The 121,896-nt window shown below is 32.1% G+C and overlaps 2 protein-coding genes and 1 long non-coding RNA gene across 3 annotated transcripts in view; 1 reads left to right on the top strand and 2 right to left on the bottom strand.

Moving 5' to 3' along the window:
- Nucleotides 1-17,580: 17,580 nt before the first annotated feature.
- LOC139503643 (uncharacterized) lies at nucleotides 17,581-60,148 on the bottom strand. Its single transcript, XM_071293466.1, has 6 exons — nucleotides 60,031-60,148; nucleotides 56,161-56,392; nucleotides 22,687-22,822; nucleotides 21,380-21,516; nucleotides 19,763-19,901; nucleotides 17,581-18,997 (listed from the first exon to the last, which is right to left on the bottom strand). The coding sequence occupies exons 2-6, from the start codon at nucleotides 56,367-56,369 to the stop codon at nucleotides 18,404-18,406; spliced, it is 1,215 nt and encodes a 404-aa protein (XP_071149567.1). The 5' UTR covers nucleotides 56,370-56,392; nucleotides 60,031-60,148; the 3' UTR covers nucleotides 17,581-18,403.
- An 8,892-nt stretch (nucleotides 60,149-69,040) lies between these two features.
- On the top strand, nucleotides 69,041-70,131 carry LOC139503652 (uncharacterized). Its single transcript, XR_011659156.1, has 3 exons — nucleotides 69,041-69,125; nucleotides 69,630-69,708; nucleotides 69,967-70,131. It is a non-coding gene; the product is annotated as an uncharacterized lncRNA (long non-coding RNA).
- A 42,835-nt stretch (nucleotides 70,132-112,966) lies between these two features.
- LOC139503642 (uncharacterized) overlaps nucleotides 112,967-121,896 on the bottom strand; it is a 13,806-nt gene continuing 4,876 nt past the window's right edge. The window contains exons 3-5 of the mRNA XM_071293465.1: nucleotides 119,468-119,688; nucleotides 117,302-117,554; nucleotides 112,967-115,021 (exon numbers count right to left, since the gene is read on the bottom strand). Coding sequence (XP_071149566.1) covers nucleotides 113,079-115,021; nucleotides 117,302-117,554; nucleotides 119,468-119,688 — 2,417 coding nt within the window. The 3' untranslated portion in view covers nucleotides 112,967-113,078. The remainder of the gene's footprint in view (nucleotides 115,022-117,301; nucleotides 117,555-119,467; nucleotides 119,689-121,896) is intronic.

Here is a 121,896-nt window from a genome sequence, read left to right as displayed (position 1 = left end):
ACCTAAATTGTCGTCCTGACTTCTTTTTTTGCAAGTGTCTCATCCTGCCTTTTTTTTTACTCAAAACTCCTGTCCTGCCTATTTTTTTTAAATTTCATCCTAGCCCCCAACCCCATAAAAATCAAATGGTAGCTCCCTAATTTCGTATAATCTTAGTGTCTCAATTGATGTTCTTTCTGAAACCAACTTATACATGGTGTTCTCCCAATGCCAGGTATTGCACACACAACATATATATCTGTTAGAAGAACATGAGTCTTACAAAATGTTTTTGCGTAAACCCCTGAGGGTTTACGCAGTATATATTGGACGATATCTGTAGTCTTTCGGAACACCGGATGTTATTCGGAACACTTCTGTTCTTTCTATGACCACCTTTCAAATACATGCGCAATAGCTAACTAATCTGTTGAATAAGTATTAGCATCTTAAGTTGCTATAGAGATATTTTACGTATGATCTGAAATTTATTATGATATAATATTTCCTTGCACACGATTACAAGCTGCTAATATTAACCTACATGCGTGTATTTTAATTAGAGTCAAACGTTGAAACCAGCTGTGTTTAGATAAGATTTCATGTAAACAATGCGATTTATATTCTGAACGAGAATAATTAAAAATACAATCTTTAAAAAAAGTATTAGTAGCATTTTATTTTAGATTTTAAGTTTAGGGAAGATGTACATGATGTAAAAAGCAAGCTATTTATTTTGTTATACTGAAATTCAAGGGAAGTCTTTCTTGCATATGATTAACATGATTAAATTACAGTTATTTTTTGTGATTAATTATTGCAACTTTAATTAAAAAATTTTGGTTATTAAAAATGTAATTAAATAGATATTGAATATGAAAAAATAAAATAAAACGGAAACCTACAACTAAAATATATTAAAAAAAAATACACTTGACTATGCAAATTTTCGTTTTTCGTTTGTTAATACATTACATGCAAACATTATTTTGTTTCTAACTTCAACCTGTTTAAGATTAATTTTTTCTACGTTTATAAAAGTATGTTTTTCAACAACATGAGCATGAATTATTGAAAGTTCAAATAGGATCAGAAAAGAATTATTAAACGCTGTTTCTACTTCTGTAGCAGTTAGAAAATAACAACTAAACGACTCAAAACGTTTTCAAAACTTTAGTTAGAAACAATTGCACCCTAAAAGTGCCGCTTTAATCATAAATCTTAAAATTAATCATGCATGCAATTTCGGTAGACTTAATAGGGTCAGCATAAGATATCAAATGTCTATTTTCGGATACCGAGTGATGACAGATGCAGATCGATGCATTACGTTTGCGCGCATTACCATTACATTTGCGCGCAAAAATCATTACGTTTGCGCGCAGCTTTTGATTACAATTGCGCGCATTTTTTTGACAGGTCAACCCAGGTAAAATACAGATGATAATACTTATTTAATTATAATTTGTTCAATTATTAACAAGTATATTAAGTTCTCATTCCGTTAGTGTTAGTCCCCAGCTCACCAACGATGAGGTTGGAGTTGGATTTCGAGAAAGATAAGTCCGTTGTATTATGCACAAGCACTTAATCCTAGAAATATATAAAGATAAAAATTATAAAATGCTAAAACATACCTAATCTTTAAGGTTAAAGTATTGATAAAATAAGTGTAAATATATAATTGAACCTTACTTTAATTGTTGAGTGTTAATATTTTGTACTGTATAGTGCACTTTATAATAATACCAAGGACACAAGTGTTTAAGATTATTAGAATACAAGTGTATTGCTTAATTATGATTAATTTATCAGAGAAAAGGATTTCTTAACCGGTTAAAAAAATCAATATCTTAGCCAATTTCTTACTTAAACACTTTTCCAATTAATTTCAAATTTCAAAATCAAAGTTTGTTCAAGTATTATCTTTGCATATAAATTTATACATTGTATGTGTCTGAAAGTTTCAAAAGATTCTTAATTTTGAAAGGCTATATGAATCTTTATTATTTTGTTATACCAGAGCTTTTGTATTATCTTAAATAAACTTGCCATGTTTGTTTAAAATAAAATTATTGGTATTAAATTGCTTTGTTTTTTGCATTTACTTTTTCTTTTACTTAAAATATTGTAATGCCGTCAACCCCCCTTTTTGAATATGCTGTGTTATTAAGTACAAATAATAATACGGAGATGTCTGCGAGATGATATGCTTTGCATATGAGTGTATTCGATATGCTGATTACACTAAAATTGATTTAATTCTATTGTGTTTCAAGTGAGGTTATGAGTGGAATTTACTCGCGGTGACAAAGTTTGTTCCCGGAGTGCCGGTACCTTTAGTTCTGTTGTATATTTGAGATATTAACCTTTTTCATGTGTTCCTAAGTTATCCTGTTGGTGTAATAACCTTCATGTGAATACATATGTTAGTTATTAATGATTTTAAGCTGGAAAACATCTTTATTTACATAAAATGTCCAGTGTTTACATTTTGAATTGACATTTCGGGAATTTCCCTAATTAGAGAGATGGTTGCTGATTGGTCCGACTTATGTAAGAGAGTCTGTGATTGGCTGACATTCTTATAAAACTAAAATGATCAACTACGGAAAGCAGTAATTGTTGTGGTTTGGAATTGAATGTTATGAAACACCAAACTTGAAATCTCGGAGAATTTAGGAGGAAATTAAGGAGACGAATTGGTGCAAACTTTAGGTGCCAAATCGGGAGCAAATCCTTGGTGCAAATATTTATTGGTGCAAACTTTAGGTGCCAAATCGGGAGCAAATCCTTGGTGCAAATATTTATTGGTGCAAACTTTAGGTGCCAAATCGGGAGCAAATCCTTGGTGCAAATATTTATTGGTGCAAACTTTAGATGCCAAATCGGGAGCAAATCCTTGGTGCAAATATTTATTGGTGCAAACTTTAGGTGCCAAATGGGAGCAAATCCTTGGTGCAAATATTTATTGGTGCAATTGATGGTTTAGGTGTAATTCCTGGGTGTAAATATATTGCTTGGAGCAAATAATGTTTTAGGTGAAAATCCTTGGTGTAAAAATGGCTTGGTGCAAATAAATATATAGTTTTGTGCAACTTGTTTTGTTAGGTGAAATTCCTAGGTGACAAACTTTAAGAAAGTCAAGTATTTAATATTTATTACGGAAGCTTTATGGTAGGAACGATTTTGTGATTACCTTTAAAGAATTGTTGATTGTTGATTGTATTTATTATGTCTTAAGGAATTGAGACTTATTATAAACTGTGGATTAGTGAATCTGGTTGATTTACTTTAATGTGATCGAGTTTAGCGCTACACATTGGTAGTTTAATAATATTTAGATAGTGACAGATTTAGGAGGAAATTAAGGAGACAATTAGGGAGACTTTTGGAGGAAATTAAGGAGACGAATTTGGGAGAAGTTGGGAGTAAATCTCGGTGACTCAGTTTGGGTGGTAATAGTTGGTGACAATATATGTATAGGGTAAATTATACCTATAGTTTTAATTGTCAAAGAAATATATGTCTTGGTGACAATAATAACCATGTATTCATATACAGATGGTTATTTTAAATAGATGTTGTTGAATTAACACATGATTAAGGCTACATAATTTTATAGGTGTTCTTTTATTGAGACCCTCTGCAAGCCTGAATGAGCTATATGCTAATGATAGTTTTTAAACTAGTCGACTGAATCTACAGAGTGGTTATACTCTGGATTGTTATATATATATATATATATATATATTTAATTAGTTAGACCAACCATACCAGGAACCCAACCAAACCAGAAACAGCTAGAGCCTTCACAGCCATTCTCTCTGCCATTTTAAGATTGTTAAATAAATGATCACAACTTTTATATGCTTTGTCTTTTATTTATAAATAATAATTATATTGATAGACCTCTAGAGTCTACTATAGGTTAACGAAGCTGTAAAGTGTGTTGGTTCGACGGTATTCCAATTAGACGTCGGGCCATACATCTTATAGTAATATAAACCATACCAGTTAAAGAAATCCCTTTTATTTGTAACCTGTTATCTCTGGTGTCCGACTCTAACATCAGGGAGGTAGCGTTATATTTGGTGGCAGCGGTGGGATACATTTATAGAGTCTGTTATTGTTTGTACAATTACATAATTTAATTATAAAACCAAAAATTATAATAAGAATGGATGATTCAAACGTTGTTACGTTTAGCCCACATCTCAATGAGATTGTTGATGAAGCAGATGCAACTATGCATGAAAGTTTATTAGAGACACAAAGTTGTGAAATTTTTAAAAGAACGGAGAGAATGATGGCAGAGGCACGGGCAGAAATGAAACTCCGGATGGACAAATGTTTTTCCGATTTTTCAAATGATATGAACCAGATGTTTGCAAAATTTGAAGGGCAAGCTATGAAAAGTAGGTCAACCCCAATTTTAGGACGGGGAATTGAAAGTACAGCAAATAGTCTGGAACACATAGTCAGGCACGATAAGACTGATAAAAATAACAGCCATATTTCAGATATCAGACAGTCAAAACCTGATATCTCATGCAAAATAAAACCACAAATCTATGACGGTTCGGATGATTTGGAGGAGTATTTGACACAATTTGATTTATTGGCAGAAATAAATGATTGGGACCCTAAGACTAAGGCCTTAATTTTGGCTAGTAGTTTATCTGGAAGTGCTCGGGCTATATTAAATGAAATCACTGATCGGGAACTGCACGATTTTGAGTGTTTGGTTAATGCTCTGAAAAATCGGTTCGGTTCGATGAATAGGTCAGAAATTTTTAGGGCTGAGTTGCAAACAAGGGTAAGAATGAAAAATGAAACACTGCCAGAACTGGCACAAGCTATAAAGAGACTTACACGTAGGGCTTACCCGGATACTACTGCTCTTGTTATGGACACATTGTCCCTCGATTATTTTATCGATGCAATTCCTGAGACTGATATACGCCTCCGATTGAGAGAGGTTGGACCAACTTCAATAAACGAAGCAGAGAATATTGCTGTTAGACTTGAAGCTTTACGTATAGCTGATAGACAGAAAGGTCGGAATGTTCGTACAGTCGAGACTGAAACACTGTAGACCATTGTCTATAAAACAAAACAAAAATCATAAAGTTAATCAATGTATTAGATTTTTGTTAAACTCTTCAGAAATAATAAATAAAAGCAAACTTAGAAATAAAGTTAAATACTCATGTATTTTAAACATGATCTTTTTTATTGGACGGACATAAAAGATGTCGCCATTTGTGGAATAGGTTTTATGTATAAATATTATGTTGATATCCTTTCACTAAGGATGGCTTACTAGTTATAAAGATGAGGTTATACCTTGTTTTAAAATGAGAGATGATGTCTCATGAAAAATTTCCGAAGCGGAAATTGTAGAAGTTAATGCTACAGAGATAAACTATTACTCACGGCACAGTCTATGGTCGCGCTAAATAAAATTCTGTTGGGATTTGTTTTAAACTAACGAACATTTTGGGTGAGAATACTGCACTATATTAGTAATTTTAGTTTCAGAAATTTTAATATTAAAACATAGAATTTTAAGTCATTTGACAGTTTGGTTAAAACTCTGGTTATGTGGTGCTATGCGATTGTTCAACACATAGGATGAATTTTAAATGATTGCAATCTTAGTGAGAGGCCCTATGAAAAGAATGATTATCTTTACTCTTAATAAAGAAAACTAAAATAAATTATGTTGCTAGAAAGACTTGTCTCAGTTAAGTACTGAAATGTAGATGTTTTGGCCTGGCCAGTCAAAATATGAAACCTGAAGGTATGTTTCTTGAGAGAGTTGATCAGAAAAGATAGAGTACATGTTGGTCTGTAAATAACGAGAGGTACACAACGAAGCACCTTCCTAAGAAGGCTGCGTGCACCTAAAATATTTCACAGATCGTATAGTACTGGAGGTGGTGTTTGATTGCTCAAAAGAGATAGACACACGAGTGACCTTATTGCTGGTCAGTGTCTATAGAGCAAGGCTTGGCAAGAACGGGTCTGCAAGAGAAACGTTGTACAATGTTTGCAAGCCCGGTTCAAAGTATTAAGAGAGAAACAAGTATATTTAACATCAAAAAGGGTTAAAAAAAAAAAATCATTAACAGACAGGAACGACATTAGTGCTCAAAAGAGATAGACTCACGAGTGACCTAATCACTGGTCAATGTTTATGGAGCATTGAATGATAAAATGGTTTTGTTGGAAAAGCATTTCATTATGCTTACATACCAGTATATGAGAATGAAGGAAAAGAACCTCAAACCAGAGTGAAACGAAGTAAACAAAAACAGTCCGATAGTAAAATACATGTATTATTGGTCAAGAATAAGCTCCTTTATGTGTTTTAGTTACAGAAAATTATATCTATATTTAGTTGAGTTATATTTATATACTCTGTTTATCTGATATAGTAAAATATCAGCCAAATTGGAATAAGATTTTTGTTTTGAAAAATCAAAGTCATAAAGTACTGTAAATATACTGACTATGTTCCTGATAAATGTTATTTAAATGTTTGTTGAATATTATCAAATATTACTCAATTTTAGTTCCTATTGCTGGGAACCAAATCAAGTCAACCTATTTGGGGACCAAATTCTGAAGGATGGGGGCAATGTAATGCCGTCAACCCCCCTTTTTGAATATGCTGTGTTATTAAGTACAAATAATAATACGGAGATGTCTGCGAGATGATATGCTTTGCATATGAGTGTATTCGATATGCTGATTACACTAAAATTGATTTAATTCTATTGTGTTTCAAGTGAGGTTATGAGTGGAATTTACTCGCGGTGACAAAGTTTGTTCCCGGAGTGCCGGTACCTTTAGTTCTGTTGTATATTTGAGATATTAACCTTTTTCATGTGTTCCTAAGTTATCCTGTTGGTGTAATAACCTTCATGTGAATACATATGTTAGTTATTAATGATTTTAAGCTGGAAAACATCTTTATTTACATAAAATGTCCAGTGTTTACATTTTGAATTGACATTTCGGGAATTTCCCTAATTAGAGAGATGGTTGCTGATTGGTCCGACTTATGTAAGAGAGTCTGTGATTGGCTGACATTCTTATAAAACTAAAATGATCAACTACGGAAAGCAGTAATTGTTGTGGTTTGGAATTGAATGTTATGAAACACCAAACTTGAAATCTCGGAGAATTTAGGAGGAAATTAAGGAGACGAATTGGTGCAAACTTTAGGTGCCAAATCGGGAGCAAATCCTTGGTGCAAATATTTATTGGTGCAAACTTTAGGTGCCAAATCGGGAGCAAATCCTTGGTGCAAATATTTATTGGTGCAAACTTTAGGTGCCAAATCGGGAGCAAATCCTTGGTGCAAATATTTATTGGTGCAAACTTTAGATGCCAAATCGGGAGCAAATCCTTGGTGCAAATATTTATTGGTGCAAACTTTAGGTGCCAAATGGGAGCAAATCCTTGGTGCAAATATTTATTGGTGCAATTGATGGTTTAGGTGTAATTCCTGGGTGTAAATATATTGCTTGGAGCAAATAATGTTTTAGGTGAAAATCCTTGGTGTAAAAATGGCTTGGTGCAAATAAATATATAGTTTTGTGCAACTTGTTTTGTTAGGTGAAATTCCTAGGTGACAAACTTTAAGAAAGTCAAGTATTTAATATTTATTACGGAAGCTTTATGGTAGGAACGATTTTGTGATTACCTTTAAAGAATTGTTGATTGTTGATTGTATTTATTATGTCTTAAGGAATTGAGACTTATTATAAACTGTGGATTAGTGAATCTGGTTGATTTACTTTAATGTGATCGAGTTTAGCGCTACACATTGGTAGTTTAATAATATTTAGATAGTGACAGATTTAGGAGGAAATTAAGGAGACAATTAGGGAGACTTTTGGAGGAAATTAAGGATACGAATTTGGGAGAAGTTGGGAGTAAATCTCGGTGACTCAGTTTGGGTGGTAATAGTTGGTGACAATATATGTATAGGGTAAATTATACCTATAGTTTTAATTGTCAAAGAAATATATGTCTTGGTGACAATAATAACCATGTATTCATATACAGATGGTTATTTTAAATAGATGTTGTTGAATTAACACATGATTAAGGCTACATAATTTTATAGGTGTTCTTTTATTGAGACCCTCTGCAAGCCTGAATGAGCTATATGCTAATGATAGTTTTTAAACTAGTCGACTGAATCTACAGAGTGGTTATACTCTGGATTGTTATATATATATATATATATATATATTTAATTAGTTAGACCAACCATACCAGGAACCCAACCAAACCAGAAACAGCTAGAGCCTTCACAGCCATTCTCTCTGCCATTTTAAGATTGTTAAATAAATGATCACAACTTTTATATGCTTTGTCTTTTATTTATAAATAATAATTATATTGATAGACCTCTAGAGTCTACTATAGGTTAACGAAGCTGTAAAGTGTGTTGGTTCGACGGTATTCCAATTAGACGTCGGGCCATACATCTTATAGTAATATAAACCATACCAGTTAAAGAAATCCCTTTTATTTGTAACCTGTTATCTCTGGTGTCCGACTCTAACATCAGGGAGGCAGCGTTATAATATATAGGAAGATGTGGTGTGAGTGCCAATGAGACAACTCTCCATTCTAATGACAATTTAAAAAAAATTAACCATTATAGGTCAATGTACGTCCTTGAAGGGTTCAACACGGACATAGCCTTGGCTCACACTGAACAAACATAGAAACACCAAGAAACTTGACATTAAATGACATATATAATTGGAGATTACTTTCTCTAGATTCAACTGGTTTTTGTTAAAAAAAAAATCAATATTGGAAATCAATTAATTTTTCATTCAAAACAGATTCGCTTTAAAATTCAGAAGATGTGGTATGAATGTCATTGACACAACTCCCTTTCAAGACACAATGTGGTACAATTAGGCAAAATGTAAATTTACAGGTTACATTGTTTTCTTTCAATACAAACCATCTCGGTGATCAGTAGGTTATACAGTGAACCCAAATGACTAGACTAGTATTAGAGAAGAAGGATAGGTCAATATAAGAAACCTACTTCAGTTCAATTTAAATATTTAGATTATTCTAATGAAATAATCAAATGTCAGAGAGAAAATGTGTTTTTAAAGTGGTAGGAATACCAAAGAGAACTCTCCAGTAAGATACAGTGTAGTTAAAGTAAGGAATAACAGGTTATAATACAGCATTCAATATTTGGCTCACTTTGAACTGCATCCTACTAAGGGTACAAAACACTGTTATAACAATTCAAACAACATGCTTCTGACTAAAACATGTGCTTATGAATATACCTGTTTTAAAAAATCTTACATACATACCATAAAACATTAATGTAACTATACCATGTAAAAGACACTTTTTAAAAGTTAATGAAAGAGCAAAGTCATGTTCAAATATAAAAGGAACACCTTTATGTGAGTTTTCCTTGTTCAAATAACTATGAACAGACACTACAGTTCAGGTTGATTCTGCTTTGTCTACCGGCCCACCAAAGGAGTGGGCACCGGGTGGGCAAAAATTCTACCTTGTCCACTCTGCCCACACATAGGAGTGGGCATGTAGTTCCTTTTGTTTAATCTAAAAAAACATGCAAGTACAATCACTTGAAAAAAGCAGATAAGCATTTGTAATCAATATTTTTACAAAAAAAGAGATTATAGCTAAAGTGGGCACGGGTTGGCAGGTTGAAAAAGCAAAATCAAACACAGGCTGTTGTGTATCTCAAATTCCAATAAAAACAGCTATTAAGTTTCACGTATTGCATTTCTTTTTTATAAGCACAAAAATCATTAATTTGTTATTAAGCCTAGAAACCAACTCTTTTCTTAAAAAAAAATCTAATATTTAATACCAAACATGCATTTTGGGTTTACGATTGCATTTCTTTTTTTTAAAAGAAAGCAACTTGTCTATGTGTCCAAGGTTTTAGATCTATGTATCACTATTTATATTTCAATTATTTACTGTGCGCGTGGTAAACCAGTGACACTTTACGCAATGAAGAACACAAATAAGAAGTGTTGACAGATTTTTTAGTTCCTAAAGTTTTAGTCGAGAGAAAGTTATAAAAGGGAGAGTCTATCTGATATTTTGAAAATAAACTGAATATGCAATAATTTTTTATCGTAAGTTCAACAATAAAGATTGTGAATTTCAACATCTGGTGCGATTACAATGACACGTTTTAAAAGACACAAATTTAACACGAAGTTACATTTTTGAAAATTACAGTACTGTACTGGTTAGCAACTCTACGTCACAACAATACGGCACATCGAAATATACCAAAGGAATATTCCAAATCATAAGTATAAACTAAAATGACAACGCCATGGCTTAAAAACAAAAAGACAAACAGAAAACCAATAGTACACTGAACACAAAAGTCATCATAGAAAACTAAAAAATGAACCATATCAAAACAAATGCGCAGAAACTGCTCCCAATGTGGCATTCAATCATTTAAAATAAATTGCATTCATTTCATTGAACAAGACATGTTGGCATGGCAGTCTTCTGTCCTCTAACATGTCTAATTCCAATTCCAAAAATTATTTTTTTTAAATTTTTATATACATCTCGAGCCAATTCAACTGTACATGTAACAACCTGGATTTGATAATATTAATTAGAGATTAAAATAATTCAAGAAATAATGTGTGGAATAAAACCGGCCGCATATGATAAATGTTTTGCTCATTGTTGAAGGTTGTACGGTAACCTTTAGATGCTAATACCAACATTGTTTGTACAATTGAGTTGTCTCATAGGCAATCATTCCGCAACTCCTTAAAACTAAATAGTTCAAGAAATCTTAAGTGGAATAAAATCGGCCGCAGGGAAAAAAACCGTAAACGAGGTCTGGCAAGACGATACAAACCGCCGTCATTTTTAATATTGGCAAGTAGGTGTTCTTCTGGTAACAGAAGTAACCATTGAAAAGTTCCTCTAAGGAAAATAAGAGTGAACGAGGAGCACGACCCCACACGGACACTAGGCCATAACTTGAATAACGCTTCCTCCAGTGGCGGATTCAGAGGGGGGCGTAGAGGGCGTACCCTTTGCTCGGACTTTTTTTTTTTGTTGTAAAATGATTAGTCAGACTAGACTTCGTGAACTTTGCCATTTCCCGTGTACTCTTTATTTAATTTTTATGCGACAATTCTTTACTTATAAAGATATTTTTCGCTGGAATCTACTGCTTATCAAAGTCCTGTGTCTGTGATTCGCCATGGTGGAGTTGACCAGTGCATCGAAAAAACGTCGCTCGGTCATTTTAATATTCAAATTACAGTAACGCATTGCTTCGGCCGAGAATGACAATCATGCCACCTTTAAAGCGACAAAGGATTGAGCAAGAACGTATTGACTTCTATTTCATTATTCTACCAAACAGAAAGTAATACTCTTTATATAGACTAATATTACACTCTCATGACAAAAAAAGTTCCACAACAATATAAAACACCTACGAAAACATGTTTAACCCCTAACGCCCCAGCCTATTTTAAAATAACTGAATAATGATCCCCAGTCAGTATAAGCTCTATATATATTTAAAGTCTAATGTACGAACAATTTGATTTGAGGAGACAGTCTTAGATATTTGAGAGAAAAAAATGACTCTGATGTTTGCCTTAAACAAAAATTGTGGTCGTATCTGGATTGAAAACAATAATCTTGTTTTGCTATTAAAAACGAACATTTCCAACAAAATTATTAAGCATTCAATGAACATGATGAATAAAAACCGGCATATTTTATTTTGTGGCAGGAGTTTGCATGTCTGACCGGCATGTCTATTTCGCCGAACTAATATATTGAATACTTTTTTCAAGACCAGACAGCAACCTGCCTGCTGGGTGTGGCCTTTATGTCCCCATTTGTCGGCCGTCAATCATAAATTCGTTGTCATTTCAGAATCATTATTAGCCTTTGGTTGATTTGAAACCCCTCACTTCCCTTAATTTTGTTGGGTGAAATATATCAACCTAACATTTTGATAAAAAGTGCCTGTTTGTCTTTTTTTAACTCGTGACTGTCGTATTTTAAATTTAATCCAATAGCCCGGCGTATATCTTGTTAACAACAAGATATTTGTGAGGTTAATATGATAAACTTATTACTTACAACAAACCGGCGAGATTTGTCCATGTCTATTTTTTACTGATAAGTCCCATGCACATCAAATTTATCAGAACGTAGATTTGGATCCATACTACTAGTATCATTTTATGATAGACAATTAATAGGGAGAATACAGCATCAAAAATATCCAACCCTTACACTTTACAGCTTCAAAATATACATACCCCAAGCCAGGAACCGCTGTTTAAAAAGTGCATATTACACTTTATATTTCATGTTTTTAGCCCCAAAAGGGCCCAAATTATTTTTAAAAACTTCGCACCCCTTTCCAAAATCCTGGATCCGCCCCTGTCCTCGGTACTTGGAGGATAACATTCAAAACTGGTAACAGTCATGAACCGGCCGCTCTGGTAAACAAGAGAAAACCGTTTATAAAAAACACAACTTTCCTGTGGTACCACAGGAGAATATTTTAACATATGGTCTAACGTAAATTTATAGGGTCACGAATGTCGATCCCCCTTAGTTTCATCTTACCAGATCCCGCCTCTGCACTAATACTGCGACAACTGTTTTATTAAAGATAATACTAACATACAATGAAAAATGTCAAATGCATTAAAAAGAAATCCTTTTTTGAAAGCGCACACATCTATATGTTTATACTGTTGAATTCTAGAACTTAAAGTTTTCTCCTTTCTTATAGTAAACGTCCACCATCATATCATCAGCAGATTATAAGATGCGTAAAAACTAGCACTGTCTGTTTGAAATCAGTATCAAGTATTTATATAAAAATGTTCCATCCTCAATTTAAAAGCATTCTGAATTTAAACGTGAAATTGCAATAACAGTTCAAGATATAACTGGACACAACCACTGCAATATTATGCTATTCTAGACGAGTTGAAAAGTTCATCCTCTACAATAATTGCCATACTCTATTTAGCCGAAAATCCATTGTCTCCAGCTGAATCCGTTTCCAGTCTTCCTAAACTCACTAGGCATATACTTAAAAAAACATTATAAAACAACAGCAGAAAAAAATAATACAAAATAGGAGATTGTCGAGGTAGGTGGGTGGGATTGAACGTTAGAAAATTTGGAAGTGACGTCACAATACGCTAAAGTCACGTGACATACACGGTCAAAGTTCAGAATGGAAAGATAAAAGGGGGGACTCGAGAATAAATACGGAATTATAACTTTTATTAAATCTGTAATATCAGTAAACCGATAAACATTATTATCCTGATTTGAAGTAATTTCTCGCGATTTGATTGGCTTATATTGTCCTAATAAATTTTAGTACATTTTTTTTATTACTGACGTCAATTGGAATTACCTCCCTTATTTATTACATACCATTGACATAATAATAAAAAAAAAATGAGTTGCTTTATAGTCTTAATATTTTTAATTTTTCACAGTTTTAGATCAAAACATCTAAAAGATATTTGGTTGATATTGTCCTAGTAATATTGAATTTGAATATAATAATATGTAATATAACAAAATCAGGATAAATTCGTTACAGTGTTCCGTATGTCGTAACTACAATCCCGATCCCATTCCACGAATATAACATAACAAATTAGACATTAACCGGGTTTGTACTTACATGAGCAACACGACGGGTACAACATGTGGAGCAGGAGCTGATTACCCTCCCAGAGCACCTGAAAGGACATTAGTTTTTAGCGGGATTCGTGTTGCTTCATCTTTATTCTTCTATGTTGTGTTTTATTGTTTGTCTTTTTCTTACTTAGCCATGGCATTGTCAGTTTATTTTCGATTTATGAGTTTGAATGTCTTGAGATATCTGGTATCCTTCGTTCTTCTTTTATAGCTGATTATGCGGCATATGTTTTTGCTATATTTCCTCAGATCTCTATATACATGTAGTGTTCTTGTTATTGATATATAGAATAGAATAGAACAAGTACCTGGGCACGTCCACTCTATTTTTTTCGTTAGATGAATTCTATTTGTGTCCATCTGATTAGTTGAAACTTTTTCAACTTATTTTTAAAGTTCGTTCTTATGTCGTACTGTAACATCACTATTCCAGGCTAGCGGAGGATTAGAATCCCGCGAACATGTAAATCACCGCCTCATGATGTATGTGGGCCTTTTTCAAAAAATGTGGATTTTCTTGTACAATCAATATTTCTAAAAAAGTGTAAATATTTTTATCCAATTTTTAGATACACAATTTAGTTTTTGGTGTGTGTAACAAGTTCCAGCAAATTCAATATGACATTTAGCTACAGAAATTGCTTCCAGTGGGTTTCAAAGGGTCCAAAAACCCCAAAATTGCTTGTACGAAATTGAAAAACTAGTCTTTTTTATATGCTGGTTTTAATACCCAGCGGAAATTATTATTTTTCTTTTGACATTGTTATAATATATATAGGTATCACTGCAGGTATGTATACACAAATACAGGGAATTATTAGATTGTATCAGCATTTTTATTTACTTTTCATTTCGTACTTAAAAAAATGTCAACTACATAACACAAATGAAATAATGTTGCCAATAAACAACTGATTATATCCCTTGTAACCAAGGAAGTGCTCTCTACTTACTCTTCATCCTCTGATGACGTGCTTAAAGTTACAGGATGACATCATTGATTAATTTCATTATAGATTAGTTTTGGTGAGTACAAATTACTCCGTAATTTTATTCTATGTCAACTTTGTAACGGCAAAAACATTGATAAATTTTGGCATAAATATTTTTTTTTACATAAATCATTCAAAGTCTATAAGACTGACTCTAATTCAATAAAAACCATTTATCTGGTAGTATTAGGGTCAGGAAAAACATCCAAAAACCACAAATAGGTCAACTACATAACGGTCAACTACTTAACGTTATGTAGTTGACAAAAAGCGTTATGTAGTTGACAATGCTGAATTAAATTCCCTTTAAAATATGTTTCTAAAAAGTGTTATTTTAACATGTTTAACTGTTTTGAAAAAAGTGTGATGATTTTTATGGAAATCTATATCAAGCAAAATGTAAATATTATTAAAAAAAAATTAGGGACCGAAACTAAATCCGTTATGTAGTTGACATATGTCCCATACTTGTTTCTATGTTATTTTTTAAAATATTTTTGTAGTAGCATTAAAGATTGCATATTTTTATTTCAGGTTGTATTGTTGTTAAACTATTCAATTTCATATATTAAATTTGAAAATTGAATATTTTTTTGTATTGTTATTTCACAACTGAAATATCCACATTTTTTTAAAACGACCCATGTATGTGTCTGTCCAAAAGCAGGAGGCTTGTAATTCAGCGGTTGTCGTTTGTTCCTGTGCTACATATTTGTTTTTCGTTCATTTTTTTTGTACATTAATTAGGCCGTTGATTTTATCGATTGAATTGCTTTACATTGGTTATTTTTGCGCCTTTTATAGTTGACTATGTGTAATGGAGATTGGTCGTTGTAGAAAGGCTGTACGTTGACCTTAAGTTGTTAACTTTGTGTAATTTGGTCGCGTGTAAAGAGTTGTCTCATTGGCAATCATACCACATCTTTTTGTATACTATAGTTGTTACTTTTCATGTCATTTGTTCTCTTGTAGAAAGTTGTTTCATTGGCAAGCATACCACATCTTCTTTTTATTATATTATTTAATGTTTATAAAACCAATTGAAATTCAAACTGATCACACGCACGAAATACACGCACGGACGATACATGCACAGTGAATGTACGCTGAAGCATGATAAATCCACAATTCACACACGATGAACGATGCGTGTTACACGGAGAATTAACGAAAAATAAATGATGAATGATGAACCCACGATACACACACGGTGAATAATGATGAACCCACGATACACTCACGGTGAATAATGATGAAACCACGATACACACACGGTGAATAATGATGAACCCACGATACACACACGGTGAATAATGATGAACCCACGATACACTCACGATGAATAATGATGAACGCACGATACACTCACGGTGAATAATGATGAACCCACGATACACACACGGTGAATAATGATGAACCCAAGATACACCCACGGTGAATAATGATGAACCCACGATACACTCACGGTGAATAATGATGAACCCACGATACACTCACGGTGAATAATGATGAACCCACATTACACACACGGTGAATAATGATGAACCCACGATACACTCACGGTGAATAATGATGAACCCACGACACACACACGGTGAATAATGATGAACCCACGATACACTCACGGTGAATAATGATGAACCAACGATACACACACGGTGAATAATGATGAACCCACGATACACACACGGTGAATAATGATGAACCCACGATACACACACGGTGAATAATGATGAACCCACGATACACTCACGGTGAAAATGATGAACCCACGATACACACACGGTGAATAATGATGAACCCACGATACACTCACGGTGAATAATGATGAACGCACGATAAATAATTCATTGACGAATGAACGATAAGCACTTAACACACGACTCGTAAAGCCATTTGTTTAGAATGGCACTATTAAAAATTGATATACATGTATGATGATTAATGTGTAAGGATATACCCATTTTAGATATCGCGCTTATAGTGTTGATTGGTCGTTAATGTTACTAAACATTCAATGTCGTAAATAAATTAATTGTTAAGAGCATTTCCAATATTATTGATCATTATTGAGTGTTGTCAAATTTTAAAGCTCGTCAATTTTTATAATTCAACTTAGTATTAAATTAGATAAAAACATTATTTATAAATTGTTACATTTTAAAGTTTTAATCATTCGTTTTCGTTCAGAAATGTATGAAATATTTGCCACTGGACACTACACAAACATCGATCCCGATGAGGCAAAAATAGATATTTTCTTCCTCAAATTTACAGATAAAACATTGTTGTGCTGATATTTAGAGTAATTATGTATAATTATGTATTTATATAAAATGAATAGTGAATGCAATATATCTTTTTAAAGAGGGTCGTTTGTTCTATAAAAAAAAAAATAACTTAATAATTTTTTTTTTTAAATTGCCATTCCCAAAACTGGCAACCCAATAGTTGTCTTTTTCTCAAACCAGTTTTAGGTACAAATCCTGTATTTTTTAAGGTATAATATCGGAGATAGTTTGTCTGTTGCGCATTCTTTGCTTTTCTATGTATGAATGTTGTCTGTCACGAGATTGTTTTATTTAGTACTTAAAGAGTTGTTATATTGTTGTATCATTCTTTATACGAAAAATCAAACATATTGTTTTTACTGCATTTTTAATTGAAAAAAAGTATGATAAATCGAAACTACAATGATCTTAACGTTAAAAAGATACTTTTGCATCTTTTGTTAAGAAATCAGGCCAGGAATGACGAAGGATCTCATGTTCACTAGAAGTGGTGGTGTTGGATGAAAACAGCAAATAGGATGTAGACAAATAAAATCAAGTTCGATGAACTTTTTATTTATCGTGGCAAGGTTCCCCTTGTATGCGCGAAATAATAGTATATTGGTCAACAAAAGAAACGATAAAAGGAAAAGTATTTCCGTATAAAATGAAATTGGAGACACTGTACCGAGGTGAATAATTGCCAAATTGGTCTAGTATTTACCATTTCAAGACAAGTAATCGATTGTTTCCCTTTAATTTTTTTTTATTTCAAAACTCGAAATTAGAACTTTAACTGTAAAATGTTAAACATGATCTGCTTAAAATTTGAATGTCTTTGTAGATATCTTAAAACATTACTCTCATCTTTAAAGTTAATGGTCGACTTTTGCCATCTTTTTCCGCAATATAAATTTGACCTCTGTGTTCAACAACACGATATTTTCTAACTTTCGAATTTGGTCAGATTCTTTTAATCATATGTATTTGCTTTGAAAATGAATGTTTTTCGTTGTATAATTTACCGTTTTTTCCCTATTTATTATATTAAATGATATAAATTAGAGTTCAAAGATGTATTACATTAGATGTATGTTTCATTATGATACTTTATTCTGATTGGCTAACTGCACATCACGTGTTATTCCGTAAACATTTGCATCGCTCAATAAAACTTTTCATTCATGATAACACGTGGTCCCACAATCGTTTCTTTTGTTGACAATTATATAACATAAATAAAGCATGATAATTTTTATGCATATATACTTTTTTTCTATGTATCAGTTTTCAATAAATATTTGTTAAAGATGATCAAAGATCAGCTACATTTTTATTTTGCATGTAAGCATGTAGAGCTGTCCGATTAACAAAAATGAAATTTTAAACAAGAACAAAAGAATCTGGACCTGTTGCTTTGTACACCAGTGATCGACATTTGGCAAAATCTTTTCCCCAAATATCAAAATGGTAATCCCATATTTTCTTCATAACAAGCGGAAGTGCTTTAGATTTACCCGAAATATCCGAAAGTTCCTTAATCCATTCCCACTGGTTATCTCCTCCTATCACACGTTCGGAATCCTTCGATATTATTCGGTTCATTTCTTCTTGATCCGGTAGATTAGCCGAACCTTCTAGTACAGACTGTATAAAAAAAGCTTGATACTCGCTTGTAGGAAAAAATGCAACTTCTCTTACGATGCCCATGAAGAAAATCGTAGAATAGTTTGGTGTTAGAATATATTTGAATAGGCTGCAGATGAGGTTACCCTTGCCAAGTTTTAGTAACCCTTCCGGTAGGATGGAGAAGTTGTATTTGTATCCAGTGGCATATATGACTGTATCAACTGGTATTTCCTCGCCGTTTTCCAGAACTACAGAGAAGGGTGTGTATCGTTTAAAGCCAGAAGTCTTTTGGACGATGTTTTCCGGCAAACGTGTTTCTAACTTTGGTCCTCTGTGACACAAATACACCTTCAAAATATATCAAAATTATTACATATTATGCATTAGGAAATTTTTAACATTAGGCAACAATTAAAAATATTTTGGTTTGCCCCAACCCTACCCAAGGTTGAGACAGTGGGTAGGTAGGTAGGCATTTTTTTTTAAAGAAATTTACGTATCAAATGTTTATTAGTCTTCATGCCTTTCTGATTAAAAAAAAACTTCTTCAAATCAGGACAATAAAAGAATTTGAGTAGACAGCTTTTTTCTGGGTAGGTAGGGTTTGGGCAAACAAACTTATTCTTTTTTATGGCCTTATCGTTCGTACGTAGCATTATTTGTACTTTTGAATTAAAGACACCATTCAATACAAATACATTATAGTACCTTGATTTACCTTGATTTATCTTTTATATATTATTGTTTGAACATGCTCTTTCATATCTGAACTAGCTCAATGACCTTCAGGGGAAAATACAAATAATTCTTATTACTTATAAATTGCAAGAAAACAACAAAAAATTTTCATAATCAAATTACTTATAAACAAATGCAGTATGGATTATTTAATTAAAATGTCTGCATTCCAGATTTTTACATGTTCTTTAACGTAAATACCATTGCCATTTTTTTTTTATAAAAGATGTAGACGTTAAACATTGCATTTTTATTATTAAGCTACGATAAAACACGCTTTTTTAAAACTTAAACAAGATAAACAACTGTGTATGGTTATATTTCACTTGTAAGAAAACAGATGATTCAAACGTTTTATGAAACGATATAACATACCTTTTTGGCACACTTAGAAAGATCAAAACTTATGTCTATTCCAGAGTAATGTGCTCCCAAAACGGCTACTGTCTGTCCAGCAAAACCTTCAAAGTCCTGTTCTCCTTCAATGGTTGGATAATTTGGAGTTGAACAATTTCTGCAGAAAAACATCAGTACATGTACCAAATAAGAATGTAGCAACATAATATGTCGTTATATATCATATAGAACTTTTCGTGATAATGGTATTCAATATGTACAACACATTCACATACGGAGGGAATCGGCAGTTGTTATTTCCTAAACAAACACCAAAATTATACCAAAAAGAAATGCATTATGCTAGATTATTACGTAGGTCTCATGTTTAATGGTCATGTCACACCAGTCAACCTGTGGGAAAAATGCATGTCATAAGGGAGCTACCATTTGATTTTTATGGGGGGGGGGGGGGGGGGGGGGGGCTAGGATGAAATTCGAAAAAAAAGGCAGGACAGGAATTTTGAGTAAAACAAAAAGGCTGGATGAGACACTTGCAAAAAAAAAAGGCAGGACGACAATTTAGGTAAAAAAAAGTCAGGATAAACTAACAAAAAAAGGCAGGACCGAACAGAGTGAAAAATAAAAAGGCAGGACAGAGATTACAGCAAAAAAAAAACGCAGGACAATTTTTTTTATCCTAGCCCCCCCCATAAAAATCAAATGGTAGCTCCCTAATGTGCATTGAAGAAGAGAATATCAGATGACAACGCGGACGAACTTTTATCATTTGAATTTAAGAATTTGAATTACATTAAATCAAATTACTCCTAAACATTTTCACATGGTTATTACTTATTTACTGAATTGATCTACTATTTCAACCCATGACCCCATTACCGGCCAACCTCACTGTTCTTATTAAACCTATAAACCATATGTTGTGGTTTGTGAAAAGAAGGTAGTAAACTTTGCTTTTAAATCACTTTATATTAGCTGATATAATTTAAAATTCTGGCTTTTAAATGTCCAAAGAAAGTTAAAATCATTAGTAAAACTGTTATAAAATTGAGAATGGAAATGGGGAATGTGTCAAAGAGACAACAACCCGACCATAGAGCAGACAACAGCAGAAGGTCACCATGCAGCGAGAAATTTCCCGCACCCGGAGGCGTCCTTCAGCTGGCCCCTAAACAAATCTATATACTAGTTCAGTTATAATGAACGCCTTACTAAACTCCAAATTGTACACAAGAAACTAAAATTAAAAATAATACAAGTGAAGACTAACAAAGGCCAGAGGCTCCTGACTTGGGACAGGCGCAAAAATGCGGCGGGGTTAAAAATGTTTAATCAATACATTATGTATCTCTATATTTAAATGAGTTTATCGTGAACAGTGTCAATAGAGGAGAATTAACTCATTTTTGATGTCTTATTTCCGAAAAAAAAATCAAATTATGTATACTAACCTTTAGTTAGGCACAAGTTACTTGCGTTTAATAAAATATATTCGATAAATGGAAAAAGGTCACAGGAAAAAAACCTCCCAAAATCCCAAGGAAAATAGGCCACAGGAAAAAAAGTCACCAAATTCCAAAGAAAAAAAGTGACAGAAAATAAGTCACAAGAAAAAAGTCACAATATATAACTTACCCAAGACACACAATAACATCATCGAACTTTTCTGTATGAATATCTTTCTTCTTTCTGATATCCCCGTAAGACAACAACCATTTGGTATCTCTTGAACTTGGATTGACAGGTTTAATTTGTTTTACATCCATGTTAAACTTTTGAAATAAAAAAAAAATACAGAGATATTAATGTCCTAGGGGAGACAAGTTTTATAAGTTCCGAGACCACAGTTATCGTCCTTTATAGTCCCTAGTGTGGATAGTGTGTAACTTGCCATTTTTTTTTATTCTCCTTCCAAATTTATTTCTCTTTATTGTCTGCCTAACATAGCAAGTAGGGGGATGAAATTACACTGTAAAAAAATTTGGGTCATGAATTTTAAAGTAAAGTAGTGATTTGTGTCAGCTGAAAAACTTCAAGGTTTAAAATTAGCACTTCGGAAGCTATCAAAAGATTTCAAGACCCCCCTTAACATAAAATTGTTCATATTTTATGTTAGAGCTGAGGATTTTTTTATTAACTTTTATATGATTTGTTCTAAAAATTGTACAACACACTATAAACAAAATATTGAGAAAGCGCAGGTGGCATTTCTTTAATTTTCATTTATTAGATATAGGAAGATGTGGTGTGAGTGCCAATGAGACAACTCTCCATACAAATAACAATTTAAAAAGTAAACCATTATAGGTTAAAGTACGACCTTCAACACGGAGCCTTGGCTCACACCGAACAACAAGCTATAAAGGGCCCCAAAATTACTAGTGTAAAACCATTCAAACGGGAAAACCAACGGTCTAATCTATATTTTATAAACAAAACGAGAAACGAGAAACACGTATATTGTCTAAAAGAAATGCACTACGAAATAACTGTCGTCTCGGACCATAAGAAGTTTTCGCTTTTAACATATATCAACTTAGATTGTATGTGTACACCTTTTAACTCTTTTCTTTTATATACGAAATTAGGATAATAATCTAAAATTCCATCACGTTAAAGATCCGTATAAGAAATAACATGTAGAACGTGTTCAATATTTATATCTATCATACTTAGCATCTTATTTAGATATAGTAAGATGTGGTATGAGTGCCAATGAAACGACACTCTATCCAAGTCACAGTTTATAAAGTAAAGTAAACCATTATAGGTCAAGGTAGGGTCTTCAACACGGAGCATTGGCTCACACAGAACAGCTAGCGACAAAGGGCCCCCAAAAAATAACAAGTGTAAAACCATTCAAAAGGGAAAGAAACTGTCTAATCTATATATACAAAAAGAGAATCAAGAAACACTTATGCACCACGTCAACAAATATTTACCTTAATATATTTCCGGATACCACACTGATCGACAACTTTGTTAAGATACGCTAACATCTCAGTTCGACTTGGAAAAGAAGGATAGCCGTCCATTGGGAAACCATCAATTTCCATCAGCTGTTTTGGTATGTTCGTTCTGGAATAATAATGATTAAAATAAGTTTTATTTGAGGTAGATAGGGGTGTAAAATGAAATGAGAATAAAAAAATATTCTAAATATAAATCAATTGTTTCAAAAACAATTGTTAGACGGTCTTTCCCCTCCAAAACATGAACAATTGATTTTTTTATTGATTGATTGGTTGGTTGGTTGGTTGGCTGATATACTAATTAAGCCCGTGGGATAGGGTCTCTTTGAATAAGCGAAAATGAAACAAATGCGATCTTGGACCCCGTATTAAACAGATTTATAGATTAGTTGATAGGTTGATTGATTGATTGATTGATTGATGTTGATAGGTTGATTGATTGATTGATTGATGTTGATAGGTTGATTGATTGATTGATTGATTCATTCATTCATTCATTCATTGAAAGTCTGCATGGCACTCTCCCTGTCTTAGCGAGGCCTAGGACTTAAAGTCGATATTCTGACCGACGACGTGGCTGCGTACTTATACATCCTGCATTCCCAAACAGACAGCCCAAGGATATCCTAAAGAATAAAAGTCCTTACATCTTCTTTTATTTTAAATTTACTCTATTAATTTCTTTTCAGGGGAGACCGTTGAACAGAGCACATGTGTATTGATCGGAGAAACACGATCACTATTGGTTTTATGATTTACAGGTCATTGATGACGGATCGTGCATGCATCTTACGTACACATGTTTACGGCAGCACAGAATTGTATTTTAGTGCATCTTTACAAATTTGATTGTAGGAATTCAGCAATATTTACGAATTTAGGAGCATTTTTTTACGTCATTGAATTTTAATTCTCAATCAACCGCACCGCACCTAACGGGAACCTTTTTTCTTGATTCATTTTATATATTTTACATGTTAACTATTGTCGTTCAATGCATTTACACAAACATACTGCTGTTATTTTAGTATTTCAACAAATCGTTCAGCCATCAATTTCAGAAAACACATGAATTGGAGTATATTTTTGCCGGGATGAATTTCTATTTTAGACGTTTGTTTATAAGAATGATTGCATTTTTAAAATTAAAATGTACAGGACTGAACTCCAAAGCTAGCGAAATGGGATTCCTCCAAAAAGAAAGAAACAAAGAAAAAAAGGGGGGTTGGAGGATGGTGGACCTTGGTTGATAAATCACAATAAGATGCATGTATACATCATGATAGTTGCAAAGTTTGAGGCTAAAATTAGTTCATTTTGACTTTTCAGTGGCATGGAACCCCTAATAGTTATCAAAGGTACCTGGGGTCGTGTCAATGAAAGTATCCTAGGATATGTTCTAAGATATGTCTTAGGACATTATTTAGGATGGTCTTAGGACGTGTCTGAGACATGTCTTAGGATGTAAAACAAAGCTATCTTAGGATAGTCCTAACTACGATGGTCCTAAGACCATCCTAACATATTTATTTAATTGAAAAAAATATGTAGGGAATTCAATGACATATATTTTTGTTCTATTTCACTATATGTGTAAAGGCAGAAAGGAGGACTCTTTTATGGAAAACAATTTATGCAAAATAAAAGTTTTAACGTAATACTTGTAGAACGTTATTATACACGACAAAAACATACAAATGAATTGCATACGACAACAAAACTAAATAGTCACACAACTTTGTTAAATGAGATATTCGATTCGTGTTGGAATTTTTGTTTTGTCTTTGGGTCCACACGATTTCATTGCATGTATTGAATAAGGATTAAGTAAAAGGAAGTCATTTTCCCCCACATTTAAATTGACATAGCACCGTTTGGTTAGGTGCAAAAAATGTTACTCATGATGATAGTATTTTTTAAGCAAAAAGGACAGCCCCATTTATTCCATATAAATGTATGAGCGTAACGATATGACATCGTCAAACATACTTTTTGGAGATTTTCTCTTGATGTCCATTTCATATAGAGTTGTGTACAGAAAAGCAATTTTAGTTAATAGTAAAGCATTTCACCATATGACTTGTCCGCAATATCTCAATGTAATTTCTAGCACACCCACACAAATGTCTTGTAATATGCTTATTATTCCCAAAACTCAAACTAAATACTATGAACGCTTTTATTTTTATATCTGGAAGCATTTTAAATAACAAATTTGTCTACAAATTGAAAATAATGTAACACAATTGAATCTTTAAGAAATATTGAAAATTTTTGTTTAATTGGTTTATTTTTTATAACATTATACTAGTTTATTGTTGTATTAGTATTCTTATTAATGAATTTATGCCACATTTGTTGTTTTTATTTCGTTTTAGGACATCGTAACCTTTTAGGACTATCCTAAGACACCTATTTATATATCCTAACTTTAGGACCAAATTTAGGACATATCTTATTTTAGGACACCTTCGTTAACCTGACTTAGGACTAAGACGTGTCCTAAGACCATCCTAAGACATGTCCTAGTCCTAGGACAGCTTCGTTGACACGGCCCCAGGATTATAATTTAGTACGTAAAACAAGGACGCGTACCATTTCGACAAAAACTTTCCACTAATATCAGGAAGCGACTAACATTTTGGTCCAATTTTTTTCATACGACTTACGGTTCACGTGTTTCAAAAACATAACTACAAAATTATTTGCTGAAGGCAGATGACTCATATAAAATTTCACCGAATCACGTCGAACCAAATTAGCCAAAAATTCCTGATGATGTAACGAACAATTAAGAAAAACAATTTTGTCGATATCTTTTTTTGTTACGAACAAGATGCACACATATGATAAACCGTGAAGAAAGGAAAAAAAATAATCAGAACAAATACAATAGTCCTTTCCACAGAAAAGTGGAAAGACCTAATAATTTGTCAAAAGTTGATATCACGCTTTTTTACAAAAATATGATAAAGCACATACTAGGTCATCGGCCTTTTTTCACCCTACAGAATGTGCAAAATTGTCAGAATGTGTATAGATCATGCATGGAAATTCCTATTTTGTTTGATAAAAAGAATTTTAATATGACGTGCTTCTTTCGCTTTGTGAATAAACCCATGCTCTAAATCCAATAAAAGTTGTTTACACATGCGTATATTGACTACTGTAGAATTGTGAATGTTATCAAATTGGCAAAGTAGTTTCCAAACTCTTAAATGGTGCACATGATGTTACTAGTTCATTTATTATGACTGTAATGTGTTGCAATTGGAAATTGACATATTTGACCTAGATACGACATCCGTTCATGCTGGATGTTCAAACTCCTTCCTCTCAAAAATCACAGTGCCAGTCAATTGCTTGTTTACAAACAAACAAAATGGAGGTCCATGGAAAAGCATACACAAACCCTCTGCACTTATACACATCGGACATACAAATTACATGTACCTTAATTGTCCTAATCAGAATCGAAATAATTGATGCAAGCTATACTTTATTGTAGTTTTAACATGCATGTATGGCACGCCTGAACCACTTTTATTAATTAATCTTAGATTATCTCAGATAAACTAGGTTTATCTCAGATTATCCCAGTTTATCTCAGATAAACTAAGATTATCTCAGCTTAATTCAAATTGGAGAAAATCCTAGTTTATCTCAGAAAATACAAAAAAATCATTTTCTGGAGAAAATCCCGGTTTATCTCAAAATATTAAGAAAAACTAGGTTTTTCTGAACGATTTTCAGATAATCCTAATTTATCTCCAGATAATTAATTTTCTCAATTTCAGATAATGAATTATCTCATTTCTAGAGAAAATCTAGGTTTATCTCGGATTTTAAATATACCAAAGAGTAATGTAACGAGTGTTTTAATTGGACGAAAATCGATTAAACTTTTACTTTCTCTTGATGGCGACGAATTCACTTCCTTTTATTGGGTGAACGGTAATGTGCCAAAATATGGGTCATAATTTTGCGAGATTTTATATAAAAATTACAGTCCTTTTTCAGAGGAGGGGCGACGTTCATCATACGGCACGCAATTTTTACTTATATGCTGTGTTATTGTGTCATTTATCATGTTAATATCAAACTACTCATGGTGTGGACATCACCGTTATCGACACCTGGACAAGCGAAATTTGTTGAATAAATTATAAAAACAAGTAATATACAGAAAGGCTGATTATATACAATATACGTATACTTTGTACATACATAATAAACAAATTTGTCAGCTATTTCTTTTACACAAACTGACTGTTTATTACCGACGGCTAATTTCGACATCGATATATATCTTCCTTGAATATATATATCACCATTCTGTATATCTATCACCAATATGTATATCAATTACCATTCTGAATGTCAATAACCACTATGTACATCTATCACAAGTTTAGAATATTTCACTCCAGTCTCAATAGAAAGATTTTATACTTTCCAAAAATATATGGTTTCGAAGTACAGTTATTGTATAAAAGGGAGATAATTGACCAATTGAGTGACAAAGAAAATCCTACTATCTTTGTGTCTTCAGATCTTCAGATATCTAACGTTAAAAAGAATCTAGGTATTGTAAGTGCAATATAATTGACTACTACTGGTTGTACTAAATGGCTGCCTATTTACACTTATGAAGATTATATGATATTCGACTTGCAAAAAGATTCAATGGCTAAATCATATTCCAGTATGAAGTAATACCAAAGTTTCAAATCTGGATAATTAACTTGACCTTTAATCTAGACTTAAATTCCAAAGTCATATATGATTAATCTCAAACCATAGACCCTTATCCTGTACTATATCCAATTTGAACAGATTTATCATGAATGGACTTAATTTAAGTATAATCAGTTGTGGTATTCATTGTTAAACGAGGACAGAAAAATACGTCATTTGGAAATAAACTAAGAATTAATATATAGACATTTTAGGAAAAATTTAAGTTTTAACCCCTATATGACTATAGGCAATAGAAATCAGAGAATTCAAATGACAGAATTCGGAACAAGTAACCATAATCTTGAAATAAAGAGAGGTAGATACCGGGGGCTCCAGGCAACAGATAGAATTTGTGATCTTTGAAAAAAGTGGAAGACGTACTCAACTATCTTCTAAGTTTTCATCTTTTAGTGGGATAGTTTCCATCATTTCAAATATAGCTAAAAGTTACCCCAAACAAATCACAATTAAGATTATTAATCACAATTTATTTGGCTGATGTTCAATAAAAAAGTCACATATTTAATTCAATTTAATGAAATTTTAAATATTGTTGACAACAACTACCAGACACTTAATAAATTTATAAAGTTTACTGGCTTTGAACATGTTAATCTAGGTTATAAACTGCTAGTACTATCCAACCGTTCTTTTGTGTCATATTTATTGGTATTTTTTTTATCTGTACTGTGTTGATCTCATCCTTTTTCAACAAATGTTTACTTTAAGTTCTGATTTTGGTCTTATCCCCTATGTACAGTTTCAGTTTAAGGTAAGGTTTGGCACTAGACGTTTTTTTAGGCCCTTCCAATAATGCCTGTGCCTTCCCCCGTCAAGACATATATATTGTAATTGAGTGGTTGTTTATTCCTGTATTTCATTTTGTTTTTGTTGTAAATATAAATCAGGCTGTGTGTTTGCATATTTGCTTTTTTTCTACACTGGTCGTTTTAGATATAAAAAAGAAGATGTGATATGCTTGTCAATGAGACAACTCTCAACAAAACACCAAATGACATAGAAATTAACAACTATAGGAGAAGACGTTACTAAGTTGAAAAACTTGTGTCTAATCCATTTGTCATTTTTGAATAATAAAATATGTTTAAACTAACAACTATAGGCCACAGTACGGCCTTCAAAGCAAAAAAAAACAGTGTTGGTATTTACTGAATTTACTCTAGTAGTTCTATACTGTTTTCGTGATGTTGGAGGTCCATAAAAAAGTTGTGACGGTGGTGTCCATGTACCATTTTGTAGATCGTACTTCTTGAGCATATGTTTTATATAATCTTTATTGCAAAATTACACCCATGAGGGTCAAGCAATACAATTAAACAATAAGTTTATACTATACAATGCAATACAATGAAATACAATGTAATACAATACAATATAAAGAATAATAGAACATTAGAGTTCAATTATAAATGTATGTAAAAAAAACAACAACAAAAACCATCATAACCTTGCCTGACACGGGTCTGACTCCCTCAGTTCTAAAGACTGTTTAATGAAGACTCCAATATGACAAACAAGTTCAGGGATGGGGCTTAGAATGTGTTTAAGTTTATTGAATGCATCAAGATGTTGAAATAATGGTACATAGTCTTTTAGATAAGCAAAAAGATTAGAACGCAAAGATATGTTAATGTCACAATACAAAAAGAAATGAAATTCATCATCTAGGACTTCACATTTTTTACATAATCTTTGTGCTCTTGGAATGTTTCTTTACCTTCCTAATTCAATGCCTAGGGAATGATCACTTAGTCTAAATTTAGAGAGTAACTGCCTATGTATAAAATTATTGCAATTTAAATATTCCTCAGACTGACAATTATTTTTTAATTTCCCATAAAGACAAAGTTTGGATGAGGAGTCCATTTTTGAAAGTTTAATTAAAGTATTTTTTTCATATTTCTCTGAAACACACTTTTTTATATTACATTTTAACATGTTTTTTGATTGTTTAAAAGGTACATTATTATTAGAGTAATTTTCTGGGTTTATTTTCATTTCTTTAAAAAATTTATCTGCAAATGAGTACCAAGAATAAATTCCTTCTGAATGTAAATTTATGTTTGTTTCAATGTAGAGATTCTTTAACCAGGGGATTTATATCATTACAATTTATTCTATAAAAATACATGAGTGTTTGAGTTTTTATATAGGAGTCCAAAGTAAATCTACCTAGTTCTGATCTAGCACCTATGTTAGTGGCTGTCTTTCTCAGTCCTAATACTGCTTTACAAAATTTAGAATGAACCTTTTCAAAGGGATATTTTTCTGCTAATGCAAGAGTATCACAAAATGTATTATTTACTGCAGCTCTATTAGATGCCCTAAAAGCTGACTGAAAATTATCCATAAACCAAATTTCAGAGTTGTATGTCAAAATAGGTCTTATAAGAGTATCAAATAATTTACATGACAAATTAGTGGGAACAAAATTAAAATTGGACATATATTTTCTCAATAAAAATAAAACTTTAATGACTTTTTTAGACAGCTCTTCAGTAGTTTTTGTAAAATTTCCCCTATAGTTAATAATATTCCCTAGAAATTTAAAGTCCTTAACTTCAGTTAAAAATTTATTATTGAACAAGAGGGGTGGGGATTGTTTATAAATATTCTGAAAAACTAGAATTTTAGTCTTGTTAGTATTAACACTCAACTGCCATTTAGTGCAATATTTATTCAGTTTATCTAATGCGTTTTGAAGCCCCTGGTGTGTCTCAGACAGTAACACTAAATCATCTGCATAGCTGAGAGTTTGAATTCTTGAAGTATCAAGAACGGGAGGGTTACAATTTACATCAAAATTGAATGTAAATCATTTATACAACAATTAAACAAAGTAGGACTTAAACTGTCCCCTTGTCTTACACCTCTAATTATTGGAAAAAACAAAGAGTGTTCATTGCCAATCTTCAGTGCAGACTGGGATAAACTATACATATTTTTCAAAGTAGTATAAAATTTCACACCAACACCATCATTTATCAATTTATACAACAGGCCATTATGCCAAACAGAGTCAAAAGCACCACGCAAATCTACAAAACAAGCAAACAGCTTTTTTTTTTTTTTTTTCAAATATTTAGTGACAAGAGTTTTTAAAATAAATATGCTATCAGATGTTCTGTGATTTGAACGAAATCCAAATTGATGACTGGAGAACTTATTTTCATAATGCTTTACTAGTCTTTTATTCAAAATGGAGCTATATAATTTTGCTAGACAGTTTAAAATAGAAATGCCTCTATAGTTATAGTGACAAACAACTAGAACTTTTGCTATTTTTCAGTTTAAGTTGTCGTCAGATAGCAATTTTTCTATGCTTTCTTCGGGCTGAATACAGATGCTGTTCAATGGTCTAATTCAAGGCTCGAAATGTAGTAGGATTTTGATAGTAAGATAGTAAGATTTGCGTAAAATCTGATTTAGCACTCAGACCACATTTGGAGAAATCTGGATCATCACACTTTTAATTAGGTCTTTCATTTTCTTTACTGATAAAATACTTAACGTTAGGCAACATAAGGTTTCGCAATAAGCACACACATCTCACATGCGAATCTTCTTTTTCATATGTTCCAAAAAAAATATTATATCCAAAGTATATTATCATGATTGAATTTCGTTTATCCGCATCTTTTGACTAATAGCTTTAAACGGACTCAAGAAGATCTGTCCATGACTCCTTCTACAAATTGCCTGAAACTCAACAGGCAATTTTTTAGAATTTTGCATTAAAATTTCAGTCATTTTACAAAATGACTAGGTATTTTTAGTCATTTTGTAAAATGCCTGTTTAGGTTAGGCATTTTCTAAATTGCCTGAAAATTCAGTCATTTTACAAAATGCCTAAATTAAGAAAGTGCCTGTAACATATATATATATATATACGATCGCCCAATGTGGGGCCCTCATTTGTTAAATAAATTATGACTCACTGACACTCCATGAAATTAACAGTCAACAAAAATTATTTTAAGTAATAAGTTTGCAGTACGTCTTAAAACCGCTAAGGACCTCCTGAGTGCACTCAGGACATGGAATAGATATTTTAGTGGGAGATGAGGGCAGTATGGAGGGTATGCATTCGATAAATGATTTATATTTTTATATTATTATTTTTGTTTGAATAAAATCAATTGAATATATAAGAAGTGATTGAAGTTTTTATTAGCACGCGCCGTTATTTGGGATATGTCATGCATAACCGATGATCATATTCAATATCAATTATCGTGTTGATTAGGTCTTTACAAATCCTTAATTAGGTCGTTTGGTCTTTAGTAATTAGTAAAGGTAATCAACACATACTAGTTAATCAAACTAGAAAGATTTTCTTAGCTCAAAAATAAAGATAACAATAATAATTCTTTATTCCATAAGCAAATATACAGCTCATAGAATAAAATACATAAGATAACAGTTGCCAAAAATGTCAAATAAACGTTACGTTTTGTTTGTAATGATTGCAAATTGTGGCGTCCTTTAATTAGGGATTAATCCGCGTTTTAACAGCGTTTGTTTAAAGGGGCACTAGCTGTCAAATTCATTGTAACCGATTTGACTCAAATTCTTATATTTGGTTTATAACAATGTAAAACATTTATCAATACTATCAAAAGTCTAAAATAAACAGTTTACAGAGCATGGGGTAGATAATATATAGGTTCTTTTCGTGTGTATTTTAGTCCAGACGCCATCTAATTAACTATCGATTTGACCTCAGATGACCATATAAGCGATGTAAACAAAAATAAAGATACGAATAGATTAAACCAACACGTGCAATTGCATTTTTATAGGTCTGCTTGATTTTATTTTATAGATTAAAAATAGATGTTTCTCATTGTTTTTAACCATATAAGAATGATTTTATGTGCATCGAATTAGTAATCAAATGATTTACCGTAGTTTCACTTTCATTGTTGACATTCTTTTTCTTTAAATAACCAGTACATGTACAATGCATGCGTTGTCAATCTCTAGCTAGGGGTTAACTTGAAGTTCACATGAATACCGGTTAGAATGATGATGACGTTTTCACTTGCAAGTGAATCAGTCAAAAATTATGTTTAATCGCTTATTTCAACAAAATTAAAGGAAATTGATTGCTAAAAGCAAATTATTATTTCATTATTCCAATTTGATTAATGATTGATCTAAAAAAAAATCATACTTTATTTTTTTATATATATCGTAGCTAGTGCCCCTTTAATGGTTAATTATGCACTGGGCACGTGTCGTTCAAAAACAAACTGATTAACAATATAATAGAGTTGTAAGGTAATAAATATTTCAGGTATTGGGTATTTGTCGTCATCATGATAAGATTATCTAACTGACAATAAAACTGTATAATTCAACTTACTAAATAAGTTCTAAATTGTTACAATTAGCAATAAACTGGATGATTATTAGACATTTGCGGAAACTATACCTATGATTACATTTAGACTTACGATTACAGTTGACGAAAAACAAGGAGTCCTCTCAAAATTAAAAAAAAATCCCAATTGAGATACATAGTAAAATAAAAAAATAATATTTTTAGCATGTAGATAAGTCTTTTCGACGACACACAAATGCAGAAACGTATAGTCATAACAATTGTGAATCACGGGAAAAGCTTATGATCCCGACCGGTTCTCTGTCTTAAGAGACCATTAACATCCGCTTCAATTTGAAGTAACATTTCAAGAGTTTCACTTATAAAAGGAATATCGTTTGCTTGCAAAACAAGTGAACACATCTCTCCCATTCCAAAAGTGTACATCATTGCCTAAAATATTTCGCTGATTGTAAAATATTAGTCGTTGGTCAAGCTAGGACTACCAGGGTTAGAATCAGACGACGAATGCAATGTGTATAACATCTGGTGGAGTCTGCATTAGGGCAGGTACAGCTGCCATGATGGTTAACCTGTGTTCTTCATAACCTTCTTCATAAGGGGAGAAATAAAATAAATGCGTGAAATACACTAATAATTCATTCATGTTCCAATCGCTTTAAAAAAGCGAGCGGTATATTGTAAAAAGGAGTCGTTCGTCTTTTATACGATAACACTTTTGTTTCCACAAACAACTGCCTCCTAAATGACTTAAATAGTGAATGTTTGTTTTAACAATAACGTTTAAATCTTGCCAAATAATATAAACGGTATTTTTCTACTGTTTTTCACGTGTTTTTTTACGTAGTAAATATCAGCTTATAATTTATTCCTAATGAAATATGAAAATATCTCGTTATAAATGATGTGTTATGTGTTTGATTAAGATTCGGATCCACTTAATATTCGTGTGCATTCAAATATCTATACAAGCAAAGAGCATTTAAGTCAAGAATGAAGTAATATAATTTCATGTGATAACATGTTACTAATTTATCATGTTTATATTTAAAGAAATATAAAAAAATTGTTTGACTTGCAATAAATTTTGAATTGCATGGGTTCACATACATCCGTGTACTTTAAAAAACAACTTGGGTGCTTTGATTTGCAATAAATCTAAAATTGGGTTCACAGATAGACATTCGTGTACTTTAAAAGACAACTTTATTGCTTTGATTTGCAATAAATCTAAAATTGGGTTCAGAGACATCCGCGTACTTTAAAAGAAAACTTGGGTGCTTTAAGAATATGAAAACGAAATTCTTGGGGATCTATACTTTGATTGATTGATTTAATTTAAAATGTATATGTTTAACGCAACTCAAGTTACTTTTTTTTTTTTTTAAAGAAAACGATGAAAAGGGGCATTTAGAACCCATAAGTCAAGAAAAAATACCCCACCGTGGTCAACATTAAAACGACAAAAATAGAAATAAAAGTCCACAAAAACTCCACAAAGAAACATATTGTTCATTTCTTGATGACGATATAAAAAAATCAACTGATTATGAAGAATCATGATATTATATGTTTTCCAATTATTATAACGGTAACGTTTAAATAATTGACACCTCTGACAAATAAGGATAATTTGACAAACCACAATATAAATTGAATCAAGTTGACGCTAACGATAGTTGAAAATTACAATTTGGCGCATGACGGTAAAAGGCATTTCAACCATCTTGAAATAATTCTAGGATTATTTATTACAACACGGGCCCGTAAATGTAAAGACGAATATATATATGCTTTATATTTTCATTGCATTTAAAGATATTTGTTGTTTTATATTTCTAATTGATCTCGTTAGGCCGTCATAAAACAATTTGTAGTAACAGAACTTAATGAAATTCATCAAACTGACAAGTTGTCGCAGCTAGCTAAGATGGTAGGTTAGGGAAAACTGAGAAGAAAACAAATCTAGACAAAACAAACAAAAATTAAATTAAACGTAAAAACCACGAAAAGTCACTGGTCTGACAAGTGTATTAAACTGGTCCGAGTTGTCTTTTCACCACTAGATTCCACCTCAAGCTGCCAAGAAGCCATTTTTTACCGATATTTCGTTGAAATCCCGTTGTTCAACTATAGAAAAACATCATAGGAGTTAGTCTTTGTTTTGAACCGACGGTTTATATTTACACTTTGAAACGACCCAAGATTTACATGCTACCTGTAACAGGTCAGGACCACTACCTTATATGGAAATGCATAAATTAGCATACTTATGTTCTCGCACATGTAATTGTTTATTTACATGTGACGCAATTTATATTTACCTAGGTTTTTGACCAATCCACTAAATGAGTCACAATCCATGATGGACTACTATGTGTTTACAATCAACCAAGAACACGTGTTATTTACTGAAATACAACACATTTTTTCGTGCAATGCGGGATTCACAATTTCGCTTAGTTTTTCATTTTGTGTATCCTCATTTAAAGTTCGTGATATAAAGTTTTACTTCCATGCTCAGATTAACGAAGAGTTGTTTCTATGCGAAGAAAAAAGGGCTTTAATTACCCGATAAATAGCCATTAATATGTTTGATGATTGCACAGAGATTTCATGTATTCGTCCACCACACAGCAACGAAACAACAGCGAAAAACACAATTACCCATGAGACAAACTTACTAGTGTAAAGTAAGCCGTCGATAACAGCCGGTGCTGATATTCTCGAGTACAGCAATTTTCGTATAGATAATTAAAGGCAAATGTGTGATCCTTGAATTTTGTGTACTTCAAAAAGGCGAAGAAATATTTACATACATGACAGTGTTAACAAAATCTATAAGTATTTATTTTTGTCACATTTCAGTATATGGGACTTCCAAACTGTTCCCTTTATTTTAAAGGTAGTGAAGTCAGCTACTGTAGTTTCAGTTTGTTCGTTTTTTAATGTGCTCGGACATTTGCCAAACTGAATAAAATCATTACAGCTGATTTCTGATACCTGCAAAGTAAAACTTTGGTTGGCTTGCTTGCTTTGTTTGTATAGTTGTTTATTCAAGCTTTGAAAATAAGATTGACATCTTTAAACAATATATATATAGGCATAGTTTAACTTGTATATTTTATATTTAGTACAATATACAAACAAAGCAAGCAAGCTAACCAAAGTTTTGCTCTACGAACATTAGGAAATAAGCTGTAATGATGTTATCCATGTGTATGTGCGACAAGGTGGAAAATTTGATATGTTTTGTGAAAATTGCAGCGTTGGATCTATAATAAAAAATAAGATTTGGTATGATTGCCAATGAGACAGCTGTCAACAAGAGACCAAAATGACACAGAAATTAACAGTTATAGATCACCGTATGGCCTTCAACAATGAGCAAAGCCCATACCGCATAGTCAGCTATAAAAGGCCCCTATATTACAATGTAAAACAATTCAAACGAGAAAACTAACGGCCTTAATTATATTAAAAAAAAAATGAACGGAAAACAAATATGTAACACATAAACAAATGACACCCACTGAAATACAGGCTCCTTCCTATACAATATTTTTTTTTTTATGGGATGGATTTCTTCTCCTTTTATTTTTTTTTTGGATTGTTTTACGCAAGTAATTTTTGGATCATTTATAAATAGCTTACTTTTCAGCATTGAACCTATGACTGCTTACTTTACTAAATTATGTCTTGTCGGAAAGATGTCTCATTTGGCACTCATACCTCATCTTCTTATTTCTATATACAAAGCACGTTTAAGGTAATATGGCACCCACTGTGATCCAGAGACTTTTAATATTGGAGATATTTTACATATGTCAACAGGACAGCAGCCGAACGATAAAAAACCTCTGAGGTATATTTTGTGATAAAATTAGCAACAAACGGATATTATCGATGGATGAAACTATACTGCTGTTATATGTTTTTGGTGGACGACTTACCAATTGGTAATTGCGCCCTGGTAACTAAATTTGGAATTAGTCCATTATAGTAATATTTTACTTTAGAGATAATTCCATTTAATTAAAAATTAAAGAAAATAAATATAAATTCTAGGCGACCCTTTTTGTTTACAGGTGGTGGTGCGCCTTATTAACCTGTACTAGTTTAAACTTATTTTATTAAATTTAAATAGAAATAAAACTTATAAAACAAATGAATGGTTTTTTTTAATCTTTTATAAGGGGTTAAGAAATTTGGTTTTTGAGACTTCGGGTTTTGCCCTATACTTTTACATCTATTATTTAACTAGAAGAAAAATGCTGTATGTTTTTTGTTTTTGTTTTTGTTTTTTGTTGGTTTTTTTTTCTCCATCTGTGGTTGTTAGTGTTATTGTTTTAAATAACGTATTGTGTCACTTAATTATGTTTGTTTTAACTATGATAGTCAGTTGCTTTGTCGTATTTCTTGAATACTATAAGTAGACTATGTTTGTTCAGTTGCCCCAGCCAGTGGTCCCGTGAGAATCGTGTATACGCACTATCTCACGGAAGATACAAACCATGATAGTGTAGGTTAATTGCAACCTGGAACAAGGCATCGTCGTGTGCTCTGACGGATGATCAGTCAGGCAGAGAACAAGCCCATGTCTAACTCCCGAAATGCAATAACTGTTTCATGATATCCCCCCCCCCTGAAAATCCAAATTGTATAGATAGAGTAAAAAAAAATATAATAATAATTAAATAAATGAAACTTTTACTTATTTTAAAAAAACGGGGCATTCTACTTCTAAATTAATTACAAGGGTTCCAGTTTGAATTGTACGGGTTTTTTGTCATTTCAGTACAATCGATGTACTTTGCGCTGACTCCACTGTTTTCTAAGCTTCGTACATGTCAAACTGGATTTAACTTTAACTTAATTTCATGCCCTGTATGTCACGACTACCATGTCTAGGGGCGACCACTGGTTGGCACCGCTAATCTACATACATGTCTACAAGTAATGCATACGACTTTTTAAATAATTTTGTTTGTTAGTTAAGTTTTATATTTTTATATGTTAGTTGTAGCTTTAGCCTTTAAATTGAAATCTGAGTAGAGAAATTCGTTTTTTTGGTTTTTAAACTTAAATGCTAAGGGTACTATAGTAGTACTACCGATATGCTTAAAATGTTTGCTATTTTATAAAGTCGTAAAGGCACTTATATATTGATACATCTTTTACCCTTTCTGTGTTCCTTTATTTCACAATTGAACTATTTAATTGACCTTTTAGTGTTGTTGTTTTATACTTATGTAATCAAACAATAAAAATGTGGGTGTGTTTGATTGGGTGATTGGTTACTAAATCACGTCCTTGTACCTGGGTGTGTATGTACTAGCACTGTAGTGTTGTAACACGTGTTTGTGGTGTAGCATTGGTGTTATTGAAGAAGTTGGGTAAGTTTTGTGTTTACATGTTTACTTTATAACCTGTTATTTCTTCATATTCTTATTTCTTATTCTAGTTTTTTTTTTTTTTAAATTTATTACGGATATTATCCTTTCAATGAAAATGTTTAGATATATATATTTGTCTTTGCATTTCATAGCTTACTTGGACTGCCATTTATAGAAAATTATCTGAACTTATGTATCCCTACCTAGTTCTGTTGTTTGTTGTTTTTTTTTTTGTTTTTTTTTCTTTCTTTTTTACACTAGTAATTTTGGGGCCCTTTATAGCTTGTTGTTCGGTGTGAGCTAAGGCTCCGTGTTGAAGGCCGTACTTTAACTTATAATGGTTTACTTTTTAAATTGTTATTTGTATGGAGAGTTGTCTCATTGGCACTCACACCACATCTTCCTATATCTATTTAATTGCAATTTACGCATTGTTTTATACAAATGTCATATGTTTATATGTCCCCTTTTGTGGCATGAATAAAATTAATAATGGGTAGGACTGATTGTGCTTTTTCACTAAGCATACTTTGCATCGAAAAAATTGTAACTCCTTGTGCTATTAACTCTTGGAACATAACATTGTCGTACTTGACTTTCAGCCTATGTCATCTGGACTTTAGCTGGCCTGGTAAAAACGAAGAATTCCAAAATAACTATATTTTATTACAACTGAGATCTCATGGCAACTGACGAATAGCCCAAAACACTAGCTTAAAAAGGTCGTTGCTCACGTGCTTAGAGATCCCAGGTTTTCTTCGTTTTACCAATGAAAATTATCGTTACATAATTTCGTAGCTGACCACAACATTTTAATTGGTCACTCATAATTTTGTCTTGTCAACCAAGCTGACACTTTAATCTAAATTATTGATTTTCGTATACCTATGTTGCGACAATCTTTGTAATTTTGACAATAGGCCTAATTGCCTACACTCTTTCTTTTATTCAAAATATAGCATGTATAATTAATGAATGAATAATTATCAATATTTGTCAAATATCTGTAAAATCTATTTTCTTCTAAATTGTCCACTTTTACAAATTCATTTTGAGAATAAAAAATAAAATATTTAATAAAAGAAAGTTTGCAAAGCTGTTATATTTCTTATTTTGCAAATTCGGAATTTCAAAATATATCTATAACATCTCCCCTCTGCCTTAATTGGCTTTGACCCCAAAGCCACATAACATCAACTACAAATATAAGACATATAAGATTAGAAAATCAAGTTAATCAATTTTATATACACTCATAAAATATATATACATTGTCACAAATATAATGTTCTATTGTTTTCTGCTACTGTTGTGTAAGGTAGTATGCTCATTGAGCCACATTAATAGGTGCTGAATAAATGCCATTTATCTTTGAAAAAAATATCGTGAGTTTGCTGAATTTAAGCCAATATATAAGATAATTTAAAAACTCATACTCTGCATTGCTGGACATGGGTATGGTGAAATCTGACATTTGACAGTTTACTCACTTTTGTCAATACAATGTTATAAATACATTGAGGTTTAATAGTAAAATAGGATGGACACAGAGGCAGAATAAGGACTGGTACTGTAACACATGTACTATCCACGGAATTTTTGTTTTGTTTTGTGAAAACAAATTTAAATTTGGTTCTACACGCAGTTTGCCAAAAAAAAAATCAACCAAACTAAACCAAAATAAAATAGTCAGTTGAATATTAGCTTTGTTGCTCAAAATTATAGAACCAATGGCTCGGAAGGAAAAGTCGTCGCGGCTTGCAAAAATAAAAGAAGGTACAAACGCACATGTTGCTTTCTTTTGTACTGTAAAATAACAAGTGTTGAAGTAAATGTTCTAGCTTTGAACCACAAAAATATAAGAAAATTATCATATTATATACAAATAAATTAAACAAAAAACGTACTTCAACATTAGTCATGACTCTATGTAACTCTTCGTAAAAAACTGTCCACAATGTGTGTGTACTTTCTCTTTATGCTTTGGCTTTCAGTCTGTATCATTCAAGAAAATATTAACACCATAAAAAAAACTGTCATCAGTGAAAAGTTTCTACGTGTTATTAAACCTTAACATGTAAAAATGAAAAAAAAATGTGTGATGAGTTGTTAGATGAGCATGCGCATACTCTTAGCACTATTAGACAACGGATATAAATCTGTCAAGGGTAACAAAACAACACAATTTTGAATAAATAATTTATTGGTTTTGAAAACAATCTAAAGTTCCTAAAAGATATAATCTCGAGAATAACACTATAAAAACAATTCAAAGACTTCAGCACTGGTGCAAAAGAAAAAATGTGTATATGCTAATGTGCTTTATTATATTTTTTCTTTTATTTCAAGGAATGAAAAATACTTTAATAGTTTTGTGTGACTAGTTTTGCCGTATGCATGTTTTTCTCTTTCGTTTAGCTCCTGTATTTGTATGTGTGCTGAAATATACTCTGATTAAATGTTCTGAAACATATTCCTCTGGTTCCCATGTTGGTTTTGAGCCGTCCGCCCATTTTACAAGGAAATGTCGTTTACCTTGTAAGCGCTTTAACTTCAAAAGTTTTTCCGCTTTATAAAACTGATGATCTTCTACCTGATCATCATTACCATCAGTGGTTTCATTCTCCCTATTTTGTGCTTGAGGCACATTCTCATCACTTTGATCATGCTGATCTACCCTATCAGCATTATTAGCTTGATTTTGTACCACCTCATTGGGTTGCAGCTGATGATCTTTTGGATCCTTGTAAAGGATTATTTCTTTTGCATTGATCATCGATTTTACCTCTTTATTAGTGCTGCACATTCTCAATTTGTATGTGTACTTTGGTCCCAACTCAGTTATGTAATAAGGCCCTTTGTACTTATCTACCAATTTCGGTGAGCGACCGACGGGAACCACATGTTGCCGAAGTAAAACTAAATCCCTTACTTTAAATTGTGGAATTTTTGAATTTCGGTCGTATCGCTCTTTAGATTTTAACTGTTTTTCTAACATATTTTTAGTGGCAAGATCTTGTGTGATCTTTAGATTTGATAGAACTTCTTCCATTTGAAGCTTGGCATTTGATGACAAATTCTGTTTAGGTGTAACAGAAGTGTCAAAAGGTAGATTCATTTCTCTACCAAACAGCAAATGAAAGGGAGAAAACTCAGTTGATTGAGTTGAAGGAGAATTGCGTAAAGCCATTAAAATTCCGGGTAATTTATCGGGCCAATTATTTTGAGCCTTATCACAGTATGCTCTGAAAGACTTTATCAGAGTTGAGTTGCACCTTTCTACTAACCCATTTGTTTGAGGATGGTACGAGCTAGTATGATATCTTGTAACATCAAATATTTCACATAACGACAGAACTAAATTATTCATGAAGCTTTTTCCACGATCACTAACCAAAAACCTTGCTGCTCCAAATCTAGAGAAAACCTCTTTGAACAAGACTTTTGCAACTTCAGAAGCCTCTTGTGTTTTCATAGCAAATGCTTCAACCCACTTACTACAACTATCAACCAAAACGAGCAAGTATGTTTCACCTTTGTTTGTCTTGCTCAGCTTTAAGAAATCCATATGCCATCGATCAAATGGACCTACCACTGGCAAAGGATTTAAAGGTGGATTTTTGCGTGTATGGTCAACCTTAATTCGTTGACACCTGTCACAAGAAAGAACATGGTCTTTGACTGTTTGGTGCATTTTTGGCCAAAAATATTTTTGTCTCAAAGCAGCCAAAACCCTGTCCAATCCTAAGTGTGCACCACCATAATTCAAGTCATGATAAGCTAGCAAAGCATGACGTCTGAGAGCTAATGGAAGACATAATTGTTTAATGTACTTTTCATCTGGACTCGTTTTAAACCTCTTTTGAAACCATTTATACAAAACACCATCACAAACCGAGTAATCTTGAGATTCTGCTAGAACTTTTTGTCGAACCTTTTCACTTTGAGGTAAAACGTCATTTTGCAAGTAATTAAACATATCCTGAAAATCTGGGTCAACTTGTTGTAACTGACCTACAGCAGGAATGTCCAATAACTCACTATTGACGACTTCAGGATCTAGAGGAGCAAGAAGTGTATAGTCTCCATAAAATAATTCGAGCTCTACACTCTCCAAGTCCTCGTCTCCTTTATTGTCTACCTCTAGATCTGTCTCACAAGCATTAACCTCAATTGTATCTGACAGAAACTCATTTTCATTTGCATTTGCAACAAACACTTTCACTGGCGATGTTTTATTTTCATCAGCCACTTCAGTATATGTGCGTCTGCTGAGAGCATCTGCCACCTCATTGTTTTTACCTGGTTTGTGAACGATATCAAAGTCGAAGTCTTGTAATTTAAGAGCCCAACGACCTAATTTACCAACTGCAACCTTTTGATCCATCAAATATTTAAGAGCCTTGTGATCTGTGAAAATTCTGAATCGACGAGTCAAATAAGCACGAAAATGTTTGACACCCTCTAGAACAGCTAAACATTCTTGTTCTGTGGTGCACCAGATTCGTTCTGCCCTAGACAAACTTCTACCTCCATAAGCTATGACATGCTCTCGACCTTGACTATCTAATTGACCTAGAACAAACCCAATTGCCGTACTACTAGCATCACAAGTTAGCATAAAAGGTTTGTTCATATCAGGATATGCCAAGATCGGTGCTGATAATAAAGCCTTTTTGAGCTTGTCAAAAGCTTCTTGACATATCGAAGTCCAATGAAATTTCTTTTCAATATCCTTTCTCAATAAAGCATTCAAAGGAGAAGCAATGTTAGCAAAAGAATCAACGAACTTCCGATAGTAACTACACATGCCCAGAAAAGATTTAACCTGTTTTTGATTTTTAGGGACCGGAAATGAACTAACAGCATCCGTTTTAGATGGATCCACATGAACTCCGTGTTTTGATAGGATGTGACCTAAGTATTTGACTTCTTTGACTGCAAACTCACATTTGGTTGGTTTCAATGTAAGATTTGCGTCTCGGAGTCTGTTAAATACTTGTTCTAGATGCCTAAGATGCTCCTCAAAAGTTTTACTAAAGATAAGAATGTCATCGACATAGACCAAAACAAATTTCCAATTTAATCCTCTGAGCACTTGAGTCATGATCATCTGAAAACTGACAGGAGAGTTTCTGAGACCGAAAGGTAAACGAAGCCATTCATAAACACCATTTCGTGTAATGAATGCAGATTTGTGCCTTGTTTCCTCGTCCATCTCAATTTGATGGAAGCCACTATAAAGATCAAGTGATGAGAATATATTTGCTTGTGATTCTCCTAATGTATCAAAGACACATTCAAGCCTAGGCAATGGAAAGGACATAGGAATTGTTTGCTTGTTGAGCAAACGATAATCACAACAAAATCTCCATTGCCCTGACTGTTTCTTTTTCACAAGAACCACGGGAGAATGGTACTCACTATTTGATGGCTTGATCAGGTTGTGTCGTTCCATCTCTTCGACATGTCTGCTAATTTCCTTTTCAACAGGCGGCGACTGGTGGTAGAATGGTCTTTTCACTGGTTTTGCGTCTCTGTATGTCTCTATTTTGTGTTTGTATATTTTTGAATGACCTAACTCTGAAAGACTTGTAGCGAAAACATCTCTATTACCATTCAAAAATGTAAAAAGCTTTTGTTTTTGCTCTTGTGTTAAGTCAGAATTCTTTAAATCAAAATCAATGCGTGTTTTCGTTTTGTTATTTTCTGTATCTATTGCATGTATGTTAGCATCATTTGTAGGTGCATCATTTAACTCTTGTATTGACTCTATTTCAATGTCTGACACAGTTGCTAAAACTTTACTTGCATGAATTGTAACTGATTTCTTTGTAGGGTTCAAAACTCTAATGACTGCTTTTCCTTTGTTAATTTTAACCAAACACTTTGCACTCATCAGATTTAAACCTTGTATTTCATCATTTGGTTCTAAAAGAACTATATCCCCTGAATTTCGTTTTGAAATTTTTATGCTAATATTAGTCTCATGTTGTGGGGGTATAGTTACAGTTAACAATGACCTTGCAAGTCCAGTATTAGCTTTTAAAGTGCAGATTTCTTGTTCATTGTCTTTAAAACATAATGTTTGTGTGTCAAAATCTATTTTAACTTTATGTGACAACATGAAATCTACTCCTATAATCAAAGAATGCTGAAGACCTTCAATTACATGTACGTACTGTTGAAATACAGTGCCTTTAAATGACAGTGGTAATAAAATTTTGCCTAATACCCGTGAACGTGTACCTCCAACACCTGTTATGTTAAAATACTCAGATTTGCAAAGCTTATTATCTTTAAAGGGCAATTTATTGAAAAAATCTGAGCTGCAACATGTAATTTGTGCGCCTGTGTCTACAAGGCTGTGCGTTTTTCTGCCTTGCACATCTACAACAGTAGTATTTTTATGCATAGATGTCGCCAAATTCACCTCTGCATAAGATCTGCCTTTGTGCCTATCCTCAGACTGACGCCTACGGACAGGCGCGAATCCCTAAAACCCACGTTTTTGAAAATTATTATTATGATTATAAGTACCCCTATCATTTCTATATCTTTCTTGGCTTCTACTATTAATACAAACTCTACCAAAGTGACCTTGTTTTTTACATTTATGGCATATTTTATCAAAAGCAGGGCACCTTTTATTACTACGCTTACACAACGTACCGCAATTATAGCAGATTTTATCCTCCTCTCTAATGGTCTGTCTTGATTGTCGACTCTGTCCACTGTTGTAACCGCCGTCGTACTCACTGTGTTGTTGGTTCTGCTGTTGATACTGCTGATGATGATGCTGTTGTTGCTGATGCTGCTGTTGATACTGCTGATGATGATGCTGCTGTTGCTGATGCTGCTGTTGCTGATGCTGCTGCCCTGTTCCAATCGCCATCAACGTTGTACTCATGTTTTCTAGCATCGTCTGAAGATTTGCTATAGATGCACCATGGTCTTCTGAATTAAGTTTGACAGCTCGCTCTGCTTGCAACGCTGCTTCCCTTACCTCCGTCAGTGTTAATGGTTGGGGAACTCTCGAGTAAACCTTCTCGCCAATTTTCCCCTTCAGTGCTTGAATAACCATTCCGACCACGATATTTTCTGGAATTACTGCACCCTTCATCTCTGTTTGTAACCGGACGAAAAAGTCGTTCACCGTCTCATCCTGTAGTTGTTTGATTCGAAACAGCCCTACATCAAACATGGTACTTTGATTTGAAAACCTTTTCAGGAACTCCGCCTTCAGCTGTTGGATGTTGTTTTTCACCGTATCTGTTAAGCTGTTATACCACAACAATGGCGCACCTTTAGCTAACTTGAATGGAAAAGTTGAACAAATATTATTCCCTACAATGTTGTTTAGCATACACCATTGCATGAAAAATGTCCACCACTGACCTGCTAGTTCTTCCTCATTGAACTTATCTAAAGTTATACCCCCTGGCATAATTACTGGTCTAACTGCTTCTGTGTTGTTGACAGTATTTGCTGTTGCAACTGTTGTACTTGTACTGGTTGACGCTGTTGCCCCTGTGCATGACGCTGTTGTTATTGTGCTTGACGCTGTTGTTATTGTGCTTGTTGCTGTTGTACCTGTGCTCGTATCTGCTGTGCCTGTAGCTCCAGTGTCTGTTTCTGTAGTTGTTGGTGCTGATCTTAAAAAGTAGTTACTACCGCTATTGAGTGGTGCAGGCATTTGTTCTGTATTCTCGGGGACTAGCCGGGATTTTTGGGTACCTCCTCCAAATGTCGTACTTGACTTTCAGCCTATGTCATCTGGACTTTAGCTGGCCTGGTAAAAACGAAGAATTCCAAAATAACTATATTTTATTACAACTGAGATCTCATGGCAACTGACGAATAGCCCAAAACACTAGCTTAAAAAGGTCGTTGCTCACGTGCTTAGAGATCCCAGGTTTTCTTCGTTTTACCAATGAAAATTATCGTTACATAATTTCGTAGCTGACCACAACATTTTAATTGGTCACTCATAATTTTGTCTTGTCAACCAAGCTGACACTTTAATCTAAATTATTGATTTTCGTATACCTATGTTGCGACAATCTTTGTAATTTTGACAATAGGCCTAATTGCCTACACTCTTTCTTTTATTCAAAATATAGCATGTATAATTAATGAATGAATAATTATCAATATTTGTCAAATATCTGTAAAATCTATTTTCTTCTAAATTGTCCACTTTTACAAATTCATTTTGAGAATAAAAAATAAAATATTTAATAAAAGAAAGTTTGCAAAGCAGATGTTATAGATATATTTTGAAATTCCGAATTTGCAAAATAAGAAATATAACAACATTTCTGTTATCGCTATATGTAGTGCACTCTAGCAGAAAGTGTTTTGCTGTTTCTGGTGCTCTACCGCAATTTTCGCACATTTCAGAATTTTTAACTCCTATTTTGAATAGATGTTTATTTAGTTTAGCATATCCAGTTCTAAGTCTGTACATAATAGTTTCTTTGCGCCTTATCATTTTTGGTAAGGACACCTTAAATGATATTTTTTCCTTTATTTCATACAAGTGTCTACCCTTTTTGTTGGAATCCCAGCTAGTTTGCCACATAGTTTTAAGTATATTTGTACATAAAGTTTTAATATCTTCTTTATATAGTGGGGTATTTGCGTATATAATTTCATAATTCAAAGCATGTTTTGCTTGCATATCAGCTAACTCATTTCCCCAGATACCTACATGGCTAGGAATCCATTCGAGCACGACATTTATACCTGCTTTTAGTAGCGTTGTTATACTATAGTATATATCATAAATAATTAGATTATTGACCTTTGATAGAGGTCCCTGTATTGCCTGTAAAGCTGATAATGAATCAACGAATATTACAACATTTAATGGTAGGACATCTTGTACCCAGTTGAGTGCAAGGAATATTGCCATAAGTTCGCATGTAAATACTGATAAATTGTTATGTAGTCTATACCCTTTTTTTATTTTGAATTCTGGTATTACATAAGCACAGCTACTTTTTCCACTATCTGGTTCTTTGGATCCGTCAGTATATATTTTTATATAATTTTTATAATAAGTATCAATGAGGATATCGCCCTCGCTTTTGATAAGATGTGGGAGGTCCTTTTTTGTTATAATATTGTGTAACTGGGTGCTAACATTGGGTTTAAGTAAGTGCCACGGGGGCTGTGGGCATTCACTCTGATTATATATAACTTTTGTATCAATATTAAATGTTTGTATAACATCTTGTGCTATGCAATAGAATGGTTTTTGCTTCTTTTTAATACGGTTTTGATAGTATTGATAGTCAAAATCGTTTTGTAAACTAATTTTAGCTGGATGGAGATCATCATAACTCATAATATTTAAATATGCTTTTGTAATTAAAGATTTTCTTCTGTCCTCGTAGGGAGGGTCACCCATTTCGGCCTGTAAACTTGCAAGTGAGGCCCCTTTAATGACACCTGTACAAGTACGCAAGGCCTGCGTTTGTAAACTATCTAGGATCTTTTTTGTCGAGTATGATGCGGTATTATAAATTTGACATCCATAATCTATTTTGGATCTTATTAACGCTACATATATATTTCGTAGTGTGTGACTGTTAGCACCCCATTTGGTCCCAGATATTACCCTCATACAGTTCAACACTTTTGTGCATCTAGTATGTATGTACTGAATGTGTTTATTCCAAGTTAATTTGCAATCAAATATAATCCCTAAAATTTTAACTTCTTTAACTATTTGCAATATATTGTTTCCAAATTTAAATTTGATATCAGGAATATTCTTTTTTCTATTAAATATAATACACACTGTTTTATTGGTGGATAAATTGAATCCCCAAGTGTTACACCATTTATAAATATTATTTAAATCCTGTTGTATTTTTTTCTGTAAAAAAGAAATACATTTTCCCGATAACCAGATAGCTCCGTCATCTGCAAACTGTGACATTTCACAATTTTTAATGCAGTCAGTGAGGTCGTTTACCATAATATTAAAGAGAGTAGGGCTTATGCAGCTACCTTGGGGCGTTCCATTTTGAAGTATATATATTTCTGAGAAAGTGTCATTAATTTTAACTTGTATAGTTCGATTTGTAAGATAATCACTAACATAAGCAAGCATGTTTCCTTTAATTCCTAGTTTAATCATTTTTTTCAACAAGCCATGTTTCCAGAGCATATCAAATGCTTTCTGGAAGTCAATAAATATACCTATAGTGACTAACTTTTTCAGAAAGCTCTTTTGAATGTCATTGTCTAATCTAATACACTGTTCTAATGTGCTTCTGTTTTTTCTAAACCCACTCTGGGTGGGTGCATACAACTTTTTTTTTTCTAAATACCATTTTAAGCGATTATTAACTATTTTCTCCATAATTTTATTGAAATTTGAAATTAAGGAGATTGGTCTATATGACAAGGGGTCGGAGTGGGGTTTACCAGGTTTTATATGTGGGATAATAATTGCATGTTTCCATGTTTTGGGTAGTTCCTGTAAAAACCATATTCTATTAAAAATTAATAATATAATACTTAAGGATTTGTTCGACATGTGTTTAAACATATTGTAACCAATTTTATCTTTTCCTGGTGCACTGTTATTAGTGTCATTAATCGCATCTTTTAGTTCATTTAGTGTGAACTCTTCGTTGTAGCAGTCTGAGTTATCTTTATAGATTTGTACTAAATTAGTATCATTTTTTTCTATATCTGCTTTGTGTTTTTTAAATTCTTCGTTATAGTTATTTGTACTGCTTACAGTGCAAAATTTTTGAGCTAATAGATCTGCCTTTTCCTTTGTTGTTTCATATATATTATTATTATCTATTAAGGTTTCTATTTCCCTTTTCTCAGTTACCTTTCCTAACATTCTTTTTATATTGTACCACACTTTTGATAATTTTGTATCAGTATTCATTGAGTCACAGTATGATTCCCAATATTGTTTCTGTGTATCATTTATTATATTTCTGCACTTATTTTGTTTCTCTTTATAGTTTTTAAAATCCTGCCCATTACCTGTATGTTGAGCTTTATTTCTGGCTTTATTTCTATCTTTTACTGCTTTAGTGCAATTAGTATTCCACCAGGGTACAGATGGTTTGTTACTTTTGTTATTATTTTTTCTGACTGGAATGAACTCCCCAGCGATATTGGTTATTGTATCAGTTAGTAAAGTACATGTTTCTTGAATGTTACAAGTCACCATGTCTTCACATAGTATTTGGTCACACTTGCTGGAGAATTCATTCCAGTCAGCTTTAGCGTAGTTCCACTTAAAAACTGATTCATTTTTATAATCCGGTTTTTCATTAAGTGTTAATGAGACCACAAAATGGTCACTACCATAAGTTGAGCTATGATCTACTGCCCATGTGGCTTTGTGGCTAATATTTGGACTAACAAGTGATATATCTATACATGACGTTTCTAGATTTATTGGATTTAGTCTGGTACCACTTCCATCATTAAGAATGACTATATTGTTATTGACTATGAAATTATATAATTCTCTCCCTTTAGTTTGGATACTGTTACTACCCCATAGAGTATGATGGGCATTAAAGTCTCCACACATAATTATATCATTTTTAACTTGTTTGAATATGTTTTCATATTCTGCTTCTTTAGTATTATTAGCACTGTCATATATATTTATTATAGTAGTTGTTTTGTTATCTATTTTAATATTAATACTACTATTTTCCAGTTTAGATACTATATTTACTTTTGTGTATCTAATATGTTCTCTACAGTAAATTGCTGTACCACCCCCTTTTGTGTTTCTAACTGAAAAAGTAGCTAGATTATATCCTTTTATTTTAGTATGCTCTTCTTCATTATTATACCATGTCTCTTGTAGACATATAATATCAGGTATTTTGCTTGATTTGCTCAATGACCATAGGTATTCTGGACCATGAGCATTGAAACCTTGACAGTTCCAATGAATTATATGTAATGTATTAGTCAACATTTGACTAAGCAGCATAATTAATTTTATTATAAGATACATTTTAGATTCTTTTTGTATAACTGTATATATATACTACTCATACTTTTCTTAACTTACAAGTTCAATAGCTCAGTATAGCTGTGCAATAGTTCATCAGTCTTCAACTTTATACCCAATATTTTATCAAATAATCTGGTCATTAAATCACAACATTCTATTGGGGATTCTAGTGCTTGTAGCCTAGTAAATGCTAGTAGTATTAGCAGTGCAAAATCATTTAGACTTTGTTGCTCTGTTATTTTATGGGTATGTATTTTTGAACCTTTGGATTTAGTTTCTGTTGCAGCCTTAGTGGCTTGACTTGCCCTTTTCTTTTTAACTTCTACAATGGCCTCTTTAATTGTGATTTTATCACTGTAAGCCTTTTTTAATACCTTTTGTTTTTCTGTCCTAGTAGGACAGTCTTTGCTATTTGCTGCATGTGCACCTTTGCAGTTTATACATTGCACGGTTTGGGAGGGACACTCATTAATGTCATGTCCAAGACCACATTTTCTACAGATAACAGCATTTCTGCATTGTTGGTGCATATGACCATATTTTTGACATTTGTAACATTGTATTGGTCTAGGTATAAATGGTTTGACTTTATACCTTGTAAACCCTATATTTATGTTTTCTACTAATTGTGCAGTGTTGAAGAATATCTTCAAGGTTTTTGATGGTTTTCTTGTTTGCGACACAGAGTCATAGTAAGTTAATCTATTGACCTTAGTCACTTTGTAGTCTTTCAACACTCCCAAGACTTCTTCTTCTGTCAAGTCTATAGGAGTGTTGTATATGCAACCTATAGATGATTCCTGAGACTTGGGAACAGTACATTTTACTTGCCAGTTCCCAAGTCTCTGAGTAGCTAAAATACTTCTAAATTGGTAACTATCATTACATTCTATGATGATACCTCTTCTTGTACCGTTTACCCATTTTGGTGTACCATAATCTAGACTCTGTATAAGTCTTTGTATTTTGATTGGATTTTGCTGGCCCAATTCTACCTCTTGGGCTTGCATAATGACTAAGTATTTTTTAGGTTTAGGGGGTGGGGTTTTAGCATGGACCACGGTTTTCGGTTTGCGTTTCACCGTAGACCTTACTGCTTGGCTATATGATATATTAAATGGTGGAGTAGACCCTATCCTCCTTTTTTTGGAAGACTTTTCTGAGACAGTATCAAGTGATTCCATATCCGAATCCTGACTAGAAGTCTCTACCATTGAGTCACTTGACTCAATTTCAGAGCTAATCTCTTTACCCTTTTTACGGTCGTAATAAACAACATTATCTATAAAGTCATCAACATCAAAACCTTGACTAAAAGCCATGTTTATCTTTTCTTATTTTATTAAGAAAACAATAGATAAACTTTCAGAGTAGGTATATTTGTTATCAACTAATGTATTTACTAAACAATGGTGGGAACTTTTATATATGAAAAGAACTCACTATATGTGTGTACTTGAAAAAAAATCCTAATTAGTACAAATATTAGTTATTGGAACCAAATAAAGTATTAATTTCTATCTATTAGTATTACATATTAGATATTAAAGATATTAAAGATGAAAATAAACTATACTTAATAACAATAACGCTGTATGTGAACACTGGTCGGTGATTTTCGGAGCTACGAAAAACACGTCTATTCAACTGGATATCTCACTACTACTTGAGATGAAACTATAAAAAATGTGTTGAGCTATATACTGTACCCGCTCAGTGGCGGATCAAGGGGGCGGGGGTTCCGGGGTATGGACCCCCCTTTTTTGGACGATCAGTGCATTTGGATGGGGACATGTAGTTGGAACCCCCTCCCCTTTTGTCCATGGTTAGGACCCTCCTTTTTGAAATGGCTTGATCCGTCCCTGCCGCTTTCATTACACTTATTTTTAGCATACTGAATATTATGATGTTCTTTCTTTTAGTTCAGACCCTGATAAAAAAAAATTACACATTCAGTACAGAAAGAAGTGTTTCAATGAAAGTTTTCGTGTTTTTGTAGGCAGCAATGTTTTGGAATGACATTATACCGGTTTAAAAGAGCTCAAATGATTTTCTTACTGGACAGTGGTCACTTCATTGAATATTTCACTGTTTCATGTCATGAAATTAATGCAGGTTCAATTCATAACAAGGCACAAAACCGGTTCAACTACTTTTGCAAGGCGAAAAAGAAAGTCGAATCGTGAAGTCAGTAAACAATATTTTTTTAATCTGAGCATCCAAATTGAAGATTACGTTATATATTTTACATTAAGCATATTTGCAGAATAAAAACATTGGTAATGAGAGTCCCAGACAATATATTAGTTGACTGTTTTCCAACTAATTCCACGTGTTTTAAGTAGTAGTTTACTCGTAGTAGCCCACAATGCATTGTAGTTCATTGATTCGATTGGTCAGTTTTTGAAGGCCGAATTGGCCTTGTGTTTTGGAAATTACTATGCAAATATATTCTGACGTCAGAAAATCTAGAGTTCTCGACCTGTGTAAGTGTAATTGCAATCCTAATCGTAGGTGTATAACAGTTTCCGCAAATGTCTATTCCTCCACCATATTTCACTGTATTGATAAAGAAAATTATGCAAGAAAAACTGCGGGTGATATATTTTTTTTATAAGATTATAACTTTCTAAAACGAAACTCTTTAAAACTTCGAAATGGTGTATGCCAACCTTTGCTTAACTTATTTCAACATTTTAGTTATTTGTCCGGCCTTGTTAAATCTGCGGATGCCAGATTTTGTTTAACGTATTTCATTATCTCCAAAAAAAATACGGCTATAAAATTCAAATTTCTTAAAAGAAACTCTCAAGACAATTATCTAAATTGTTCATTCCCTCGGATCTTCGTTATTATCGATATACTTTTCATACATGTACATCCTGAATATATCAATTGTTATTTTTTACCAAATTAGGAAAATTTAACGTTCTAAAACTTTTCCCGTAAGAGCCTTATCTTTCATTCCTCTCTATCTGTATAGATGCACCATTGTCTCTATATCTTATCCCTTACCATGAAATTTTCCTCCAACGTGTCGTGACTTTCTATTGGCTCCTTTTTTTCAGTTAATCAAATTTTTCAGAATTTTCAGATAATCCCGGATTTTCTCAGATAATCCCGGTTTATCTCAGATAAACAAGGATTATCTCAGCTTAATTCAAATTCGAGAAAATCCTAATTTATCTTAGAAAATATAGAAAGTTCATTATCTTGAGAAAATCCCGGTTTATCTGAAAATTCTGAGATAAACCGGGATTATCTAAAAAAAATCGAGATAATCCCGGTTTAACTGAGCTTAAAGTAAAATAGTAAGATAATCCGAGTTTATCTGAGAAAATCCTAGTTTATCTGAGATAATCTAGGATTATCTATAAAAGTGGTTCAGGCGTGCCATATGCATGGGTAGACATTATATTCGTTTTATTTTAGCCCCCATTATCGCTCGGGCAAAAATAATCACGAATATAAAGCCTACCCATGTTAAAACTACAACAAAGTATAGCTTGCATCAATTATTTCTTAAACTACAACATAAAATGTAAAGATAAAATATGAGAAGTGGCTCTGATAACATACTTTAAGATGCCGCATAATAAAATATGTTAATTCATCACGCATTATATTATATAAGTTACTTACTCTTAGTCATATCCTGCTGTGAGGCAAAGTTAAATACATGAATTAAACAAAAATCTTCTTTCTGTAAATAGGATATAACACACAATTTTCTATATCAAAATTAAAAGTCTTACACTTGAATTACATACTACTCTCGAAATTTGCACGTTTTCATTTTAAAGATCTAGACCGATTGTTATCTGATACAGTGAAACTTCTCTAAACCGGTCCCTCTTAATACCGGTTCTCCCTTTATACCGGCCAAACCAACAAGTCCCGGCCGGCGAGTATGTAAATACTACTACTAAATAGAGTTTAATGGCGACTACCCTTGCGGGTATTGCGCCAGATTACCTTATATAAAAACATTTCAAGTAAATGTTTTAGAATTATCATTATTTAGGTATAAGCCTATATTATATATTCATATTATAGAAATTTGTGAGTTTTGTTTTTTTTTCCCTTAAATTTAATCTTATTTAAATCTGAACTATAGTGTTTATTTTAATTATCTTGATTATCTTTTGGTTAATTTAAAGTACGAAAAAGAAATATATGTGAACTTATTATTCCATCATTTGTAACTTAGCTTTCTTTGTTTATGAATATTAAATGCATTGGTAAATAGGTGTGTTTGTTGTTTATACATGAAAAATGTAAGTATCTTATACTCTTTGATAGACATATCTGACTTTTACAAATATGCAAATCCTAGAAGGGGTCCGACATATTCCCGTACATGGTATATACATTAATACAATTATACCGCGGCTCGTACGTCCTTGGTAAACTGTGATTCTCTGTATATTGAATTTGACTAAAGATAGCACCCTCACTTATAAAAGATTCTTGAACTTACGTTGTAGAAACTGAATAAAAAAGATATACTATATATTACTGTGTATTTATAATTAGAATCTGTAATGTATTGTTGTAACATATTTGTGTGTAATAAATTGCAAGTGTTGATATTGTGCAGTTATGTTCAGTATAGATACAAGAGAGTGTAAATAAACGGTCAGGTAACCTTATAAAACCGGCCACCCCTTTAAACCGGATACCGGCCGTTATTTGTGTATTTGTGTAATCAAAATCAATAGAATATCACCTCATAAAACCGGCCTTCTCATTTGTAATCATTGTTCCATACATAATACTGTTATATAAACAAACAAGTTAATCCGGTCAATTAGACACCTGCATGGCCACTGAGTAGTGTTTACCTGTCAATGTCAAATAAATACCCGAATAAATTATCGGTTGAGAGATAATGATCTTCACCCACGCTAATCAATGTTCATTAATTGTTTTAGCTTGGCTTCTTTATTTGATCATTTAAAAAAAATGTGTTTTAGGCAATTACAGAAATTAATCACTTTTATCTTTCACAATAAATCGTAAATAGATATCGTCGGGATAATCTATTGATGTGTGATTTAAACTAATGATACACGCATTTAATAGAAAAGTTTGAAGTTGTAATGGACATGTGTAGTGCTGTAATGTTTGTATAGTGCTTTTGAAAAATATGATTAGACATCGTATGGTACCGATGATGAATGAATGCGTACAATTTTCAATAACATAATATAATTTAAAACTGTTATGTTATATAGTTGCATTTTATTTGTTATTCCTGCAAAATAAAAAATAATAAAGATACAAATGATGTTTTAATATTTATTTCATAATTAATTTAGAATACAAGGCTAAATTTACACAACAAAACACACTTAAAGATTGAGCTAAAATACATGGTTGAAAAACACAAATGCACACATATTGAAGGGAAGTAACTCTTATATTGAAGGGAAGAAACTCTTATATTGAAGGGAAGTAACTCTTGTTTATTTCAAATTCACCAAACCGGCCACCCCTGAAAACCGGCCGAATCCCGTGGTCCGACGGGCGGCCGGTTTTGAGAAGTTTCACTGTATGTCAAAGTCTAAGATTGAGAAGTCACCCAAGCTTCTTTAAGGAATGATTGTAAAAAATAAATTTGAATTTTGTGTTTTAATTATAAGGAATGACTGTAAAATGTTTTATGTCTATGAAGAAATAACTTTAAAATGTGGTGTACACCGAATAAACAGCGCCACATGTTTGATATTATTTCGAAAAGACAATAAAAGATTAAGCCATTCCTTGAAAAAAAAAAAAAAAAAAAACAAGAATGTTTTCGTATTTTATGGATACCAACTTACGCTATCGTTTTCTGTGTTCTGTGAACCGTACAAATTAGGATCAAAACTAAAAGCGGAACACACAGACGAACGAACTGATTATATGATAAGGTAACTTACTTAAGATTGCTATACACAGCTGAATGAACTGGATTTCCATAGTCATCTTGTAAGGTCTGGTCTGTGTAAAGCCATAGCCCACCGATATCATAATTCCTCTCAAAACAAGTCAGCTTGAAATTCTTATTTTCGGACAGTCGTCGTAGAGCAGCTAACCCTGTCAATCCTGCTCCGACTACGGCTATTTTCTTAATTTCATTTGACGCCATTGCATAAATTCGTATGAGAAAGGCTGTAATGAATGAAAATGATTAAAAAATAAACAAGGTTTATACACAGTTTTGAAATGTGTACATGTTTTATGATTAGGCAACCAAAAGCTGAATTTTTGTTCAGTCTAGGTGGCTGAGTGGTCTAAAGTGCTGGACACACTGCAGGCGTTGTTGTCTTAATATCACAATAGCATGAGTTCGAATCCGGCGAGGGAAGAACAAATATTTGCTTCCGAAAATTTGCAGATTTAACATTGTTGTGCTGATATTTAGAGTAGTTATTACTACAGGTGTGACTATAGCTATTTTCTTTGGTTACATCTTCTGACATCAGACTCGGATTTCTCTTGAACTGAATTTTAATGTGCGTATTGTTATGCGTTTACTTTACTACATTGGTTAGAGGTATAGGGGGAGGGTTGAGATCTCACAAACATGTTTAACCCAGCCGCATTTTTGCGCCTGTCCCAAGTCAGGAGCCTCTGGCCTTTGTTAGTCTTGTATTATTTTAATTTTAGTTTCTTGTGTACAATTTGGAAATTAGTATGGCGTTCATTATCACTGGACTAGTATATATTTGTTTAGGGGCCAGCTGAAGGACGCCTCCGGGTGCGGGAATTTCTCGCTACATTGAAGACCTGTTGGTGACCCTCTGCTGTTGTTTTTTATTTGGGCGGTTTGTTGTCTCTTTGACACATTCCCCATTTCCATTCTCAATTTTATTATCTACTAAGTGCAAATGTACCTTGTCTAAAATGGTCTTGTATGCCCTTATAGTATACAGTTATGGGATTTTTTTTAGCTTGTGGGAGAGCTCTCTACTTTTAGTTTTTATTATGATTTTTTTTAATTCTTTAAATTTTAATAATGGTTTTCATAATTTACCACTTCTAAGGTTTGTCGAGGCCTTTCATAGCATACTATACTGTATGGAGTGCTCTCATTGTTGAAGGTCATACGGTTACCCAGTGTGAATAATTGCTTACACCCACTTCATATGAACTGTGGTGCATAGTTTCCAAATTGGCAATCACATAACATGTCCGTTTATTTTTTTATGTATTTTTCATATTCGTCTAATACATACTCAGAAAAAAAACCATGTTAAGTTATGACAGATTTGGTGAAACAACAATGAAATGCGTTTTTTTTGGTATATCTTCATAATGATTATTCGATTCAATATTTTGATTAACGAACGCATTTTGTTTCAGCAGACACATTATTCATTTCCTTGGCCCGTAGTAATTTCTATCGGCCTATTTATACACAGGTGAAAATGAACTCCGAACGAATTGCTCTTATTTCAAATCTAATTTGAACCTGCAATAGGAATAGTTTAAAACCTGTCAGTAGGAGGTTTTTCTTTCGTTTATAGTTAAAGTTAAAGTATCTGTGTCCTTACCAAACATAGCTAAGATTTAAAAGAGGCGTTAAGATTTATATAAAATGCGTAGTTTTCTAAATGACCTTGCATTTATTATAGTAATATAATGAGAGGCGTTAAGATTTATATAAAATGCGTAGTTTTCTAAATGACCTTGCATTTATTATAGTAATATAATGAGAGGCGTTAAGATTTATATAAAATGCGTAGTTTTCTAAATGACCTTGTAATATAATGAGAGGCGTTAAGATTTATATAAAATGCGTAGTTTTCTCAATGACCTTGCATTTATTATAGTAATACTATAATGATCCAAATTTTATGATCAATTTTATTTATGAAACTAAAGAGAGTATTCTAGAGTTTTCAAATTTCGAAATAAATAACGGAAACCATATATTTGTTGAAAATTTACATATGGCCTGGTGGTGATATTCTAATTTTATCCTTATCGTCAGCCCAGGCCATTTTAAGGCTTCCGTAAATTATTTCGAATCTTGTACGAGAAATAAGATATTAAAAAAAACTGAAGCGAGGGCGGGTATGCCGTGTGTGTAGCTATTCGATTTATAGTTGACCCCTGTTTGAAAAATCTAAAACATTAATTGTTAGGAAAATGTGTTATTTTTTTTAAATGTCAAACTCAGTATTTGCCATCAATAGTTAATTTTTTCTATTGTGAGCAACGGTTTTTATTACCGTAAAATTTACTGTTGATATTTTGTAAAGAAGGAGCCGCCATGTTGACTTTCTGAAATCATTAGATTTTCGAATAATGCAATAGAATAGAAAAAAAACATCTACCTCAAAACTTCCTTTTAATGCAAATTGAATATTATCCGAATTTGGAGTGTTAGCACAACGGAAAACCCTTCAGCTTTGACGTTTTTATTTGCATGACGTCACGTTTTTAAAAAACGTGAATGCCACACCATATTCAATGGACTTTGCGAAGTTGTATATTATTATAGCATTTGTACATTTTTCCGACCTCTAATGCGTTTTTTTTTTTTGTTAAGCCTAAGAATAATGTTTTGTAGGGTTTGTTTTCAAACGTTGGAGGTATTGTTAACAGCCATTATTATGATTGTCTCGGAGTCTGCGCTAAGTATAAATATACCGAGCACGGTGTTGCTTAAAAAGCGAAAGAAGCACGTCAAATTATTTAGAATTATATAAACTATTACGCTTCGCATGATGTGTGGTGTATATGTTCCAGACCACATGAGTATTTGAACCGTACCCGTACGGTCCTGACCGTATGCGTATACTCGTACGGTCCGACCATATGCGACGGTCGGACCGTATGAATATACTCGTACGGTCTAGTTCGAGCTGGAACATATCTTTTATTGGTTTTTAAAAATCGATATTATTAAAATTAGATGAATAAAGTGAATAAGTAAACATTTGAATTAATCAATTGCAATTAAGTATTTATTTGATTGTCTATATGAATCCTTATTTATTTTTTTTACTTAATTTATTTCCATAGATTTTTTTTTTGATAATTTCTGTCCATTTTTTTTTGTCGGTTTTTGTGGTAAAGTTCGTAAATATTCTCAAATAAAATCTTCCTACATGACGATTACTTCCAATAACTTCAATTTCGATGATTGAAAGTTTATTTCATGTAATTTGCTAAATACAGGAGATTAACAGATTGAAATACATTTTGTAATCTGTCTTTTTTAAATAGTTAAAATATTTAGTGTTTATTCAATTTACAATTTAACTTTTAAAATTGATTCGAGATTTATGTTATCTTGATCTGTAATACATATTCTAGTCAGTGACCTTGACCAACTTCTTAAAATTAGTCAGACCGTATATACTCATATGGTCCGGAACATATTATGTGCATCAAAAATCTTTCAGTCAAAGGACAATTAAAATAATTCTTAAAGCTTTTACAAATCTTGTACCAATTTCATTGCAGCAAGTTTAAACTACATGTACGTTTTCTAAGAGACATAAATAAAAACTTAATTCAGTTGAAATTTTTATTGAAATATGCTGTTGGAAAATTACTAAGCGCCAATACAATACATTGACTTTGCATTTTATAAATTATAGTGACTTCGATAAATAAAAAAAAATGTCGTCATCGAATAGTCTTATTATGCCGGTATTAAAAAAAGACTCGTTGCATTAGTTGCGGATTTTTTATTCCCAGAGGGTAGCATCAGCCCAATAGTATAATATATAAATATATCTTAATTTAACAACTAACAAATAAACAATTAACAAATAAACAATTAAAATGTATACCTTTTGTATTAAATTTCTGTTTGTAAGTCCCTTTGCATATAAAAGGCAAATCTCACAATACTTTTACCGGCGCCTATGCAATGCCTTCTAAAAAAATAATATTACGTTTGTGTTTCACGTGATTGATCACCAATAACTGTCTGGGAGGAAACGTGATATATTGAACATATTAATATACTTATTGATAGTCAAACATTGGGTTAATATTACCCTTTTTTTTGCTAATTATGAGGACTAAAAACCTACTATATTAAGAGACAATATATCATAGTTATTCTTTCCCGTAAAAATACTATTAACCGGTTATTAGTCTTTTTAGAAAAATTCGTAAACAACAAATAATCGATTCGTCTATAATGTTATAATGAAGATACAATTTATAATAATAAAAAAAAAAAATAATAATAGTAATAATGATAATGATAATGATAATGATAAATGATAATGATAATAATAATAAAATATACCTCCAGAACTAAATCTGCGTGCATATGGACTAAACTAGAGGTTATCTTAAAAGATATTAATATATATATAATATATGCCAAAAATAAAGGAGAGAGAGAGAGAGAGAGAGAGAGAGAGAGAGAGAGAGAGAGAGAGAGAGAGAGAGAGAGAGAGAGAGAGAGAGAGAGAGAGAGAGAGAGAGAGAGAGAGAGAGAGAGAGAGAGAGAGAGAGAGAGAGAGAGAGAGAGAGATGCCTTACTTAAAGATAACTATTTGAAAGCAAGCTTGCTTACACTATTCGTCTTACTACAATCTTTTAAATGTAGTATGCACAGATTAATAGTACTAGTAACTATTTAAAGGAACGAAAGGGATTTCAATGTGCTAAAATAAAACAGCTTGCTATAAACATATTCCACATGAAAAATTGAGTTAACGCATTCCCCTGGACTTTGTTAGTCTTGCATTTTTTTTTAAATTTTATTTTCTTTATATGTTTCGGAGTTTAGTTTTGAATTAATTTACATTTGAGCTAAGGGTCAAGTTTGAGTTTGCATCCGGGTGCGGCAATGTCTTGCTGTATTGAAGACTCTTTGGTTTCGATTCTTTTGTCGGGTTGTTGTCTCTTTGACACATTCTCTATTTTTCCTCTGAGTAATGACGAATCGCACACATTAACGGATCCTTCCGATTTAGCCACTTTAAGCGATTCGCAAAAATTCATGCACAATTCGCTGGTATCCGTAGAAAGCTTGTAATAACTTTAAGTATTTGTTGTAAATTTGATATATTTATTTTTAAATATTTTGATTGATTAGAAATGTAAAATCATTGTAGTTATGTGACTAATAGAATATTTTCGTTATTATCCGTAATTGTTTCTCCCATTTTCACCATTTTCCCGCCAAAATTTGGGTTTTAAGGCAAAATATTTTTTCCTTATCGGTGACCTATGTTTTTTTTGCTCATTCTTTGAAGCTATATTTCAGCTTTTTATAGTACAGTTTTGGACCAAGTGTCATAAAACGTTTTTTTGATATTCCAATAAAAATATGTCAACACCTCTATTTTCCCTATCATAACATTGAAAAATGGTCCCTTTTATATACCAGTTTAAAAGTAAAATTTGAGCTTAAATGGTCCGTGACCCCCTTTTGTTCGACCAATTTGATTCACTTTCTGTAAAGAATAAAATAAAAAAAAATACGTCACTTCTGATAGAAACTTCGAATAGGCCCGAGCCACCTTAAGTTGACTCGAGTGTTGCTCGAATTTTCTGTTTCTATATACGCAGTCACCCAAGCGTCAAATGAAAGTATTTTTTTTTTGTGTGCGAATTGAAAACTTACTTAATCGTGAAATAACGATCGTTTTTTTCGGACAGATCGTCTCTATTAGGTCTTCAATACCTATATCGTAAATTTATAAAAATCAGTACATTAAAATAATATTTCTTACATAATTTAAAAAAAAAGATCATGAATTTGTTGTCTGTTTATTTTAGAAATGGATACAGTAAATATTACATCATAGGATTCACATTATATACACTGGAGATATTTTCTTACAAAGAACTTGAACTACTATAGGTAGTACGATTTAAAGCTTCAATTTGATGGACTGTCACTAACAAAAATTTCATTTTAGGAATTTAAGTTAATATATAAAAATCAATATATAATAGCTTTAAACATGTATGTAGTGATTGATGAATATTATATACACTGGAGATATTTTCTTACAAAGAACTTGAACTACTATAGGTAGTACGATTAAAGCTTCAATTTGATGCTTTAAAATTAATATATTGAAATAAATATATCATGTTATAGCTTTAAACATGTATATAGTGATTGATGAAAGGTATTGTACTAAATTAATACAAGGAAATGAACAACGAATACTAATGCTACTAGACATTTGCGGAAACTGTTATACACCTACGATTAGGATTACAATTACACTTACAGGTAGCATTTAAATCTTGGGTCGTTTCAAAGTGTAAATATAAACCGTCGGTTCAAAACAAAGACTAACTCCTATGATGTTTTTCTATAGCTGAACAACGGGATTTCAACGAAATATCGGTAAAAATGGCTTCTTGGCAGCTTGAGGTGGAATCTAGACAACTCGGACCAGTTTGAAACACTTGTCAGACCAGTAGCTTTTCGTGGTTTTTACGTTTAATATAATTTTTGTTTGTTTTTGTCTGGATTTGTTTTCCTCTCAGTTTCCCCTAACCTACCATCTTAGCTAACTGTGACAACTTGTCAGTTTGATGAATTTCATTAAGTTCTGTTACTATAAATTGTTTTATGACGGCCTAACGAGATCAATAAGAAATATAAAACAACAGATATCTTTCAATGCAATTAAAATATAAGGCATATATAATATACTAGTATATATATTATAATAGTATATTCTTCTTTACATTTACGAGCCCGTGTTGTAATAAATGATCCTTGAAATCTTTCAAGATGGTTGAAATGCCTTATTGTGGTTTGTCAAATTATCCTTATTTGTCAGAGGTGTCAATCATTTAATTTAAAACGTTACCGTTATAATAATTGGAAAACATATATCATGATTCGTCAAAATCAGTTGATTTTTTTTTATTGTCATCGAGAAATGAACAATATGTTTCTTTGTGGAGTTTTTGTGGACTTTTATTTGTATTTTCGTCGTTTTAATTTTGCCCACGGTGGGGTCCTTTTTTTTCTTGATTTATGGGTTCTAAATGCCCCTTTTCATCGTTTTCTTTAAAAAAAAAAAAAAAAAAAGTAACTTGAGTTGCATTAAACATATATCAAGCATTTCAAAGTATAGATCCCCAAGAATTTCGTTTAAATATTCTTAAAGCACCCAAGTTGTCTTTTAAAGTACACGGATGCTAGCTGTGAACCCAATTTTAGATTTATTGCAAATCAAAGCATCCAAGTTGTTTTTTTAAAGTACACGGATGTATGTGAACCCATGCAATTCAAGATTTTTCTTAAACGATGATTTTTTTTTATATTTCTTTAAATATAAACATGATAAATTAGTAATATGTTATCACATAAAATTATGTTACTTCATTCTTGACTTAAATGCTCTTTGCTTGTATAGATATTTGAATGCACACGAATATTAAGTGGATCCGAATCTTAATCAAACACATAACACATCATTTATAGCGAAATATTTTCATATTTCATTAGGAATAAATTATAAGCTGATATTTAAAAAAAAATCGCCAACGCGTTATTTACTACGTCAAAAACACGTCAAAAACAGTATAAAAATACCGTTTATATTATTTGGCAAGATTTGAACGTTTTTGTTAAAACAAACATTCACTGTTTAAGTCGTTTAGGAAGCATTTGTTTGTAGATACAAAAGTGTTATCGTATAAAAGACGAACGACACCTTTTTACAATATACCGCTTGATTTTTTAAAGCGATTGAAACTATTAATACGGAAAATGAATAAATTATAAGTGTATTTCACGCATTATATGCTTTTCCCTGGATTCACATTTGTTGTGACCATACGTTTCTGCATTTGTGTGTCGTCGAAAAGACTTTACATGATGAAAATATTATTTTTTTATTTTACTATGTATCTCAATTGGGATTTTTTTTTATTTGGGAGGACCCCTTGTTTTTCGTCAACTGTAATCGTAAGTCTAAGTGTAATCATAGGTATAGACCTAGTTTCCGCAAATGTCTATAAATAACACAATTACCTACATAAGTTGACCATGTTAACACAATTACCTACATAAGTTGACTCTTTACCTACAATTACCTACATAAGTTGACTCTTTACCTACAATTAAAATTGAGAATGGAAATGGGGAATGTGTCAAAGAGACAACAACCCGCCCTACATAAGTTGACTCTTTACCTACAATTACCTACATAAGTTGACTCTTGGTATTTTATTTTGAGATTTGTAATACAAACTATATAATGAATGACTGTGTCAGAATATCCAAGGAAATGCCCATCGAACTAACATGTAATCATGACAAAGAAACATAAGCTATATTACGTGTATTTTTAATTTGGCGTAAAAAGTATATGCTATATTCGTATGTAATGTTTCAAATGTCATAATAACACCTTCACATATATCTCTAGACAGGCAATTTACTAGAAATTCCCGTGAAATTCATCTCAAACGAGCTAATACGTTAAACACACGTTAAATCAGGTCATGTGAGTTTCACGTGACTCTAGGTGAAATTCACGTGAAAATCACATGTCATTTTTTTCACGCGAAATTCATGAAATGTTTTAAAGTAAAGTAACTAAATTAATATTTCTAATTTTCCAAATAAAATTCAATCATGTAAAAGACCATTTTGTTGTAATGTTCACGTGAAAGTCGGGTAAATCTCAATTCACGTGAAATTCGGGTAAATCTCGATTCACGTTATATTCATGTGAATCTAAATTTATGTGAATTTCACATCAACATTTTTACATGAGCTTCATGTATAAGCGCGTTTGAGGTATATCTTTAATTGTAATCCAAGTACTCTCATGTTGTCAATCGAATATTATTTAGATAACTCTAGACATATCCATACATTACATGCTCTTTTTTACAGTTGTTAATAATAGACTCACAACATAAGATGATAATTTCTAGACAAGTCATGCGCATTTAATATGGTAGTTGTGGTATGATTTCCATCGAGACAGCTATTCAAATGATGGAGTAAGCAGTTATAGGAAACCGTAAGGCCTTTTACAATAATAAAAAAAAAACGTATACCGTTTGGTCGGCTATAAGAGGCCCCGACATGAAAATATGAAACAATTAAATTAAGAAAACATGAACTAACAACAATCACTGAACGATAGGCTTTTGCCTTGGTACATGCGAATAAAGAATGTGGTGGTGTTAATAGATATAAGAAGATGTGGTGTGAGTGCCAATGAGACAACTCTCCATCCGTGAAACAACAATCCAAAAAAAGCAAACCATTATAGGTCAATGTACGGCCTTCAACACGGAGCCTAGGCTCACACCGAACAACAAGCTATAAAGGGCCCCAAAATTACTAGTGTAAAACCATTCAAACGGGAAAACCAAAGGTCTAATCTATATAAAAAAAACGAGAAACTAGAAACACGTTAAACATGTTAACGAGCGCTCAACCCTACCCTAGCCGGTCTCCCTATGTTACAAGCAGTGAGTGGTATAAGAGCTGTGTCAAAATCATTCGAAATAATTGTTATATTGTAGTACAAGAAAAAATACTTTCTTCCACCAATCGGTTTTTGTTTTGTCCCATGTGTAACCATACATTGTAGCAACAAGACTTAATTTTAATTCGCTTTCGAGGTTCAAAAATTGTATCAAAGTGGATTTATTGAGAACATCAAGCACAACCAGTCACTATAAAAAGAGACACTAACAACAACTGAACAATATTATTCTGCAGTTGGTCATAATTTGATAAAGTCCTGGCTCCAAACAGTTCAAATAAAAAGCAAATAACACATATATGAATTGATATTATACCTCTATCTAGATTTATTTAAACTGATGTCTCATTGTAGGAAATTTACGCATTTAAAGCATTATCTGAAAAATAGGCAAGTTTTAGTCGAGCGATTTGCATGATTCTATAATGCCTGAAAATAAACAGTAGAACAAAAGTGTGGTTTTTTTTTTATCACATACCTAATCATGGGAACGGAAGTCACGACGCCATTAAACGCATGATCGATGTTCACTTAAACCAAAGGTTTTGACGGTAATGCATCAAACTCGAAAGTTGTCTATTTTGGCCAATTAGTGAAGAATATTTGATAACTTCAAAATAAATATCTTATAATAAGAAAAAAAGATAAAATAAAAAAAGATTAGAAAAACAGTATTTTGATTCGTTTACAAATTAATTTTCTGTAAATTTAGAGTTAATTGGGAAGTTTTTATTATTGCGAAAAACGCGACAGGGTTAGAATCACAATAACTTAACTCGTACTTTGAAATATTTTATATGAATTTAACAGGATTTTTCTCAATATCGCAAAAATCAAAATCGCTTTTCAGTCTAGAGCTACATAATCGCAATAATAAAACAAATCTGAATTTACAGTATACAATATAAGCACTAAGGAGTTTTAACCTTACCCATAATGTTATTGATACATGAAGCTCGATGGATTTATTTCATCAAGTATCATAATGAAAACGTTACAAAAGTAGTGTGATGATGTTGTATCATAGGTTCAATAGTTTACCTTAGTTACAGTTCTGCAGAAGTCTTATCTTATCTGTTTGCATAAATTTTTATAAAACATCGAAAATAATAAGATATTTCATAGATATTTAGTGGGTAAATATTTGGTCAGGTGAAATTTGAAGGGGTGTTCCAAAGGAAAGTCTTATACTAGTAACGAAGCACTTTGACATAATACCTCTCCTTTACGAATGGTACGGTTACCATTGTCGTATATACACATACAGGAGAGATTGACATAAATCTAAGAAGACGAAGACTACCAAATACGGTACGTGGATATTTGAGATCATTGTCTCTTATATGTTGGATACTATTACAGACAGCGTAATAAATAAGAGGTTGTGACCAGATAGAAACACGGACAGGTACAAACTAGAGTTGTGTCGTATTGAACAAGTGTGTTAACTTGTAGGGTTCGTACTTAGGGGTCATCCATAATTGTCAACCATTTTCCAAAGTGTACAAAACGTACACTTGGAGGAGGGGGTTAAAAATTCAACATTTTTACTGTACGCTTCTTTTTTATCTACCGAATTTATTTCGTTTCCGTAGGGAACTCAAGGTCGATGTATAAAATCGAGAATTGGCTTAAGGTGTGTTTCTCTTCTTACTTCTTCTTTATTATTTTCACTTGATGATATTTATTTTGGTATCATAATTCTCCTCAATCTGGATTGAACGATTAAAAGATCAAATCTGAAAACTAAATCTTTCAAACATGTGAATTAGTAAAATTTTTTAAACAAAAAGTTTGCAAGCATTTCTCAGTACCCCCGATTGTCAATTTCACCTGCTTTAGATCGTTATCGTTTCACTCTGTTTAATAAACAAAATCGATGGAAACTTTAAATTCTTTGAATGTTTTAATTTTGACAAGACGCCATTTTGTGAAAAAGATTTTAAACTGGTCCTTCGATTAATTTTCTTGTAATGCATTTCAAAATAGTAAACCAGTAAACCGTGAGTAAAAAGATAAGTGTACTTTTCTACATGTTAGAGGTATAGGGGGAGGGTTGAGATCTCACAAACATGTTTAACCCCACCGCATTGTTTGCGCCTGTCCCAAGTCAGGAGCCTCTGGCCTTTGTTAGTCTTGTATTATTTTAATTTTAGTTTCTTGTGTACAATTTGGAAATTAGTATGGTGTTCAGTATCTCTGAACTAGTATATATTTGTTTAGGGGCCAGCTGAAGGACGCCTCCGGGTGCATTGAAGACCTGTTGGTGACCTTCTGCTGTTGTTTTTTCCAATGGTCGGGTTGTTGTCTCTTTGGCATATTCCCCATTTCCATTCTCAATTTTATTATTTGTCTTAGTATAAGCCTCCTTTAAAAAGGAGCTCCTCCATATGAGATTTAACCTTAACTTAAAAAAAATCCAATATATTTACACGTTACAGTATGAATGGCATATTTACAGGGCCTTTTAAAATAGAAATACAGGCGGGAAATTTAAAAACTTAAAATGTTTTAAAACATTACACTTTTATTGATTGCTGTCTTGAGCTCTATAATTCTATCAACAACTGTCAGTCCATACTTTACCAATGCAATATAACCATGCATTTCCCTTTCTTTGATTCTTGGCATAATTAATGTGCCCTTTTGTTAATCTTTTGCATGCTCTAGATGCCCTTTTTCATTGGAGTTACCATTCCCACTATGTGATAGGGGAAACACTTATCTTTTTACTCTTTATTCTGACAAAACACAAGAATCACAGATAGATGTCATCAAATAAAACAGTCAGCTATGTTTTAGTTAATTTTCAATACAAATTTCTATGTTAAACTAAAATATATATACAGAATCTTCTTTCTATAAATAATGAATGATTCCTCTCTTGAAATCTGAAAATGGTTGATGTACACTTTTTGAGGGAGGGTGGGGGTCTGAAACATTGTATGTATTGTACACTTTGGAAAATGGTTGACAATTATGGATGACTTCTTAAATCAATATATAAGTTGTTAAGAAATAATTCGTGTCGCAAATCAAAAGGGTTCTCATTGTTAACAACACTGTAAAAATAGTGCTTAGAATTTAAACGTGTTGCAAGACTTATGTGCTTAGGAAAGTGTTTAATTTCTAAGCATTAAAAACTAAACATGTTTTGGCTCTCAGCACTTCGCACTAAACATGTTTTGGCTCTCAGCACTTTGCAATAAACATGTTGTTGTGCTAAACATGTTTAGCTACATCGTCAAGTATATGAAGCTAAACGTGTTTAAATTCTAAGCACTTTCAATATTTAGACACTTTCCTAAACACGTTTAGACCGAAGACGGCATGCATACCACGTGCTAATTTTTGAGCGGGAAGAAGTAACAAAGAACCCGAAGTCAAAGGCCACGCTGTTTACTTCTGACCATAACTGACCGTAACTTAACTGTTTCAGAAAGGTAAGGAGTTATAATTATACTGAATTTTATTTTGTTCTGCCAATTTTAAATGATTATTGACAGTGATAAGTATTACTTACAAGTACACTACCGTATAGTCAATGCAGGAGAAGAAAAAGGGGGAACCATCCCACGAAACAAGTACTTGTAAGAGCTTTTAGTGTTCAAACTATCTTGTGTAAAGATAAGAGTTGTTTAATGTTCTGTCATGCAAGCTAGCACTTATTATTTTATATATATATATATATGTTCTTGGAAAGGAGTTTGAGAGGACAATTTTCATTTGGTACTCCTCGGTATAATGAAACATGAAGGGAAGCGGAATCTGCCGAGTGCATCATTCGCAAAACCAGTGTCATATCGAGTTCATTGTTTGAGTAAGCACTTCCTAAATGCACAATCAACATTTGCTCAAAATAAATAAAAAGATGCTTGTTTTTCTTCAATAGTTATAAGCGGTTGTGCTTTCTTATATTTTTATTGATATGTATTGTTTTATTCTAGATGAGAGAAGTGCAGAGGAAATCATTTGTCTTGACATGCTAAAAGAGGAGATAATGCACAGTAGGAACTATATTGCTAGGTAAGAATCTGAAGTGTATTTGATTTTAAAAATGTCAATATATATTTGATCAAATGAATGATATTTAGCATGAAAAGAAGTTTTATATAAAAAATATAAATTGACTCATCAGTACATTTATGCTTTTATACCACGGTTCTAATGTTGTTATCTTGATCTTAAATCATGCATTTACTTTTTGGTGTTGTTGTAGTTCGTATACTTATATTTTTAGATTAATTCTACTTAGCTGCTTATCATTTTTTTTCTATCTTTCAGGCCAGTGACCAGTAGTTGGATACTAAGAAAGGAGAAGCTCTAATTGACTTGTAAAATGAAAACAGGACATTTTCAAATTGTTTTGATTGGTCATTATTATGTATATGTACGTTGCTATGAACTTATGATTGTATGAGTTTATATTTGATTGTGTTCAATGATTAACTGGAAATAAACAATTACATAAATTCCTATGTTTCATATGTTGTAATTTTGTTTTTAATCCTAGAATTAGTATAATAATAATTTAAGTTCAAAAGTTCTAGACTGTTTAATGATTATTTGAAATGAAGAAAAAATGCAATAGTCGAATGTCGACAATTGAATTAAAGAAAATACTCATTCAGATTGAAAAGGTATTAGTCACAATCAATTTGATTTGGAAATTTCAGTTTCTTAAATTGATGCATTGGCTCCTTTTTCTGATGGTACGAGAACCTGTTTAATGGAGAGCTATCCTACGTTTTACAGTCTAGCCTTCCGGAATATTAGTTTATTTGGGGTCTAATGAAGTAACGGCTTATCGCACTAAAACGATAAACATGTTTCTTCACGACCATTTATGGTCTAAACATGTTTACATTCAAAACACTTCACAGCTAAACGTGTTTCCTGACAAAACACTTCAGAGCTAACATGTTTCCAGATACAACACTTTACAACTAAACATGTTTACAGTCTAAGCACTTTACAACTAAACATGTTTACAGTCTAAGCACTTTTTAGCAAAACATGTTTCTAGTCTAAACACTTTACATCTAAACATGTTTACAGTCTAAGCACGTTATAGCTTGACACGTTTAGGCTGTTAGCACATTAAGTATTAAACATGTTTAGATTTAAAACATGTCAAAAATCGGTTTCACAAATGTGTTTAGGCTCTAAACACAATTTTTAGAGTGAAAGGGCGATATTAAACACACAACTGTCACGTTTTCTTACTTTGACTTTATACATAAATAATACAACATTTAGATATGTTTGAGATGTGCAAATTATGAATAGGAAAAATACACAATTAAAAAATATAAGTACATGTATCTACACTGACCACTGAGACAACAATGCCATTGAAATTAAACCCTGTAAATATGACGATAGAACACCATAAACGGACTTTTTTGTTACATTTTGTAATTTGTAAATACTTTTAAAAAGTTAGTTGTTCTCTCTGAGTAAACACCACGCGTGCTGATAACATTGTTTTTCCTTTGACGAGGGTTTAAAGCTGGGATGATCTTTTTCTGATCAATATATTATAACAGAATGGTTACTTCCGATGCGTTTGTCATACCGCCATGATCATCATAAGTTTTCAGTAATGGCAAGGTTTACTTAGAAGAAGGTCAAAATTATACGTCCTGATCGTGGTTTGTTTTTTCAGAAGCAAAATAATGCCGTAAACGACATGTTACTTTGAATGCTAAATTGTTGGTAAGCTCGATGAAAATTTGTCACAAAGATTTTGATAAAAATACACAAAAAAGTAGTCCGGAAAGGAGCCGTTCATAGCGGAAGCCAGTTGTTTGGATGAATAATTAAACTAATGAATAAGTTTTTGTACATTATTTAATTTTTTATAACTTTCTACAGTTTTGTAGGTATTTATTCTATGACAAAAACTCAAACAACATGAAGGATGTAGGAGCAATGGGAATATGTTTTCTGTACATCCTCATTCAGTAAGAAGGAATATAGGGATAACTGTCTAGCTATGTGTGCATGTTCAAGGCTGTTTTGCAAATATGAAGGTTGTTTGTACAAAACAGACAACGAAAAAAACAATAATCTCCTGAGACATGTAAAAAACAAACATGTAGATACGATAGAAGAGGAATACAAAAGTAATTAGTTTTTTTACACTTCTGATATTATTGAGTCTTCAGAATTTGAAAGACGTGATCAAATCAGCTTCGGGAGCAGATTCAGAAGAAAGAGAACAAAGAGAGACTGAAAAAAATGACACCAAAATAACTCCAGAGAAGGAAAGCTCGTCAATTAAGAAAAACACTATTTCTAATGATTCGATCAAAGCAACATAAGAAAAAGAGAATGCCAGCACCTGAAAAGTTGTATTCCGTAATGACGACACTTAATTAATCTGGTATTCAGTTCAAACAGGCAAAACATACCGTAAAATACTTTACCAAGGCTACCTGGAAACCTGTCCGAGGCTGGGAGAAGAAATATTAAACCCATTTCTATGAAGATATCTAATAAAACTGGGAATATGATCACTGTGGTTCAAGAAGGAAGAATAGATTTTTGAATCGACACAACTGAATATTTGGAGTTCAATGGCGTAGTAGAGTAGAAAATATTTGAATTCAGCAGACAAAACTATGTCCTTCTGGCTTGAAGAAAAACTATTCTGTTTCTTGTAGTGTACTAACAGACCCTTTATTTTACAAAGAAAAACTCTAAAACAAGTTACCGTGAAGGCTCAAAAAGAATAAAGATAACAGAGTTGAAGGAACTCATTTTGATTTTATGTTATTATAATATATCTCTGACTTATTAATTATATTTTATTCATACGGGACGAATAATATTGGGGCTATGTAACGATTTTGTATCATAAGTTATATATTTTACCTTCTACAGAAGCCATATCTTATCTGTTTGTAGAAAGGAATAAGATATTTGGCGGTTAAACCGTTGGTCATGTCAAATATGAAGGGGTACTCTCAAAGGACACTAATTTCTAATAGTACAAATTTTACCAGCTGTATAAATTAATATATAATAGATAGTTCATTAGAGAACGCAAAGAACAGTAAACACTGTTGCATATATTTGTGTCCATTGATGTCATTTTATAAATATTACGTATGTTACGGATGTTTTATGCTTACTATATTGATATATGTTATTTTTGTAAAATTAATGTATTTATAATGTATATTTTACAGTCTGTCATAACTCTTGTTATTTTTGCTGTTTTATAGATCATTGATCTGTTAATATTCTATTCAAGGAATTAGTGTAATATTTTTTCTGTCTGGAAGAAATAACATCAAAAATGTGGTGCACACGAAATAACCCAAGTAGCAGGATACTATTTTGTTTAATGTTATTTCGAATAGACAGATAAATATTACAGTTATTTCTTATAATTTAATTATAAATTCCATGAAAACCATGACAAAAACATTGATGACGTCACGGTCACATGACTAAATTATGTCTATAAGCTGATAAACAAATAGACGTCAGACGATCAGAAGACGCGTTGCATCCAAAATTAATGGTTAAGTTTTATATCAAATCTTTAAAGAGGTAACACTGTAATAAATTGTTTTGTTGTTGTTGTTTTTGTTGTCATAAACAAAATCATACAATTTTAAAACAAATTTTGATACATAATAAGAACTTTCCGTGGCAGTTAAATGGTTTATTCCAAATTGGGTAACATTATATCATATAAAGGCATTCTCAAACATATTAAATTTAGTTAAAAGAAATCATGATTTTGACTTTATTCTTATTGAGTTGCAATTAAAATTAACGATTACAATGACAATGATAGGAATAAAAAAGACAATACAAAGGATACAAAATTGCTACTAAATTAATAGGAAACTACAAATTTCGGGGGAAAAATGATGCATATGTTTTTTTATTTATCTAAATGGCTAGTTTTTATTATGAAACTTCTGTACATACACTTTTTTTATCGAGACAATTCTTCAAATTAAGAAGAAAACTAAATACTTGTTTTTCTTTGTCTTTTGGGGGCATTTTATAGCTGAATATGCGGTAGTGGCTTTGTTCATTGTTGAAGGCCGCACGGTGACCTAAAGTTGCAATTGATTGTGTCATTGGGTCACTTATGGAGATTTCATTCCACTTTCATTACAATTGAATACGAAAAATCCGTTTTTAAATGGCAAAATCAAAATCTCGAACACATGTAACGAATGGAAAACAACTGATTACGTATTTATGTGGAAAGCAATCGTTTTTGAAAGTCAAATGATTTACTCAGGTAAGATCGTTGTATCCACATTCTATGAATCTTGTCCTAACGACTTCGGACTTGTCATTGATAGAAATAATAAGCAAGAAAAGATATGGCATTTATATCTTTACGCAAAACCCTTACGTGCTTCACAGAACCCAAAGCAATGGCACACAGGTTGAAACGCTGTTCCTTATCTGTACTTGACCAATTGGAACAAATCACGAACATGTTAATATGGTCCTAGCATATCTAGTTCTGTACTTGTATGATAGCTGTAAGATACGCTACACCTGTGCATCGACAGTTACTTACACAGATGGAGTATAAAAGGAACACAATACATTTATTGTTAGTTTAAACATACTTTATTTGTAAGTACAAATGGGATAAGACACAAGTCAAACAGACTTATGAAGTCTTCTCCATTTAACATTTATAGCAATATAATACAAAAATATATGTATGAGCATGCATGTATAGAATGGTATATCTATTTAGTAAATCTTTATATAAATATGGATCAAAAGACGGAAAATTGAAGAAAAAGAAAACAATAATAATACAGAAAAAAAAATAAAAAATAAAAATAAAAACAACATTTATTGTTTTATCTAAAGCTAAAAAGGACATGGTAATTGTTTCACAAAAAGGACACTTTACGCGACAACTATACCAAAAAGGGCACAGACATAAACTAGAAAGTAACTGATATTTAGTTTTTCTCATTAAACATGTTAAGTATGATAGTCTTAGATCTAGAGTTGAGCAACTTTAATAAATTGAAACAATGATCTACATGGAAATATATACATTAATCAAGTTGAGCTAACCAAAAGTATGTTAATGCCTGTGGAATACGTACTTATATTTTTTAAGATCAATATTCTTCTGTTGGCTGTGCCATTCATGAGTCCGTAGTCATTATATATTGTAAATCCGGATTTCGTTCATAGCTGGTCCGTTTGCCGACATCGATCTCTTCTTCGTGAAAGTATTTAAATGGCCGACGAAGAAAATTTACAAAAAATGTACTTTGTTTGGCGCGTCATTTGGAAAGGAATATGAAGTTTTTAATGCAATAAACAGTTGATAAATGGATTACTAATTTGCTTCAGGCAAATTTCATCACGTTCTAATGAAGTATTTTGCTGTAAGCTCTCGAGTCTCGCGGAAGTGATAAATATCGTCTTCATGAAATATCATGCAACCACCTTAAATTAATGATTGTCGCCCTTCGATCAGAAAAAAATAAATACTGCAACTCGATCTGAATCCAGATAACGCGAAAGGTAACATGGCGTCAATTTTTTTTCGGAAGTAAAAGAGCAATGCGTCCTAAAAAAAAGGACATGGCGTCCAAAAAAGGACATGGCGTCAGAAAAAAGGGCATGGTGTCGCGGCATGCTAAATTTCTTAAGATAAAACAAAAATATACTATACTGGGCAAGAAAATACTATTATAATGTGTCCGCCACACATTATCGCCATTTGGCAATCTGCACCGGATGATAAAAAAACCTGCACCGGTGGAACTATCGACGTCATACAACAATCGCTTTTTAATTCTGGCGTCAGATATTTTGTGTCAAGACGTCAAAATTTTACGGGAACCCTTGGTATGTCTAGTAATGTCAGACACATAGCAATGAGGTGTGTGTAATTATATGATACAGAAACAAAACAAACATTAAGACTATCACGGATCACATCAAGACGTTTAGTCTTAAGTCTCGGTCACAACATTTTTTTTGTCGTGGAAGATCTATAAAATTGTTGTCATGGCATTGTTGTGCAAAAGGTCAAAAAAATATTTCGAGTGATCACATCAGCTACGACATGTCCACGATGGGTACACAAGAGAGAAAAAAAATTGTGATTGTACTGTCGTAGCTAGATAAGTCGCAAGTTGGTCGTGCGACAGTCGTACGACATTCGTGAGTTGTTTGGGGCAATTTTCAGGTTTTCATGTCATGGGATGCGCGTGTTACTGTTGTGCCACAGTCGTACGACTGTCGTTTCACGGTCTTAAAACATGTCAGGCTCCATCCGCATGAATCCAACGAAATCACCGGCAAATTCCCGCTCCAACTCTTGTATCAGTGTATACTATACTGCCAAAACATCAGGCGCCATTTAATCCATGGCTTAACCCACTAACGTCGGGCGTTTCTCTGGTTCCTATCCTGTTCACGGGTTCTAATTAACGCTAACAAGACCATATTTTGCTCATGTTGGAGTTCGGCAAGGCGCATATTCAGCAGGGCCAAGTTTAATCGTCCTGGTGGAATAGCCATCCTCTTTAAACAGCAGACAGTATTTTTTTTTTTCAAACCTTCATATACACATAATTTTATTCTTCTAAATAAAACGAAAATATGTTGCACGACGAACGTACCACTGTCGTATGTCAGAAAATGCTATAATCCTGGTACCTTTGATAACTACTTTGCAAAGTCTGCATACAAGACTATAATAAATTTGTAGTACGTTAAACGTTTAATGTCATGGATCACCTGCGATAATGAAATCCATAAAAAAATTAGTATCCCCCGAATATAAATGAACCAACAGTATATAATTTTTTGGTTTTATTTGACTGACGTTAAAAGTAAAATAAAAAACAAATACTGATCTCAAAGAAAAATTCGATACGGAAGTACATAATTTAATGGTAAAATCAAAGGTTTAAACACGCCAAACGAATGGACAACAACTGTTATATTGCTGACTCAGTAAACATGGTAAAGGCATACTGTTAAAGTAGAAAAAAAGTGGATTGATTCTGGTTTTCTAGCTAGCTAGATATCTCACTTGAAGACAGTCGCATAAAATTCTATTATATTGAAAACGATGGTTAAACAAAACAAACAGACACAATTGGAAAATATGTCAAAAACAGGGGCACGATCTTAATTCATATGAAAATATACAAATATGTCACAAAGAAGCTCAAAAAGGCATATAGACAAAGTACGTTAACTTAGCAAAACTGAATGACAAGAATACAAAAATACCACAGCACAATGACACAAAGATGTATAAGTACAGAGTCATGTCGTTCAACCAAGAAACACAAAAGTATAAAGCCGCGTCATATGGATATCACCAACACAGACTAAACAGTAAATTAATATGTATAAAGATAAAACAAATGGTTTTGACTATACCACGTTATTAAGATGATAAACATTGTCAATATCTAGATTTTTGTTATTTTAATTATTATTATTTAATTTCAAAATGTTGCAAGAACTAGCAATGTGGTTTGAATTTTGACATATATCATAGCAGGAAACATATATACTAGTTTTTAGTTTTCTATGTTGTGTTTTATGTACTTTTATTTGTCTATTCTTTTTTTTCTTCATTTTTTAGCCATAACGTTGTCAGTTTATTTTCAATCTATGAGTTTGACTGTCCCTCCAGTATCTTCCGCCCCTCTCTTATGAAATTACCTACTGTCCTTATTGTGTAGATGAGGAATAACACACAAATGACGCGAATGACGGGAATTTTTAATTGTTAAATAATGCAATTAAAAAGAAGTTTTACTGTTTTGAATTCAGTACATAAACAACATGGTCTGAGACCACAATTATTTCGTAGTGCATTTCTTTTAGAACATAAATGAAAATAAAAAAATCCCACCTGCGCTTTCTCAAAGAAATTTTTACAGTGTGTTGTACTACTTTTGGGACAAATTATATCAAAATTATAGAAAACTTCATCGGCTCTAACTCAAAATATGGACAATTTTGTGTTGAGGGCGTCTTGAAATCTTTTGACAGCTTCCAAAGTGCTTATTTTTAACCTTTTTCAGCTGGACCAAATAACTACTTTCCTTTAAAATTCTGGACCCAATTTTTTTTACAGTGTAATATCAACCCCCTACTTACAATTTGAGGCATTAAACATGGAGAAATAAATTTGGAAGGGGTATAAAAATTAATGGCAAGTAACCCACTGTCAACACTAGGGACTATATTCGTGAACAACGAAAATCAAGCAACGAAAATCAAGGGACGACAAGGGACGACAATTGTGGTCTCGGACCACATGACAGACTGTGATGAACATTGCATTTGAGATGTTTGTTTCAAACAATAATGCAACATAATTAGGCTGATTGGCAAAACATGTATACATTCTGTAAAAATATTAAATGGATAATAAATTAATATAAAAAAGTATGAAGTGAACAGTCTTTATTTCAAAACAACAAACAATTATGCAAAATAAAGATATTACCATTTGTTTTATTTTGATTGGATAGGGAAAAAAATCGATCTACATAGTAAAAAGTCACTAAGGCAGAACATGCGAATGTGTAAATAATCACAGAAATGCTATGAAAATTTATCAAAATCAACGAAATTGATGACAGATATACATTATACACTAACCACAGTAGTTATCATAATTTCCAGGACAAGCATCCTACAGCGTACCTTTTTTGTCTATACATGCTTTAATCGTAGTCTTTTATTAAAACAAATATAATTGTTCATGTGTATCTATCATTCAATAATAAATATCTCAACCAAACGAAACGGTTTTTTTCAATTTCATTTTCGCTATGAATGAAGCTGATTTTCAATTGATTCCTCGTTTATGCTGTGAAAGTTGGCCGAACATTTTTCTTTCTTGTTCTCGTTGTCGTCTAAGACGGACACCCATTCTCGTGCCTACAGATATAAAACAAAATACAAAACGTGAATAGTGGATTATTAAAAACAAATTATCTATAAAAATGTATTTCTATGATGATATATTTCTAGAGAAACATTTGCTCTGAACATATACCTATCTCTATTAATTATTCAATTGATATTGAAATTAGTTTGATTCATTTAAGAAGATGAACAAAACCAACAAAAAAAAAAAAAAAAACCAAACTAACATTAGGAAAAAAGTCAGTTTGGTGTCAATCGTATAGTAGTTTTTGATTGAAAGTACACAACATGCACAATGACCTTATGAAAATAAATTCTAATAATTCTTATCAAAGCAGCCTTTATTAAATTGTAATAGATCAAGGCTGTCAGACAATAACAGTCTGTCACATTGAATACGAAAATAACAAAACTTAGTACGTTATATTTTTAATTTACAAATCACACCTCCTATTTGAAGTGTTATTTGTTTTTGTTTCACATTTAATGAAAAAAATACTGTATATTTTTTTTCGGTGACGAAACACGAGTATCGCGTTCAAGGTTTTAATCCGGTATTTATGATAAGTTTATTCCCTTTACATGATATAATACAATTTGGAATAGTACAATAGCATTTCAAATTTTCAAAATTCTAAAATATATTATTAATAATAATTTTGCTGTGTTTGATTTTGATCGCACGCTGGCAATTATCATAAGACCGTTTTCACAGGTATAAAAGTAATTCATTTATCGCATGCAACAAAGTGAATAGTAGTCATATTCATATTTATATGTATATATCCCGTCATTCTGGAGATTTTCATGCTAATAGACGAATTAAATAGAATATCAGAACATTTGAATTGGAACTCTTAAATATTATTGGCAAACTCAAACCAAACAAACTCAAACTGCAATCATCTTACTTCATCAAAGTTAACATACATAGCCAAACACTTTCAATCAAAATCTAATGGTTACCATTGCAAAGGAGATGCGAACGATATCAAAGATAAACTTAATGACAATTTGACAATGGTGAGGCCAAAAAGACAAAAATTACTACACCAAAACCAACATAGAACACTTAAGAAGGAGTAACACGAGCCTAAATACAATCGGGGTTATCTCATGTGCTTCAACTGGGTAAGCAGATCCTTCTCTACATGTGACAATCGTGCGCAAAGGTATTTTACAATGTAGTAACAACAGCATTTTACGTACAGTAGTAACGTATGAAAAAATCTATGTTAAGTTAAAATTAACAACTGAAATCTTTCTAATCATGCAGAAGCATGCCAAACATATCATAAAGCATGCGCAAGATCTATTTAAATAACATATCATAAAGCATGCGCAAGATCTATTTAAATAACATATCATAAAGCATGCGCAAGATCTATTTAAATAACATATCATAAAGCATGCGCAAGATCTATTTAAATAGCAAAGATATCTAACTTACGTTAGAAACATATGATGAAAACCATGTTAAGTTAAAATTATCAGCTGGAATCTTCCTGACCATGTAGATGCATGCCAAACATATCACGAAGCATGCACACACCAACATTGCTATAAACACAGGTAAATGTACATCAGATTCTATTCTTGATTCAACCACGTGATCTTTTTGAACACTTGTGAAGTTAAGTTCTAGCATTGAAGCGTCAGTAGTATCTGAAAATAGACATAACAGAAGCGTCTTGAGCTATGGATTTAATATCAATGTATACTCCCTTTTTTTTCAAATGATAACAAATGTAATACAACATTTACAAAATCTGACATAAATTAGCACAAATTTATAAAACACTTAATTATCACTAGACTGTGCCGCAAAAAAACCCACTTGTTCTTATTCTTGATATGGCGCCAATCCGTATCTGACGAAATTCTTTATCTCGAATAATCTTTTTAGCTTTTATTTCAAGTGTAACGTGCAGGTGTACGTCATTTGTATAGTTTTATTCAGGTTTGATGCAATTTAATCAAGTCTTGCAAGTCTCTACTTATTGCTTACAGGTAAAGTCATGCATATATATCTAACAACTGAGTATTTATTTTGTTTTTGCTTTGCCAATTTTCGAATCCGGACAGGCTCGCTAACTGCAACGAAGAAATAAAGCAAAAGGAATTGAACTCCCATGTTTTCTACTTCTATAATGGTAATGATATACTTTTTAAGACACTCTTTTATGAAAATTCTAAATTAGACAACAATAAGACGGTTTCTCTCGTTTACGTTCATCAAATTCACTGGAACTCTTCTTAAGAAAAATAGTGACAACAACAACAAAATCGATACGATGAGCTTACACTATGTGCTGACTTTTTTATAACTAAAAATCACACAAATTATCAATTTTAGAAAACTGTCAATATTCTAAAGGTTTACCTCAATCGTTAAGCATACAATTCCAAGTGAATTAAAAAAATATATGAAAGGCTTTAAGAATTAAGATTTTATACATTTTTGAGAGAAAAAAACATTCAGAAATTATAAAATGAAAATGAACAGTAATAAAATATTTCCTTAAACATTGTGTTAAATCAATGCATAAATGATAACACAAGGGAAACCTAAAAAATATTTACTTTACCTAAAGCAGCCATATTACAGTGAGATGTTAATCGTTCTGAGTGTTTACTATACCTAAAGCAGCCATATTACAGTGAGATATTAATCGTTCTGAGTGTTTACTATACCTAAAGCAGCCATATTACAGTGAGATGTTAATCGTTCTGAGTGTTTACTATACCTAAAGCAGCCATATTACAGTGAGATGTTAATCGTTCTGAGTGTTTACTATACCTAAAGCAGCCATATTACAGTGAGATGTTAATCGTTCTGAGTGCCAGACACATATGATGATGTATTTAAGGCATTGAGACTCAATATAACACCTGATTATCAGATTATGGAAGATGTAAGTCATATTTAAAGGTGTTATCCTCCAGTTATGACCTTTGTCTACCACATTTTAACACGACTTAGATATATAACCTTAATCTAAAAATATGAACAAGAAAACAAATAACAGCAGCTGTAGTAAAAGAACCATGATGAAAGGTATTTTATATATGTTTTTAAGGTGGCTCGGGCGTATTCGAAGTTTCTATCAGAAGTGCCGTATTTTTGGTTATTTTATTCTTTAAAGAAAATGATTCAAATTGGTCAAAAAAAAATAGGGGGTCACGGACCATTTAAGCTCAAAATTTTACTTTTAAACAGGTATGTAAAAGGGACCATTTTTCAATGAAATGATAGGGGAAATAGAGTTGTTGACATTTTTTTTTTCGGAATATCAAAAAAACATTCTATGACAATTGGTCCAAAACTGTTATATGAAAAGCTGGAATATAGCTTCAAAGAATGAGCTAATAAAAAACCTTAATTACGCGTTGTGTGCATCTCTATCGTTCGTCAACAATAACTGTTGATTTAAATAATTAATTTCTAGTAAATATATTTATTTTATGTTAGTTGAGGTGCTCTTTTTTTGCATACAAAAGAAATGCAATATTATGTGATTTGTTGATGACATCTGTATCAAGTATATGAAGTATGTACAAAAAATATTCTTGATGCTGTATCAAACAGTATATTATTCAGATGTCACGGATAGCAAATTTTAGTCGGGGAAAAAATATGATACACAATACATTGTAAGTTTCAAATCTATACACATTCTCGTTGATGTGTCCTTTATCAGACTCCCGTCTGTGGCCATTTCTGTTGGCTGAAATATGTCCCCGTTCCGCTAAACTGTGTCTTTAGACGTCATTAAACTCAAATCTGAATTAATTTCCTTTGATTAAACCAATAGTATTGTGATGTTACTTGGGATAATCACAAAGCACTGAATAGTCATAAAAAACTGAGCAACACGAAATCTCTCTATTCCTAAAGAATTATGGTACCCGTATTCAAAGGAATCTGTTGCCTTAAATGTTATTTCACTTCGCTTTTATTTTATACTCCGGGTGCAGTCGTTTGCCATTCGGTATAGAAAGACGAAATTTTAACCTATATTTTTAAAGCTGGTGCAGATTTAATTCCCCGAGGGTATCACCAGCCGAGTAGTCAGCACTTTTGTGCTGACATGAATTATTATTGATATGGTTATATTTATGAATTAACTGTTTACAAAATTTTGAAGTTTTGAAATTCTAAGGCTTTTTTTACCTCAGGCATAGATTACCTTAGCTGTATTTGGAAAAACGTTTAGGAATTTTGGTCCGTACTGCTCTTCAACTTCGTACTTTATTTGGCCCTTTTCACTTTTGGATTCGAGCGTCACTGATGAGTCTTTTGTAGACGAAACGCGCGTCTGGCGTATATACAAAATTTACTCCTGATATCTATGATGAGTTTATTTAAAAAGGGGCGAAAGATACCAGCGGGACAGTCGAACTCATATATCGAAAATAAACTGACAACATCATGGCTAAAAGTGAAAAAGACAGACAAATAATAGTACACATGACACAACATAGAAAACTGAAGACTATGTAACACGATCCAACAAAAAAATAGGGGTGATTTCAAGTGCTCCGGTAGGTTATTCAGCTCCTGCTCCACATGTGGCACCCGTCGTGTTGCTCATGGTATTATACACCCGGTTTTACAACTCTCTACTTGCATATTACCTGCACAGTCGTGTGTGTATAACACAACAAAACAAATACTTTTATCCTTTTTTCAGCTTGAAATAAACGGACAATGATTATTCAGATCCGTTATACTAATTGTTAATTGGAAAACCTACAAACCTGTTTCTAGATGGTGACCGCGCTTTGGATTATCTAATTCAGTAATACTTTTCTTGTACAATACCAAATTATCAAATGTAATTGTCAATTATTAATGACGTCGAAAACCGCAACCTTTTAGAAAAATTACATACAAAGAGCTTAAAATAACGAACTGAATATTTCAGAGGTCCTCCTGGATCACAAAGCCTACTTTTTTTTAGCACTTCCAAATAAATTATAAAAAAACAACATTCATGTTGGGCCTTGGGAATTTTGGAAAAAAAAACACATTTTAAAACACAAAAACTTCACAAAAATTATAGAAGCAAAGGAACAAAAGTAACATATTTTCCGATATTTTTGCACGAATAACTAGAAACTTGTTCACCATACTAAAAAAAACCATATTACAGTGAGCTGATTCTCGGTATAAATACCAGGCACATATGATGGTGTTTTTAAGGCATTAAACACACGATAACACATGCATTATCAGATTATGCAAGATGTTAGTAATCTTTCTAAGTTTTATCTTCCATTTATGACTTTTGTCTATCACATTTTAATAAGAATTAGGTCTATAACATTAATGTAAAAAAATGAACATAAATACAAATAACAACAACAGTAACAAACAACACATACAAGTAATATGTTTTATCTATGAGTCTAGATGTTTTGTGCATCTCTATTGTCAGTCAACAACTTTTGTTCAATAATACATTACTAGTACATGTAGTACATATATTAATTTTTAGGGGGTTGGCCTGACTGTCTCTTATTTTCGGGCATACCTTGGAAAATTGTCACATAATTATATGATATCCGGTTAAAGTTTGTGTAACATATGTACACAAATCATTCTGGCCAAAATTCAAATCAAACATTCAGTTGTCATGGTATTCAAACACATGGGGTCAATATCGAATTTTGAATTTATTGGTAAAAAGTGTTTTGATACGTCAGTATTAGACTGTAAAAATAAATGACCAATTTGGTAATTCTTAACCTTGGTACAGTCTGTACAGTGCATCCAATTTCATGATTTAGGTAAAAAAAAAAATTGCCTTGTGTCGTTTCTTTTTGTTGACTAGTATATTTTTTAAAATTATTTTGCTATTTGGTCTCTTTTCCCCTTTTCAAAGTAAGAATAATTTGTTGAACTGCTAATTGTTTCGACATTGTTAACAAAACTATATTTTATTATAATATAACAAAGTGCTCTCGACCAATGAAATTGTAGAGTTTGGTGTCTCTTAATTTCGAAGTATGAATGTAAATCATGTTCTTTGTAAGGAATTATCCAATTGTGCAAATCTACTTACAATTTCAAACGAAAAGTGTTTATAAACGAGTTACAACTGCCCTGAAGCACATTTTTCAGATTCAAATGATTTTTCAGGGCGATTAGATTTGACTTAAAGAATTGTGAAACAAATAAAAAATAATTAATAAGCTAAAGTTTACCACTGCAGTAAAATCTGTGCCCATAACATGCATAATGTTATGTTAATGAATAACTTCAATTAATTTACATAAAATAAAGCATTTTCTTAGGAAATTTCCCAGACATAATACAATAGTTTTTAAAATACCTGACTGAAGTATTGGCTGGGGAATAACATTTGTTACAACTGAAATTTATTTATTGATTGAAACTGTAATTGAAAAAGGATAATTCCTCGCTAAAACATTATACGATTTACATTCATACTTACATTCAAGAAACATATACTTTGTACTGCTGTGTCACCTGAAATCTGGTCACATTATTTATAATATTTCCCAAATTAAAAGAAATCCTAAAATCACTAAAACTAACCAATAAATGAAATACTGTAATATGAAGTCATGCACCAATTATAAACATTTAATTTACACCAACAATGAATCAAATTCTTAAAAATACAACCAATCAAATGATCATTTGCGCCTTGACCACTTTATAATATTCTTAGTTTGTAAGATACTGATAATCCCTTAATTAATGATCATCGCTATCGCTCGTACTTAATCATGAAGAAAGGGTTTATCATTATCTTACATATACAGAACTTTACCTAGATAAACTTATAATACCATCGCACAGAAGAGCATACTCTCAGTTTCGCTGTGGTGTTGCCCCAATACATGTGAAGACAGGACGCTACGAGAGTCTTCTAATAGATCAAAGAACTTGTTTTGTTTGTGACGATAAAATTGAAAACGAGGAGCATGTATTGACTGAATGTCCGTTATACGACGATCTTAGAGACGAACTGTATAAGTTTTTAAACTTTGAAAAGGAAAATTTTAGTCTATTGCCGAATTCTTTGAAACTTTCATTTATTTTAGCAAGTGATAATATTAATGTGATACAAAAATGTGCCAAAACCTGCAAGCTTATTTTAGACCGTAGACGACGTTTTTTATACCGATAATTGATGTAAATATGTTTTATGATTTAACTTTTGTTTTATAATTGCTTTTTGAAAATTTGTAAATACTAGTTCCCTTTTTAATCCGTCTCTCATAATTCTTTTAGAATGGCATTAATAATTTTAAAAAGGTTTACTTTTATAATGTGAAATGTGTATACTGTATTATTGATGGTGAGACGTTAATAAATTATTATTGTATTGTATTGTATTGTACGAGGATTGAGATAAGGTGACTCAATCAGGCCTGCAACTCAAAATGTTTAAAATTAATCAAAACTAAGAACCTTTAAAAGACTGGCCATTTTGACAAACAAATTCAGATTAAAGTCATTGTAACCAATCAGAAATCATATGTTTAGGACTAGATGAACATATAAGAGGAGGTGGTATGTGTGCCAATGAGACAACTCTCCATTCATGTCACAATTTGTAAAAAAAACCAAACATTATAGGTCAAAGTGCGGACTTCAATATGACCATTTCTATCGACTAATATTAGTATACGATTTAACAAGTGATCTGTTAAATTTAATGAATAACCTACTTCGGTACTGACATGATTTAACAAGTGATCTGTTAAATTTAATGAATAACCTACTTCGGTACTGACATGATTTAACAAACTTCTCTTATATTGTCTGTTTTTGTCAATTATTAAGAAACTAAGGTTTCAACTTCCTCAGGCAAAGTTAATTTTAGAAGAATTTGCCTATTTATTTCAGGTATTTTGACATATAGCTCTTCAACAGTTTCTATACTTATACATTCTCGGATTTAAAATGTCTGGCTATGAGCGTTCCTGATGAAGGTAAATCGAGAAAAGCGCTCCGAACGCATGAAATGATCAAACGTGTTGTTTTCAATTTTGCACAACTTTGCTCGAGAATACCAGATGTGATTGTACACAAAATTAAAAAACTTCACACGACGATAACAAATCCAAACTAAGTACATTCTATACATGACTACCCTTAACTAAAACTCCATAGACAGTCACCGTTTGTTTCAATGAATTATGTACAATTTTGTTGACTTGAAATCTGACTAGAATTATTCAATTATTCGAAATGTATTATCAAGCCAGCCAAACCGAGCACTGGTTGTTTATAGTTCCTTTACGTTTACAAAATCGGGTGAGGAACCCAAGCACATATGAGGCCCCTCATGGGGGGGTGGGGGGGGGGGGGGGGGTCCTAGTAATCACATAATCACCATTTTTTTGCCAATATAATCACATAATCATTAAATATTTGCTTATCTTTAGTAATCAAATAATCATAAACTAAAAATACAGTCCTAGGTAATCAAATAATCATGAAATATTTGGCTTAATAATCAAATAAACATTAAAAAAACGGCCAAGTAATCACATAATCAAAAACCCCATGAGGGCCCTCACATATTAAGATAATCTGAAAATTATTGGGATTCAGCATCCAAAATTATGTAAAAAGTAAAATCACAAAAAAACTGAACTCCGAGGAAAATTCAAAACGACAAGTTCTTAACCAAAAGACACAATCAGAAGCTCAAACACATCAAACAAGTGGATAACAACTGTGATATGCCTGACGTGATACAGACATGTTCTTATGTAGACAAACATTGGTTTTAAAGATCTAATCTTCTCACTAGTATTGACAACGATGTGTGAAAAAAAATTAAACATACGTAACAATTATAAGACCCAACTAACTTAACAATGTTTAGTCGTCGTTTAAGGTGGTACCTAACACTACAGGGAGATAACTCTGTAAAATCAGCTCGACGTTTTAATTACGTTGTGTTGTTAAGGGAATATCAAGCTTCTCAATGATCAAAATAAGTGTTTGTCAAACTGCTTTATAACCAGTGTATTTTTTCTGATAAAACGGTTGGTTCAAATATTTTGAAATTTTTATATTTTTGTAAAAGGGTCAAAGTAAATACTTTTTCAAAATTTTAAGAAAATTAAACGAGCCAAATTAATTTTAGTTAAAGTGTTGGGTACCACCTTAAAATCAAAGATGATGTAACAGATGATTGTAATTATTTTATATAAAGTAAAGTTTACAGATATAAACAACCTGTTTTTAATTTATAGTAACAAAACGATAAAACAAGTGTTTCATAAATGCCAATTGGCGTGAAGAAATCAAGCATGCATTGGCATATAGTTCTTTGTTTCTGTGTCATTGGTCTCTTGTGAAGTGTTGTATCATTGGCAATCATTTCACCTCTTCGTATTTATATAATGAAATAGACTTAATATTTTGAGCGCTTGGAACTATCATGAGATAGAAATACTATCATATTGAAAAAAAAAGTGCATTAATTTTAAGATTATGCTATTTACATGTAGGAAAACAAAATTGATGGTTTGGTTAACATTTCAAATACAATTTTGTAGGAAATCGTGTATTATAATCAATAATTAATAGTCTACTTAGTTACGGAGGACACTAAATATATAATCTACAATGATTTATAACAAAAGATACATTCAGTACTACTCTCTACCCTTATTTTGCTACAATATAATACAAAGAAGAAATAGACAATACATGTACAATAAAATAAATAAGCTCCGTCTAACGATAAGGTTTTATTGGTTTTTTTTCTTTCACTAGAGCCGACTTTCGACATGTTCTTCTGTTATTCTGTGAAATTTTGTAGATTTTTTAGCTTTCTTTGTCTGGTAATCGTCAAGCACAGAAACACATTCTGGTGACTACAAAAAAAAAAATAATAAATAATCAATGTGAGGCCTTTATGAAAGCGATTTTTTTAATCATTCATATCAGTTTGGAGGATAAAACATTATTTTGAAAAGGTGTTAACAAAAAAAGCATTACTGCCCACTTTTACATATGTCATGGATTTGCAGGACCAAAACTAATTGTCTTTTTAAATGTTTTCACAGTTATATCGATATAAAAGTTTATCTTGTTTACCGGTCAAACTTATTGAAAACTATACACGTGCTAAATTAAATAGGTATGCATATGGGAGGGTGTTAATTATGTTTATGTTCTTTTTGAAACTATGTCTTGCAATATCGCTACTTCTTGTACATGTTATTTACTGAAACAGTCCCTTGTCTTATCAAATGCATTAAATAAATTGGTATAATATTTTGTTCGTGTTTTATCCCTTTGTGTCAGTGATATTATATTTAATTCATTTTAGATCATTATATTGATAAATTATAATATAATTTAATTTTTGTTTCCGATGGTTTAGGTCAAAATGTCAAACAGTCTATATAAAGTTTAAGGTCAGACTTTTATGACGTTAGTAGTCTGACACGAATTATAATAAAACAGATGAGTGAGAGTACACTGTTATCGAACATTGAATTAAACAGAGTATCTTTAATCTGTTATCGCTTGTCACGTTGTTATTTGCTAGCTTTGTATAGTTTCTAGTAGTTTGGTATTTATTAAAGACAGTAAGTTTCTTCAATTTTGGATAGTTGCTTTATTCTGTTTTATAACTCCGTTGGCTAAAAACAATCAAATATCTGTTACTTCATTACAAAAATTTCCCTATAATAGTTATCTAAGGTACCAGGATTACAATTAAGTACGCCATACGCCCGTTTCGTCTACATAAAACTCATCAGTGACGCTCATATACAAAATATTCACAAAGCCAAACAAGTACAAAGTTGAGGAGCATTGCGGATCTAAAATTCCAAAAAGTCGTGCCAAATACGGCTAAGGTAATCTATGTCTGGGAAAAGAAAATACTTTTTTTTACGAAAAATTCAAAGTTTTGTAAACAGGAATTTTATAAAAATGACCACATTTATTTATTGCTATTCATGTCAACACCGAAGTTTTGGCTACTGGGCTGGTGATACCCCTCCGGAACGAAACGTCATATAACAATATTATATATTTCTATTTTTTTTAACTTGACAAGTTAAATAACAATTCAGATAGTAAACTTTAACAGAATGAACGAATCAACATGCCATTGGTTGAATGTCCATTGCTTATGACATTTAGGTGAACGATTTTTAAAATATCAACCAGCATGCATTACATTTTTTGATTTATCTAACCTCTGTTATACATTTACCTGAAACTGATACATTTAATATATTATGCTACAGCTGTCATAAGATTATGCCAAAATGTCTAATGAAAATGGTGACGAAACATTGACAATGACTAGATATAAACGAGACACTTATGAGGACGGGAATAACGTGAGCGAAACAATCATAGAAAGTGTATGTTAGATATGAAGCAGCCCTGAAATGATATTACCAAAATGAACTGGTTGGTACCTATCTGAATGTTTACAATCGCTGCATTTGTTTGCACTTCAGAAACCTGATGTTCAGTGGTTCATTTATGTTTCTCGTTTCTCGTTTTATGTATACAAATATATTAGACTGTTGGGTTTTCCGTGTGAATGGTGTCACATAGTCATTTTTGGGCCCTTTATATCTTGCTGATCGGTGTGAACCAGGTCTCGGTTAAAAATTATGATTGGATGTATGTCTCATACATATTGGTACAGAAAAGGTTAAAATATGCAAACAAAATCATAATATATTACTTACATTTGTTACATAAGAAGATTTCCATGTTAAGGCATTACTGTCTTCTGGTAGTAGTTTTTTAACCATACAGAAACATACAAAAAGTATCATAAATAATGAGCAAAACGTTATAACACTCATCAGTAGCAAGTGTAGATCAGATACCATGTATGAACACTTCACATGGATGTCTTCAATTTCAGATGCATTGCGTTTCAGAAATGAAGTGTGAGTAGATCCTGGAATAAAGAAGTTATAGGAATATAATTTAATTTTGTATGTAACGCGTGTTCTGATTGGCTGACGTTATTTTATTATCAGCCCATAGACATAATTTAGCCATGTGCCCGTGACGTTATTAACGTTTTTCATGGTTTTCTACGGTTAAAATGAAATTTAGAATTAAATTATAAAAATGACTAATATTTTTTCTGTCTATTCGAAATAACATAAAAAATGGGATGCACACTGTACGCGCGTTATTTAGTGTGCACCAAATTGTTTATGTTATTTCTTCAATACTTTCACAACATAATCGGAAGCAATATTTTACCTTTCTTTTATTAAATAAAAACTGAAATATCATCACGAAAAAAATGATGTTATGAGTTATCACCGTCGCATACACCAAAAATACATTATAATAATTCCATTGGACAAAGTCCTTTGATATGTGATTTATAATTAACGGACAGGTTTTTGAAACTCAAAGCATTGCCAAAAATAGAAATTGCAATACAGAAAGAAAAAAATAGAAATTAAGGCGAACTTTCCGTGACTCCTAACGGGATTTTTACGAGTCAGTTAAAATGCTGAACCACGCAGTTTTGAGAAGCACATTGTGCATATTTGCGTTAACTTGGTCCTTTAAACGTTCATGTGAGACAAATTCAAATTAAATTTTAATTGTGTTTAACCGGCTTAGTTTTTGTTGGAGACTTTTCAAAACAACATGTGAACACACAGATTATCTTATCAAAGTATTATTCACAGTCGGCCTAGGGTTTGGTACAAATTATCAACATAAAATTTAATAAATCATCAAAAATAAATTAAGCATGATCCAGGTAAATAATACAATTACAAAATGCATATTAAGACCAAACAATAAATGCACTGCCATATTCATTTAAAGGAACACATTAATTTATTAGCAGTTTATATTTTCAATGTCATTGTCAACCGCAAAGAGGAGAGAATATATGGAAGACTTAGAATTAGTTAATTGTTCAGTATGTGTGGAGCTTATCAGTTTAACATTAGTGTGACAGTGTGAAATATGTTAACCAGTGCAAAATTATTAAATGGATTTTTTAAAATATATAATGCATAACGTGTATATGCATTCAATTAAATAAAACGAAACATATTAAAATACCTTGAATTAAGAAATTATTGCGATTTTTTTTATTATTACGAAAATCCAACAGGGTGGTAATCGGGCCAATTTAAACTCGCAGTATGAAATTTTTTATATGATTTAAACACGATTTTCTCAATATCGCAAAGAATTAAAATCAAATTTTAGTCTTAAAGAAATAAATCGGAATTATAAAAAAATGCACGCAATAATTTCTGAATTTACAGTACTCTACGTAAAACACTATTTAAAAATACTTTAAAATGTTATACCATACCTGTAGCAGTCATTGTCTTAAATTTATTATTGTTCTGAACATATCAGTACTGACGTGTATTTATTAAGGCCTTCAATCCACGTGTTAACACCTGATTGAACTTATATTCATTTTAGATTTATGGAATTTGTTTATATATTTGTTTTTCATCTTCGATGCGGTCTCGTGTTCCAAGAAAACACGTGCAAACAATACGAAAATAAAACAACAACTAAATAAAACAATTAAAACACAATATGCCATATCAAAAATATTAAAACAATAGATAGGGATGAACATTAAACTTTAAACACCAATGCGAGTACATTAAACGAAGACAGGAAGGAGTATGTTTGGTAAGGTCCTAAAATGGCCCCCTTTTTAGCGTAATTTTAAAACTTTGGATTTATTGACCAATATCCAAATAAATTATAGCTAATTCAGTGACTAGATAGGAAAAAGGCTATTTTGTTGAAAATTTAACGTTTCTGCGTTTCATTATGACGTCACAAGTTGTACTTATATATACTGATTTTTCACGAAAAAATCAATGAAATTGGTAAATGTCCATAGATTATTGGACAGGAAACATAGACCGCATACGTCGACAACAGAGATCTTTTAAAATAATGTTTCTGAAGACATTTCACGTGTCTAATTTGAATATTAAGTTTGTCAACGCCTGCGCTCTGTTTCCTGGTCTTTTATTTGCCCAGTGGTTGAAATCCAACTGATTTTGTCAAATTTCACCAAAATACCTTATCTTGACCTTTTTGGGATGTAAAAATCAACGTGTTAGAATTTAACTTTGACAAAAACAGTTCTGTTTAACATTCTCACATGTCTTTAAGGCAACTGAAAACATTTATTGTCTTGTAACTATGAACTTTATAATTGAGGCCAAATATGACCCTTACCGAACTTACTCCTTTAGCCTTGCAACAGCGGGCAACATCCGGACTCCTAAAATAATTTGTCCAATGTTTTTTAAGTTGCAGAGATAGTTGGTCTATGAAACACCCTTTTATTATTCTCTATCAAAAGACTGTATTTTATGTTAACCCTTAATGTTTTTATTTGTTTGTGTTGTTGGGTTGTTGTTGTATCATTGTAGACTTTTATATACTGTTATGTAAATCAAATTTTAGAGAAATACCACCTACGCACAGAGTAATTGATTGAAATCTCTCCACAACAACCACAAAGGTCAAGGAATTCTTCATGACTGATTTTACCACTTTCTGGTGCCTTTTGTAACGAGATTTGTAGATGAAAAAAAATACAATTAAATCAAAAATCCAAATAGTAAGAAATATTCTTAAACAATGTTTTACTTCTATAACAGCTAAACCAGGAAAACAACATTGAAAAATCAAATTGTGTCACTTAGACGATACTCTTGTTTTTGTTCGCTTTGATATATGTTCACTTAATGACGATTGTTTTTGTCTTTTTCTAGTCACCTTCTTCCAGTTTATCTTGATGGAGTACAATGAAACCACTGATGTGATCTATGTTATTTAAGAATTGAATGCTTTTTGTAACTTATGTGGGGTGTAAAAGCGTTGACCAAAGTACATTTGTATGAATTCTAAAATTCTAACAATGTGCGCACGGTCAACGCTAATATAACCCTATGAAGTTACCAAAAGAACATTTAAAACTTATAATTAAATTTTTAGCTAGGATCCTGAAAACACGATTTTTATTTAATTTACCTGTGTACTTTCATACGGGGTATATATCTCCCAATTGATACGATATTCCCGTGCTTGCATTTCCTATCATGATGTAATTGATAGAGGGTTCTGCTCACAAGGAAGCTATTAAACCAAGAGTTCCAAATGGTGAAGTTGAAATCATCCCTTCGTAAATTTTACGGAAGCCATCACGAGTTGGTTGACCGTTATGGAATAACCGTATCACAAATGATATCGGATATGTTCCTTACGTCGTAACTACAACCCCCTTCCCTTTCCTGAATGTGACCTACCGAATTAGACTTTTTACCGGATTTGTTATCACATAAGCAACACGACGGGTGCCGCATGTGGAGCAGGATCTGCTTACCCTTCCGGAGCACCTGAGATCACCCCTAGTTTTTTGGTGGGGTTCGTGTTGTTTATTCTTTAGTTTTCTATGTTGTGTCGTGTGTGCTGTTGTTTGTTTGTCTTTTTCATTTTTAGCCATGGCGTTGTCAGTTTGTTTTAGATTTATGAGTTTGACTGTCCCTTTGGTATCTTTCGTCCCTCTTTTATTGTTAGACCTCGTGTCTTCATACATGATAAATTTAATTGTGTAATGAAGATGGTTAAGGAAAAACGCGAGATTGCAGTATAGCCAATTAGAATAACTTATTATAACGAAACATACATCTAATATAATTATTTTATGATAAAAAAAATCAAATGCACAGAGAAAGAAGTGTTACATTAACGTTTAAAAGGTAAATATAAATAATAAAAAAAAAAAACCATATACATAAAATTAGAAAACTTAATAAGATTTATTAACTATAGACTAATGATTATTCGTAACTATATGAAACTGATTTATTTTAATTGGTTGCTCCTCAACTGTTCTATGGAAGATATGTCATGCATATTCAAGACGACATGCAAAGCTGAACGACCTGAGGCAAAGATAACAATTTAAGAGTGACAATTTATGAGGGAAAACGTACATGTATAGTATGCCCTACTGGAGAGAGTTCAACTAAGATCAAAAGACAAGTTCAGGTATTATGTCCCTTTGTTTTTTCTCAACGGTAGACGAAGACTAAAACACAACGACATGAATGTACAATCAATAACGACCACTCAAACTAAATGAGAGACATATATTGATTTATATGTAAATAACTTCACAAGGTAACCGACATTTTTCGGTTTCGGAGAGGTTTGTTTTTGTTGGGGGGCTGTCACATACAGTCTGATTATTGATCGGAAATATCAAATCAATTATAAGCACTGTAATTCTTTAAAATTGTAGAGTATGGTTAATCCTTGGCTGTTTTTTCTAGATCCTATTTCGGCCCCTGGATACTTCAACGGCATGTCTAATTATAAGTCACGTCTGACTATATTTTAGTAAATTGAACCTTACCTGAAATAACTACACCGGGTGAATAAGTTCTATAATTTAACAAAAGATATTTTTTAAAAACTGAGATCGTCCCAGGTATCTTAAATGATTATATTGCCTTGAATAAAAATGACAAATGCACGAACAGGTTTGTAAATTATTTAAAACTCATGATAAAACCGGGATTATGATAATTTCTGCAGCTGGTTTATACAACAAAATCCATGTCACTTAACCTTTAAGTTAATAGTTCAGAGAATAGATCGAATCCGTAGTAAAGTACTAAAGTATGTTATACAACAGGAAATACCTTAAAATATGCTTTATCTGACTCATATACCATTAAAGGAATGAATATGATATTTTTTTGCCTTTTCGAAATAACATAAAAAATGTGGTGCATACTGATTAACCCGCGCAGCTAGAAAAAAAAATATTACAGGCGTTCTTTTTGATATAATTCTAAATTGTATTTAAGATCTGAGTACATTATTTTGTAAATTATGAAAAAATAAACGGTGATGACGTCACGATCACATGCCAAAGTTATGGCTATGAGCTGATACACAACACACTGTCGGCCAATCAGAAGAGACGTTACCTTAGACATTTTTCAGCAATATAATTTTTATAATGTAAGTGGACGAAAACAAATATAAAGTTAATACACAGATACAAAACGGTATGAGGGATTGAGCAAGATGAAGGGCGAAAAATTTGAAAACCCATCGGAGAATAAAGGTTACCTGGATACAGATATAAAGTAAGCCCGAACACAGGCCACATACGGTCCTCTCACAGCAAGTTTTTTTTAAACGTGAACAGAAGCTTTGCACTCTCTCAAAAAATATTTGAACGTTTATAGTCTGACTAGAAGTGGCTGGTTCATCACTTACACATTCAAAACGCAGACAAACACCCAATTCTTTTTAAAGATTTTGTGGTATCTGAAGTAATTGTTTGGTACATAAAGGAATCTACAAAGCATATATCTGTAAAGTATGGGAGTAAAATTCAATTCAAAATATGCATTCTCGCTGTTAATCATCTTCGACGTAAAATGAGTCGTCGAGTTAGACATATTCAATACATTTGTTCAACTACTAAATTGTCTATTCTTCTTACCAGCACACTTGGTACAATTAAAAACCTGATAATAAATTGTTCAAATAAGGCCTTCGAAAATAGTGGACTAAATTACTTTTGGAGTGTCAAGAACTCGTTGGAAGTACTTGATAAATTGCATGCTTATATTGGTGATTTTGAATCTTTTCAAAGTTTAGATTTTTCTACCCTGTATACCACATTGCCTCACATTCTCATTAAGAAAAAATTCACACACCTAATTAAATGGGCATTCAAAAAATCAGAATGTGAATATATATGTTCAAACTCTTTTAGGTCATTTTTTAGTAGCAATAAACAAAAAAACTATGTTAATTGGACATGCTTTGATACTATATATGCCCTTGAATTTGTACTAGATAACATTTGTGTTCGCTTTGGGGATTCCGTATATCGTCAGATTATCGGAATTCCAATCGGGACTAACTGTGCACCACTTATTGCGGACCTGTTTTTGTATTGGTATGAGTTACAATTTATGACAAAAATAAGCAGAGACCCATCGAAACAACATCTGATAAACAAATTTAATAATACTTTTAGATATTTGGATGATATTTTGGCTCTCAATAATGACGACTTCAGTATGTATATTAATGAAATTTATCCTGTTGAACTTACTTTAAATAAAGCTAATACTAACAATGACCACTGCCCTTTTTTCGATCTTGATATCTATATCACTAATGGAAAGCTGAATACTAAAATTTATGATAAAAGGGATGCTTTTTCATTTCCTATCGTTAATTATCCGTTTTTAGATGGTGACGTTCCCTTGTCACCATCTTACGGTGTTTATATATCTCAACTTGTACGATTCGCTCGTGTATGTAACAATGTTTTAGATTTTAACGATAAAAATTTATGTATTACTGAAAAATTATTACACCAGGGTTTTCGATATCACAAACTAGTCAAAACATTTACTAAATTTTATCATCGGTATAAAGACATCATTTGTAAATATAGCTCAACATGCAGACTTCTAATACGTTCAGGTATTTCACATCCAATTTTTTATGGAAATATTCTTTATAAAGCACAAAGGTGTCAGTATTCACCTCAGAAACTTACAAAACCTTTAAATAGACTTATTAAGAAGGGGTATAATTACGATACTGTTGTCAAGTCATTAAAGATTGCATATTTTGGCGTTAATATTGAGTCACTGATAAGGTCTTTGCATCGGAACTAAACACATTTATTCTAAAAACAGTTGTTGGCATGACACGGGTTATGTTTTTCTCATATATGTTATGATGGTATGATACTAAACCCCTAACGGGAAGGATTGTGCCTGATGTTCATATGATGAAATCATAATCTTTCAGTCATTTTAATTGAAGTCTGGAGCTGGCATGTCAGTTAACTGCTAGTAGTCTGTTGTTATTTGTGTATTATTGTCATTTTGTTTATTTTCTTTGGTTACATCTTCTGACATCAGACTCGAACTTCTCTTGAACTGAATTTTAATGTGCGTATTGTTATGCGTTTACTTTTCTACATTGGTTAGAGGTATAGGGAGAGGGTTGAGATCTCACAAACATGTTTAACCCCGCCGCATTTTGGCGCCTGTCCCAAGTCAGGAGCCTCTGGCCTTTGTTAGTCTTGTATTATTTTAATTTTAGTTTCTTGTGTACAATTTGGAAATTAGTATGGCGTTCATTATCACTGGACTAGTATATATTTGTTGAGGGGCCAGCTGAAGGACGCCTCTGGGTGCGGGAATTTCTCGCTACATTGAAGACCTGTTGGTGACCCTCTGCTGTTGTTTTTTATTTCCATTCTCAATTTTATAGATTATATATTTCTAATAAATTGTGACATAGTGCAGTATGTTGGTAATACACAGTAATTATTTCCTCGTTACGATCGTCTGAACACAAAACTTACATAGATGGAACTAACGAATAAGCCTCGAAGACAATAGTACACACACCATCTTTACCTCTAATATCATAGGGCAAATAATGTATGATGACTAAGAATTTGTCAAAGAAGACGAATTGTGCGTATATCAATTGTTAAATTGATTCAAACAATGAAATAATTGTTGACAATGTCAAGTGTGAAACTGAACGGTAGCTTATGCTTTGAAGTCAGCAATGATATGTTGACAGGAAATCAAATTACAACAATCATTATTATTTACTGTTAATGAATCAAACATTTTGTGGAAATACTTAGAATTTTCTATCCCAGACATAGATCTTAGAAGCAAATATGTAAACTTTGTAACTGTTTTATCATGAACACTTTTTTTTGGCTTTCTTACATTGTCTAATTCCAACATTACTGATAAAGCCGTTTGTACACGGAATACGCGTATTGCAGACCCCATTACAGGTCATGTAGTGTAACAGGGCTTTTTGTTACATTTTGTAATAAACAAGGTGTTGAATCTAGGTGAATATGTTAAGAAATAACATTCATACGACTCGTTGTGTAAAGCACCAATGCAAGGAACTTAAAATATAACATGTATAAACTTAATAATTTTTCACAACCTCTACAAGAATATGCAAAACGACTACGGCAAAAATATGGATATCTAAGGATTAATACAGATTGCCACGAATGATACCGGATCGTATCCGTGAATGTGTGACCTAGCACACAGCACCATTGTTTTTATTTGTGGTTTCTATAGAATATATTTGAAACTTGAGGTTACATGGTTACTAAAGCTTGTACACAGATAAAAAAAGGTGAACATGTGAATGGTTAACCTCAAGTGATGGTTAATTTCTTTGAAATTTTCCCTCATAAATTCGTCCGTATTCAAAACATTTCTAGTCTTCATGTATCTGCATGGCTAAATAAGAGGCAATTCAAAATGTAGGCTTGGTTTGCTCGCAGTTACTTTGTAAAATTGCTGTTTGGTGTGTATGTTTATTCTACATTTGCTAGAGGTTTGGGATCTCACAAAACATGTTTAATATCGACGTATTTGTGTGTATGTCCCAAGTCAGAAACCTCTGTCGTTCATTAGTCTTGTAAAACATTCTTAAAATTTAGTTCAAAAAATATCTATTAGTGTTTAGTGTCTCGTAGCCAGTGCCCTTTTAAATACAATGATTTTTGTTATCTTAATTTTTTGAAAATAAGATAAATTTAGACCGTATCACGACCAACTATACAAATGACCAAGAGTTTCCTTTATCATATAAGTGTCTTATTTTGGTTAGATTCTTCAAGCTTGTTTTAGCAATTTTGAAAAATTAGTTTCGAATCTGGTATGGTATGATAAAGTAGTCTCGTGTGAATTTGTTAGCCTACAGAGCAGGAGGTTGTTAGTTAGAACTCTTATCGGGTAGGGCAAGGATTAATTTAAAAATTGATTTTAAGGGTATGAACAAATACCGTTAGTCTTTGATTTTTCAGTCGGTCTGGGTAAAGTAACTTGTTTTCTGGTGGACCTATACGTTAAAAATCATATTCAGCTTGTCAGCAAAGTATACATCAGTATTTATATTCATATTAAATTTGGATCTTCTCGTCTTAAATGTGCATTTAATTTGTCACTGGACGTATAACAGATATACAGTAACATCATCCATTTGTCGTTTTCCTCGACAGATTTAAATTTCACAATTTTATTTATTTCCACTGGTACAAATAGAAAAAGTGCAGGCATTTTTTTCAAACACACTAATTGTGTAAGGTCTGTATGGATACTTTAACTGGAAATACTATTAAATCAATATTTTTAAATCATGGCATCATTTTTTCTAAATTGTTTGTTTTCATATGTGTGACGTAGTAAATATTCGTTCGAAATAGAATAGAAGAATATTTAATAAATGAAAGTATATTCAGTAAATAAAGCAAAGATTTGTTAAATTTGCAAATAAATAAAAAGGTTCATTTTTTAGGAGAAACTTAATAAAATCGATTTAAAAAGTTTTAAGTTTCTCTTAAAAAATGAACATTTTTATTTATTTGCAAATTTAACAAATCTTTGCTTTATTTACTGAATATACTTTCATTTATTAAATATTATATATCGAGTAACTCAAATTAGTTGTAAATTGAGGAATAAATTATCTTTTGATTGAACAAAGAAATTTAGGTTGATCTTGGGGTGACCACGTGAAGAAAAGGTTTTAAGGGATAAATTTTGATAATAAAACTTCACTTGGTCACTTGATAGCAAGAATAAAGATATAACCTGAACTTGTCACGTGAGCAGATTTTAACCAGGATGGACGTTTTTTCCTGTGCTCCTAAAGATTGCATATAAGTATCTTTTATATCTCTTATGTTTTAATAAATGGATTATTTTGTAATAAATCAAATTTATCTATTGGATTTAATACGAGATATATAAGTCATAATGATATATCATAACAAACTTTGACTTATCGTCGGTGAGCTCTAGTCACTGTAGATCCCGTTTATTGCCATTTTAAGTAACATTAGTTGTGACAAGGGCAAATTTTGGAAATGGCTAATACAAATGATAAAGAAAACCAAGAGATAGAATCGGTTGTTTCTGAAAATGATGTTTTATTTAGAAAATATTTGGACAACAATACCACTATTAGGAGAAATAACACCTTAGTCATATATGTTGACGAGTCCAATAACGATTTCCAGAAGGAAACAGCCAAGCTAATAAACACAAGAGATGTCTTGTTCACTCTCCAAAACTCTGTAAACATTACTGACCTAATAATATGCTTTCAAAAATCATTCTTTAGAAACTTTCTTAAATGAATTTCAGACTTTCGTAGTTAATTTCACCACTTTTAGATCAAGGAGTGCAGGACCTCTAAACCTAGGTCAGAAAGATACCATTGATGTGATTGTTTTTGGCCTCCCTTTCGAAATAAAACCTATGGCAGTTAGGTTAAAATTTGAGATTTATGGAGAAATCTAAAAACTTATATCTTCGACCTTCAACGAGTTAACGTTCCCTAATATACAATTGGGAGTGAGAATTGTGCGTATAAAAAAAACTATACCGACAAATACCCCCAAAAGAACTATTTTTAAATGTCTGTCAGTGTCAATTATTAAATATGAAGGTCAACCACAAGGGAAGAAGTGTTACTTTTGTGGTGATCACGGTCATGTCTCAAAAGATTGTCCGCAAAATTTCCCGGTCCCAGATTTTAATCCAGTTCCTTGCTTGAAATGCGGGAAACGAGACCACACGGAACTTTAATGTGCAAATCAACCCATGCTAGAGAACAAGGACAAAAATGAAAATATAGTGGAAAACAAAATTTCAGCCAAATCCAAATGTCTTAAATTCTCTTGCTAAAGGAGTAGGTTCAGTAAGACCCCTTTTTGGCCCTAAAAATAGCAGTTTCACAAAATTGTTAAAATGTAAACCTTTAGTTATTTATTGGACAGTAGAATGCTTCTGCTACATAAATATGGGCTTTTTTTGACAATAATATACACATATATCCGGTACTATCACCATTAAGTCATGCTAAATTACTAAAATCCTCATAATTCTAGCATTTTAGTTAAAGGAGTAGGTCCGGTAAGGGTCGATTTTGGCCTCAATTTTCAGGTTCATCTAACGAAAGTTTTTGGACACTTTTTAAACACTTAAGTGTCTATTTCAATTGATTCGATTAGTTTATGTGAAAGATTTGAACTGATTTAGTCATTAAAAACGCTCTGATTCAAGCTTAAATATGAAAAATCTATCAATTATGCCAAAAAACGTCACTTTTCAGATTGTTTTTGTCAAAAATGAAAGTGGCCGCATCCGTGTTCATCCTCAACCTTGATATATGTTTTGTATTATCATCAAATACAACTTACATTTCAATATTATGAATGAACACGAATGCGGCCACTTTCATTTTAGACGGAAACCGTCTACAAATTAACCAAAATGCTTAAGTTTTGAAGATTTCAGTAATTTAGCATGACTTAATGATGCTAGAACGCGATATTTGTGCATTACATTGTCAAAAACAGCTCATATTTATGTAGCAGAAGTATTTTACTTTCCAAAATATAGCTTAAAGATTACATTTTCACAATTTTGTAAAACTGCTATATTTTGGGGCCAAAAAGGGGTCTTACTGAACCTACTCCTTTTAGACGGTTTTCGTGTTAAACGAAAGTGGCCGGATTCGTGTACATCCTTAATATTGAAATGTAAGTTGTATTTTATCACAATACATAACATATATAAAGGTTGAGGATGAACACGGATGCGGCCACTTTCATTTTTACCAAAACCATCTGAAAAGTGACATTTTTCGGCATATTAGGTAGATTTTTCATATTTGAGCTTGAATTGGATCCTTTTTAATGACTAAATCTGTTAAAATCTTTCACATAAACTAATTAATTCAAACAAAATAGACACTTAAGTGTTTAAAAAGTGGTCAAAATCTTTCGTCAGAAGGCCAAAATCGGTCCTTACCGGACCTACTCCTTTGGAAATGGGTTTAACTTTGACTTCACATTGAGTGAAAAGGCGCCAATGTCGAGAAAATCTACAAAAACAGATGTGCCTACAGAGGGTCAAGAAAAAACAAAAGATTTAGATAAGGATTAAACAAACAGCACACCGTCTTTTAAAACTAGTAAGGGCGAGAAACATGCAAAGTCAGGTGATGAGATTGTAGCCCGTATGTCGTCGTCGAACAAACCTTATGCTGAGGCTGTCAAAGAGGGTCACGACATAGCGGGTGATAAAACTTTCCTACCAAAACGCAAATCTTTAAGTGCGAAGAGAGTTGATAAGAATAAAGAAAAAGACAAAATAAAAATTTCGGAAAGAGAAAAGGACCAGGCAAAAAAGAGAAACATAGATAGACTCAGTATTGAGAGTTCTGTTCAAACGGGGAAAGATAAAAAAAAAACTAGCAAAGACTCAGACGCAAAAAAGCAGTAACATTATTCCTGCTAATTCTAACCCCCCTCCCATATAACTCTTAAAATGTCTAATCATAACAATCACTCTCTTATATTGATATAATGTTTACTCTATTTTTCATATATAATTACATTGATATGCTTCTTCTTACATTGAACATTAGAAATTGTTTTGAAAACAAAATTTATGAAATATTAAATGAAAATAGAAATATAGACATCATCTGTTTACAGGAAACTGGTTATATGTCGCCAGATGTTATACAAGATATAAAACAGAAATTTGATAAAAATGTAGACTTTTCAAATGGTGTAAGTAGAACTACAGGTGTCATAACAATAGTAACTAAAGATTTTAAACTTTTAAAATCTCATAGGGTTCCAACACCGCTAAAAGGTAGACTAATTCATAATAGTTACGTCTATATTGATACTGTCATGAATCTGATGAACCTTAATGCACCACAATGTGGTTTGAGGGAGGAACAACGATTACTTTATGACATTCTGTAGCATATTTACCTGACGATATCAAGAATTTGGTATTTAGTCAAATCTTAACCGAAATTGTGATTCTAAAATTTATTAAATGTAAATAACATGTCGAAATATTTAGGCTCGAAATAAATATATTTTTTGGATAAGTTAATGCAAGCACACGGGGTGTATAGTGTCTTATACGATTACAGGTTTGTAATGTTTAACAACCATATTACATCAGTGTGTAAACACGTTAATTATGAGCTTTGAAAGTCAAGTAGTTCGAGCATTTTTCTGAGTAAGTGTTAAAAAATTTCAAACAAATATTCTTTACTGTGGTTAGAATTCATTAGTCGTCAGTATCTATAGATTAACAACTTGTGGTTATATTGATAATTTAGAATCTTCCTTGAAGGTGGCGCACGAATTCGCAGTTAAATAACTCGATTGATGTGTCATTTGTATACAAGAGTTATATTCCTTTGAACTATGAGTCTATGTTTAATTTCATAAAGTCAATATGTTGATTGTCTACCTTGAACAGGGTTATACTTATATCTTATAAATATAGTTTTTTTTATTGAATTTAAAATCGTTACAAAATCTGTAATGTACTAGATACTCGTATTTTTCATTAGTTTATCAAAGACATTTATGTATATCTATAATTTCTTTTATTTGTTTTCAAATGTTTAAAATTAATATATACCAATATAAAGAATTATTTTGTTATCTTATAAATATTTTTTTGTTATCTGTAAGTATTCATACCGTGTTTATACGTAAAAAATAACCAAGGTCAAATCTGCCTTCATCATCACTAACTTTGTTAGAGCGATGAGACAAACTGCTCCAAATCACAGATCACAGGCACTCGTTACAGAATGAAACTTTCCTTTGTTATACCTTAATATACCATTAAGGTATATAGGGGTAAATATTCTGAAACAAGTGACTATGTCACAGAAAAAGCATCTTCCCAGTATTCACGAAATTGCTCTCTATTAAAGCCATATCCTGGAAATTATTAAAAAAAACCCACTCTTTTCCTACTTTTAATTTGAGGTACAATATGCCGGTGAAAAACATTAATTGTGCTGTCATGAATACACTGTTTCAAGTTGTGGTATGCATCAAAAACTGTCCAACAGCATTCGTCATCCTACTCGTAAAGGCATGTGTTTCTAAGATCGGTATGGTGTATACCATTATGCCAGAACTCAAATGAAGCAGAAAGCTGATGTAACTTATCTGCTTTATTCGATCCCTTAAGACAAATACATGAAAGAAGTGTAATAACGCCTAACACAAACACAAAACAGTACACCATAGCCACCATTTTATTCCAGATGCATCTAACTGATGCCGAGTGCTAGAGTGTAAAATTGTAATTGGGACCTACCCAAAACAATTAGAACTTTTCTGAAAAAGACTATAAATGAAAACAGAACTATATCATCTTCCTATAATGATTGAATGTTAGGAAAATTGACCAGAGTTATCTTACTTTAATCACAGAGAGGAGAAAGCAAACAATTTTTAATTTAAGCCTAATTAACATATAAAAACAATTTCTAATTAACAAATAAAGTTACCTTATTGAAATATAAGGACTTTGTTAGCTAAATCTTTTAATTTTATTAGATATTATGAATTTTTATGACAACAGAGAAACATGCTACATTCTGCTAAACTATGTCTCAAATGTTGAAGAATATAGTCAAAAAAATAAGTATATATTGACTGGAGATTAAATTGTTCAGATTAACATCCAATATAAACGGCAAAAATGGGGTCGTGGTTTTTGGAAAATTAATAATAGCCTACTTGAAAATGAAAACTACACCGTATTAATATCAAATATTATCAAACAATGGAAAGAAGATACACTGAAATATGACCCTCTAAAATGTTGGGACCTCTTAAAAAACAAATAATTTCTCAAGGGTCCAAGCAAAAATTAGTAAGTCGAAGTTGAATAAGTTATATGACTCACTATTAGTTGAAGAAGCAAAACCCTCTCAAAACTGCTCTATAATGAATACAATTAAGGACGAAATAATAGCAATTGAGACAAAAGAGAAAATAGGAACATTAATCAGATCACGTAAGTTTTTTTAAAAAGATGATATCAAAAATATCGAAATCTTTAAAATAGCAGAAGAAAAAAGAGGCACAAAGAAGGAAATAAAATATCTATTAGATAAAAACAATAAAGCTACTGGCGATAAAAACTCAATAATACAAATAATTCTAGATATCTATTCTGAGCTATATACTTCTGATGGCTTTTATGATCAAGAGGTTGATGAATATCGAGGGAAAATAGAATTAAATGAATTAAAAGATGAAGATTGGTCAGTTTTAAGAAATAAAAACAAGACGGAAATATTAAATATTTGTAATGCCCGAGAAGAAGACACTTGTTTAAAACTTTTAACAAAGGCGAGCGTAACAACACTTGGCATTTGGTTTGGTAAGGCGAGTCAAAGTTAAAGTTGGCTACCAATTATCCATAGTATAAAAAATACAGTAAAAAATGGGAAAATAGAAAGCTAAATTTTAAACATAAAATTATTTTTATAAATACCTATATCATTAGCTAAATCTAATTTGTTGCTAGAGTTGTGTCTCCTTTACCTGAATATCTCACACAAATAAATATAAAATTGAAATAAATTTTAGCTATGTTGATTATACAGATATAAGGAGTAATATTAGGAATATCAAAAGCAATTACCAGCAAGATTTTATTTACAGAGTTGTGCATAATGCTCTTCCTACTAAAGATAATAAAAAAAAGACGAAATTATAGTAACTTTTTTCCGATATGCTATTTCTGTAACTCGGAAAATGAAACCCTAAATCATTTACTTCTACATTGTAAAATATTAAGATTATTCCGAAAATATATAAATGACTTTATTAGAATAGAAATAAATGATGAAACTTTTGTTTTAAATGAATTAAACTGTTTGTTTAATATACCACAGGAACTATTCCCATCAATGTATGCATATGTTTATTCAATTTGTCAAAAGATGATTTTGGAATATACAGAAATTATATTTAAGGTTCTTTATACGAATGTATGTTTCTTTTGTTTGATATCGTTAATTCATAATGTATGTACAATTGTAATTAAATGTTCATGATGTTCACTTGGTCACTTGATAACAAGAATAAAGATATAGCCTGATATAACCATAGTACGATACAAAACACCACAAGTATCGACACAACATATGCATGTGATGTGGTATGAGGGCCAATGGTCAACTCTCCATCCATGCAACAATTTATAAAAGTAAATCATCATACGCCCAGATACAGCCTTCAACTCGGAGCCTTGGCACACACCGAAGAGCAAGCTATAAAGTGCCCAAAAAATAATACGCTAAGTGTAAATCCATTAAAACTGTAAAACCAGCAGTCTAATCTTTAAAAAAAAATACGAGAAGCGAAAAACACTTATGAACCACATAAACAGACTACAACCACGGAACATCAGCTGTTTGTTCATGAATATGTTTTGAATAGTGTGAGTCATTGGATTTCTGTCGCATTTATGTATAACATTAGCTCATTTTCTTCAAAACCAAATGAATGGCTTGAGTATTGAAATATTGATATCCAGATATTTCTCTCATGTGGTGTCATCAATACGATACGGAACTTCTCAATTTAATCTTTAAGATTAATAAAATGAACACACAAGTTTAATGCTTGAAATCTTACACAGCAACACAGGTCAGCTACATCTTCAAAAAGTAACATTGCTGATGTTAACACATGTCTCATGTTTTAAAGGGGTACCCAACACTATACCCTAAAAAAGCCTGTCGTCTAATTTTTCTTGTTGTTCTCTCATTGATTAACCAAGCCAAGCGAAGCATCTTATGACATTTTCAAAGATTTGAACCATAGGTTTTAAAGATTTAGCAACTCAATTAAATCTTTAAGATAAATAAAATGAACAAACAAGTTTAATGCTTGAAGTTTTACACAGCAACACATGTCAGCTACATCTTCAAAAAGTAAAATTGCTGATGTTAACACATGTTTCATGTTTTAAAGGGGTTCCCAACACTATACCCCAAAAAAGCCTGTCGTTTATTTTTTCTTGTTTTTCTCTCATTGATAAACCAAGCCAAGCGAAGTATCTTATGCCATTTTAAAGATTTGAACCATAGGTTTTAAAGATTTAGCAACTCAATTAAATCTTTAAGATTAATAAAATGAACAAACACGTTTTATCCTAATTGACAATAGCATAGTTAATAATGATGACTGAGGTCGACATTAGTTCATTAATACCCTCAAGGATGTACTTAGGTGAGGTTTTGGAATTTGTGTCAAATGTTGGGACTCCTTGGTGTTTTTCCATACAATACAATGTACAATATTTACCCCTATAACACCTATTTGTTATTTCATATAAGACTTGATAGCTCATGAATGGTCATTTACCAAAATTTTAGAAGATTCTTAATTGTCTTTCTTTTGTTTGAGAACTAATAATACCAATGCAAATATAAGGTAAAAGTCCGAGTCACCTTTTTCCCGCCATATTTTAAATCTCAAATATCTCAATATTTTTAGCTTATTTTTATCCTTAATTGATGCTCTACCAGTTTATAGTATTAATCTAAACTTCTTAATTTATTAATTTTCACCTAACCTCAAATAAGTACATCCTTAAGGCGAAGTGTACGTAATTGTACACCTCTAGCGGAATACAGGATTAAGCACATTCATCGTTAGTTATGCAAGTTATCTCTCTTACTCCAAGAAAGGACACACGAATGAGAAACTACTATAATGAATCCAACAAGCACAGTTGTCTTAAAACCTCAAAAAAACTACTATAATGAATCCAACAAGCACACTTGTCTTAAAACCTCATAGAAACTATATGAATTAATCCAATTAGACATCAAAGCATTCTGTACGTTGTTCTGTGTGCAGTCTGACTTTAAAACACTGTTTTGTTTGTTTAAGACGCGTAGGACATTGTACATAGGAGGAGGCATTTATGTTATCAACAGAAAGAAAAAAAAAACGCCTCACAATAAAATTATAAAAAAATAAACACAATTTTACTTCTATTGATATCAAATGAATTAAAATGAAACCTGAATTGACACAGCAATATCGTTTTAAAAAGCAGTCTTGAACGAAAAACACATGTACTCAACCTACATGACGTAAAGTTTTAAAATAATTAATGAAAGACGTGTGAATTTAATTGTTGAATTAAAAAGACGTTGACATGTTCGTATTTAGTGCAATTGAAAATTTAAGGACATGATTTATATTCATATAAGAAATAAGACGGTACCAAGAGAATAATTTGACCACTAGTGCAACACTTACAAGTCGGAAGAACAAAGATAGAAAAAAATACTCAGTAACGTAAAAGTTGTCTCTCTCTAACATTGATCTTAGAATAAGTAAAAACTATGTCATTCGCGACGAGAAATTTTGTGACTGATTAAACAGGTTTATAATGTTATAGTAACGGACACACTTTCTGTGTACGCGGACTTCCGGACTATATAAACGGTTGTAGCAGACGATTTGGGACAGCTCACATTACCTTGACCATTTTGATAGATATACCATTATTACCAGAGCCTATACAACTTGTAAACCATTACCAGGTTAATGCTAACCGATTTTTATGCTATTTACGACCTGACAAGTGACCTATATTATTTACTATAATACTATAAATAGTAAAACCACTTTTCCATATTTACGCACGACGATTAACATCCAAGGGGTCACTGGCTCAGACGTACTTATAAATATAATTATTTTCTGTGACTGTATCTTACATTAATTTTTTAGGATCCTTTACTATAGATAATTTATCTGATCTGTAAGAATAACATCTTCATGACTTATATGTCATGTTCTGTAGTACGACGCTAGATTAAAACTGACGTGGAAAGATAACCCCCGGCCACCGAAAGTTTCATTTGTATGAAGCCAAGTTGTTCGTGTGGTCTACTGGTACGGCTACAGTGCAGGCGATTTGGTGTCGCGATATCTCAGTAGCATGGGTTCGAGTGCTAACTTTTGAAAAAATTTGTATGATCAATGTCTTGAAAACTTGACTCTTTTTGTATTTGAAATAGAAATTTATTTGGGCTTTTGCTATTTGACATTTATAATGATTTATTTCCTTGTTATTATCAAAAAACAATTTTATTGTAATAAACTATATCCATCATTTATCGTTTTGTGTTTGTTTCATTGTTATTTACTTTATATTTTACCTACCAGTTATTGATTTGATACTTATCAGGGTGTAATCGTTAGAAAAATAGGAATAAGCCTGAAAACAGTTACATAATTAACATTAGATGTATCTACAGTCATGCATAGTTGGTTGGTCGAAAGACGTGAAATGGTAAATAATTTCTGCATACACATAAGGAAAACAAGTTGGAACTATTGATAATAATGAAAAGGGGAAAAACATAAACAAAATTTCATTACAATTATATATTTACGGGCAACGCTTCAGATTGAAAAAAGGATAATAATGAAAATATCGAGAAAAATCAAAGTATTGCCTTAGGCGTTTAAAATTAGATTTTCAAACTTTTTAAAACTCTAGTTTGTGCAACGATATTGACACTATATTATTAAAAATATAGAAAATCTGAAATTTTACAAAACACTTTTTTTTATTGATAAAATAATCCAGTCACGTCTCAGTCATTACAGCTGAACGGACGTGCCTGGCCAGCTCTCCTTTACCCGCTATCTTCGATGAGGGTTTACAGTTAGATGATCAACGACATAGTACTTAAGATGACAGACACCATTCCATGCCGTACAGATAGACGTAGTAGTTAGCGTACCCGCGTTAACATGCACTCCAAAACCATTGTATCATGGGGAGTGTTATGCCGATTAACGTCCGAGGGCTGTATCCTAGGCGTTGGGTGATACGACCTTCATTTCACTGCCTCACGGGTTTGGTCCTGATAACGCTTCCTGTGATCTTTAGAACTACGTCCACGATTCATCTACCAGTACTCCATCATCGAGGCTAGCGGGCTGCCAAGCTGACCAAACTGGCCCTGAAAGCAGCCGTTAGTGAAGAAATAACAACAAAATAGTCAACAAACGAAAAACAACTCACCAACACCAAGATGGCGGCCTACATATTGCGTCCTCCACAACTTGTTCCTAACCCACGGCATCAACATATGTTAAAGCTCATCAAACGCCTTCGGCACCGAGCCGACCATGCGAGGGCTGAAAAGCCAGCCAAGGTCGTTAAACACTTCCATATATATACTTGCAAATGCCAATAAAAATGAATACCAAATATCATTGGATTAACATTAGCAGTTCATCTTAAGTTAATCTAATCACAAACTGAATATACAACTGAATATCAAATTACATTACCCTACCACTAATGGTTCACCTTGAACAGACCTAACCACAAACTAATACAAAACATTCACGTCAACTTGTATTTTTGTCCATCTGACGAGTTAAACCTTTTTCAACTGATTTTTATAGTTCGTTCTTATGTTGTACTGTTATACCACTGTCCCTGGTTAGAGGGATGGTTGGGATCCCGCTAACATGTTTATCCCCGACACATTATTTATGTATGTACCTGTCCCAAGTCAGGAGCCTGTAATTCAGTGGTTGTTGTTTGTTTATGTGTTACATATTTTTTCCTTCATTTTTTTACATAAATAAGGACGTTAGTTTTCTCGTTTGAATTGTTTTATATTGTCTTATAGGGGCCTTTTATAGCTGACTATGCGGTATGGGCCTTGCTCATTGTTGAAGGCCGTACGGTGACCTACAGTTGTTAATGTCTGAGTCATTTTGGTCTTTTGTGGATAGTTGTCTCATTGGCAATCATACCACATCTTCTTTTTTATATGTCAACTTAGCAAACTTTCAAAGTCAATAGATCATGACTAAGGGGGCGGGCCCAAAATATTTCTATGGAAATGAGATATGCCAATTTTCAAATGCATACTTAATATAATAGACCTACATCTAGGGGTTCCTCATTAAACTGACCTCATCACAAACTAATACATGTAAAATAAGCAAACGTTTTAAAGTCAATAGACCATGACCTAGGTGAGAAAAAGGGGGGGGGTGGGGTTATGGCCAATATGACTAATACATTGTTGACGCCGCACACGCTGGAAACATCATCTCTTCATCTCGTTTTTTGACTAGCCTGCAAAAGAGAGATCTAGTACAGGCAAAGGACATTTGGACAGTTATTTAAATAATTATTTATGGGGGTTTAATTTATACTGGTCTTACTAATGTTTGGTCCTTTATGATAAATAGTTTACCGCGACCGATAGCCTGAAACTGCTTATACTCATACGTCATCGTTGTAACTTAGTACTTGTAGTTAATAAAAGCTAGATAGAAAGAAAAATAAAGTAAGAAGTTGAAGGGTATGGAGGACCAAAAATTCTTAAAGTACAGCTTAGGTAATCTATTCTTGTGATAGAAAAGCTTTTGTATTTCAAAATTTATAGTGAACAGTTGATTTGTAACCTCGAGTTTTTAAAATATTCTATAGACACTCGAAATAAAAAATAATAGTGCTTTTAAATTCCCAAGATATATGTTTATGACCCAGGAATGTTTTACTGCACTGAAATGTATAATTAATTGCCAACAACTGTCAAATTCAAAGGAATATTTGCAATCGGACTTACTGTGATTTAGTGGTATTAAACCTATATATAGATAAAGCAATCTATATAGAAAATAGGCGTGGATGTTTATTTTCACATCAAATAAAAAATATATATAAAAATACATATTTAGTTATATCTAATTTGTTGATAACATAATTGATATGTGTGCCAAGCTAAACAATATTCAAAGATCGTTTTGCTACATCTTTAAGATAACCTACAGTATAAATTTTGGATGTGAAACCTCGTTCGTGATAATTTTTATACAGGTACATTCAAATAACTAATTGAATCTTTGAATCTATATAATAATTCAGTTCACTTTTGATCGTAGCGCTTTGCAGGTTTCGATAGTTACACATCATTCACATTGAATGTCTTGATAGCAGTTGCTTGACGAAGGAAAATCCAGAAAAGTGCTTCGGATGCAACATAACTTAAAGTTTTTGTTCTTGTTTTTTTGTGCTTTATATACTAATTGGTTTGTAAATCATCACAGTGCTACACAAACTGTCGGCAAAATGAAATAAAAGAAAGCTATGAAGTCATTAAAATGATTCGGTCATGATTTTTGATAAAAAGGCAACAGCTCACTCCATGATCCTGGAATTACATTGCTAGTCACATTAATAAACCATCATTAGCTGTTAACTCTTAAGTTAGAGTTTTAAAAATTATTCCTGGCCAGATGTCGTACTATTCATAGCAAGACATGATACTATGATAAGGTCAAGGGTAAATGTAACAAAAAATAGCTCTTTTATGGTATCTTGCCAATTTTTTTTATACATTCATATGACATGTATTAGACAAACACATTGTCCTATTCTATATTCATGATACTCTACTGACTTCGTTTGTTCCAAAATAAATTCTACAAATTAAAATATCGCCTCCATAGTTCTGAAATTTATTCGTTTTTCAAACTCAAATGATTGCGTAAACATGTAACAATCTCTTCATGTTCGTTCCATTCCGCCACACTTATATCACACTTATTCACTTGTGCCTTTGAGTTTAATAACAGTTTGACTATATTCAAATGACCTTTCATTGAAGCGTAGTATAATGGTGTATGGAATTCAGGATTGTTGACAGGCAGATTGCGTCCCAGTAAAATTCTGACTACCTCTTCGTGTCCGTTTGTACAAGCTGTGATCAAAACGTTTGAGGCACCACTATGCAATTGAAACTGCTCTAAAAGATTCGGTTCCTTTTGTATAAGTAGTAAAACTATGTCGGTAAAGCCCTTTTCACAGGAATCAATTAAAGTATTAGTAAGATCTCGATAGACACCTTTTGTTAACAAAAACTTAACAATATGTAAGTGACCATTTTTGCAAGCAAGCTCAATCGGCTCAATTCTTTTTACATGAATGTTCTTTTGAGAGTCTACTAAAAGCTTGACAATATCAAAATATCCCATTGAACATGCTTCAGATAGCGGTGTTTCAGTCTGGTACATTGAATACATTGAATAGTCTTTACATAGCGGTGTTTCGTACATTGAATAGTCTAACAGTCTGGTCCACTGTCCAACGAGATACAATACAAAGTCATCATATCCCAATTTACACGATAGGAAAAGAGGTAATTTTAAAGAATCAATATCTGATTCAGTCAAATGTACTTTAAGATATTCTATGAAGGCTTTTCTATAACCTTGATTGTTATTGTGAATGTTTGCAAAAACCCTTTCGTTTCTATGTCTTATTTCCTGTAAAAGCCTAGCAAAGAATATTTCGTAATACGCATGATTCAAAATTATACTAGGACTACAACTTTTGTCTGTTTTCTTAGTTGTAAAAGATTGCAATCTAACTCGGTTTTCAATAAAAGAATACTTCGCAAATTTTACTATACTGTGTATAAATTTACTCCCAATACATGATACAACAACGTCATATATTTTGTCGTTTGTAAATGACAGAAGATATCCTTCTCTGTTAGTATAAATTCCTTCTATTGCATCAAATCCTGATAGTAATAACTTACGGCTTGCCGTCGGTTTTTTCTTAAAACTTGACTCAGATATAACACTCTGTAGAGTATCATAAGTGCCCTCATGATATACATATTCAGAAAAACAAAATTGTGTTTCTAACTCCCCAGCTACTAGTAACAAAGCAAGACATATATACGATGGATTCTCAGACTCTCGCATTTCTTCTATTTTACTGGTTATCATCTCGTCAGAATTCAAAATAGAATCTTGAATACTGCTGCAAAAATGCTTTCTGTATAACGTACAAAGAAGCGGCAGCTGCTCTGTTAATAGTAAGAAATCATTATCCTGGTTTACGCTGAATTCATCATGAATATATAAATCGAAGATCTTTTGACGCTCATTGAGGGATAACGACAGTTCCGGTGATTGTAAGTTACATTCAACAATAGATGGTAATACATCTTTTAGTTTGTTCAGCGCAATAACTTCTGGTCTACATGTGAATAAAAATCTAAAGTTGTTGTGCCTTGCGGAAAAATGTTTAACTTCATTTAACATTGAACTTAACCTCATGTGATCGAAATCTGAAATTGAAAATTTTCCAAACCAATCGTCAAGAACAAATGGAATTTTTTTTAGAGGTTTTCCTAAACAATGATGTGATGGAAACTCCCATGGAAACTCCCCTGATGCAATCACGGAAATGACCAAATAAGCATGACTTTCCGACATACGGAGAGCTGTGTACTGGGCTAACGTCGATTTACCAGAACCACACATTCCAAAAACTGCAACAAATTGATTTTGTTGAATAGTTTGATATATAGAAATCGCAGCTTTTGATAAAATAAAATGTTTTCTGTTTAGATTTTCCCTCCATTGTCTTTTAATTTCAATGTTTTGTTCTGCAAATACAATTTTATAAATCAATTTAAAAAAAAATATAGCTTTTTCATTAACATACAGTATAATATATAAATAAAAAGACAAAATCATTATATATCTATGCAAACTAAAACAAAATAAAACAAGGAAAATGTCTCTAAAACATAGCTCTGAATATATTTTAAACAATTAAATCAAATTTTCTCGAGGTATCGACACATGTGATAATAAAACGTACATTCGGTTAATACTCATAGTTTTGCATAGGCTAAAGATTATGTCAATGTTCATGACTTTTGTTGAAGTAGTTATTTTAATTTTAGTCTGATAGAAAAGAGATAATCAATTACTGTACTTGTACTATTTTCGCGGGTTCTTTTTTTCTTGAATTGTATATTTCAAACAAGTCCGCTGGTATTTATTTTCGCGATTTTTTCCGAAAATTCTAGAAAAATAAAATAAAAATCGTTTAACAGCTATAATTATTGCCTCGTGTGTCAATATGAACTATAGTAAAAGTAAGAGCTTAAATAGCCGTCTGGTATAATATATTTAAGTAAGTATGTTAATAGCCAACGGGGATTAAAACTGTTAGAAGCAAAGACTACCACTATGACTGAGCTGATTTCAATTTTACTTCATTCATTGGTTATTCTTCATCTGTAATTCAATATGTTAAAACGTTTATTAAGTCAGGAGATATACCAGGCTCCTGTTCGTCCGTTAAGACTGGTATAGAAGAAGTACCTTTCAGTAAAGGATAAACTTTGTGGGTATTTTGTAACTTTGGTTATTTCTAAACAGTCTTCCTGTGTATTTATTTGCATTTATTTTTTTTAATTCTCATCAAATCTTATCACAATTACAAATTCGTTTGTTATCTAATGATTTCTACAGTAAAGCAAAATAAAAAATAATGCCTGCTACTATATATACATGTTTGTAAATTAATTGTTACAATAGAAAAGGTAATATCGATTCATTATTATTTCTTTGATCTTTAATTGGTTTTTACTTTGCATTTAATCTAAATATAGTCAAAGTGTTACAAGACAAAATGATTCTTTGTAAAAAGATGCTATTAAAGATGACTCTCTTCTTTGGAGAGCAACAAACAAAATATTTTTTGTGTTTTACAGAAATGACAAGATGAACACATGACGTCCATTTCCGTAAAAACGAGTTTGGGGACATACCAATTTTATTAGCTTATTATAATGCAAATAGTTAAATCCTAAAGTTCACAGTTTTTTTACAAAAACGTCGGACCCGGAAAAAGGATATTTTTGGCTTTTTGTTGACATGGCAACGGTTTTTTTTTAACCCAAAAATTCAAAAATCTTGTTTTTAAGAACTTTTTATGATTTTTTTAATTAAAATTTATTATTAATAAATGGACCACAATTATTTTTACATGTTTTGTTCAGTTTTATTTTTTTACAGTCACTCGCATACATTATTATTTCAGAAGAATTCATATACAATTTCCCTAAAATTCGTCAAAAATCGGAATTTTGAGCTTTTCACATGAAAAAACTGGACGGGCGATGTTTGATTTTTTTTTCATTAAATGATTAGGTACTCCTCCCTGAACAAAATGATGTATCATATTGGTGTAATATCACTAAGAAAAAAATCCAGATTTCATGCAAACCTTACCTTAACGGATTAACAAGGTTGTAAACATGTCATGCCATCGATGTAAGGTCAAGTTTACATGCAGAGATGAACAGTAAGTTTTTGATGAAAGGTTGGATTTAGATTCGCGTGTATTTATTTTCGCGATTATAAATCGACCGCGAAATTCGTGAAAATAAATACACCGCGAAAATAAGATTACAGTAGTTAAAATTGTGTTCAGTAACTGTGACTTTTCGTTCATCAAAACAATCATTTACGTAAGAATAATTTTCGTCACTGACCCTATGTGAAGACCTCAACGAACAAAGTATGCTGTTTACTAAAATCTAAATTATCTCTAAAGCCCGTGTCGCTCACCATTGTCTATATACATAATTGATAAAAATACTCTCGAACATTGTAAACAAGATTAGAATTAATGACAGAAATCATACTGATTTTTTATATCTGTTTAGTTTCTATCTATCTTTATGATCTTATTTAGCTTTTGTTCTCAACACAAAGGAGGATAAAACATGTTCTGTTAGAGTCTACTAATGATATCATAAGAATTTGACTAAGTAGAACTTGTTTTGATATCATTTTTTATTATTAATCAATCGTGGTAGCATTTTCAAAGTATTTAATCTGAATCTAAATAAATAAAAAATAATACTGACGGAAATCTTCCTTAGATCTGTAGAGATTTCCCAATTCAGCCTCCTCTTGTTGTTCTACTCTTAAAAAATCGATCTCCAATTTGTTTTTTTCTTTCAATTTTTCAAATTCCTCTTTGAAATGTTCAATTTCCTTCATTGAACTGTGCATCTCGTTAACAATCTCATAGAAAATCCTTTGATCCGAGTTTTCAATACCTTGTCTCACTTTTTGACATTTTGCATACACTTGTGACCCCCCAAGACGTTTTAGGGCCTGTAAGAAAATGAATAACAATTTTTAGTTCACATAGAATCATATCATATCAAGTGTAGAGTTCAAGAATAGGCGTATGAATACATTGTATAAGAAAAGTATATATCATGATTCTGCATCAATTAAAGAACATAACAAAGCAATTAAATCAGACACAAACAAATCGCAGTGATGTCTTGCAATGGCTTTGTTTGGACTTGTTTGTTTGCTTTTTGGCCTTGAATGTTTGTCCATAATATTTTTTTAACTGTGCATTAGCATTCATATATCGCAGATAAAATTTATTCGTTCATAGTGTATTAATTTACGTTTTTTGATTGAGTTAAGACTGCCAATCGATATTTTACCGTGTGTTTTTCTATGTTGTGATGTTATGCTATTGTTTCAGAAAAAGGGAGAAGGGTTGGATCCATTAAAACGTTTAATCCCGCTGCAAATGTTTGCACCTGTCCTAAGTCAGGAATCTGATGTACAGTAGTTGTCGTTTGTTTATGAAATTTTTGTACGTGTTTCTCGTTTCTCGTTTTTTTTTATATATATTAGACCGTTGGTTTTCCCGTTTGAATGGTTTTACACTAGTAATTTTGGGGCCCTTTATAGCTTGTTGTTCGGTGTGAGCCAAGGCTCCGTGTTGAAGGCCGTACATTGACCTATATTGGTTTACCTTTTTCTTAAATTGTTATTTGGATGGAGAGTTGTCTCATTGGCACTCACACCACATCTTCCTATATCTATACACACGGGAACGAAAATGGCGAATAACACTTAAATTTCACTAAGTGTAAAACCTTGTATACACTAGTGCAAAATCCTTTGTGTCTTACAAGTTACACATGACGTACTCCATTTCAAAGTGACGTCACAAGCGGATGGACACAAAATTGCAGCAAAGAGGTAAGTACGTACATTATGATTTTCTTTTGTTGATCGTCTTTTCTTATCTTAAGCTTTATCTTCACAAATCTTTGTTTACAATTTTGTGCTCAACTATCAAGCTGCAGCTCCACATAAAAAAACAGATGTTTTGCAAGGTTCGAAATCCCCTGGTACTAAATATTCTTTACTGTGGTATATCCAAAAACGTTCATTCTATTAGGTCAATATACCTTATGCGCCTCAAATAAGAGTTTAGCGTAAGCAAAGAGTCTTTATGTAGTGATATTGGACATGTTTATTTTTTTTATCAAGTGACTGAGCTTAACCATTTATGTTGATTTTAAAAGTAGATGAACCATAGAATAGATATGGAAAAACGACAGTTTTATTAAATTTGTTCAAATTATGTAATTTCCGAAGAATGTACTGTTTGAACAAGTGGTTGTTTTCAACGAGGAGGCTAATCATGAACGTTTTTTCGGTTATGGGAAAATGAATCTCACTTCGCACCCAGAAAATTTACAGCACATATATGAAAATGTCTCAACTTCCAAACGAGCCATCCTTCATATCCAAGTTTATGATATGCATTTTCTTAGTTCTATGAGCTACAGGACAAAACGTTACCATTTTCATGTATCGCTAACTGAGTTGTTTGCACATCTATGGTTTGTGTTATGCTTCAATGCTCTTATATTTCTTACTTTATTTGACTTTTTAAACTTGTTTTGTTAGAGCGTAACTGATTTTGTTTTCAACGAAATACGCATCTGGCGTATATAATGTTAACTTTGGTATTTCTGATTAATATGATACCACGCATTGTTCCTTGTTTTAACCGAAAGCTAAAATCCTGTATTACACCTGTTAAAATTATATATTAGACCTGTAGTAGACCATTTAAAATTGTGTATGATAACTGCATTAGACCAATGTTAATTTTAATATCATCCTGCCGCTTTACCTCTTCCGGAAAAAGCAAAAAAAAACTTATTTGGATTTCAAAGAATTTTGTTTCAATTAAAACATATTCTTACCTCAGTCAAATCACTCCAAATCAAATTGAAATGTTCTGTCGAAAATGCTCCTAAATTCAAGTGAGCACATTCGTTTCTATAATAATGAAGTCTACCAAGATCAGCTGCTAAACTTGTGTCATGTGGTTGTGGAGTTTGATCATACACATTTACATTAGTGAAGTTTCTCAACAAACAAAGCATCAGTGCTATGTCAAATGTTGATGATGAAGGTTCTTTGCCTACAAAATATCAAATTTTTAACAAATAGTTGCTGTTGATAATATCGTGCGATAAACACATCGTTTTCTTGACATGAAAATTTCAGGCATGAAATAATTTTGATCAAATGGCAAGGTCACTTGAAGGTCATGATGGAATTCGTCTTGTGTTAATACAGTTTCAATACAAATAATGCATGTCAAAGATACAAAGACTGAAATTTTACGTTTGGAATAATTGCGGTCATCAACACATTTTCAGATTAACCAAATACGAAACAAAACCTAGACAAATCACGACCACGTCAACATTATTTCTAATAGCGTGTGTATCCAGTGTCAATTAAGACTTATGATATCAACTGGTTTGTAATTATAGGGTAACTGCATGAATATTGGGGATAATTGTCCCGAGTTGAATTATATATTGCACTAGTTTGCGAGTGGCAATATATATTCAACGAGGGACAATATTCCCCAATACTCGTGCAATAATCCTTTTATTGTATAGCAATATAATATTTGAAAGTAAACATTGGTTTAAACTAAGATTTTGTCGTTGGTGACGTCATTAATTATTATAGTGCAATATTTGAATTTATTGCACGCTAACTTTCGATACTTTCTGTATGAAATATTATATTGCTATACAATAATATATTGTATATCGATTTAACTCGCTCAATTCTAATGCGCACATGTAAATACAGAAAACAAATAGGCTTAAAAATAGCAAATTACATACTGCAAACAAAAGGCTGCTGAAAGTAAAAATGAAATTAAACATTTAGATAAATAAGTTAAAATTCTTATACGAAAAATCAAGTAACTCTGAACATTCTAAAATAGAAATAAATAATGTAGAAAACAATTTACAAAATTTATATATAATAGAAACTAGAGGTGCACAAATCAGATCCCGAGTAAAATGGGCAGAAGAAGGGGAAAAAAACACCAAATATTTTTTGGGTCTTGAAAAATCAAGACAAACTAAGAAAACTATTTCTGCCCTCAAAAATAATCAAGGTAACATAGTAACAGATGCATCTGATATTCTTATTCTTGGGAAAAACTATTACCAAAATTTATATAAAAGTACTGAACCAGATCCTTCTGAAATAAAAAATTATATAAGTGAAACAAAGATAGATCACTCACTATCCAATACTGAGAGTGAACTATTGGGGGGCAACCTAACAGTAGAAGAATGTACAAATGCTATATTTAATATGAAACTAAATAAATCCCCTGGACTAGATGGTTTAAGTGTAGAATTTTATAGTACCTTTTGGTCATACATGAAAGAATCCGCAGTAAAAGTATTTAATACATGCTATGAAAAAGAAGAAATGACAAAATAGGTGTTATTTCCTTATTATATAAAAAAAAATGATCCATTATCATTAGACAACTATAGGCCAACCACTTTATTAAATGTAGATACTAAGCTTATGGCCTATGCCTTAGCGCAGCGATTAAAGCTAGTGTTGTCCAAAATTATTCATAGTGATCATAATGGATATATTAAAAATCGGTACATAGGTTTTAATATTCGCCAGATTCAAGATATAATAGACTACTCAGAAAAATTTAATATAGAAGGAATTTTATTGTTCATAGACTTTTCCAAAGCCTTTGATTCTTTAGAATGGCCCTTCATGTATGAATCCCTATTAAAATTTGGAGTACCACCTTCCTTCTTAAAATGGGTAAAAACTTTATATAATGATACTAAAGGATGCCTATCTAATAACGGCTGGATCTCAGAAACCTATAGACTTCACCGTGGTATAAAACAAGGATGTCCGTTAAGTTCTCTTATTTTTGTAATAGCAGTTGAAATCTTGGCCTGTAGAGTAAGACAAGATTCTAACATTAAAGGATTTCAAATTAAACTTGATGAAAAAACACATAGTCTAAAAATTTCCCAATTAGCTGATGATACAACTCTCTTTCTCAATTCTAAAAATGAAATTCACCAAGCATTGAACCTAATAGAAAGATTTGGAACGCTTTCTGGTTTAAAACTGAATAAATCTAAAACAGAAGGTATATGGTTGGGTAGACTTAAACATTGTAAAGAAAAAAATGAAAATATACACTGGAGCAAGGAACCAATTAAAAGTCTAGGTGTTTACTTTGGATTAAATAAAAGTGAATGTGACAAATTAAATATTGAAAAAAACAATGAAACAGTCAAAAAAATTAATACTTGATTGGGAAAAAAGA

The sequence above is a fragment of the Mytilus edulis genome, chromosome 14 (assembly GCF_963676685.1).
Source record: "Mytilus edulis chromosome 14, xbMytEdul2.2, whole genome shotgun sequence".
Lineage (NCBI taxonomy): Eukaryota > Metazoa > Mollusca > Bivalvia > Mytilida > Mytilidae > Mytilus > Mytilus edulis.
This window is presented reverse-complemented; position numbering and strand designations above follow the sequence as displayed.

Excerpts from the sequence above, each read along its gene's own strand:
- LOC139503643 (XM_071293466.1), bottom strand. The coding sequence starts at position 56,369 with ATGGCGTCAAATGAAATTAAGAAAATAGCCGTAGTCGGAGCAGGATTG. Across the intron at positions 22,823-56,160 it reads GCTGTGTATAGCAATCTTAA|AACGAACATACCAAAACAGC; the intron begins GTAAGTTACCTT and ends TTATTATTCCAG. Across the intron at positions 21,517-22,686 it reads GTATCCGGAAATATATTAAG|TTTAACATGGATGTAAAACA; the intron begins GTAAATATTTGT and ends TTATTTCAAAAG.